The 111,835-nt window shown below is 65.3% G+C and overlaps 4 protein-coding genes and 1 pseudogene across 13 annotated transcripts; 3 read left to right on the forward strand and 2 right to left on the reverse strand.

Annotated features, from left to right (window-relative positions):
• Positions 1–20,540: 20,540 nt before the first annotated feature.
• Positions 20,541–23,627, forward strand: NKX1-1 (NK1 homeobox 1; the record flags this gene model as incomplete). The annotated part of the gene is made up of 2 exons (XM_079774219.1): positions 20,541–21,009; positions 22,774–23,627. 2 exons carry the CDS (start codon positions 20,541–20,543, stop codon positions 23,625–23,627), a joined length of 1,323 nt encoding a protein of 440 aa, XP_079630345.1.
• Positions 23,628–27,454: 3,827 nt separating this feature from the next.
• UVSSA (UV stimulated scaffold protein A) lies at positions 27,455–51,600 on the reverse strand. 4 transcript variants are annotated; one of them, XM_079774296.1, is made up of 14 exons: positions 51,563–51,600; positions 50,794–50,893; positions 49,444–49,774; positions 48,764–48,884; positions 47,718–48,059; positions 46,766–46,878; positions 46,525–46,653; positions 40,318–40,447; positions 38,198–38,342; positions 37,723–37,848; positions 37,239–37,422; positions 36,869–36,980; positions 34,312–34,486; positions 27,455–32,800 (listed from the first exon to the last, which is right to left on the reverse strand). In XM_079774296.1, the coding sequence occupies exons 2-14, from the start codon at positions 50,889–50,891 to the stop codon at positions 32,707–32,709; spliced, it is 2,100 nt and encodes a 699-aa protein (XP_079630422.1). In that variant the 5' UTR covers positions 50,892–50,893; positions 51,563–51,600; the 3' UTR covers positions 27,455–32,706. The 4 variants fall into 4 exon arrangements, with proteins under 4 accessions (XP_079630422.1, XP_079630421.1, XP_079630420.1 ...); XM_079774295.1 differs by lacking the exon at positions 51,563–51,600 and adding an exon at positions 51,323–51,456; XM_079774294.1 differs by lacking the exon at positions 51,563–51,600 and having other exon boundaries at positions 27,456–32,800; positions 40,318–40,429; positions 50,794–51,537.
• A 2,651-nt stretch (positions 51,601–54,251) lies between these two features.
• Positions 54,252–58,005, forward strand: LOC307096470 (putative GTP-binding protein 6; annotated as a pseudogene). The gene is made up of 3 exons: positions 54,252–54,319; positions 54,422–54,489; positions 55,064–58,005. The product of its transcript is annotated as a putative GTP-binding protein 6 (transcript).
• A 1,273-nt stretch (positions 58,006–59,278) lies between these two features.
• Positions 59,279–80,145, reverse strand: MAEA (macrophage erythroblast attacher, E3 ubiquitin ligase). Of its 3 annotated transcripts, none has more exons than XM_079796168.1 (10): positions 79,857–80,145; positions 68,439–68,621; positions 66,440–66,643; positions 65,444–65,566; positions 64,766–64,879; positions 62,712–62,788; positions 62,301–62,409; positions 60,739–60,872; positions 60,056–60,251; positions 59,279–59,954 (listed from the first exon to the last, which is right to left on the reverse strand). In XM_079796168.1, exons 1-10 carry the CDS (start codon positions 79,923–79,925, stop codon positions 59,859–59,861), a joined length of 1,305 nt encoding a protein of 434 aa, XP_079652294.1. In that variant the 5' UTR covers positions 79,926–80,145; the 3' UTR covers positions 59,279–59,858. The 3 variants fall into 3 exon arrangements, with proteins under 3 accessions (XP_079652294.1, XP_079652296.1, XP_079652295.1); XM_079796170.1 differs by lacking the exon at positions 79,857–80,145 and adding an exon at positions 69,095–69,347; XM_079796169.1 differs by lacking the exon at positions 64,766–64,879 and having other exon boundaries at positions 79,857–80,144.
• Positions 80,146–83,335: 3,190 nt separating this feature from the next.
• CTBP1 (C-terminal binding protein 1) lies at positions 83,336–103,641 on the forward strand. Of its 4 annotated transcripts, none has more exons than XM_079771788.1 (10): positions 83,336–83,486; positions 89,961–90,154; positions 91,642–91,796; positions 97,484–97,628; positions 99,063–99,269; positions 99,951–100,165; positions 100,827–100,957; positions 101,570–101,697; positions 102,146–102,263; positions 102,739–103,641. In XM_079771788.1, the coding sequence occupies exons 2-10, from the start codon at positions 90,148–90,150 to the stop codon at positions 102,923–102,925; spliced, it is 1,293 nt and encodes a 430-aa protein (XP_079627914.1). In that variant the 5' UTR covers positions 83,336–83,486; positions 89,961–90,147; the 3' UTR covers positions 102,926–103,641. The 4 variants fall into 4 exon arrangements, with proteins under 4 accessions (XP_079627914.1, XP_079627913.1, XP_079627911.1 ...); XM_079771787.1 differs by lacking the exon at positions 83,336–83,486 and adding an exon at positions 83,715–83,932; XM_079771785.1 differs by lacking the exons at positions 83,336–83,486; positions 89,961–90,154 and adding an exon at positions 83,715–83,932.
• The last annotated feature ends 8,194 nt before the right edge of the window (positions 103,642–111,835 follow it).

The raw sequence follows: 111,835 nt of genomic DNA on the forward strand, positions 1-111,835 counted from the left end.
GGCCGGGGACTTGGGCAGCTCTTGGCTGCCCCCAGGGAGCCGTCCTGCTCCCTCAGCCGGATGAGTGTTGGTGGCCTCCGCCTTTCCTCACAAAGTTCCAGCCCGCGAGAAGCACGCAGCCCGTGGCCGGCATCGCCGCCCCGGAGCAGCCGTGAAATTGATATTTAAAACTAATTGTACGGTGCCCTCGGGCAGCAGGACCGGGTGCGGGCCGCAGCCTCGCTCATCCCATCTCGCCGTGGGCTCCGTCCGTGACCCCGGCTGGGAGACTGGGGGGCCGAGGACGCGGCTTATCTCGGGCAGCCAGCGCAGCCCACCCCCATGCTGGCTGCGGCCCCTCCCCCCGCCCGCCGGCCACTGCGCGGCCCCTTCCCCGGAGCATGGCCCTCGATCTCATAACATCCAATTACTGACCCGCTGCTGTCTGGGGCTCGGATCCAATCGCTCAGCCGCGGCGAGCAGCCCCGAACAGGTCAATCTCAGCCGGTTAGACACGGTGTCCGACGCCAGGCGGCACGCAGCCGCCCCGCCACCCCCCGCCCGCCCCCGGAGCCAGAGGCAGGGTGCCCAGCGGGGTCGCGGCGGCTGCCAGCCTCAGTGGTCTGGCTCTGGCTGTGGAGCGAGCCTGGCGGGCATGCACACAGGGGCAGCGGCCGCTAGACAGGCCGCCAGAGACCGACCAGCAGGCTCCGGGCCGGGTTGCAGCCCCGGACGGTCCCTCAGAGACCCTGTCGCCTGGGCCCTGGGCGGGCGGGGGGCTCGCCTGCCCTGACCGTGTCCGCCTGCCCTGACCGTGTCCGCCTGCCCTGACCGTGTCCGCCGGCCCTGGCCGTGTCCGCCTGCCCTGACCGTGTCCGCCTGCCCTGGCCATGTCCACCTGCCCTGACCGTGTCCGCCTGCCCTGACCGTGTCCGCCTGCCCTGACCGTGTCCGCCTGCACTGACCGTGTCCGCCTGCCCTGACCATGTCCGCCTGCCCTGACCATATCCGCCTGCCCTGACCGTGTCCGCCTGCCCTGACCATGTCCGCCTGCCCTGACCGTGTCCGCCTGCCCTGGCCGTGTCCGCCTGCCCTGGCCGTGTCCGCCTGCCCTGGCCGTGTCCGCCTGCCCTGACCATATCCGCCTGCCCTGACCGTGTCCGCCTGCCCTGACCGTGTCCGCCTGCCCTGGCCGTGTCCGCCTGCCCTGGCCGTGTCCGCCTGCCCTGACCGTGTCCGCCTGCCCTGGCCGTGTCCGCCTGCCCTGACCGTGTCCGCCTGCCCTGACCGTGTCCGCCTGCCCTGACCGTGTCCGCCTGCACTGACCGTGTCCGCCTGCCCTGACCATGTCCGCCTGCCCTGACCGTATCCGCCTGCCCTGACCGTGTCCGCCTGCCCTGGCCGTGTCCGCCTGCCCTGGCCGTGTCCGCCTGCCCTGGCCGTGTCCGCCTGCCCTGGCCGTGTCCGCCTGCCCTGGCCGTGTCCGCCTGCCCTGACCGTGTCCGCCTGCCCTGACCGTGTCCGCCTGCCCTGACCGTGTCCGCCTGCACTGACCGTGTCCGCCTGCCCTGACCATGTCCGCCTGCCCTGACCGTATCCGCCTGCCCTGACCGTGTCCGCCTGCCCTGGCCGTGTCCGCCTGCCCTGGCCGTGTCCGCCTGCCCTGGCCGTGTCCGCCTGCCCTGGCCGTGTCCGCCTGCCCTGACCGTGTCCGCCTGCCCTGACCATGTCGCTGCAGATAGAGTCGGGGAGGGAGGTGGTACTCCCATGTCCCTCCCGCTGCGGCACCCGTCCTGGGGCGGGGCCTGGCCGCTCCCCGTGTCCGCTCCGTGGGTGGCCCTGGATCTAGGGACGTGTTGTCCCAGGAAGGAGAGAGGAGACCCCACAGGGGACGGGCACACTGGCAGGAGCCCAGGGCCTGCGGCCAGCACAGCAGCTGGAGGAGGCAGGAGGGTCCTCCCTCAGGGCCGTCGAGGGACCGCGGAGTCAACGAGTGCCGTGGCTGGTGCGGCACCTGCCCCCGCCCCCCGCCCCCCAGCCTTCCGCTCCTCCCGCAGCCTCCGCTCACACCCCTGCCTCCTGCACAGCCTCTGTCCATCGGATCCATCCAGAACCCTCAGTCCCAACCAGGTCGCCCACAGCGCTGTCCCCTGTGACCCGGCACCATCGGTCCGCAGGGCTCCGGTGCCCTCACAGACTCCTACTCTGTCCCCGGGACCAGGGTGCCTCCCCTCCCCCTCGCAGAGTCACCCCCGCTGTGGAGAGGACACGGGCAGAGCCGGGAGTCACAGGCAGACCCAGGTCACACTGAGCCTCAGGCCGGCGGCTGTGGCTGGGGAGACACCCGCACGGCTGCCGTGACCGATAACCTACCACCCGAGGAGAGCGTGGAAGGACGTGTGTGACAACTGCCCCCGTCAGCCGGTGTGAACAGGGAGTAGGACAACCGGACATCCGGCCCGAATGTCACAGCCCGGGAGTGCTGTATCAGGTGAGGAGAGTGAGGGCGGCTCTCAGCACAGCCACAGCCCCGGCAGCCCCCCAGGGCCCCCCAGGGCCTTCCACCCTCAGCCTGTAGTGGAGGTGCCACCGACTCACGTGGCCTGCTCTCCCCCTGCAGCTGGGCCCCAATGTAGGTCACTCACTGCCCGCCCGCCGCGGCACTGACGCGCATCCAGACAGTGAGCGGCTCGGCTCCTATCTGATCAGCAGCCTCTTCACTCATCGGCACCACCGGGCTATTAAAACCCCATGTCCCAGTTAACTGGATGGCAACAGAGTGAGGGCAGCAAAGCAGGCATTGTTCTCATCACCACAACCATCACCGTCACCCATTCCATCCATCATCACCACCATTACCATCACCTTTATCACCATGACCATTACCATCACCACCATAATTATTGTCATCATCATCACCATCATCACCTCATCATCACCACCAACACCAGCATCACCTCCTCACCATCATCATCACCATTATCTTCACCTCATCACCACCATCATCATCACCATCATCACCTCCTCACCATCATCATCACCATCAACACCATCATCACCACCATCATCACCTCATCACCACCATCATCACCATCATCATCACCTCATCACCACCATCATCATCACCATCAACACCATCATCACCTCCTCACCATCATCACCATCATCACCTCCTCCCCATCATCATCACCAACAACACCATCATCATCACCATCATCACCTCATCACCACCATCACCACCACCATCATCATTATCACCATTGCTGTTGCCATCAACTCCTTGATTATCTCCTTCATCATCTTTACTGTCACCACCACCATTGTCAACATCATCAGGGTCACCACCATCATCCAAAGTCAATTTCCAGTTGCCCAGTCAATGGCTAAGGGCATCGATGACTCGCTCAAGGCCACTCAACCGGTCTGTAGAAGAGCAAGGGCTCCAGCTGAGACGCCGTCCAGCCCGACTTCCTCCCGGTCCCGGGGAAACGCACCCGAGTCGCCACCGCGGCCGGCCTCCGCCTCCCTCCCGGGGACTCGCTGACTCGGGCTCCGGAACCTGCTCACTCCCTCGGCCGTGCCCCGTCGGTGCGAGACGAGAGGCTCCTTCTCCGTAATACCCAATAAATAACCGGGATTTAATTGAATTAATATCGACAGCATGTAATTGCTCCTCGCTGCTAAGCCTGCCTAGGAGGGGCGGCGAGGGGGCGGAGCGGGGAGGTTATTGCTTTAAAAAAAATGCCCTCAGCCCCAAGCAGCATCTTGGCCGTATTATTATAGGAATAATGAGGGCGGCTGATTTGATCTCTCCGTCCACAATGGAGGAGCATGCCGCCCCATAAGCAGCCCAGCCCTTTGTCCCTGCGGGCTGTTTGTGGTAATTAAAATCAATAGGGTCTTCCTCGCAGCCTCTTTAGCTGCTCAGCACCAGGCGCGCTGCCCGAGCCGGACCAGCAAACACGCTCGCCCCGTGTCCGTGCCCTTCCCGGGCGCCCGCTGCGAGGTGGGGGGGGGTGGCAGGTGGGCTCCGGGAGCTGGTGGCCAGCCCGTGTCTGCGGGCACAGCCCCAAGCCAACCAGGAGGGGCCCCCGTGGGGGCTGCCCTGGGCTCGGGGTCCGTGCGGAGGGTCGAGGGCTCTCCCAGCTCTGCTCTGGGCCCTGACTCCCCTCACGCTACCTGACTGCTCTGGGCCCTCACTGCCCTCCTGCACCTGCCCAGGGTCGCCTCACACCTGAGCCTTTCCCGGCGGCCCTGGGCGGCCACGCCACGTCTCCCGGCAGCATGAGCTGCCAGGCGCTCGCTCAGCCCCTCGGGGACAGGCGCCCCGTGGCCTCCGCACGGGCCCAGTCCGGGGCCCTGGGAGCCGCGGGCGTGGGCCAGCCCGGTTCGCACCACGGGCAGGTCTGGTCTGTGCAGAGCGACGGCTGGCACGGGCGGCGCAGGGTGAGCCCTGGGCGCGGCGCCCTCGGGGACCGGGAGGCCCAGGCGGGGTGTGGAGCCTGAGCGTGACGTGAGCGGAGGGCGGACGGGAGCCGCGGGTGGGGTTATGGAGGGAAGTTTCTCCAGGGGCCGGGAGGCCAGGAGAGGCAGCTGTGTGCGCTGGGCCTGAGCTCAAACGGGCCATGGATACGCACACACAAGGACACACATGCACACGGATATACATGTGCATGGAGACCCGTGTGCACAGCCACCTATGCACACACGTGCACTCGCGCCCACACCCGTGCACACGCCCTCACACAGCGCTCACTGGCTGGGAGCCTCGGCCTCAGGAACCGCACGTCTCCCGGCTTGAGGCTGAGGGACCATCACCGAGCGAGGTGGCCCCCGCGGCTCCCCCTCCCTCCCTCCCTCAGCGCTGCCCCTGGGCAGAGGGAGGTGCCGCACTGGGCTCAGGCGGCAGGAGAATGCCCGCGGCTCCCGTGGCCGAGGTCAGAGGTCAGCGCATCAGGGAACAGCCCTCCCCAGGCCGTTCGGACGGGAAGGAGACCTTGGGGGGGTGGGGGAGCCCGGCACCACAGAGGAGGTGTGGACGGGAAGGTGGACGGGGGCCCGTGGCCTGGGCAGTGCTGACTCCGCTCCACCATGCCCCCCGCCCCCCGCCCCCCGCCCCCTGACCCCCCGCCCCCCGACCCTGGGAAGCCTTCAGGCGAGGCGGGTTCCGGGCCGTGCTCACGCTGCCGAGCTCCCTGTGCGGCTCCTCGCCCTGCTCGGGCCTCGCGCCCCCCCCCCCCCCCCCCCCCCGCACAGCTCCTGCAGGGGACTCAGACACACGGCGCCCACCTGCGGCCCCGGCAGGAAAGCCCCTCTCAGCGGGGTGGGGGGCCCCGGCGGGCAGTGGCTGCTGGGAACACTCAGAAAGGACCTCACCCAGGCCCCCCAACTTACTCCAATGTCCCCGCCTTTCCCCCATCTCTCCGCCTGGCTCTCCCTACACCAGGGAGGACTGTCAGCCCCTCGTGCGGGAGGGCAGGTGGTCAGCCAGGTGGCCTCCCGCCATGGCCCAGCCCAGCCCTGCCCGCACCGCGGCCTGTGGTCCCGGTGCTGTGGGTGGGGTGTCCTCGGGGACAGCTCGGTTTGCAGGCAGGAGATGGGGCGAGAGGGAGCGTTCAGGGGGACCTGCAGGCTAGGGCTCATCCAGGGCCACCTCAGGCCCTGCCCCCTGCCCCCTGCCCCCCTGTCCCCTGCCCCCAGAAGGCGCCTGGCTGAGCCCCTCCTCCCTTCTCCTCCCTCGCGGGGCAGATGGGGCCTGAGCTCCCTTGGCCCCTGAGACACTGGGGGCCCAGGTCACGGGGAAGATGGCCCCATGCAGAGTCTCAGCTGGTCACCCCGCCCAGACGGGGGGGGGAGGGGGCACTGCGCCCCGCCTGAGCACCCCAAGGGTCAGGACCCCCATCCAGAGCTGGGGCATGGGACGGGGTGTGGGTCGGGGAGTCCTGGGCCCCCAGGGCTACTGCGGGCTCCACAGGCAAGCGGGAGGGCGGGACGGACCTGCAGGCCCCACCCCGGGGCGCTCACCCACCAGCGGGGGGGGGGGGGGGGGGGCTGAGCCTGAGGACCCCGTGACCCTGGCTGGGCCCCAGGCCCCCGGGGGTCGAGGAGGCTGTTGGGAGCCAGACCCTCCCCAGGAGCCGTGCTGGCCCAGGGAAGAGCTTCATTCCCTCTGAAAGGCGTTTCGGGGGTGGTGCTCTGTGGCCCCTTATTAGTAAAGGGAACCTGCCTCCAGCGGCTTTGGGGGGGCAGCGCCTCGCAGCCGGAGGTCCCCTCCCGCTGGCCAGCAGGTGGCCCCTGGGACAGTGATCTACGAGCCAACGTCCCGCGTGTCCACCAGCTGACCTCGGATTAACTGTCTGCACCCCCACAACAGCACCCGAAGAGGGAGCGCCCATTTCTCTCCGGCTCTGGGAGATGCCCACGTCTCCTCCGCCTGCGCAGTGCCGGGAATTCCACCAGGAGACACCGGCACCTCGCGGCTGCGGCCAGCTGGGGGCTGGGAGGGGGCTGGGGGCTGGGCGGGGGCGCCCGCAGGAGGCCAGGTGGCGGGGAAGCCACGGCCCCACGGCAGCGCCTGCCTCCAGGGGCCCGGAGCCCACCCGTCACAGTGAAGCTCCCCTGCGGTTCCGGAAACTTCCTCTGGCAAAGCCCGTCCCACTGGAACCCAGGCCCCCGCCTCAGCCGAGCCTGCTGAGCACGCCGAGGGCCGAGGCCGCAGCCCTCCCTCCTGGAACAGGCCGTGGCGGGGAGAGGACGCGCACGGCAGAGACAGTGAGTGCACGGCAGGCCCAGGGCGAGCAGGAGGTGGGAGGGGGAATGGAGTCGGCAGGGGGGCCTCCGGGCCAGTGAGGCTGGAGCACGAGGAGGAGCACGTGCCGGGAGGGGACAGAGGGCAGAGCGGTGGGAGGAGGGGCGCCGAGGAGGCCGCTGCCTGAACCTCCTGGCCCCTCGGAAGTCAGGGCGGTGAAGGGCACGGGGCAGGCCTGACTCTGGGCCCCGGGACCGTCCTCAGGGCCGCGCCATCCCTGCTCCCAGGATCCCAGGTGCAAGCAGGCGTGGGCCCCGCCCAGGGCTTTGGAGATGAGGAGGGACACGCGTGTGGCTAGCCCCGGGGCCGCTACGAGAAAATACCCTCACGGTCGCCAAACACATTCATAAAACCAACACAACCACCACACACACACACACACACGTGCCACACAGGCACACCCATGTGTGTACATACATATGAGCGCATGCATGCACAAGCGCTCACACACAGCACCTGTCAGCTCACACCCAGCCCACTACCATCACGTCATACATGGGAGCCACGCTCATGCCCCGCCACACCCTGCTGACCCGCCTGCCAGGCCCTCACTGGGCAACGGGAGCCACAGGGCCCCCGGCACACGGCAGAGCGGGCGACGCCCCCCCCCCCCCCCCCGCACATGGCAGAGCGGGCAGCTCCCCCCCCTGCCCCCGCACACGGGCGGCTCCCCGGCACACGGACGGCTCCCACAGGAGGTGCGCGGGGTGACCGGGCCCTGGGAGCTCATTCATCTCGCTGACCACCCCGGAGCTGCCTCCAGACTGCCCTCTCCAAAGCTGGGCGCCGGGCACGCGGAGGCCTTGGCTCAGGGCCCAGCCCGTGGCCAGAGGAGAGCGGGGGGGGGCGGGGGGCCTGGGCCCAGCTGCCTCTGTCTCCTCTCAGCACGTTGACCCCTGGGCAGGCAGCACCAGGGCCTCCAGCAGAGGGAGGAGCCTGGAGGACAGCCCGCCCCTCCCTCTGCAGCCGGTGCCTCGTGCCAGGTGCTGGGCCAGGTGGCCACACACGTGCTGCTGCCGCCGAGGCCCGCCCTCCCTGCCTCTCAGGCCTGTCAGTCAACTCCCAGCATCCTTCAGCCACTGCTCCTCCGCCGGACCGGACCCCTCGTCCCCACGCGCCCCTTGCTGGAGGCTCAGTGCTTTCTGTCCTCCGGACACACGTGTGGGGCCTCACACCTCCGCCAGGAGGGTCCCCGGCAGGAGGGTCCCCGGGTAGGAGGGTCCCCGGCAGGAGGGTCCCAGGCAGGAGGCTCCCCGGCAGGAGGGTCCCCGGCAGGAGGGTCTTGCACATCTGGGGCCCCCAGAGCCCCTGGGCCCAGTCCTGCCATGCATGTGAAGCCGGGACCCAAGGCAGGCCAGGGTGTGGCCTCCCACGGGGGCAGATGTTCTTGTTCCCAACCCACCAACTCCGGGTGGGCACGAGCGGGGCAGCATGGGGGCGGGGCCGCCACCCGAGATGGCCCGGAGCCGTGGGCACACCCAGAGCCGGCCCCGCGGGAGGAGCAGGTGAGGAGCAGGGGCTCCTGGGGAACAAGGTGGAGGCGGCCAGGGTGGGCGGGAGGGCGGGGCCGGGGCAAGTCTGGGGGCAGCGTGGGGTGCGCGGCGGGATCAGGGCCCCTGCGGGGTTCAGGCGGGCCGGCGAGGGGAGGGGCCGCCTCACGCTGTGTCCCTGACAGCGTCCATCTCTCCAAATTGATGCCTGACGCCCACAGCGACCGGGAAGGGAGACGTGGCGGTAACTCTCGGGAAGTGGAAAACAATATTATCGCCACAAATATGATCACTGGCCGCCAGGTTAACGCTCCGGAGCAGTGAATTATGTGACCCGGCGCGCCTATAATTCTTGGGAGCTTTATGGAGTCAGGAGAGGCCGGGCGCTGACAAGCACTTAACAGCCAGAACCGGCCCCCGGGCTCGCGGGCGCTTGATTTAGCCGCGGGCACGGGCGGCTCCCTCCGCCTGGGGCGCGAGATGATGGGCAGGGGCTTCTGGGATCACAGCCTTCCCTTGTCGCCGCCGGTTGTCACTCTCGGGGCGCAAACACGCGTGACCCACGGGAGCAGCAGAGCCGAGGGGTGTCCTCCGGCCGCGGGCGCTGGGGCCTCCGTGGGCACCTGCCCTTCGGACAGGAGGGTGGAGACCGGCGAGGGGCTTGCCCAGCAGCTGCACACCCTCTGGGCGGAGGGCGCGGGGGGGCCCAGCCCAGAGGGTCACAGCCGGAGGCCTGAGCCCAGGCGAGAGGCGGCTCGGAGCCCCGCCCCTTCTCAGGAGCCGCTGAGCCGGCCTGGCCCAGGAGGGGGCGAGGGGCCGGGAGGAGGGTCGGTGGTGAACTCCCGATTGCACCCTGTTCCCCGCCCTGGACAGGCTCTGGGCACAGGGGCCCCGAGGCCACGGCAGGGGGCGAGGGTGGGGAGTGCGTGGGGTTAGGGACCTAGAGGGATCCCCGGCCCGGCTGCCAGGGTCCGGGCCTGTAGGAGGTGCCCTCGGTGGCCTGGCTCTGGCCCCGGCCACTCCTCAGGGAGCCGCAGCGTGGCACCTGAAGGCACCTCCCACCGAGGGGGCTCTGGCCGGGTGCCAGCGCTCGCCCCCCGCGTCCTGGGCACCCCGACCTCGCTGGTCTCGGGGAATTTGCTGGAAGTGCTGGCCAAGGTCTCTCCAGGTCCCAGGACACCAAAAGGGGTGTCCCTCTGTCCTGGGTCCTAACCAGCCACCCACGGGGCGGGGTGGGGGGATCTGACTCTTCCCGCCGCCGGCGTCCGGGAGGCTGTGGTGGGCGTCGGGGCCCAGCCTGGGTGCCCTGCAGGCGTGGGGCTCAGGGCCAGGCTGGAGGCCAGGACGGGCGGCAGCTGGGGGCCTGTCTCCCACCGAGCGGGACGACCACACAAATGTCATGTAATTTACATGACAAAGTGGCGCCATTATTGGGAGCTGACAGGATGCCGGCTGGGGCAATTTCCGAAAATTATTTAAACAATGTAATGAGTTAAATGTCAGCGCTGGCTAATTATGTTTATGCTAATTGTTAATTAGCCCCATAATGGAGACAGTCTTAATTAACAATAGTTCTGCATGCGGGAGGCGGCTCACGGTGGGTGACGCGCACGCAGTCCCTCGCCAAAGCCGGGGTCAGCTCCCTCGCCCCGGCCCAGCAGGGCCCTGCCAGCCGGCCCAGGAGCGGGAGGCCCCCAACCCCAACCTGCAGGAGACGGGGCCGCCTCCCCCGGGGTCTGTGGTCTGTCCACTGGGGCGGCCAGGGGCCCACCCTCCGTCCCCCTCCCCCCACCACCTCCAGAGCAGGGTGGGGTGGGGTGGGTGCCGTGGCTGCTGGGGTCCCGCATGAGCCCCCCGGGGGCCGGAGAATGAGAACCCCAGCCCTGCCAGGCCCTCCACTCTCCCCCCCTCGGCCCTGGACCTGGGCATCTAGTGCTGAGAGGACATCTCAGGGCGCAGGGGGGGCGAGCGTCCTGCCCCCCCTTTCCTCTAAACCGGCTCTGCAGCTCGGCAGCGGGAGGGTCTTCCCCGCGGGCATGGCCCCCAGGAGCTGCTGTGGCTGCAGATCTGGGCCCCGGGGGGTCCGAGAGCAGGGTCGCCGCGCACCCAGGGCTGGCACTGGACCAGGGACCTGGGGCGGCACCCTGGGGAGGGCCAGGCCGGAGCCCGGTGTGACCACCCTTGTCTTGCGACCTGCTCTCAACCTGCCCCGACCGGGGGTGCCGGCCGCGGGAGAGGCCAGCCCCTCACGCCTCCGTCACTCTGCTGGCCAGGAGCAGTACCAGCTCCCACCACACGTGACCACCTGGCCTCTGACCCCCCGAGCACCTACCCTGGGGCCCCACAGGCTCAGGCCCTGGGTCCGAGTCCAGCGGGTGGACAGGCGCTGGGGCTGCCCTCGGCCAGAGCCCCCGCCCCCGCTGTGCACATGACCAGGGTGGCCCCGAGGGGAGGCCGGACCAGCCCACGTGGCGGAGGAGTACCAGGCGTGAAACGAAGTGCGTGTCACAACATGGAGTCACAGAGGAGAGGGGATGCGCAGAAGAAATACTTGAAGAAATAGTGGCCGCCCGGCCGGTGTGGCTCAGTGGTTGAGCATCGGCCTAGGAACCAGGAGGTCACGGTTGCACCCTGGTCAGGGCACACGCCCAGGATGTGGGCTCGATCCCCCGTGTGGGACGTGCAGGAGGCAGCCACTCAGTGGTTCTCTCTCATCATGGATGTTTCTCTCTCTCTCCCTCTCCCTGCCTCTCTGAAAGCAATACAAATATAGTAAACGTAAGAAGAAAAAATAGCGGCCTAAAACTTCCAAAATCTGTAAAAGACAAAACTATAGATTCAAGAAGCTCAGTGGACTCCAAGAAGATGAACTAAAAAACAAACAAAACCAAACCCCATGCCCAGAAATGGACCCCAACTACTGACACCCAGACAGAGAGGGGCCCAGACAGCAGCCGAGGGAACCTCCATCACTCAGGGCCCAGAACCCACGCCCAGCGAAAACCCTTCGGAGATGAAGGCAGAACAATGCCGTCTTCGGCCATTCAGAGACTGGGCCCCGAAGAGGCTCACGGGTCCGCCTCAGAGGGGAACGGGGCGTCCGGAGTGAAGCCACGGAAACCTCGGGTGCCGGGGAAACTCCTATTTCTTCTTCCTTTACAGCAGGAATCGGAACGCCCTCGAGGGGACGTGGGTGCTCGCAGGCGGCGTGATGAGACGGCGACAGGCACAGACCAGGGTGACGGCCGTTTGGGCACCGAGTCTCCCGCACCCCGCGTGCGGCGGCAAAACACTGATTCTCAGGAGACTGCGACCAGCTCGGTGTCCGCCCCGCGCTCTCCTCGGCAATCGCTAAGGATATCGTACAAGGAGGCGGCGCAGGCTGACCAGGCAGAGTGAGACGCTGAAGGTGTTATAAAGAAGCGGGAGAGGGGACGAGGCAGGCGCCCGGGGAGGGTAACACGGCGACAGAGCCGACCCGACACGCATGGGGACGGTCCCTGTCTGTGGTCTAAGCCGCCGATTCAAAGGCAGAAGTTCTTGCACAGGATTGAGAACAGTCCCGTGGCGTCCTGTCCACACAAATCCACTTTAAATGTAATTGTACGGCGCCTCAAGGTAAAGGATGTAGGATATACCACGGAAACAGTCATCACAGGACAGCCGAGGGGGCCCTAGCCAGTGTGGCTCAGTGGATAGAGCGTCGGCCTGCGGACGGAAGGGTCCCGGGTTCAATTCCGGTCAAGGGCACATGCCCAGTTTGCAGGTTTGATACCGGTAGGGGGTGTGCAGGAGGCAGCCAATCAATGATTCTCTCTCATCGTTGATGTTTTTCTCTCTCTCCCTCTCCCTTCTTCTCTCTAAAATCAATATACACTGAGTAGCCACATTATTCTGATCTCTGAACGCATAATAATCTGGCCACTCTCTCTCTATATATATTAGAGGCCCGGTGCATGAATTCGTGCATGGGTGGGGTCCGGCCAGCCGGGCCAGGGGGAGGGGACATGGGTGGTTGGCCAGCCTGCCTGCTGGTCAAACTCCTGGTCGAGGGGACAATTTGCATATTAGCCTTTTATTATCTAGGATATACACTGAGTGGCCAGATTATTATGCGTTCACAGATCATAATAATCTGGCCACTCAGTGTATATTTTTCAATTTAAATTAAAAAAATATTGCCCTGGCTGGTTTGGCACAGTGGATAGAGCGTCAGCCTGCAGACTGAAGGGTCCCGGGTTCGATTCCAGTCAGGGGCACATGCCTGAATTTCAGGCTCCATCCCCAGTGGGGGGCGTGCAGGAGGCAGCCGATCAATGATTCTCTCTCATCATTGATGTTTCTATCTCTCTCTCTCTCTCCCGTCCTCTCTGAAATCAATAAAAATATTTTTTAAAGTATAAATAATAAATAAATAAACAAATATTTAAAGATAAAAATAACACCAATTCTACATAATCTCTACGAAAACAGAAGAGTTAACCCTTTCCAACCTAGTTTTTTAAAAATATTTCTCTATTTGTTAAAATATCTTTTTATCTATCGTCTTCCTCCTGCACGCCCCACACGGGGATTGAGCCGGCACCCCAGGCGTGTCCCTGACCCAGAATCCTGGTTGGTGGTCGATGCTCAACCACTGAGCCACACGGCCGGGCCGCGTCAGCTTTGGAGGCCCGCTTTACCGCTTTACCCGAATCCGGCAGCAGGCAGAGCAGACACGGCGAGCAGCCGCAGAGCAGGCCTCTCCTGGCCGTCTGTGCAAAACCTCCCACAGAATGTCAGCCCACGGAGCCCAGCCACGCGCAGGAGAACAGGATCGTCCTGACCCAGGGGGGCGTCTGGGGAAGGCCTGGGGCTGGCTGGCAGGGAGGGGGCTGCAGTGGCCCGCGGCCCTGTCAGTGCGGCACAGAGCCAAGGACCAGGTGTCTAGAGCCGAGGCCCCTGGGCAGGTGGACTTAGCTGGTAGCCACAGCCCAGCGCCTCCAGGCCGCTCGGAGAGCCAAGTCCCACCTTCCCCTGGCCCCCTGCCCTCTGCCCTCTGCCCTCTGCCCTCTGCCCTCTGGGGGCCCCTCCTGAGCACCAGCTGGTCCTGTGGTTTTAGCAAAGGCCCTGGTGCCAGAAGGGGCTGCATTTTCCCCAGGCGCCGCCTGCAGCAGGACCCGGGGTGGGGGCAGCTACTGCCGACGCCGCGCCCACGCCCCCCCCCCACCCCAGCAGCCCTCACTCAGGCCACGTGTGTCCTGGTTTAACCCACGGGACCCTGTCCTCACCGAAGGTCACTGCTCCCAGGAGCAGCAGAACCCCGTGGGCCACTCCCTCCTGCCACCAGCAGGGGAGCCGTCCTGCATCTGGGGACAGTCCTGGGCAGAAGCTGGGTGTGGGCTCCAGCAGAGAAATGAGCGGCACTGAGGAGGGGGTGGGGGCGGGGTGGGAGGTGGGGGCAGGGAGCTTCTCAGCCACAGCTTCTGGCTTGGGTTTCACTCTCTGTGTTGGGGAGACTCTGGAGGGGCTCGAGGGGAGGCCTGGGGTGCATGCCCTGAGTATCGCAAAGCGGGGACCCCCCCACCCCCCGTCACTTCAGAGAAAGGTGGGAAAGCGGGTAGAGGGTGGCAGGAACTTACCACCTGGGCCCAGCGGGACGTGCAGACACCCCACCCCCAGCCACACAGCAGCCCCCCTGCGTGGGACCCCACAGCTCCCTGGCTCCCCGCACTGGGCTGTCTGGGGCGGGTCTGGGGCCCGGCGGGCGGGGACAAGCCGGCAGGCGGAGGCAGGGTCCCAGGCCCGTGAGCCAGGCCCTCACAGCACCTGTCCTCAGATTAGATTTCTCCTTTCTCATTACCACCGTAATAGGTCCTTCAGACCTCATTCCAGCCCGAGATATTATCTGACCCGTATAATTAATTAATTATAGCCCAAATATTATAGATTATTAAAAATAGCATAACTAATAGTGTAATATCTCAAGCTGTCGACTTTAATAGTCAACATTGTCTTGGCGGCGCTTATCAGCCCCGGACACCCGGCGAGAATATTGATTCCGGGTAATTTTAGCCGTCATCTGCCACCCTGACGGCCTGTCAGGCCTCACCCACGCCGGGCTCATTTGAAATCGTTAAACCTCCGCGCGGCTCACAGTGGATCTTATGGTTCCTTTTCTCTCCCTTCAATGTGGTTCAGCAGCAGAGAGGACTGAACAGAGGAGTGGGAGGGAGAGGGTGCTCTCGGGCCAGGGGCCAGCGGTCAGGGTGACTCCTCTCGCCCTGGGCACCCTGCACTGCCCCCGCCCCCGCTGTCTCTCCCAGGGATTCCCCCGCAGAAAGACAGGGCCCAGGGGCTTAGCATCTCACACAGACAAGACACACCCAGGCTGCACCCCTAGGGCCCGAAACCGCCCCCGCCCCCCCGCAGTCCCACGGCACACAGCTGCAGAGACGAGTCAGCCCAGGCTTGGCACACAGCCACACACACAGATCCACCCGTCACACTCACACACAGGGCACGTGCCGCCCACACACCCTGCAGTCACACACAGATGGACAGAGAGAGTGGACATCGAGACCCACACACTCACACACCCGCGGACACAGGCACACACACAGGGATACACAACAGCCACACACCATGCACGGTCACACACAGACATGCAGACGCCCGGGCACACTCAGGCAAACACACACGTGGACACAGGCACACACGCAGGAGCCCATGCTGGGCTCACATCAGTGCACAATCACACACTGACATGGACTCCCAGACGCACACAGGGGCTGACACGCCTCCTGTGCACATGGCAGACAGGGACACCCGTCCTCCGCCCACGTGCACTCACTGAGGGGCCCCTGGAGGCAGCTCCTCGCAGGGACTCAGACACGGGTGGGGGGTCACAAAGCGAGTGCCTGCAGGAGGGAGCCGTGGAAGGGTGGGGTGGGGTGGAGGGAACTCAAAGCCATGAGCCCCTCCCTGCCCAGTCGCCCCATCACAGCCGCCATCGCCGCACCCGTGGGAGCGCGCAGCAGCCCAGCGCCCCACCCCCACCCCGACCCGCGGGCACGCCCTCCTACACGCCCACCCCGCACACACCCCGCTCTGCGCACACACCCCGCGGGCACCCCCTCCCCAGGGGCGGCCGGGGCGGCCGGGGCGGGGCGCGCACCAGAGCCGCTCCTCGGAGGCTCCCCGAGCCCCACCGAACCTCCTAATTATGATTCATGCGGGTGATAATAATAATTTAATCATCAGGACGCCGCGCCAGAGGCATTAACCTCAATTAAGCTCATTACGCGGCACGACCCCCCCACGCAGTGCCCTCGGACCCCCAGCGGGCCCTGCAGGCGCTCCTGAGTGCGCACGCGCTGCCGGGCGGGGCTTCCCTTATTGAGCACCACTGTATACTTCCGCCGGGGTCCACCGGTCCCACACTGCCCCCCTCCACCCCCGCCTCCTCCCCGAGCCCACCCCGCTCCCTCCCGCGTCCCTCACCTCCCCTCAGCCCTCCCTCCACCTGGGTCAGGTTACCCGCCGCCCTGGCGACCGCTAGCTCCGCCCCTCCCGCGGGCACCCCGTCCTGGCCTACCTGCCGGCCCCGCCCCACCCACCGCTCCGAGGTGAGCCGTGGGGAGCGGCTGAGGGCGAGGCCCGCGGAGGAGTGAGCGCTCCCGGGACGGGGGTGGGAGGGGACACCTGGTCCCTGAGTCTGGGCGACGCCCAGGGAACACGCCTGGGTGCGATGCGGGGTGCGGAGCAGCGAGGGGTGACCTTGAGCACACCCCCTCCTCCCCAGCCTCCGTCTCCTCAGTGCAAGGGGGTGACTCCCACGCGCGCTGCCCTCCGAGGCCGTGGGAGGGCGCTGGCCGGCCCCCCGCACCCTGAGGTGGGGGTCAGGTGCCCCTGGCCCCACTCCAGTTGCTCCAGCTGCTGTTTTTGTTTTATTTTTAAGTTTAATCTATTTTTACTGATTTCGGCGAGAAGGGAGAGAGAGAAACATCCGTGATGAGAGAGAATCGTGGATCCGCTGCCTCCTGCACGCCCCGCACTGGGGTCCAGCCCGCAGCCCCGGCCTGTGCCCCGCCCGGGATGGCACCGTGACCGCCTGGTTCACAGGGCGGCGCGCAGCCCCGGAGCCTCCGGCCAGGCCTGTCTCACGAGTGAAGGTTTAAACCCCGCCGGGGCCTCTGACCGGCCCCTTCCCGCCGGCCGGGCCCAGGGTGCGTGCGGCTTACAAACAGAACGCACACCCGGGCCGCGGAAACTGGGAACACCCGCCCTGGCCAGCTGTGGGGAGGGCGGGCGTCCGACCTGGGGGCGGCCTGTCCGGTGCCAGCACACGGCCCGCCGCCCTCTTCCTCCTCGGGGGGGCCTAGAGTTTGGGGGAGACGAGGAGACGGGGCGCAGGCGGCGGAGGGGGGCGTGGAGAGCGCGCGGGCCGGGGCGGTGTCGCTGTCCGCGGCGCGCAAGGGGCGGACGGGGCGCGCTGTCCGTGGTGCTGAACGCGCCGGGTCAGGCCGCCTGGGCGGGGCCCACGGTCCCCAGGGCTGTGGTGACGGGGCCGCCCGCAGCCCGCACCCCCGCTCTCCTCTCGTGTTCTGAGTGCGGGGCGCCCTTCCTCACGGAACCAGGGGGCCCAGGGGAGGTGCTCCGTGGAGAAGATGAATGAAGAAGCCAACAAGCAGAGGTCCTTTTCCAAAGAGCTCATCACGGAGCGGAGCGAGGAGGGGCCTCCCTCCCTCCCCCCTCCCTCCCTCCCTCCCTCCCTCCCTCCGCACCGGGTGCACAGGCAGGTGGCCCGTCCAGACAGCGGGACCCCGGAGTCCATGGGTATTTCACACGCGGCCAGGAGGACCCCAGGCGGCCTGGGGTGGGGTGTGGCCTGCAGGACGCAAACATTATACAAAGTGGGGGTTACTCATCCACGTGCCCCTGAAGACCCCTGACCACTGCTGCCCGCCCAGCTTGTCCAGTAAAGCTCTCCAGGTGCAGGAGAAGGCCCCCCCCCCCGCTCCACTGTGTACAATGAGAGCTCTGACCTTGTCACCATGTGACCCTCAAGGGGAAGCACATGGAATCCAAGCCCCACCACGGACAGATGAAAAACTGAGGTGGGGGTTCAGAAACACGTGGCGAGCCCGTGGCTAGGGTGGTGGGGTACCCTTCCTGCTCTTGTCTCCCAAACTCCCCAGAGCCCCATCCCCTCCCGCACAGTCCCCGTCCTCACGCACCCCTTTTCCAGGCCACGTCTGAGACCTTTTGCCAGCCCCCACCCCGAGTTTCTGTCCCTGCCCCATGTTGGTTCCTGCTTAAACACCCCTCTCCCAGCCCGCCAACGACCCCATCTGGCCTTGACTGATGTGCAGCGGGTGGGGGCGCAGCCATGGAGGGGTGCGTTCTGCCCGCTGGGCAGGCAGAGGCGCCGCCTCTCAAGCACTGATTTCACCTGTCAGTGCCCACCTGGGGCCCCACCAGGGAAGCTGGTGGTGCGGCGATAACCCGATATGGCAGATGGGCCAAGATTGCACAAATGAGGGTCTAATTGACAATCAATTGTGATTAGGAGGGAAAGGACGTCTTTATCGCCCCAGACGTTTCCGTGGAGGTGGGGGGAGGGCAGGGGTGTTTCAGGGTATCTGGGAGAGGAGGGGGCCGTACCTCCCCCTTGGGTTGTTCCTTAGGGATGGGGGGGAGAGGATGCCGTGATCGCCCTGGGCCTTGTCCACACACAGCGTCCCCCCTCCCCACGGGAAAGTGGCCCAAGGCCCCTGTGTAGCTCTGAAGCACCCTCACACTACCCTGCCCCCCCACCTGCAGCGTGTGCCTGCTGCAGGGCACAGAGGGGGAGGGGACAGAGGGAGGACCAAAGAGGTGTCTCAGTACCTCCAAACCAGGACGGTCACCACGCTCCTCCAAGTTGCCCTGAGCCCTGAGGCAGCGGCCGCCTCTCCTGGGGAAGAGGGAGCGTGCCTGCCTGCGGAGCGTGTGCGTGTGGGGTACGTTAGGGTTTATTATTTCATTGTGCTCCTCACAGATCACACTTCCCAGGCTTCGGCGATGCTCACCATGCACTCACTACCGCTGGTGTTCGCGGTGAATGAAAGCTGCCCCGAGAGCAGATTTCTCTTCCTCACCTGCCAGCATCTAGTGTGTGTCTCCGGAGTGAGGGCAGCCCGGAGCCCGCCCACCCGTGGGGGCTGTGGCCACCCTGTGCGCCCGAGGCTACCTGGCAGCCCACAGGGATGGACGCCTTGGGGCTGGAGTCGGAGGGGAGGGGCGCCTGAGGGGTTGTGGTGCTATGTCCCTGAGACCCCGGAGCCAGGTCGGAGGTCTGCACTGGGGCCTGCTCCCAGGGCGCCCAGCAGCTGTGCACCAGCGGGGAGCAGAGTGGCAACTCAGGGACCGGCGGGCGCACCAGGCCGGCCGGAGCTGCGGACAGAGCAGGGAGGGCGGCTCTGTGGGTCAGGCGCCCCAGGTGGTGTGCCTGGGTGATCATGAATGACTGTGCGCTCGTGTGTGGTGCGCGCTGGTGAATGAGTGTGTGTGAGTGTGAGTGTGTGTGTGAATGGGTGGACACATCTCTATCCCAGCTAGGCTGGGGCAGGGGGAGGCCTCAGAGCCCCTGCAGGAAGGTGGGCGGGAAGGAGATAATTACCTCCCTGAGATGGGAGATTATCGCCCTCCTTCCCCCAGAGGTGATTTATAATTTAAAGATAAAGAATAATCAAGTCCTGGCCAGGAAGGACACAGTGTTGTGGGTCTGATTAGAATCTCGGATGGACCGGCACGCGGGGGAGGGGCGGGGCTGGGGGAGGGGAGGCCCAGCCTCCGGGTCCCAGCCTCCCTGAGGCTCAGCATGTCGGAGCTTGGCCCAAATTACAGCTGATCGGTCCCCCATTATTTCTCCCAACTTTTAATTTCTGCTTCCAAAGGATCATTGCCCGCGGTAATTGCAAAGGACCCGTCCTTGCGCGCGGAGCAGGCTCCGGGGACCCCGTGTGAGGCGGCGCGCACCCCGCCCGGCACACGCCGCACTCACACCGTCACACACAGCCGCTCCTGCGCGGCTCCCCTGGGCCGGGTGCTCGTGGGCCTGAGCCGGGGTGACGGGAGGAGGGAGCCCGCACAGCTGGTCCCCGAGGGCGAGGGCGCAGGCCTGCGGGGGGCCCAGCCGCCGGGGGTCCCGAGCACACACAACGCCCCGGGGCCGAGGGCCCTGCTCCCCGGGGCGCGGGGAGGGAATCGCCGCGAGGCCCGCTCACTTGAAGGGCGCGGGGTTTTGTGCGGGTCCTGCTGTGGCTGCGATTCCCGGTCCCGTTCGGGGGCGGGGCGGAGGCCGGAGGACTGGGCAGCCCCCCTCGTTTCCGACTCCGCTTCCAAAGCGCGCCCCCCGCCCGCCCCGCCCTCCGTGGAGACACCAGCAGGGCCCTAATTTGACGACGGGAAGGGGCGGGCGCGGGAGGAGACGGGGGCAGAGACCCGGGCAAAGGAGACCCCAGACGGGAGAGGAGACCCCGGCGGAGCGGCCGCGAGAGGCGGGGCCGAGCTCCACGGGACTCGGAGGAGGGGGCGCGCCAGGACCCCGAGAGGAGGCCCCGCTCCCCGCCCCGGCCGCCGAGGGGCGCCGGCGCCTCGGGAGCCCGCCGAACGCAAGGGCCCCGCGCGCCCGGACCCAGAACAGAGGCCGGCGGGCGCCGCGTCCCGCGCGGGGACGTCCCAGCCGACTCCAAGCTCCCGCCCGCCCGCCCGCCCGCCCGGGCCTCCGCGGCCCCTTCGCCGCCGCCTGGTCCCGCAATTATTTCACAGCCGCTGTCCCCTCCCCTCCGCCGGGAGGCGGTGCGCCGCTGACCGCGACACCGCGCGCGGACGGCACTGCAGCTCCGGGCTGCGCGTCTGTCGGTCCGGCCGGGTCTGCGTCCGTGCGTCCCCGCGAGGCCCGCCTCCTCTGCCCGGACCGTTCGCAGCCAATTAGGCGCGCGCGCTAACGAGGGCGGTGGCGCCCCGCGGCCGCCGGCGGGCGCACGTGTGTGCGGCGTGTGGGCGCGTGGGCGCCGCCGGTGGGGCCGCCATAAATGTGCGGGCCGGGCGCGGCGGGCGCCTGAGGTGGCGGCGGCGGCGGCGACAGAACCCGCAGCACCGGCCGAGCGCGGAGCGCGGCGCGGGAGCGAGCTGAGCCGCTGCCGCCCGCACCGGGCCGTGCGGGGGCGCACGGGCCGCCGGAGATGGGAGCCCAGTAGCCGGCGAGTCCCGAGCGGCCGGATTGGCGGGAGGCCGGCATGAGCGCGAGCGGCCCGGCGGCTCCCGGGGACGGCCCCGCGCTGCCGCCGCCGCCTCCCGGACCGGGCTCGGGGCCCGCACCGCCCGCGCCCGCCGCCGCCGCCGCCGCCCGGGACGCCATGGACGGGCGGGCCGAGCCGCCTGCTTTCTCTCGGCCCGGAGCCCCGCCGCTGGCGGCCAGCGACACTGTGCCCGCGGCGCCCGAGGGAGCCGGGGCCGCCCGCGCCGCCCCGCCGCCGCGCCCCACCTCCTTCTCGGTGCTGGACATCCTGGACCCCAACAAGTTCAACAGCAGAAGACGCCGCTGCGTCCTGCTGGGCCCCGTGGCGCCTGCCGCGTGCGCCCCGGCCCCGTGCGCCCTCGTCCCCGCAGCCCCGGGGCGCCCACCGCGCGCAGAGGAGCTGGGGCACCGCGCCCTCGCCGCCGCCGGAGGAGGAGCGGGAGCCGCCGCCGGAGCGGAGCCGCCGCGTGAGTAGGAGCCGCGGGCGCGGGTCGGGGGCGCGGGGCGCGGGGCGCGGGGCAGGGACCGGCCGTGCTGCGTTTGCGCTCCGAGACCCTCTCGGCGAGCCCAGCGGCCCGGGCCCAGGCTCGGCGGGAAGTTCGCAGCGCGCGGGGCCCGCACCCGCCCGCCCTCGGCCTCCGTCCGACCCGGACTCTGGGGCCCGCGCCGAACGGCGCCTCCGGTGGCTCTGCCAGGCCGGGTCCAGCTGCGGGGCTGCAGGGCGGCCGGGTTCGGCCCCGCGTGTCGCCAGCACCGGAGGGAGTTGGAGGCGAGGACGCGCGCTGGCCGGTGACCTCCCTGCCCGGGCCGCGGCAGCCCGAGGCCGCCTTCCCTCCCCCACTTTTTTTTTTTTTTTGACAAATCAGACTAATTGTGACAAAACGCTGGTTATCTCTGGAAAAACAATTAAATCCCTTCGATTACAGTTAAGGGGAAATGTGCTTAGCGGCGGAAAGCGCCCGGTAATGGGGCGGCCCGCGCCGGCCGGTCGATATCCCATTACGGCGGCGTGCGTATCTCTTTCAAGCACCTTGCAAACTCCCCCCTGAACATCTAAATTATAGGGTCAAAATTCGGATAATTACTCGATTAAAACCTATTACACTTATTAGGGCCGCGATCGACCGAGAGCTGCATTCGACCGCCTCCTGATTGCTGTGGGCGCCCCCTCCCCAGGCGCTTCCTCCGCCCATCGTCCCGCCGGGCGCTCAGGATGGGGAGCTGGGGAGGGGGCGCCGGGCTGGGGCCGGGGGCCTGGGCCCCTCCAGGTGGGGCTGGGATGGGAGGGCCTTCCCGCTTCCCGCCTGGCCGGCCGGGGTTGCTGGGAGTCACCTCCACCCGCGTGCGGAGCCCACCCCGGGGAAGGCCCAGACTCCTGCCGGGTCAGCCCCCTCCCTTCCCGGCCCACCCTGCTCCGGGCAGAGGCTGGAGGGAAGGCGCCCAGGGTCCCCGCTGCTGCTGGGCGGGGGTGGGGCCGGGCATCGGCTTTGCTGACTGCCAAGCCCCGGCGGTGGCCCTGAGGAGCTGCCGGGACGGAATTGGCGGTTTACTCCCTGGTCTCGGTACCAGCCGGGACCTCGGTACCGGTGGGAGTGGCACCTGCCAGGCTTCGCCCTCGGTAATGTGGCCTCTGGTGGTGGGAGCGCACAGACCCGCCCCGTCAGACACTTCCTTCCCAATTTTCGAGACTCAAAACGCAGCCCCGGGGCCTCGCGGGGAGGACCGGCTGGGCTTACGGTGCTTCCCCGGCCCTGGTCTCCGCGCTGCTGGGACCCCGCCCGGCCCGGTTCCAGGGCGGAGGCCCGAGGCGAGCGGCCTGGGTCCCAGAGGCCCCCCGGGGCCGGCTCCAGCCTCCAGCCCACACACCGGCCCGCGCCTTGCGTAGTGGGACGTCATCCTCGCCGAAATGAGTGCGGTGGCCCCTCACTAGTTTGTGCTTCACACAAAGGAGTTTAATTAAGTTTGAATCTGCCCTGCGGGTCCATCCGAGTTTGCGCTGCGCCGGAAGCTCCGAGGGTCCGGCTCGGACACAGGCGCGTGGCTGGGGGCGCGGGCGGAGCGCAGGGGAGGAAGGCGAAGGGGAAAGGCAGCGAATAAAGGAAGAGAAGCAACGAAACGGGGAAAGGGGTCGTCGTGGCGGGGCCGCGGGAGTGGCGGAGGGAGGGTGGGCCCGCGGGGAAGCCGGCGCGTGTCTCACTGTGCGTCCTCCTCCCGCCCCGTCCCCCCCGCAGACGCCGGCGACCCCTACCAGGCGGACGAGGCCGAGCCCAACGACTACAGCAGCGGCGGCGGCCGCAGCCCGAGCGCGGACAGCGGGGACGAGGCGCCCGACGAGGACGAGGACCGGGACGGGGCGCCCGAGGCGGGGGCGGCGCACAGAGCGGAGGAGGCCCGAGGAGGCGGCGGCGGCCTCGCGGCCCGCGGGTCGGGCTGCCCGGGCACAGCCGAGGCCGAGACGGCGCCCGGCACCGTGGACGAGGCGGCGGCGCCCGGCCCCCGCGGGAACTCGCCCGGAGCTCAGGGGGCGGCGGCGCAGGGGGGCGCAGGGACGGCCCCGCAGGGCGCGGCGGGGGCCGCCAAGCCCAAGCGCAAGCGCACGGGCTCCGACTCCAAGTCGGGGAAGCCGCGGCGCGCGCGCACCGCCTTCACCTACGAGCAGCTCGTGGCGCTGGAGAACAAGTTCAAGGCGACGCGCTACCTGTCGGTGTGCGAGCGCCTCAACCTGGCGCTGTCGCTGAGCCTCACCGAGACGCAGGTGAAAATCTGGTTCCAGAACCGCCGCACCAAGTGGAAGAAGCAGAACCCGGGCGCCGACACCAGCGCCCCGACCGGCGGCGGCGGGGGACCCGGGCCGGGCGCGGGGCCGGGCGCGGGGCTGCCTGGCGGCCTCAGCCCGCTCAGCCCGTCGCCGCCCATGGGCGCGCCGCTCGCCATGCACGGGCCGGCGGGGTACCCGGCGCACGGACCCGGCGGCCTGGTGTGCGCCGCGCAGCTGCCCTTCCTGTCGAGCCCGGCCGTGCTCTCGCCCTTCGTGCTGGGCTCGCAGACCTACGGCGCGCCCGCCTTCTACGCGCCGCACCTCTGAGCGCCGGCGGCCTCGGGGAGGCCGCTCGCTGACTGCACAGCCGGTGGTACGGAGATTTGTTTATAAAGGACGCGTCGGGCCGGCTCGGCCGCGGGAAGCACTTTGCCGAACTTGATTCAATCAATAAAGCGCAGAGACTGCGCCGCGTCCCTCCGACTCTCGCGCCGCCCGCGCCCGGTCCCCCTTCCCGCCCTTCGGTGGGAGCTTCGGTGCGACGGAGGCGCCCGCGGGAGGTTCGTTCCATCGGGCGCGGCCCGGCCTCCCGCAGCCACACTCGCCGGGTCCCACCCCGTGCGCTTGGGTTGGGCGCAGAGGTTACCGCGTGCGAGCTGGCGTTCCCGTCCAAGACCCTTCCCTCCGCCCGGACCGGTGGCCCCGGGACGTCCCTCCCCCCCCCTTATCCCCGCGCAGCCTCGGGGACCTCCTGGGATGAGTGGGGTGCGCCGAGGACTGGACAGACGGGTCGCAGCCTCTCCCCTGAGCGCCCTCCACCCTGAGCGCCAGGCCGGGCCGCTGCCCTCACGGAGAGCTGCGGCTCCAGAGTGGAGGCACCCGCCCGGGAGCCCCATCCCCAGCCCGACTCCACCCAGTGCGCCCGCGTGGCCACCAGCGACGTCCCCACGCGAGACCCGAAGCCCTAGGCCCGGTGTCTCCGGGGTCAGGGACGCTGCTTGGCGGTGAGGGTCCCTGCGACAGCACCTCCCAGGCTCGGAGCCACCAGGTCTTGCGTGCTGAGCCTCGCACGGCGGAGGGATCCTGCCGCGCTGGGCCCGAGGGTCTAACGGGCACCGGGAGCTGGTCAGCCGGCGGCACCGCTGCTGCAGGGCGAGGCTGTGGCCGGGGCACCATCACTCCGCGGGGGCGGCCACCGGCCCCGACAGGAGTGGGAGAGAGCGCCGCGGCTCCCCATCGTCCGTGGGCACAGGGCAGGTGTGGGGCAGCAGCATTGCGACCGCCCTGCTCTGTGCTGCCACCCCACCGCCCGCCCGGCCACCGGCCGCCCTTCCCCGCTGCCCCCCACACCGCCCGTCTCCTACGGCCAAGCCCCCTCTGCTCTCCCGGTCTGCGGGGCGGCGGGGCGGGGCGGGGACCTGAGCTCAGAGGCCTGACCCTGCCTCGCAGGCTCAGCACCACCCAACCTGTGGCTAACAGGAGGGGCCCCAGAAGTTTCCAGAAGGCTCTTGGCCTCATAAAATCATCAGCGTCTTAGCCTGAGCGGGGCGGGGAGTGCAGGGCGGGAGGCTGGATGGAGAGGCCAGGACCTGGGAGGAGCTCAGCCGGGCTTCTCAGACCAGGTGCGGGCACACGGGGACCCCAGCCCAGGCTCCGGGTGCTCAAACCTCAGCTAGCCAGCAGGGCCAACCTTTCCCCCTGCACCGGCCGTCACCTGAGAAGCAGCAGGGGAGGGAGGGTGTACCGGACACAGAAGCTCACCAGCGCTGGCCTCTCCCACACCCCTGAACCCGCACGCTCCCTCCACCCTCATGCTGCTGACCTCCCAAGGTCACCCAGACCCAGCAGCCACCCCGCCTGGAGCAGGGTGCAGGGCGGCTTGGAGGCCATGAAGCCAGGGATGCAATGCCCCCCGCCCTCCCCCCACCATGTGCTCTGTCCACGCCCAGCTCCCCCAACGGAGGCCCAGGGCCCTGAGCGGTGCACATGCTGGGCCCTGTGGAGTGGGGCGGGCAGTCCCTCTAGGGCACACCTGGCCCGTGCCAGGCCCTCGCAGGGCAGCCCCTGGGCTCTGAGCTATGGTTATTACTTGGAGGACACTGAGGCCTGGGAGGTGGTGGGGCGTGCCCCCATGTGCCCCTCTCCCTCCTGGAGGAGCCCAGCTGAGGCCTGGCTCCGGCCCAGCTCCCCGGCTCTCCCCTTGGTGCCTGGGGAGAGGGGCGGTGCTGGGTGCTGGCCTCTCCTCTGCTGCTCCCACTGGGCCTGGGCCCCCTGCCTGCCCAGCTCCCCGGGGCCTGAGCTGGAAGCAGAGACGGGCGGGGGCCTTGCCGTCCCCTTATCCGTGACCCCCTTCCCCATGGTTCCACTTTGGTGTCAGTGTCTTGGGGGGCTGTCACCACCCCAGGACCTGAGTGTCTTGGCCCAGGCAGCACCCACCCACAATTCCAAAATTGAACCCATGTAGTGTCCACAACAATCCGCCAGCGTGGAAGGATCCTCGCAAATAACAAGGCAGGACCCCTGCCCGCTGCCCTGGGCTCCCTCCGCCCCGCCCGCCCCGGAGCCCCGCCCACAGCCACTGCCAGCCCGGAGGGTGGTCCCGCTGTGTGAGGACTGGCTTTGGCTGCAGGAAAGAAAACGTCGCCTAGACCAGCATTAAAAAGAGGTTTTCGTCTCTCCTGTGGGGTAACTCTGGTCGGGGTGGCCCTGGACGAGGAGGACACCCTCAGCGTCCTGGGGCCGGCTCTGCCCCGCTGTCTCCTGCGTGGCCCCGGCTGGGCCCTCGCCCGCAGACCCACATGGAGGACAAGGCTCTGGCCGCCAGGTCCTCTTCCACTCAGCAAACAGGCAGGGAGGAGGGCCAGGCCCTTTCCTCTTACACTTACTTCCCAGCGAACACAGCTGCTCACAGCTCCTGGGCCAGAGCTCGGTCACAGGGCCATTCCTGGCCCGAGGCGGCTGGGAAATGCAGGTGTTAGCTGGGGAAGAGTCAGAGGAGATGGGCAGGGGCTGCGAGCGGACCTGCCACTCTTGCCCAGAGCCCTCGCAGCTCTGCCCACTTCCCTGCCACCCGCACAGCTGGCTCAACCAGCTCTGTTCTGCCCCCTTCCCTGCTGGCATGTTGGGGACTCTGGGCCTTATCCAGCCATGGCCACACCCTCAGGGGGCACTCACCTGGCCTGCAGCACCTGCCCCCACGTGCCTCTGTCTTGTCTCCCTGCTGTCCTGCCCTCAGCTCCCCCTGCTCGGCCCCTCAGAGCCAGCCACCCAAGGGCTGTGGGCACTGCCCTCTGCACTGGCTTCTCACTCCCACCCATCACCCCTCCCTCTCGGGGTTCCTGTGGCTCCTGGGCCCCTCCTGCCCCACCCTCTGTCCCCCGGTCCAGTCTGGTTGGTCGGTCTGGAGGGCCAGGTTCCCTCTTCCCCATCTAGGACCACAGCCATGCCCAGGCCCCGCCCACCTCACTCCCCGCAGGCCCCCCCAGGCCCAGCGCAGCAGGAGGCTCTCAGCTGCCCCCACCCCGGCCCACTTCTCGCATGCCCCTTGCTCCTGGTCAGCGGGCCTGGAGTGTCACGTCCACCATCCCAGGGTGGCAGCCAGGCCCCTAGGTCTCCATCCTGGGTCACTTGAGGTTCATGTGCCACCAAGAAATGTCACTCAGCTCACAGGGGCCTTCCCAGCCTGCGGGGACCAGGGAGGCGCCTAGAGGGTAGTGCTCACAGGGAGGGCAGCAGGTCACTCGGGGTGCAGGGAGTCCCGAGGGGACACAGGGCTGAGTGAGGTGCACAGGTCCTGGGGGGCCTCATCCATTCCGGGGCCCCACCCCCCGCACCCCGGATTGGCAGCTACTCCAGGACACTGCCCCTCCCCACCCATCCTGCGTGTGGCCCCTCTGTGCCGTGGTGGGGCCTGAGGGAGGAGCTGCTGGGACCCCCGCGCCCTCCAGCTGTGGAGCGCTCCTACAGGGTGGTTCACGCCCCTGGCCCCAGCTCACCTACTGGCCAGGCTGTCCCAAGCCCCCTGCCCGACTCACAGGGACCCAAACCACACTGACAGGTAGAGGAGGACAGAGGGAGGGGGTGCAGCCTCCTCGCCCTCACCTGGAGCCTGAGGGAAGTGCCCCCCCCCCCCCAGCGCTGTCACTGGGCACCCTGGACTCCGCATGGTGGAACCTGCGCCGGGCCTGCCGGCCACAAAGGCCAGCCACCCCACCCTCCACAGGCCCTCTCTGGCCAGACACACTGAAAGACCCACAGGTTTGTTTTGATCAGCGCTCAGGAGCGGCACCCAAGCACAGGACACAGGAGCAGGGTGACAGCGCTCCTGACTCAACGCCAGGGAAACGCGCCCCCCCCACCTCTAACTCCACCTCCAGATGCAGGGACACAGCTGCCGAGATCACAGGGTGTGACAACAGGCAGGCCGGGGGGGGGGGGGGGGGGCGGGGACGGGGGATGGAGCAAGTTCAGAAACAGCACCGTCACACGAGGGACCACACTGAGACACAAAACCAGGCTTCCCAGGTCATAGTGTATTAAAATACAGGAGCTGTAGAGAGTGACTCAAAGGTAAGATGAAACCCATCAAGTACAGAAGAGAATGGGGCAGTATTTTTACACAAGCCTCAGAAGCCACGAAAGATGGATCCAATACGACTACATGAAAGATCCCCAGGCAGCCCGGCTGATGTGGCTCAGCGGTTGAGCGTGGTCCCACGCACCAGGAGGCCATGGTTGGATTCCTGGTCAGGGCACATGCCCAGGGTGAGGGCTCGATCCTCAGTAGGGGGCATGCCGGAGGCATCTGATCGATGGTTCTCTCTCATCAATGTTTCTACCTCTCTCCCCCTCTCCTTCCTCTCTCTCTAAAGTCAATGAAAATGTTTTTAAAAACCACATCAAAAAACAACATAAGCAAAATCAGAAGACAAATGGAGGAAATATTTGCAATGTACAGCGTAGAGCTCGTTTTATTAACTAATGAAGAGCTCCTGCAATTTAATAAGCAAATAAAGGCCAACAGGAAAAGAGCGAGGGCCAGAACACAGTTCACAGAAAGGAAACAAGTCTCACTTCTGAGACAGACACCAACTCCGAGACCGCGCCTTCCATGGTGCCTGGCGAAGATCGACTGTCACGAACACGCCGAGGGCGGGGTGGTCAGACCTGGGGTCCCATGTCACGAACACGCCGAGGGCGGGGTGGTCATCCCGTGCTGGCGGGAGGGTGGACTGACACCACTCCTGGGAGCCACATTGTAGTCTCACCACATCGTACTTGCCCCACCGCCCTGACCAGCAACCCCCTCCCAGGAGTGAAGCCCAGGAAGCATTCACGTGTGAGAAGACACGCGTATAAGACACACGTGTGAGAAGATACGTGTGCATGCACACTGCCGCAGGACTGCTGGCAACAGCGAGGGGCAGAGCCCTTGCCAACACGGAACCTCCACGCACCACGGCACCGTCCGCACTGCGATGCCACGCAGCCACGAGGGCAGCTCCTCCAATGGCAGAGGAGGGCCCCGGAGACACTCTCCCGTGAGCCACGGAGAAACTGACAGAGTAAACTTCCCCAAACTCTGGGAAGCACAGACTCAGCAATCCAAGGAGCGTTCACCCGAGAACAAAGCTGAACCCGAGTAGGCACGCTCTGCGGCTTTCGTGTGCGCTGCTCCCACTGACCCTCCAGCTCTGGGGGCCGGGGAGGGGGCAGTAGGCCTGGGCTCCCCAGGAGCCTCGTCCTCAGGGAACGGCCACTAGATGCCTCGCCCAGCTGCTCCTTGGAGATCCCACTCGCAGGGCTGGGCTCGCCTCTATCTGGCGCCTCCTGAGTGCTCGGTGCGGGTTAGCAGAGACATCAGCGTGTTGTTTAATGATGCGGCTGCCTGGTGGGATGCCCGCTGGGCAGACCAGAGGCTGACCAAGACCCCAAAGCCCTCACCGCTGGCTGACCGTGAAGCTCTGCATAGGCGGGAGGAGGAGGTAAGGCAGAGTTGGCACTGCCTGGCAGAGTGACGGTGCCCCACCCCCACCACAAACCCACAGCTTGTGGGCCATTCAAGGGAACCTCCGTCCATCATCGGCTGGCCAGTAGGCTGACCCAGCAGAGACCTCATGGCCAAGCACGACAAAGAACACAGACTTTACAGAACTCATCAGACACTGAACAGTCTGATTCCCAGAGTTGCTACATCCTATTATTTAAAATGTCCAATTTTCAATCACAAGACAAGACAATTATGAGACACAAGACAATTCAATCACAAGACAATTATGAGACACACAAAGAAACAGGAAGTGTGTTGCCATACACAGGCAAACAAGGAGTCCATGGAAACCACCCTGGCTCCGCCCAGCTGTTGAACTTACTGGACAAAGACTTTAACGCAACCACTACAAATAGGTTTAGAGAAAGGGAAACACAGCTAAAGAATCAGAGTGTGAGAATGACATTACACCAAATAGAGAATGCCAGGAAAGAGGAAATCACAGAAGAGAACAAGCAGAAATGCTGGCACGGAGAAGTACAAGACCTTCTTCCGGTGAAACAAAGAGTCACGAGCGGGACCATCGGACTTTCATTGGCAGAAGGAAGAACCTGGCCCTTAAGCCACCAGGTCCAGTCTGAGGGGCAGAAAAAAAGACTGAAGAAGAACAAACAGAGCCTCAGAGACGAGTGGACACCATCGGCCAAACGGTCGCCCACACAATGGCAGCCCGAGGAGAGGAGACGGGGTGGGAAGACTGAGGGTGAGGTGTGGTCAAGAAATAACGGTCAGCCGAAACCGGTTTGGCTCAGTGGATAGAGCGTCGGCCTGTGGACTAAGGGGTCCCGGGTTCGATTCCGGTCAAGGGCATGTACCTTGGTTGCTGGCACATCCCCAGTAGGGGGTGTGCAAGAGGCAGCTGATTGATGTTTCTCTCTCATCAATGTTTCTAACTCTCTATCCCTCTTCCTTCCTCTCTGTAAAAAATCAATAAAATAAAAAAATAAAAAAATAAAATAAAAAGAAATAACGGTCAAAAACCTTCCAAATTCTACATCCAAGAAGCTCAACAAATTCCAAGTAGGACACACACACAAAGATCTACCCTGGGTGCCTCCCATTTACACCGTCAATGACAGGCATCTTGGAAGCAGCAGGAAAACCCACCTCACGTGTACAAGGCTCTGCCGTGCCACGTGTACAAGGCTCTGCCATGACAGTGACAGCGGCTTCTCATCTGGTCCATGAGGCCAGAGGCCAATGGGATGACAGATTCAAAGTGTTAAAAAGACTGTTAGTAAGAATTCTACAGCCAGCAAAGCTGTTCTTCAGAAGTGAAGGCTGGAGAAATTAAGACATTCCCAGACAAATAAACACGGAGAGAACTCATTGTTAGACCTTCCCTTCAAGAAATATAAAGGGCATCTCTCAGGCCAAAGGAAAAAACCCTAGAAACAAACCCCACAAAGAAATAATAAGCGCTGATAAAGGCAACCACAGAGCCTGATAAAAGGTAGTATGATTTGTTTCTGAATCTTCTTTGCCCTCTGACTTAAGACTACGGCATGGAGCAGGGTGGAACTTCTCCTGCCCAGGGCCCTGTGGGTATTGATGACATCATTCATGAGCCACACATCATCATCAACGTAAAACCAGTTGCTCGACGTGGTCAGACATTTAACAACCCGCCCCGAAGGCTTTGGCAGGGACACCAAATGATTTCGCCCAAATTCCCAACATAATTTCTTCCGACCTCACAGAAATAAAAAGTTATAAATGAATACTATGAACAACTATATGTCAACAAATTATAACAACCTAGATGAAATTCCTACAAACTACTGAAACTGACTAAAGAGGGAATAGAAAATCAAAATCTATAAAACACTGCATTAGTAGTAAGACAAGTGAAAACTTCCCATTTGTACAAAAGTCACATGAAAAGATTCTCAAGCCCGGCTGGCGTGGCTCAGTGGTTGAGCGCCGACCTATGAACCAGGAGTTCACGGTTCGATTCCTGGTCAGGGCACGTGCCTGGGTGCGGACTCGATCCCCAGTGGGTGTCGTGCAGGAGGCAGCCGATCAATGATTCTCTCATCACTGATGTTTCTCTCTCTCTCTCTCGCTCTCTCTTCCTCTCTGGAATCAAAAATATATTTTTAAAAAAAACATGCTCAATATCGCCAGTCACTAGAAAAATGCAAACCAAAGCCTCACACCCACGAGAATGGCTGTGGTTAAAAGACGGACGCTAACAAGTGTCACGGAAGACGTGGAGGAGTCAGAGCCCTGCACAGCTGGAGAGACGTACAAGGTGCAGTCGCATGGAAAGCAGGTCAGCAGTTCCACAGAAGGCTAAACACTCGCCCAGTGAGCCAACAATTCCGCTCCTAGTTAGATGCCCACGAGAAGTGAAAGCATGTCCACACAACATGCACATGTTCCCAGCAATATTCACAAGTCAAAATGTGCCAACATCCATGACGCTAGCGAGTGGGTAAACAAAGGCCCCTCCATACGATGGAGCATGTGGGCAGAAAAGGGGAACGACTTTCTGGCATTGGCTGCAACACGGAAGAACCTTGGACCACGGCACAGTCATGAGCCAGACAGGCCATCAGGGCTCCATTCCATGCAGGGTCCAGAACAGGGAAATTCAGACAGACAGTAGCTCAGAGGGTGCCTGGACTGGAGGTGGGAATGGGGAGTGGCCACTCCTGGGGACGGGCTGCCTTTCAGGGTGATGAAAAGTTCTACAACTGTGTGTGTGTGGGGGGAGGGGGGGCGGTTCAGCATGGAAATACATGGTGCCACTGCATGCATGCCTTAGAGAGAGTTATGGCACGCGAACTGTCACTCAATTAGGTAGTGTTTTAAACACACACAGTGTGAATGGGACACTCACCGTGTGACGGGTGGGTGCCCACTTCCCTTGTGTTTGCATTAAAACAGCATTTACACCAATTGGGGGTTTTCCTAGAGGCCCTGAGCGGTTGGCCCAGCAGAGGGCTGAGAGGTGGCTGGGGGGGGCCACACGCACATTCTCCACACTGAGAAGTGAAGGAGAAATGAAGACATTCCCAGACAAGTCAACGTGGAGAGAATTCATTGCTAGACCTTCCCCACTGAACACGTGACGTGCGCGGGCCCTGCCAGATGCCCGCTGGGGACAGCTGCCCGAGGTGAGCCTGTGTGCCCAGGGCCTCTTAGGCAGGACAGACCCAAATCCCAGATGGTGGTGGCCCCATGGCCAAGGAGCATCCACAGCCTCACATTTTAATCAGAATAGGCACCATTTCCTCACATTTAACACAATCATGGAGACGGAGGCCACTGCCCAGACCTGTGCGCTCTCCCCTCCGGGCCCTGGCAGAGGGAGAGGAGCTGACGAGCAGAGGGGACCACAGCACAGGCCCCCTAACTCAGCGCGTAGTTAAACTGGTTGGCAAACTTCTCGTGCTTCTTCTGGTCCATCTGGTTCATGGCTGTGACCACCCTCTGCACGGCTGCCCTGCAGGGAGAGCAAAGCGAGATGTGGCCAGGGAGCCCGGGGCTGGGTTCCTGACCAGGGCCCGGCTGCGATGGGGGATCGGTCCTGAGGCAGACACGGCCCTCGGACCTCTCATGGACTCCCAGCTGGTGAGTGACCAGCTCGGAAACGGCCGGCGCTGGAGGCCACAGTGGGGAGCCCGATCCCAGAGGTGGCCTCACCAATGCCGACTGCACTCGGACGGGCACGGCCTGCCCAGCCATGGACGGGGAGCGCTGTGCAGGCGATGCAGCTAGAAAGCACGGGCTCAGACTCCGCCCCCCCCTGGTGGCCCAGCCACACCAGGCTCCACGCCCACCGTCGTGGGGAAACACTGAAGAACATGCACCAAAAAGATGTGGATGGGACCCTGCTCAGCTGACGGCTGTGATGGTGGGTCTGGACTCAGGAGGGCCCGTGCCCAGGATGAAGCCACCGAGGCCACGAAGCAGTGACTGCTGGACCCTGTTCCAGAGGCTCTGCCCCCTTCCAGGAGCTCGGTCACCCACGGCTCTCCTTAGGGGGCTCCCAGTCACACAGCTGCTGCGAGCGCCCGCTCTGGGCCCCAAGGATGCAGCGAGGACACTTCTCCGGGTCAGCACCCAGGGTGCCCTTTACCCCTGGCTGATCCATGGGAAACCAGCCTCGGGCCTGGGGCCTGGGGCCACGCCCGCATCTGGACATGGAAGGACACGACAAGCCAGCAGTGAGGAGCCCGGGGGCTCCATGTGAGCACCCAGGAAGCTGCCCTGCTGTCCAGCCCACCTGGACCGGGGAGACAGCAGAGCAGCCAGAAAGGCAGGGGGCATCCCCTGCCCAGTCTGCTCAGCTGAGAGCCTCCAAGGGCCTCGGCATAACTCTGAGGAGGGAGGCCCTGGCCTCATGGGGTTCCCTAACCAAAAGCCGTAAACACTTTCTGGCAACCTCCCGAGCGTGGTGGAGCCTCTGACCACAGCAGCGGGAGGGCAGCGAGTGGGCTGCTGGGGTGGCAGCCTTTCTACTAGGGCCCTGCCCAGGCCCACCGGCCAGGCTGGTCCAGCTGGCGGGGAGATGCCCTGTCCCGACCCCTGACCCCAAGCGGCTGAGAGAGCAGCACATGGAGTGACCACCGTCCTGGTGGCACCGAGCTCTGCGATGCCCATTCTGCCCGACTTGGAGGTGAGCGGCCTCCCTCAGGTCGCCAGGCGGATGCCTCTGAGCACTGACCACGAGGGCCCGCCGGCCAGTGCCCAGCCCTCGGGTCGGCCGGGCCAGGGAAGACCCAGGCTGGCTCCGCACCAACAGCCCCGCTTGGGAAGAGGCTCACCCGTCACCACAGGGCGACTGCTCCGGGCACCACCCAATGGCCTGCTGCCCCCTCCATGGCTGGGAGCCCCCGTCTGCCAGGGGCCCAGTGGCCCAGGAAGAGATGCACAGCAGAGGGGGTGCTACGGGCCTCGGGGGACGGCTGCCCGCCAGCACCCCCAGGTCCGGGGCTGGTGAGGGGCTCTTACTTAGTGAAGACCTTCTTGGCGATGCGTGTGCGGGCGGTGTCTGCCTGCTGCTTCAGGTCGGTAAGGCCTGGGTACTTCCTCTTCTTGCCTTTGCCTCTCCTGCCAGCCCTGGACGAGCCAAGGTCGACCCCCGTGGCCGCCTCCACATCTCTCATAAACTCGGGATCCTGCCAGTCTGCAAACAGACCCGAGACTTCAGAAAACACCTGGCACCAACCCTTGCCTCTCCCCGATCGCCCACGGTGACCGAGGGGGCAGGGAGACTGCTGGCCGCTCCCTAGGGCTGAGGCCAGGGCAGAGCTCCTCCCACCGCCTGCGTCCTAGGACGCAGCACCCGCACACCCAGCCGGGAGAGCTGGGCTGGGGGACAGTCCCTCCGCAGGCTGCCTCCTGGCATCCGGGCTGGACTGTGTCCCACCAGGCCCCAATCACAGCCTCTCGACCTGCCTGCTGGCCACGGGCATGCATAGCAGGGTGGGCCCTGGTCGAGGGGGCAGGGAGGGCTGGGCTTTCTTTGTATTGGCCCAAAGGTGACTTGGCCACAGGTCTCAGCAATGAGGGTGTGTGTTCACCGGGAGCCCTGTTCTTCCCGCACCGTCCTTCACGGGCAGGCCCCGGGGCGGCAGCGGCCCAGGGGAAACGATGCCAGCGCCGCAGGTTGCACCAGGCCCGGCCCGTGTGCTCGGCTGCCGAGAGCTCTGTCTAAGGGGGGCTCTGGCCCGGGGCAGAGGGCGGCATGGGGGTCAGAGGCCAAGGTGCCCCCTCTGGCAGCCAGGGCCTGGTTCGTGCTACTTCCTGCCTGGGCCCTTGCTCCCGCATCCCTGGTGGAGGGTCGACGCTGAAAGGCCACGTGGGGTCCAGGAGACATGGTGTTAGTCCAGCCAGCAGCTCAGAGGGCCACAGGACAGGAATCACAGCACAGCACCCTGGCTCACCCAGACAGACCCGCAGGGGGCGCTGGACCCCCACCACGCAAACGGGAACATGGGGGTGAAGGGGTGTGTGTGAGCAGAGCACGCAGGGCACAGGGGAAGCCGTGCCTCAGACAGACAGATGGCGAGGCCTCCCCAGGTTGATTTTTTGAAGTGAAGGAAAGCGGGGCTGCACAGCTCAGATACAGAGACGATTAATCCAAGATTAAGGAAAACTGTCTAAACAGTTTATCTCCCAGTAATAAGAAGGCGTCACAGTTTAGGAACCCAGTGAATGGAGCAATTGTTTAAACACAACGGAAAACGCAGCGCCCGCGCGAGATGGAATGAGCATCTCGGGAAAATGAAGGAGCAATTTAAAAGCCTTTGAAGAAAATCAATAGCTGCCGGGGCGCGCCTTCCTGCCGATGGCTGAGCTCCTGCATTGTCACCGAGGAGGGCGCCGGGAAAGAAAATTGCCCCGCGTGCAGGGAGGCGGGATCGATACTGTAGTTAGTGCAGAGATGCTATTTCACATCTGACTGGCCAGCCCGGCCCGCGGCCGCGGCCCATACCTGTTGTTAACAAGTCACCGCGGGCTGGAACAGCCACTCTGCAGGCTGACACAGAAACAGGCACTTAATCTGCTCCTGAGTGCGCCCCTCCAGGGAGGCTCGCCTGCGGATTAGCAGGTCCCGACCCTCCTGCCCATCGGGCCAGGGCCAGGCGCCGGCCGGGCATCAGGCTAAATCTAATCTTCGTCTCTCAGGACAAAGGCAACACTCCACTAATGACGACAAACAGCCCGGCTGGGACCCCCCACGCTGGCCAGAACCCGCCCCCCGCAGACTCAGCTGCCTCCCACCTTCCTTGGGGGTCTGGGGAGAGGACACCTGGTGACCAGGGCCTCAAGACTCCAGTCCACTGAGTGCCCACGTGCTGCCCAGCTGTTGACAGCACTGCCACACGTTACCTCGCGGCCCTGCTGCTCGGGGCCCCACTTGGGGCCGAGGGGCTGCCAGCCATGGCATGTGCCCCAACACCAAGCCGACAAGCGCACCACGATGAGACAGCTCCCCACGTTGTCCTGAGCATGATGACTAGGGGCTGCAGCCCACACGCCAGCTCATCTGAAACTGGTCCTCTGCCAGAAAATGGGGAGCCCTGGCGAGGACACCAAGGAGCATCTGGAGACCCAGCGCCCCTCGCCTCTGCCCAGACACGCACACACACTGCATGCAAAACACAAGCGCAGCACACCAACGCATGGGTGCACATACCACACGCACTAGACGCACAGAAACCACACCACACACATACATGCACACATACCGCACGTGCAATGCAGAGGGGTGGGCTTGGTGAGAGCCAGACTGTAGGCATCAGGGCAGAAATAAGCTGGTCTCCTCTAAGTTGCATGGGCTCAGCCAATCAGCTTTCTTGCCTCGATCCCCTCATTTGCCTGCAAAGCCTGCTTCAGAGCCCAGAGCCCACAAGCCAGTGAGGACGGGCTTCTGGAGTGCCCACCGCGCCCACAGGAGTGCCCCGCTGGGGAGGCAGGGTCCACAAAGATACACAGAGGCGCCCTGGTGGCTGCTGGGACCCACTGTCCCCCAACAGGGCGCCCCCCACCCCCCGGTGCCCACCTGAGCGCTCGGCCTGCCTCTGCAGCTGCTGCCTCTGCTCCCGGGCCCTGTCCTCCGGGCGCAGGGGCCGCCCCGTGTCGTCTCTGGGAACGATCTTGCCGTGGAACGGGCACTGTGGCAAAGCACAGCGGTCATCACCCTCTGCCTCTCGGCCACCCACCCTCACCCCCTCGAAGGCAGGCGCCAGGGAGCTGCCGGCACGGAACTGGGTGAAGGGCGCCTGATGCCCGAGTCAGGCCCCGCACTGGGCAGGCAGCCCAGGCACAACCAGGGCCGAGTGATAGCTGCAGCCAGCACAGGCCCCCAGGCGCCCGCCCAGCACCGGCCCAGCTCGCCCTCCGGCCCCCAGGCCCCCACGGCCGCGCCTCACCTTCAGCCGGTCCTGGCGCTCACAGAGCCGGCCGTCGGGCCTGGGGGCCCGGCACCGGTGCTGCACGGGCTCGAAGCTCCCCGCGAAGGTGATGCGGCGGCTCCGCAGCACCTCCGAGACCTCGGCGCTGTCCACCTCCTCGTCCACCTCGCTGGGCTTCCAGAAGCGGTGCTGAGACTCGACCCTGCAGGCGGGTCCGCTGTCAGAGCCACGCAGGATGGCGCCCGGTGGGGCTCAAGAGGTCAGAGCCGCGCCCCCTGGTCTGCGGGCCGGAGTGCAGGCCAGCACAGCGAGGGGCTTCCCCACCCTCCTCAGGGCCCCAGGCCCAGCCACTCAGAGCCCGAGGAGGCCAGAGGGCGAGGGCAGTGGGACGAGACCGCGGTGACAGGGCTGGAGGGGGGTGCCTGGGCCCTGGCACCGGATGCCTGTCTGCAGGTGGAGGTGGGAGCAGGGCAGGGCCCAGACCAGACGCGCCTGCACTCACTTGAGGACCTTCCCGGCCGCAAGCTGCTCCTGGCCCCAGTTGCACAGGTCCACCCCGAAGGGCACCACGGGCGCCCGGGCCCGCTCTGCCGCCAGCCTCCCGGCTTCCTCCGGTCCCAGCGGTGCCCTGCAGGGGCCACAGAACAGAGGGGGCGCTCGGACCGAGCGCACCGAGGCCGCCACAGCCACCGCCTCTCCCTCCCCACGTGCAGGCCGGCCGGCTCCAGGGAGCATGAGGCCGTGAGGAGCCCAGCTCCCACTGTTCAGGGAGTGGCACGGGAGCTGGCCTTGGATCTGGGGCCCCGACCCGGGGCTGGGTGCCCCTGCCTGCGCCTGCGGCCCCCCCTCCCCCCGGAGGCACAGGTGCTGGCAGGCGCTCCCCGGCCAGATGCACACCTGGGCTGTCATCAAGGAGCCAGAGCAGCCTGAGGAGCTCGAGCCATGCCTTGGGCAGAGGCGGGGTGACCGGGAGTCACCTGGGGCTCGGGCACGGGGCTGGGGGCAAGTGGCCCCGGAGCCGATGGAGCTGGGCGGCAGCAGAGGTGGGGTCGCTGGCCTCCTCGTCCGTCCTCCTCCTCTTCCTCTCCAGCAAGCCCTGCGCAGCCAGGTCTTTCTCTAACCCTGAAACACATTCCTACTCCTGGTCACCGTCCTGAGCAGACCCCTGGGCACTGCTCCCTCCCCAGGAGGGAAGGTGTGACCCAGGGGTTAGCAGGCGGCCTGCAGTCAGTGCACCAAACCCTCCAGCGGCCATGGCTGCAGCCCAGAGGGCTGTCCCTGCCACCCGCCAGCTGAGGCCTCGATGCTGGCACCTCCCGGCATCCCCATAGGACACAACCGCTGAGGCCGACACGCCCTGACCTCTGCAGGCCAGCGTCTATCCCACGTTCCTGGGGCAGACGAGGGCAGACATTGGTAAGCTGCAGAAGTAAACAGTGGACAGCAAATATAAGTACGAATCTTTAATTATTAGGGATGACCATCAGAACGAATGTTTGGGGGGATTTTAATCCTCACCTGAGGATATGCTCACTAAGTTTAGATAGAGAGGAAAGGAAAGAGAAACATGGAGAGGGAAACATTGATCAGTTGCCTGCCATATGCAAAGGTGAGCGGAGGAGAGCAGAGGGGAGCAGAGGGGAGCAGGGGTGAGCAGAGGAGAGCAGGGGTGAGCAGAGGAGAGCAGGGGTGAGCAGAGGGGAGCAGGGGTGAGCAGAGGGGAGCAGGGGTGAGCAGAGTGAGCAGAGGGGAGCAGGGGTGAGCAGAGGGGAGCAGAGCAGGGGTGAGCAGAGGGGAGCAGAGCAGGGGTGAGCAGAGGGAAGCAGAGCAGGGGTGAGCAGAGGGGAGCAGAGCAGGGGTGAGCAGAGGGGAGCAGAGCAGGGGTGAGCAGAGGGGAGCAGAGCAGGGGTGAGTGGAGGTGAGCTGCTGCCAGGGGCGCACGTGGCCCACCGCCCATCACAGAAGATGGCTGCCCGCCCTGCCCCAGACACCCTGGAGCTCTGCCGTCTGCCATGTGAGCATGGGGTCGACCCCGTTCTTGGGGTCCCATGCTGAGAGGGGGGACAGAGGACAGAGCCCATCAGAGTGACTGTGTCCACCTCTGGCCACCTGAGCACGAGCTTGGGAGGCCCAGGCCCCACTGAGGAAGGCGCCCACATGCCCACTTGGGAGTCTGACGGCACGCCATGAGGAACACGCGGTGGTCCGCACAAGCATGCAAACATGCGTGCCCGCGTGCCCGCGCACGGAGAGGCTGGTAATGACACTGGGGTTTGGATGGATACAGTCACAGCCCAAGATCAATATGAGAATTCCTGAGTTACAAGAACGAAATATATTTTTCATTGATTTGTTGTTTTAAGCCATTAAAAAGATGGGTAAGCGTGTTAGAGCGGGGTAAATACTCGGGGCACTAAAAAAACCACCATTTTCACACTGCGGTAGAAAATCAATCTCGCTGACATACTTTCCACGTGAAACCGGAGAGCAGGCGCGCGGGCGCACGCGGCGTTCGGGGAACTTTCAGGGGAAGGGCTGGAAGGGCAGGGCCCACGGCCACGGCCACGGCCACGGCCCCACCCCGGCGTTGGACTCGGTACGGGGCTTGGTGCAGACTCACTCCCACGGTGCTCTTAGCGAGAATCATGGAAATGCCCAAATCTCCTTTTGTGTAAATTGGCGAGTGGCACCGACGGCCGGAGCACTAAGGCAGGCGGGGACGGATCAATCCAGGAGAGGCGGCCCGGCAGCCAGCCTCCGCCTGACACTATTGATTTTGCCCAGTGCAGCTGGCCTTGTAATTAAAATGTAAATGTGAGGAAGAGATTGCGTCCTGACAGACGCAGGATTAGGGGAGATAAAAGCCCCTCCCGGAAACGAGAGCGCCGTGCCGGCCGTGGGCTCCGACGGAACAGGAGCAGCCGTGCCCCGTGCCCAATGAAGAGCAGTGCCGGAGGCAGACCCACCGGGACGGACTGCAGCGTGCCGTGGCACCGCGCCAAGCGCACCTCAGGACCGTGGCCTGACCACGGTCAGCTCCCCATCCGTGGGCCCAGATCCCACCCCCGAGGCCCGGTGCCCGCCCCCCCGCACTCACCGTCCTCAGGCCACAGGTGTTCAGGGACACAGGCCTCGTACCCCTCCTTCTCCGGGACCTCCACGAAGTCGCCATCATCCTCGTCCTCATCCTCGTCCCCCAGGGCCGCGGTCTGTGGGACACCCCAAGGCTGAGTGGGAGGAGCAGGCAGAGGTGGAGGTGGCAGGGCCCCAGCTGGGGTCAGCGTTGTGGCTGTGCTCACTGACCTGTCTCCAAGCCCATCCCCTCGCTCCTAAAACCACCAGCTCTGTGCACCCCCTCAGCGCCCAGTTCAAACCCCAACACGAACCTGCCGGCTGCCCGCGGCCATGACCTGCAGCAGGCACCTCCTCAGAGCCCCACAGAGCAGGTCTCACCCTAAAAGGCAAGGCCCAGGGAGGTGACAGCCCAGCTCGGCTCGGCCCAGCACCATGCCCTGTTCGGGGCCTGCTCCTCACTTGGGTGCTGATGTGACCACAGCACTTCTGGAACATTCTGTCCTTAACACGATGTTAAAAAGCCCCCACAGAAAGTTCCCTTTGGACGAGATCCCGCCCAGGTCAGTGTAATGGGTCCCCGCCCCCGCCCCTTCCTGGCAGCACCAGCTCAGTGGGAGCTCCCACACGGGGTGACCAAGGCCACACACACACCCATGTGCAGGGCCACAAACACTGGGAGGCGGGCGTCCTGGCCAGAGCCTTACAAAGCCCCAGGACTGCCCCGCCCCCCATCCCAGGGAGCCACCCCCTCAGATGTCCTTCTGGAGGGAGAGGGAGAGGGCCACAGCAAGAGGCCCCCAGAAACCCCGCCCACTGCCCCCCACTGTGCCTTCAGGCCAGGCCCCCTGCAGGCCACCTAAGGCAGGGCCGGAAGGAAGGGAGGGAGGGAGGGAGGGAGGGAGACCCTGTGGCATGAGCACCAGCGACGGGGCTGCTCAGGTTGTCAGAGGCAAAGGCAGGAGACGGACCATCTGACACAGGCCCTCGCTTCTGAAATCACTCCCGACACAACACTGACCACAGGGGGGCGGCCGCGCGTGGCCCCACAGCCAAGTCCAGGCCGAGGCACCCTGGCACCCTCGGCTGCAGGCAGTACCCCGGTTCGCCGCCCAGAGGCATAATCAGATGCAAATGCACTTGGTTTGGGTTCCGGCAGCCCTGCATCTGAGTGCGGGGACATCAATCACTGGAAACGGCAATTTTTGTTATCGGCCTAACACTGATCAAAGGGAGCCTGTCTCCGCCGCTGACCTGTGAAACGCCCCAATTATACTCTTTGGAAATGACAGGGGCACTTAACTCCCGAGCTGAGCAAATGACGACAATCAATCACGTTTGAATAACAATGAGCCGCAGACCTGAAAATTATTTTTGTATAGAATCTCCCCAGGAATTTATGAAAGGTGGAAAGCAGCCCAAGGTTTGAGGGCATGACGGCTCCCGGCCCGCACAGTGCGCATCCAACACTAAACAGAATTTATGTCTTTTAATTTCCTAAAAGGTAGATGTGGACCGACCGGGTGCTACAATGCATAACATAGATGCCAAGTTTTAAATATGGGGGTCATTTTCATAAAATATTATGCTGATTGCTCCCACCCTCGAATTTCACCAGGGACTTGTATTAAATTCTCACTTTCTAAAAAATACTCAGCTGCTGAGCTAACTACCAGGAACCACACCTTCTTCTCCGCAGTGCACTCCACTCCTTCAACACGGAGCGTGGCCTCCGCTCCCGAGGCCAGGGACAGGCTGGGGCGGACGGAGGGCCTCTGCCAGGGCAGGCGGCCGGGCCTGTGAGAACTGCCTGCGGGAGGTGCCCGCAGGGCTCGCCCCTCAGCGCTGGGTCACAGCTCACTGCAGCCCGAGAGCAGCCTCCGGCCACCACCACCCTCAGCTCGACAGCACCCACTGCCCGGCCAGGCCCCAGGGAGTCTGCATGGGGCTCCAGGCAACTGCGCGCCGGGAAGGCGGGGAAAGCCAGAAGCTCCACCTCGTGGAAGGCACTGCTGCCAGCCCTGCGTGGCCTCCCTGCGTGGCCTGCCCGTGGGCCCCCCACCAATCACCTGTTTTAAGGAGCACCGTCCCGCTGGCCGCCACTCCTTCCACGGCCACGGCCACAGCACAGCTGGCCACGGAGGCCTGCACCTGAGCTCCTGGGGCCAGCCCCGAGTTTAAGGCAGCAACAACCTCCCCACGTGGTCAAAGGTCACGGATGGGGTCAGAAGCCTGCACTGAGAAAGAGGGGGTGGGAAGGCGCTGGGGGCCAGGATGCCTGAGGACTCTGGGAGGAGGTCACGCCGAGGTGGCCTCAGCTGAGGGCAGGCCGTTGGGCTTTCCTTGTCAGTGTCCCCGGGAGCAGCTTCAGATCTCCACTAGACCTGGCCCCTCGTCTGGGACTCATCAAGGTCACGCCAGCCACGTGCTCATGCCTAACAGGTGAGGGCCCGGCAGGCGGTCAGTCCTGTGGCCACCAGACTCCTCCTGCGCTTTCCCAAGCTTTCGGACGCACAGCCCGCCGGCGGCCAGGGAGGCCTGGAGGAGGCCATGGCCTCGCTGGTTCTATACAAACGGATTCTCACCCACAGTTAAAAGGATTTAGAAAAATGAGCCTCCACACTCATAATTAAACAAGCAATAACACGGTCAAAATATACAACGCAATCAGTCTGCAGAGTGAGGTAGCGAGGTTACTAATTACTGGAGAAGGAATGGGAGCGGCCTCGCACCAGGGCAGCCCGCCCGCCAGGCCCGCCCGCCCGATACAGCTGGGACCATTAAATAAATTCTGTGCGATCTAATTAACTTGGTGCGCAATCTCAATTACTTTTCACCCAAGAAATCACTTTTGTTCAGTTTATGTGTGTTTCCCTTTTAAAAAAAAATGATGTAAGGCCTCGTCAGACAAGTGAGCTCCCACCTGCATTTGTCTCTCAGCCTTGATGGCTATGCATTTAAAACCCCATTCTATCTTATAAACTAAAAATTAAACGTGCTCAGCTGTGATGGCCGTCATCCGGCGGCTATTTATATGCTAATGCCCTCCCAGAAGGCCGTGCAAATTGCCCAGCCAGGCCGCTATCTGGCAGCATCAGGGAGCAGAGGAGCGGGCAGCGGGCTGACCGTGTGAGCACGGACCCCAGCCTGCGTGGACCGGCCGTGAGCCGGGGACAGCGGCCGCCCGTCCTCGAGGGGCTGTCCCGGCCCTCTGGTCTGGTGGCTCGCAGGAGCGAGCTGCACACAGCCCGGCTGCGGGGTAGAGGGCACTGCCGCCTGGAGGGCCGTCTCGGGGTGAGGTTGGGGTCCAGCTCTGCTGGGTCTGGGCGAATGGGCAGCAGGCAGACAGGTAAGGGCGCATCCATGAACCTCAGGCGGATGGCAGCCAGGAGACAGGCCAGGCGCCCACGCCAGGCTTGGTACAGACCAGGGGTCCTCAAACTTTTTAAACAGGGGGCCAGTTCACTGTCCCTCAGACCGTTGGAGGGCCGGACTATAGTTTAAAAAAAACACTATGAACAAATTCCTATGCACACTGCTAAGTCGGCTGCTAAGCAGGACAGGCAGCGGCAGCAAAAACACCCGGCGGGCCGGATAAATGTCCTCGGTGGGCCGCATGTGGCCCGCGGGCCGCAGTTTGAGGACCCCTGGTCCAGATGGACAGCCCTCTCCGCCAGCGACCACAGGTGTGCCATGGAGGCCCCAGCCTGTCCGAGAGCTCCTGCACCTGATGGGACAATCGCTTCCCGGCTGGCGAGGCGCATCAGCATGGAGGAAGCTCGATGAGGAGTCCCGCTCTCTGGCTCAGCCTGGCCTCCCAGAGCTCGGGAGGCAGGACTCCCGCCCTGTGACACTGTGGGTGGCACCCTCCCTGGGTGGCTCAGCCTTGGGAGGAAGGCAAGGCTCACACAACTGCCCGACTCAGTCTTCCCACCTGTAAAATGGGCTCCAGCATAACCCCTGGGGAGCTGCCTTTGGAATCAGGAACCTGTGAAGGTACTGGAGCACAGGGCTGGCAGGGCCGTTGGGAAGGTGAGCTGATGCAGGTGTTCACACGGGGGTTTGAGGGGGGGGGGGGGAATTTGGGAGGCTGGAGCGGGAGAGGCCTGGCTGAGATGCTCCCCAGTCCTCAGGAGAGCAGCATGGGGACCCTCCCTCCTCTCAGCCCCTCGAGGCAGCGGCTTGGCCTTCAGCATGATGGAGGGGCCACGTCACAGGAAGGTTGTTTACTGGCCCTGCCGAGTACAAGGTCCCCACATCCCTGATTTAGTTCCTCTGCCTCTCTGGGAGCCTGACACGTCCAACATTTCATTCCCCGCGTCTCCTGCTCTGTCCTTTTCACCTACAGGAAGCCAGGCCCACAGGCCCACACAGGGCGGCCTGGCTTCACTCCACAGCGGCCCAGACCCAGGAAACCGCACGTGATGAGCGGGGAGGCCCCGCCACTAAGACCATGCGGCCACTAAGACTGCCACAGTAGCCTGGCGACGGGTGAGAACAAGGGCGTCCGTGTGGGTTTTAGCCACTTAAACACGTAAGCCAATGTTATTTTAAACCCCCACTGCGGATAGTTTAAACAGACTGACACTTAAAATTATTTTTTTCTGACTTATTGGTTAGGGGAAATTACTATTTTGTTAATTACACAACACTAAGTAATTGCTGATCTTAGCTCCATAATTAGAAGTTTCCAGAGGATGTTTATCAGTGTAACGAAGGCAGGCAGCCGTGATCATCGCCGCTGCCGGGCGGGAGACTGAATCTCCCAGGGATGCTTCCTATCGATCGGGGCGAGATTTATCCCGGCGTTTCCCAGCGAAGGCGGCGAGACCTCTATAAAACACAGTTAGAGCCATTTAAACCGGCTTAAATATTTTTTAAAGACAGAACTCCTACATCAAAAGGAAAACAGTATGTAGGAACCAGTGGCTACACGGACAGAAACAGGAAATCAAAAGAAAAAGGCTCCCGTTCCAGTGCAGCTGCGGGAGGAGAGGCCCCGCGGCCGGACCTTGGAGAGCCAGGCTCCCCTCCCGTGTCTGGGGCTCGGGGTGGCTGGGACCAGGGGCGCCCTCTCACACACTGTGACCCGTTCTCAGGTGTTTAAGTCACTTACTGGATCAGCACCCCACTCAGCCAGGACCCGGGCTAAGTGGGGAGACACCGAGGCCAGGGATTTAACCCCAGGCATCTTACATGAAAACCAGCCAAGAACAACGCGATCCTAATTTCTAACTACCAGCCCGCAGGCGGCCGCCCTGCAGAACCGAACGGGAGCAGATGTACAGATAGTGCGGCGTCTATTCTGGGAACGGCGCTCACCTGAGCCGGCGCTGCCACTCAGCCTGCGCCCAATCGCTCCATCTACAGCCCCAGGAATGAGCACTGTCTCCAAGGACTTGAGCGCAGCGCCTTTAAATCAGCTCCCGGAGCCGCGTCTCGTCTCCGCGCCGCCCTCCCCGCTCCTTCCCTGACAGGCAGAGACAAGGTAGAGACGCGCCTCCCGCCTGCTCCCTGCACTCAATCAGACCCCTGGCCCGCACCGCCCTGCACAGCACGCACCGCGCCCGCCTCAGTTTACCCTGTTGTCCCTGCATCAGTGCACACGCACGGCCCCCGTCAGCCCCTCGCCTGGCCAGGCCCTCCAGCCTTCAGACTGGGCATCTCCTCGACCAATGGCTTCCCACTCCCCGAGCCGCTCCTGCCACAAGCAGCCTGGAGCTGCCCCACTGACGACCAGGCTGGACACTCCGACCCTCCCACCCACACAGCACCCGCCGACGCCTGGGGCAGCACCCAGGCTCCTACCCGTGAGAGGTGCGAGTCCCTGTGAGCTCGGAGGTGGTGGAGGTGCTGACATGGCCTCTGCAAGCAACTCGCGCGCCCACGGCCACACCACCAGCCACCAGGCTCACCACCCGCCCTGCACCACCCGTCTGCTGTGAACTTCCCGGACGGCCTCATTTTTGAAGAAGACAAGATCGCCCTCTGCTGGTCCCAGGGGGCTGCACACCCCACAAAGTTGAGGCCCAACTGCTCAGAAACTCTCCTGGAAGTCACAGGCCCCCACCCCAGGGACTGGGCCTCCCTGTCCCAGCCCCTCTACCTCCTCATCCTCAACTCCAGGGCCTGGTGAGGAAGGAACCGGAATGCACCAGAGCCCAGCCTCTCTGCTTAGAGGGCTGAGCTAGGGCCAAAGACTTCGCCGCCCCACCAGCCCCACCCCACTCACCTGCCTCCTGCCAGGCCCCTCGGGCTCAATGTCTAGTTCCTGGGATCTCCGCAGGGCGGTTTCCAGTTCAGCCTTCAAGTCGATGGCGGCCTCCAAGTGCTGGCCACGTGTACCTGCGCGGGTGAACAGCTGCCAGCAAGGGGGCGCGTCACCCGGCAGGCTGGGCACCCTCCCCTGCACTCCCGCAGGCATGCCTCCCCCAGGCGCGCGGCCTCCCCCGGACCCAGACGCGCAGCCTCACCCGGACCCAGGCGCACGCAGCCGGCAGGAACTTGTTCTGGATGAGCTTGAGCGCGTCGCGGGCCGACTGGATGACAGCACAATTGTCCTCGTTCTCCTGCACCCTGAGGCTGTCTGAAGGGGCAGCGGGGTCACCAGAGGGACCAGGGCCCCGGCAGACACCGGCACTCCTGCCCACCCCACCCCACCCGCGTCAGACCCATGGGACCCCCAGCCTGACGCCTAGGAAGACCTGCTGCTTTACGATTTTGGCAAAGACCAGGTCAGCCTGACCCGACAGTCCTTCCAGCTGGGCCCAAGGCCTCTGCGGCTTCCCACGGACAGACCCGGACCTTCCACCGCTGCCCCCACTGCTCAGGATGAAGGCCGGCTCCTCCCTGTGCCCGGCCAACCCAGCTGCCACCCCCACCTCCCACCAGCTGCCAGCTCCCTGCCCCCGGGCTCAGGTGGGCGGTTCCTTGGGGCTCACCAGGCTCTGGTGGACACATCTGAAAGGAACCCCGCCCACACCCACAGGGACGGACTTCGGGGCCCAGGAGGTAGCTAGGCGAAAGGCGGCGGATATCTGGGGTGAAGCCGTGAGGCTGGGACACCAGGGCCCTGTGGGCTCTGAGTGGCACCACCTGTATCTTTGCAGACAGTGAGAAGCTGCTTCTCCATCTCGTTTTCTCCCAGGCTCTGGCGGCCACCCTGTGACCCTGACGGACTGGGCAGCAGCCACAGCCACCCCCGTGCTCCCAGGGCAGCTGGCGGCCTCGCTGCACGTCACCATAAGGGTGCAGGGCAGGCCTTGGGACCCACAGCCTAACCCCACCCTGGGGCCGGGCCCTGCTCTCAGCCCCAAGAAGTCTGGGCTGTCGGAAGTGCCCGAGGGCCCTGGTCAGAGGCCTGGTTCAGGCAGCCACCTGGGCTGCGGCCATGAGGGAGCCCGGAGCAGCGGCAGGGGCAGGTACCTGAGGAGAGCTCCACGGCCAGCGTGTACTTGTGGGAGCCCAGCCCGTGGCTCCGCACAAAGTCCTCCTGGTCGCTGTCCCCGTCTTCCTCCTCGTCCTCCGAGGAGGCCCCCGTGGTGGCCACTGGGCGGCGCACACAGGCAGGCAGGCTCTTGCTGCAGCAGGGCTGCTCCTCGTCCCCGAGGCCTGGGGCACTGGCTGGGCGAGGGGGGCCCTCCTCGGGTGCGCCAGAGGCTATGGCCGGCGAGACGGCCCCCCGGCGCGGCCCCAGGTCAAAGGGCACCAGCAGCTGGAAGCAGCTGTCCACCTCCGCGAGGCAGCCCCGGATGTCCCCGCACATTTCTGCGAAGATCAAGACGCTGCTCGTCGGTCACGTCCCAGGACAGCACCGCCCACCAAGGGCGGGGCCCACTGTCTGAGGGAGACCCATCCAGCAGCAGGGGGGCTGCCCACAGCTCAGGCCCTCTCACCCGAGCCCAGCACCCGGCTGCAGCCGCAGCCCCGGGGCCGTCCTCCCACGTCCTGCTGACCCCGAGGGTCTTCTCTCAGCTGCGACAGCCACTCCTCAGCAGGTCTGTGAGTTCCACGTGCACATGCTGCCCAAGGCCATGAGGACCCCCCAGCCTGAGTGCACCTGCACCCACTCCCCGCACGGCTGCCCCTCCTTGGGCCCAGCGACCTGCTGTGCACCTGCCTAGCGCTGGCCAGAGGCAGGGCCACCTCCCCATGCTCACACCCTGGCTGCCAGAAAGCAAATGCTGGGGTTGGCGGGGCTGGCAAGAGCAAGTGAGGCCAGGAGATGAGGGGGGAAAGCTCGGACACAGACCACAGGCCACCAAAGGACACACATCTTGTCTCCCTGCCTGGGCAACACGGGGAGGGGCGCTGTCAGCGTGACCACCGAGGGGTGGGGAGAGGCGACCGCAGCTCACAGGGCCCCTCCGGCTGCCCACCAGGAGAGGTTTCTTGGGCCAGGGCAGGGGGCCCTGCCCAGCTGGTCTGTCCACCTGCCGCCCCTCACCCCCTGCCGGGTCCTGGAGACTCACCCTCCATCTCCCGCACGGCCTGCTCGGACCTCTCCCGGTAGATTCTGTCCAAACGCCTCTGCTTCTCCTCCTCCCGCTTTCTCTCCGCCAGAGTCCGGGCGTTCACATCTTGAAAATCCACCTGAGAGATTAATTGAGATAAAGATGAGACCCAACTGAATAGAAGACAAAAAAAATCAAAACAGGCCCAAGAGAAGTGGCACCGGCCCACAGCCAGGCCTGGGTGTCCAGTTCAGTGTTCAAAACACAGGGACCCGCTGGGCTGCAGGCTTAGCCCTGGCCAGAGCCCAGCCCAGAGCGCCTCCCAACAAAGTGAGGCGGACAGCCCGCGGTCGCTCCCACCGGCAAGGAAGGGCGGCTGCTGGCTGGGCCCCGGGGCCGAGACCACCACCTGAGGACGGTGGAAGAGGCAGCAGCCAAAGGGTGGGAGGGGGTGGGGGCTTGTTAGAGAGGGCTGCGTCTAAGCTGGCGCTCGCTGTCCTTCCTTCCGCCTGCCCACCTGCGGGCACCAGGCCCACAGGCTCCGCTCCCCTCACCCTGGGGAGAGCGTCCCAGCTTCCTCCCAGAGCTGCGCCTCCCACCTGCTGGCCACTCTCAGGCCTGCTCCGTCCCCAACCCTGGCCCAGCCGCCGGGGTCCCGGCACGTCCTCCACCACGACGCGCTGCCCAGGCCCACCCACCTGCTGGCTGTGTCTCAGGAAGTGGTAGCCCAAGGCGAGCTTCTTATAGGCCGCGCCAAACTTCTCGCTCCAGCCCTGGACAGCCCGGGCGGCAGCCTGCCTCAGCCTCTGGGCCGCCTCCCGGGGGGGCGGCAGGGGCTGCCGGGGGTCGGTGCCCAGCGTGAGCTCCAGGAACCCCTGGAAGTCGGACACGACCAGCAGCCTGAACAGGTGGGAGCGGGCGAAGAGCTCGTCCACAATCTGGAAGGCGGAGAGGCGGATCTCGGCGTGCTCCTGCCTCAGCTGGGCCGTCAGCAGGTGGTAGGTGCGGCTCAGCTGCTCCTCCGAGGACCTGGGGACCCAGCTGTCCTTACCAAGCGCCCAGGCGTGAGGACAGCAGTTAAACGCCGCGTGGGGAGTATCCACAAGCGGCAGGGACACACGCCCTCTGCCCTCATTCTCCCCTTTCTGCTTCTGGAAAACCCGAGCCAAGCCCTGGCCCGGTGGCTCCGTTGGTTAGAGCGTCGTCCTGTACACCAAAGGGCTGTGGGTTCAATGCCCAGTTGGGGTGGGTACGGGAGGCAGCCCATGGATGTCCCCCTCTCTCTTTCTTCCTCTCTCTAAACACCCTCACGGGAGGTTAAGCAAAAAGACAAAACAAAGGCCACAGCCAAGAATGGTTTTTACTCTTAACCGGTTGAATCGAGTAAACCTCAGACGTGTGGAAGTTACACGAGACAGCGTCAGGGAAGTGGGACTGGGGCCTCCGCTGAGCGGCTGCGCAGACTACGTGCCACCTGCCCGAGCGCCACTGCTGATGGGGGTTTTCTGGGCAAACAGTGAAGCCCGGTCTGGGCTGAAACCTTTTGGTCGAAACGTAAGTTTGTCATCACTTCATGAGCAATCCTCCAAATTCTCCTGCTTTGTAAACACAGGCTAAGGATGACCCACAAAGCTCGGACGACGTCCCCAGGGTCTGAGCGGGAGAGAAGGGCGGGGTGGACACACAGGCCACCCCCAGGGGCCACCTGCCCACTCGGACCCCTCACCTTCCCCATGGCCTAGTCCGACAACTAAAGCAGCAGATGTGTGCTCAGCTCTAAGTCACGTGTGTGCCCTCCAGGGATGCACCCGTCACCCACACGGGAGACCAGACTCCGCCACGGTCCCACCGGGGAACACTGCCCCCAACGCTGCGGGGCCTGGGCAGCGTCCCGGGCGGCCCGTTTGGGGTTCTTTCCCAGCCGAGGCGCCGGTGGAGGCCTGAGACGTAGGCGGGTGAGACATGCCGGAGCCCAGGGGAAGCCCGCGGGAGGGGCTCGGGCTTGCTGGGCGGCCAGTCACCGTGGGACGCTGAACCTGAGGACATACTTGCAGATCTTCTTCAGCTCCTTCATCTTCTCGGGGTTCAGCCGGGGCTCTCCGGAAGTGGTGAGGTCTTCTACCAACTCGGAGAGTCTCTGATCCATTTCTAGACACGGAAGGCAGGAGCTCAGGGGCGGCCCAGTGCTTCCTGCTCCCGGCTGCGTGGGCACGGCCTCCGGCGCCCACAGTGGAGTGGGGCGGGGCGGGGACGGGGCCGGGGTCCTCCGCCCGGGCCCCGGGAGACCGCCTCCTGGGTGCGGAGGGAGAGCCGTGCAAGGCGACGTCCCCGCCAAGGGCAGCAGGCGCTTTGGGCGGGAATTAGGGAAAGTGCAACCAGACGACGTTAACTCGGGGGGGGGGGGGGGAGGATGTGAGCCCACGTCTAAGTGCTGCCACTCCGCACCGCAGGCCCAGCAGCGGGTGGGAGACGCGTGGGCTGCCGCCTTCCTCAGGAGGGCGGACTTGCGCCCGGGGGCCACCTGGAGGCCGGGCAGGGGCAGGGGCAGGGCGGCGGGCGCGGACGGGCCGCTCGCACCGGAGGCGGAGGCTCCGCCGGGTGGGAGGACGGGCCGGCGGGGCAGGTGCCCCCGGGGAGGCGCGTCCCGGGACGGAGCGCTCGAGAGCAGTGACTTCCGAGGGCGGTGCAACACGCACTCGGGGGCGCCCAGGGCTCGGCCGGCGTCCAGGGGACCCGGCCCCCGCCCCGCCCCGCCCCGCCAGCCCCCAAAGCGGAACTCGCACCCACGCCCAACGACGCAGCCACCACAGCACCTACCGCGCCCCCGAGTCGCTTGCCTCGCCCCGCCCCTTCCGGCGAAGGGCCCGCCTGCTGTCACGTGCCCAAGACCGCGCCAGTCATTGGCTCGCCCCGGCCCAGGCGGTGCGCGGAGGTCAGTGAGGTGACGTCCGCTTCTACGGCGCGACGCGGCCGCTCTCGCCTTAGCCCCGCCTGTTCCGGTGGAGGACCCGCCTTCTATCACGTGCCCCGAGATCGCAGCCAATGGTTCGGCCTGACCCTGGAGGCGAGGGCGGGGCCGAAGTCTGCGCGGTGACGTGAGCGCGCTCCCGGCGGGGGCGGGAAGCGGTAGAGCGTCCGCGGAGGACGACGCGCGAGAAAAAGGAGGCGGGAGGGCGCAGCAAGTCTTTAAAGGGGCCGCGCGCGCGCTTGCGCCTGCGCGCGCCGGGCTGGCCGGAGGGGTGCGAGCTCGGGGTGCACGTCGCCGCCGCCAGGAGGCTCGCCCGGGCCCTGCCCCTGCGACGGGCCGGCCGGGCCAGGCCGGATGGGAGCTGGTGCGCGTTTCTCCCAGGGGTGCCAAGGCCACCGCCCGCGTTGCCAGGAGGATCCGGGATGGGGCTGCCCCTGGGGCGGGGACGCGGACCGGCTCCGAGGGACCCGATGCGGAGGGGGAGGGGCCGTGGGGCGGCGGCCTGGAGTGAAGGGTCTGCCGTCCGCGGGGAGGGGCGGATGGCCGAGCCCCGACACCCTTCTCAGGGAGCCGCCTCTGCAGGTGACCACCAGCCTGGAACTCCCTGTCTCATCTTCCCCAGGACTCCCCCCGCCCTGCCCGATGGCCCCAACCTGGGTGTACCCGCCCCGCACCCCACACCCTTCCCACCCGCACCCCACCCCCCTCCCACCCGCACCCCACCCCCCCTTCCCACCCGCACCCCACCCCCTTCCCACCCGCATCCTGGGAGGCTGAGGGGTGTGGACATCCCTGACTGCGGGCGGCTCCTGGTGCAGCCTGGGAACTGGGGTCCAGCCACATTGGACATGTACACCCAGGTGTTCCCCAGGCACCCCAGCCTGGCCATCACCTGTTCCTAGGGCTCCGGGCCAGCAGCCCAGAGGAGGGCCCTGGGGGTCGCTCTCTCTCCATTCACAGCCAGGCCCCAGCCCCCATGCCCACCGCACGCGCTCTGTACCGCGCCTCAGGGCCTTTGCACACGCTCTGTGCCCTGCCCTTGCCCCACAGGCCTCGTGTCGCCGACCTCAGCCTTTCCTCCCAGAGGCCTGCTTGGCCCCAGGTGCTTTGGTCTCTGGGACCTGCTCAGCATGGCGCTCAGCATGGCACCAGCACACACAGGTGCTCAAGCAGCAGATGGGATGCTTTTAGGACCTGGGGTGGGAAGATGGGGTGGAAGGCTAAGGACGTGGGCCCACACGAAAGCGTGGACGTGCCCGTGGACAGCAGCACCGTTCTGAGTGGCCAAAGGCGGGAACACTCAAAGGTGCATCAGCAGGGGATGAACAAAGTACGTCTCCTTGTCTTAAAACGTCGCCGTAAACAAGAGCCGGACAAGAGCCGGGCCTTGTGGCTGCCCTTGTATGAAATGTCCACAAAGGCAGGTCCGCGAATGCAGAAGCAGACTAGGGCTCCGGGGCGCCGGAGGGTGGGGAGCGACCGCCGATGGGCACGGGGTCCTTCGTGGGGTGACGAAGGTGGCCTGCAGTCCGGGGTAGTGGCTGCACCACCTGGTTACGATGTGGGAACACGGAGTTGTGCGTTTTGAAAGAGGCTCTATGGTGTGCGAGTGACACCTCAATAGGGGTTATTAACAGGAGACGTGGGTCGGTGCCCGCCACGCCAGCCCCCACACCCCCCGTGCCCGTCCCAGGCCTGTGGTTTCTCCAGTGGCGGCTCCTCTTGCACCGAATTCCTGGAGAGAGCTGTTCCGTTGCCAGAGCCTCGTGGCCTTTCTCCACTGCACCTGCATCCGGGCCGTGGCCGTGGCCGTGGCGCTGGCGTGGCTCACTCTCCTGTGCACATGCCTGAGCGACCTGCCCTCTGCCCGCCCTCGCCTGGGCTGCAGACGTCCTCCCTCCACTCACTCCAACACCCGATAGCCCTCTCTCAGAAAGCACTCTGAAGAGGAGCCCCTCCCACCACCCCACTGCCACCAGGTCCCAGCCACGGCCCCTCAGCGGGTCCCCACTTCTGCCCTCGTGCCCCCAGTCCATTCGCCCTGCAGCCACCAGAGTGGCCCTTAAAGCCTGAGGCCAGATCACGGGACCCCCCCACCCAGGCACTGGCTCCCATCCCAGAGAAAACAAAACATCTCGCACTGGGCACAGGGCCTCCCTGGCCCCTGAAGGTGGGTGTTTGAAACGAGAAGATTGATGAGCTTCTGGTTGGACTGATCAACAAGACAAGCAGAGGCCCAGTGTTGGTCAGAGAACTCACCTACTGCGCTCCAGCGCATCTGGAACCGTGCAGAATACCACACCCCCCGCCACCCGGGGGCTCTGTCAGGAATGCAAGGGCTAACCGTTCAAACCGTCGGGGTAATTCTTCAACAGAATACGGTAATTTCTGTAGGTGAAGAAAAGCAGCTTTGACACAAGGAGTGGGTTTAATAAGGTCAAAGGACACAACACGTGCAAAACAAGTCTATGTCCTCGTTACCATACGGGAACAGTTGTAAAGTTAAACTTAGCAATTACGTATGCAATAGCACTAAAGATGGTGCCGTACGTGGGGTGCACAGAATATGTGCACTGGGAACTGTCGGGTGTAGATGGCGGTGAAAGGTCTGAGTGTGGGGGAGACGGTTCTGAGTTCACAGCTGGGAGGACTTAGTGTCGTCAAGATTTTTCAGAGCCTGTATGGACTCAGCTGTGCCCCTCGCCCAGGTGGCTGTATTTGGAGGTGATGAAGGATAAATCAGGCCATAAGGCTGCGGCCCGGATCCCGCAGGACCGTTAGAGGAGGAAGAGCTACCCAGCATCCTCCCTCCCTCCCAGGAAGAGAGGCCTCACCAGGAACCAGCCCGCCGGCACCTTGATGTTGGACATCTGGCTCCAGAATTGAGAAAAACCTTTCTGTGGTGATGGTCGCCTGCACAGACCGACAGCCCCACACTGGTCTGTAGATCCAGCGTAATCCCAATCAAAACCCCGGCTTTTTTGCAGACTTTTATGAGCTGATTCTAAAATTTATGCAAGGAAACTAGAAAAGCCAAAACAACTCTGAAGAAGTAGAAAATAAGTATTGCAAAAGGGACTCACACTCCCTTTCAAGACTGACTTGAGCCCGGCTGGTGTGGCTCAGTGGTTGAGCATCGACCTATGAACCAGGAGCTCAGGGTTTGATTCTCGGTCAAGGGCCTGTACCTGGGTTGTAGGTTCGACCCCGGCCATCGGAGCATGTGCAGGAGGCAACCAATCAATGTATTTCTCTCACATCAATATTTCTTTCTCTCCCTCTTCCCTCACTTCCACTCTAAAAATCAATGGAAAAAAATATCGTTGGGTGAGGATTTAAAACCTCCCAAGTAAAGATTCCCGGGGAACGGCTGCGGAGGGAGCCCTTGCTGCTGGCGGGGACCCAGCATGGGTGCCTGGTTCACCCCGAGGTCAAGGGGGACCCGGGAAGCTGCTGCTCACGCGAGCCGAGTGGCAGGTGGCGGAGGTGAAGGCGCTGGTGCCCACGCTGGACAACTGGTTGGTGGTGGAGATGATGGCGGTGCCGACCAAGATGCCCGACAGGAGGCTCATCTCGGCGGCACAGGCGCTCGGAGCAGCTGACAACATCAGAAGCTGGTTGGAAGCGACGGCTGTTTTCGTGAACGCGGAGCATGTCAGTGCCCGCCACGAAAGGACTGGAGGCCGCCCGGCGCGTGCAGGTGTTCGGCCGGTTCACCGTGGTCCTGCACGTCCTCACTGCCACGCCCGGACCAAGGAGGCGCCGCTGCAGGGGGCCCTGGCCGAGCTCCCCCTCCTCAGGGACCCTGCCCCCTGGACGGACATGGAGGCAACTCTCGCTCCGTCGTGGGGTCAGGAGGACCTTTCATGCAGGCGCAGCAACGTCTGATGAAAGAAAAGGAGATGAAAACCCACGAGGCCTGGAGAGACTCCGGCAGGAGAGGCAGCTGCTGGGCACACAGCACAGGCAGCGGGAGTTCCTGGTGGTTTCCGCCGTCGGGTAACATCAACTGTGGGAAGACCACGCTGATCAAGGCTCTGACGGGTGACAGCGCCATGCAGCCCCGGGATCAGCTGTTCGCGAAGCCTTACATCACGGCGCACGCAGGTGCCCTGCCGTCCCTCATGACCATCATCTACATGGGCCATTGGCTTCCTGTCCCACCTGCCCCATAGCCTCATGAGCCCTCCGCCACCCTGCAGGACAGGGCCCCTCGGACGTGATCCTAAACGTGAGGGACGTGAGCCACCCGGAGGCGGAGCTGCGGAAGGCCAGCGTGCTCACTGCCCTGCGCGGCCTGGGGCCGCCTGCGCCGCTGCGGGACTCTGCTGGAGGCGCACAAGGTGGACCGGGTACCGCCCATCGGGGCTACATGCCCTGGCCGTGTCTGCCCTCCGCGGGCTGGGCCTGGAGGAGCTGAAGGCTGAGCTGGAAGCGGCCGTGCTGAGCGCCACGGGAGGCGAGTGGTGACCCTCTGTGTGCAGCTGGTGGGGCCGCAGCTCAGGGAGGCCACGGTGCGGAATGTGCAGGTGGTCCCTGAGGCAGGCGTGGCCGATGTCACCGTCGTCAGCAACACCGCCTATGGCAGGTTCCGGAAGCTCTTTCCAGAATGATCTGCGGACAGTCCTCCCAGCCAGAGACGATGCAGGTCCCGCCTCGGTGTTGTGGCCGGAGGTTGGTGGGCAGATGTCCGGGTTCTGACCCCGCCAGGTGGTGCATCGGGGTGGGTGCCTCGTGGGGACCAGCCTCCCTCCAGACGGTTCGGCTACAGGACGCTCCCCCTCGGTCCTCGAGTCTGTAAATCAGCCTTTGTCCGAAGGAAACCAGACTGAGGGCCTTGTGACCAGAGCAGGAAGTCAGTTCTTGCAGCAAAACTGTGCAGCGTCGGCCACTCCAGGTGCCGAGAGCCCCCAGACCAAGGCCTGGACCCCAGACTCAGCTGCAGAACCGACTGCAGAACCTTCAGGTCCTGGATACTCATGTGCTTCTCAGAGACCAGCGAGGAGCTGAGCGCATTGCGAGGGAGCTGCTCAGGGAAGGGAGTCTCTCCTTTCCTCACGCTGAAAGCATGGATGTGATCTTCCCTTAGACCCGTGGTCGGCAAACTGCGGCTCGCGAGCCACATGTGGCTCTTTGGCCCCTTGAGTGTGGCTCTTCCACAAAATACCACGGCCTGGGCGAGTCTATTTTGAAGAAGTGGCGTTAGAAGAAGTTGAAGTTTAAAAAATTTGGCTCTCAGCCCTAACCGGTTTGGCTCAGTGGATAGTGTCGGCCTGCGGACTGAAGGGTCCCAGGTTCGATTCTGGTCGGGGGCATGTGCCTCGGTTGCAGGCGCGTCCCCAGGGGGCGGGTGTGCGGGAGGCAGCTGATCGATGTTTCTCTCTCATCAATGTTTCTATCCCTCTCCCTTCCTCTCTGTAAAAAATCAATAAAATGTATTTTTAAAAAATTGGCTCTCAAAAGAAATGTCAATCGTTGTCCTGTTGATAGTTGGCTCTGTTGACTAATGAGTTTGCCGACCACGGCCTTAGACTGTGGTCACCATCGCACGGCTGTTCCTCACATCGTCCCAGATCATCCGCATCCTGGGATCACAACGAATAGCCTCGACCTCTCCTCACCAAAAAAAGGAAAAGGTTCCTACAAGAGCAAACAGGTAATCCAATCAGAACGGGCCGAAGACGTGAGTAGGTGCCGTCAGCACATCCCTGCTGCATCCGAAGGAGCGGACATCAGGCGCCAGGAAAACGCCTCTGCACCCCACGTGGCCCCAGTGCACCCGCCCACTCACCTGCTCCGGAACCACAGCACCAGGCTTGGCAGAGTGCGCCCAGCGGGACCTCGTGGCTGCTGTCGCTGGGGAAGATAGGGCCTTGGGAAGCTAGGTGCACTGCAACACCATGGCTGTCACCCCACTTCCAGGCATCCCTCAAGCACCACCGTCCATCACAGGCAAAACTCGGAGACAGACCCAACGCCCATCACGAAGAGCTAAGGAACAGCGTGTGGCTTGCTGTGGGTTCGCTCAGCCGCACGCAGGGGACCTGGCTCACGGCACCGACAGGCACAGGACTTGTTGAAACTCAAGACGCCCGGGAGGGAGCTCCGACCATCAACAGTTGGGGTGGGATGGGGCCGGTCTGGGGGAGACACAGGTGACATCTGGGGTCTGGGAATGCTGCAGCTGGGCTTGGGAGTTACAAGTCCACGTTTATCAAAACTCATTGTGTTGTTTAAAGTCCGTGTTCTCCGTGTATGTGGTCTTTACATTAAAACCCCACAGTGAGCTGATGACCAGCAGGCTGTGTGACGCAGACGAGGGTGCCCAGCTGGTGCGGCCGCGGGTGCCTCCTCACTGGGTGGCGAGCCCGGCGCCCTGCTCCGGCCAGCTGCCGCATCCCCGGCAGCCAGAGGTGTGGCCACGCCCACTGCCTGCACACAGGCTAACCGAGGTGTCCTCTGGTCTGGTGGGCACTCCCAGCAGCGGCAAGGACGAGGTCCAGCGTGCCTGGCCTGCTGTCAGAGCCACAGCCAGTGTGTGCTGAGGGCCAAGAACCGGCCGAGCCGCTCGGGCGGGATGACCATCCCTGCGGGATGCTGGCGGGGAGGCCTGCTCGGGGTGACTGCAGGCTGTGCACCCATCTTTACTTCGAGGAGGGAAGAGGCAGGGACAGGCTGGAGGGTGATGGGGGACCCTGCTCACAGCTGCCTCAGCGTGGCCAGGCAGCCGCAGGGCGGGCAGGCAGGCGCGGCGGCCACAGACCACGAGGCTGCTGCGTGGCCAGCTGCAGGGCCCCTGCTGTGCCGGGCTCCCCTGAAGCAGAGCACAGCGACCCAGGCGCAGGTTGGGAGCAGGACAACCAGCACCCAAGGGTGGGGGCCAGGGGAGGGTGCAGCAGGCAGGGGCCAGGAAGCAGCCAAGGGCGGGGGGTGCAGCCCAGGTGGGGCTGTAAGGGCTGTGGAGACCACCTGTGGCTTTAGCAGGCCTCGAAGGAGCAATGGGGGTGCAAGTTAACCCCAGAGCATGTCAGGGTCAGGTGCTGGGCGGATGGTCCAGCTGCGTCTGAGCCCCACTCTGGCCGGTGACAGAAGCTACACCATTAGGAGGAATTGGCCAAAGCAAGCGGGCAGCTTCTGGGCCAGCTGAGGGTGGGGCCCTCCACAAAGGGAGTCCTACCTGAGGCTGCGTGCAGCCCGACCCCGCCGCCCCGGCCCCTGGCGTGTGCCGACTGGGGCAGGCCGGACGGTGCGTGACCCAGCGCCCGGTCCCTGCCCAGCAGCGTCTGAGGAGGAGCACGGCTCCAGTGAGGCCTCGCGGCTGAGGGGGTGGGGGTGACGCCGCCTGCTCCCAAGTTCAGCAGTTGCCTGGGGGACGGAGGGGGGAAGGGGCCCCTGGACAGCGCACTGCTCAGCAGGGGACACCCCTTCTTCAGGAGCCTGAGACCCAGGGGACCCGTAGCAGGGGCCACCTTCGAGCTGCTGACTAACGAGGTGGGAGGTGGGGGGTGAGGACAGCAGACAGGGTCAAGGCGTCAGGAAGGCAGAGCAGCTTCCACTCACACGGAAACGAGAAATAGAAACCCTTTTATTGACATGGTTACATGTACAGTTTATTAGCTAAGCAACATCCACATGCAACTGAGCACTAAGCACAAACCTACGGACAGCGGCGTCGGCTACTCGGTCCCCTGGATCCCAGTCGTTGCGGTTACTCAGCTGGACGTTTGTCTGTGACAACAGCGTTTGGAGCTGAGTGTCACCACCACGCAGGCCTCGCAGATGGCCACGGGCCCCACGGGGGGCACAGCCACGCAGGCGGGAGGCGAGCCGTCCATGCGAGGCGCCACCACGCAGGACCCGCCTGCTCCCAGGGCTGGTCACGAGCAACAGGGAGGAAACTGTTTCTGAAACGTCCTCGGGTCTCCCTGGTGTCCAGTGGGTCTCGAGTCTCCGGAAGGTGCCGGAAGGTGCCGGTCCTCCCCGGAAGCATCAGCTAGTCGACTCCCGTTACCAAGTCCTACGATCAAGTGTGGCTCCAAGTACAGGCCGCTCCCTCTCCTTCCTCTCCTTCCTCTGCTCCTAAGCGTCTGCTGTTGCTCACGGATCTTTGGTCGCAAGAAACAGGCACTGCGAGGCAGGCGCCGCCTACATGATGTACACCTTCTCGGCCTGGGAGAAGTGGAAGACCTCTTTGGTTCTCGGGCAGACCACCTTGTCGTCTTGGCGGATGGAGAGCAGAGACTGCGCGAGAAGACGGACGCATGAGGACAGACCACAGCGACCAGGCACCGAGCCACTTCCTGCAGGTGCCCCTCAAGCCCGCCCCCCGCGGCCCCGCTCACGTTGTAGCCGTAGACGTAGCCGTTGGGCAGCATCATGGGCGGGTTGTTCTCGTTCATCACGTCGCCCGAGATCTTGCAGACGAGGCGGGAGTTGGCGCAGTGGGCCATGGGCAGGGGCTGCGCCAGCTTGTTCAGGGAGCGGCTGCACACGGGGCAGTCGGGGCTCCTGGAGCTGCCGTCCTCCTTGTAGCACTGCCTGCGCGCGGGTCAAGGAAGGGTCACGGCCCGGCAGGAGGCGGCACAACTCTCCCCCGAGGCGGGCACCGGGCTCGGCAGGAACGCAGCCCGAGGCCGGTGCAGGCAGAGGCCACCCGCCCCACAGGCGGGCCTGCCCAGCGTGCCAGCGTCAGATGACGAGCAAGAGGCGCACAGCCCTGATGGGTCCTGGAGGGGACCCCGTGCACTGAGGGACCCACAGACCAGCGCGGGCCCGGGTCAGCTCTCTGGCCCAGGGGGGCTCCGCTCTGGGGAGCATGCCCACTGGGACAGCAGACACCGCAGGCCCCGGAACCCACCGGAAAACTATTCTAAACGGCCCAGTCCCGCTGCCAGAGGACCCGCACGCTTGCTCTCCGTGGAGGGTGTGTGGCAGGGCAGGTTTCTACGACGGCCGGCGCCACCGGGTGGGGCCAGCACGTGGACTGCACGCGTGACCAGGGCAGAGGCCGCAGCCAGAAGGATACGGAGTCTTGATGGCCGAGAGGCCGGCCTGCAGCGTGAGGGTGAACACGGAGCTGTTCCCCAGCTGGTGCAGCCGGTAGTTGTCGTACCGGAACTGCTGGATCAGCATCCTCCACCGGGCCGGGTCCAGCAGGTCCTGGGAGGGAAGGCAGAGCTGGGCCACCGGACCGGCCCCTCCCCCACGGGCGCTGAGGGTGGGGTCCCGCGGCCTCGGGGCACGGATGGGTCTCCGTGAGCCCACAGTACAGCGCTGAGCAAGCTGGAGCCTCCCGCTGGGAGCAGTGAGTGAACGGAACTCCTCCTTCCAGGAAGTAAAGGCTAAGCCTGGCCGTGTCTGCCCCTACAGTGATCGAGTTACACTCAAAGGCAGGGGTCCTCAAACTTTTTAAACAGGGGGCCAGCTCACTGTCCCTCAGACCGTTGGAGGGCCGGACTATAGTTTAAAAAAAACGAGGAACAAATTCCTCCTGTGCACACTGCACATATCTTGTTTTGAAGTAAAAAAACCAAACGGCAAAAACACCCGCATGTGGCCCGCGGGCCGTAGTTCGAGGACGCCTGCTCAAAGGCGTGTGTGTGTTTGTGGGGGGGCACACAGATGAAAAGGGAAATCCCTGACGTCAACCCGGGAGACCTGAGACTTGTCAGGTGCGCGACACCCCAAGCCCAGCAGCCACCACGCCGCCCTCCCTGCTCTCGTCCCAGCACAGGGCCCGCAGGTGGAGCCGCGGCCGGGCCCGCGCCGGAGGGCAGCTCTGTGCCTCCTCCCGGCCCTCTGCTCAGGCCTCGTCCTGCCTCTCGTGTGGCCATCACACGCCAGGACTCCCCGCCAGGCCAGGCAGCTGCACACGGCACGGGCTCGGGCCTCCAAGCCGCCCGTTCTCTCCGGGACTCCGCAGCCTCAGCTCTACGCTTCCTGTGCTGGGAAATGCCTGCTTCCTGGGCCAGGGTTCTCCCGTGGCCGTGGCCGTGGGCCGTGTTGGGAACCCCAGGCAGCGCCACCGCCAGGCCCCGCAGGGAGGAAGGCACAGGCCCCGCGCGGGACACCTGCTTCCAGGGCAGGTCGGCCTTTCTGGCCTGAGAGCTTCCTCCAGAGCAGGGCAGGGCTGTGTGGGGTCCAGACTGCGTGTGGGCTCCCCACCAGAAGCGCCAGGACCCGTGCCTGGGACGGGGAATTCACGGGGAGCTTCCCGATGCCCTGTGGAGGGGCGGGGCCGCCAGAGGCTGGCTGGCCCCTGGGTGTGGCCCCGCCTGGGATGGGAGAGACTGCAGGGGAAGCGCTGGGGCAGCAGTTTCAAGGCCGACAGCAGGGCTGGTTCAGCCCCAGGAAGGAAGTCACTTGGGTCCCAGGGCACAGGCAGGGCGGGAGGAGGTGGGCCGAGGGGAGGGGCTCAGAGCTCGCGGCCGCTTCCTGACGAGCAGCGTCCACACCCACCCCCACCCCCAGCCTCCAGGACGGCGAGAGACACTGCAGACGTGGGACGGACACGCGGCTGCACGAAGCACAGGAGCGGCTCTGGACGGGGACAGGGGGCGGAAGGGCGCGAGGGGCGGGCGCGCTTACCTTGTAGGGGGAGATGTGCGTGTCAGGCGGGAAGGCCAGCATGCCCATGACCTGCCGGACCTCGTCCAGCTGGCTCCCCTCGGCCTGGCTGAAGTGTTTCCGGGCGTGTCTACGAGACAACGGTTGTTCTGCTCAGTCTGCGTCCGCCTTCCAGAGCCGGAGCGCAGGCTACCCTCAGTGACCTGGGCCGGGGTCTGCGGGAAGCGCAGCTCGCCGGGGCCGACCCCACCCGAGGGACCGGGATGGGACAGTGTGAGATGCACCAGTGAGCACCCCCCAGAGACACCGGAGACAGTTACGAGCCCTTCCGGGACCCTGGTCTACACAAACCCGGACCCCAAGGACCCACACTGCACCCGGACCCGGTGACAGGACGGGTCCGCCCTCCCGTGCGCCCGTCTCGCTGCGTACCGCACAGCGTCCAGTCTCTTGTTCTGCCGGATGAGCTCAATGAACTCCTGAATCCTGAGGCTGAACTCCAGGCAGCTCTGAGGGCAAAGACGAGACAAAGGCTTCACCGGTGGTTCAGGGCCCGGCCTCTCCTGGCGCAGCCTCAGCAAAGCACGGTGGGAGCAGCACTGCCACCCTGGCCTAGGCCCTCGGGACAGCGGGGTGGACCCCACAGGTGTGGCCAAGGTGAGAAGCTGCCAGCTCACCCAAGGCTGCTGGGCCCCCCGAGGTCAGAGTGGGGACAAACGTCCTGGTGCAACAGGTGCCACGCGGGGACAGCTCCCTCTCTGCATGGGCCCTTCTCCTACCCGCTCCCCCTCCCGGTCGCCAGCCTCAGAGCCACAGAATCAAAGCCACACCCACCCTGACCTCCAGGCTGTCCCACACCAGGGCTGGGGGGGCGGGGGAGGGGGAGGGGGGAGGCTGGCCTAGGCAGAGTGTGAGGGAGTCAGGAGCCCCAGGACTGGCCAAGGCCGGCTGCGTGTCTGACAGGTGCCAGCCCACAAGCTTCACGTGACATTCTGGGGGCACCAGCACCCCATCAGCAGGGTCCTGGTACAGACACCCGAGCATTAACGCCGAGATCTCAGTGACACCCAGCCCTGTGGGGGGAGGGGAGCAAGATGACTTGTGCAACCTAAGGCGACAAGCTGGCGGCGCCGTCTCCGCGAACTCCCCCGCTCCACCGGGAAGCGGAGTCGTGGGAACGGAACAGGAGGCAGAGCCACGGCTCCCTCATCCTTCGAGTTTCCCAACACCCAGACCCCAGGTGGCCTGACTGGAGACCACCCACAGCAGGTCAGGTCAGCCCCCACGTCCAGATCTGCTCACTGCTCACTGCTCACCGCTCACGCGTGCTTCTCCCGCCCGGACCTCCTGGCTGCAGGCAGCCCCAGCTCAGCAGTGTCTCAAGCCCCATCCCTGTGCCACGGACCACGTGGCACACCACGGACGCGCTGCCCAGACCCTGGGGCCAGCAGGCAAAGATGCGAGAGCCACTTACCTGGTGCCCACACGCCACTCCACAGCAGGCTCCCTGCTCTCGCCCTGCCCCACGCGCACGGGCGGGCCTGTCCCACGCCCCACGCCTGACCCGCCTGGGTGAGGCAGGTGCGGGTGCTGAGTGGCAGGGGTGGCGGGGACCGTGGGGAGAGAACGGCCCGCCTCCCAGCCTCTCAGGCTAGAGCCCCCGAGGCACCAGGGACAGCTCCGCGCACGGACGCGCTCCATCGTTTACGAGGCGCTTTGCTCCCAGGCTCACTTTCAAACACAGCAGCTCCTGACTCGCCTCGTCTGGTAACGCTGACGAGGGGCCCAGGAAGGCTCTTCTCTGCACCCATCACCCGAGAACTGTCCCACTGGTCAGGCCCACGGCGTGTCAGGTGAGGACCGACTGCCGGCCGCTCACAGGTGACTGTCGGAAGCACCGTGGTTGGGTGACCGGGAGCACGGACCACGGACCACGCCTGTACTGCCGTGGCTGCCAGACACGCAACGCCACAGGGCTCTGCGCACACGGCCTCAAGTGTCTGGAGACCCCGGTCAACGCACCAGGCACTAACCTGGCACCTCCAGCTACGTGACACTTGAGCCTCCGAGCGCCTTCCCTCCTCCAGCCTCCTGCCTGCCCTGCAGACCCCGCTGGCCCTGGCGTGACCCTCCCGCCTGCGTGCACACATGCACACGTGTAGAGGCAGTCGGGTGCCCTGATCTGTCAGTCGACATCTATGAGCATGTCGCTAGGACGTTAGGGTGTCTCCCAAGCATGCTTCGTGTGACTGCTCTTCCAAGTTCACCGGCCGCCGGGCTCAGCCTGGCCCGCTCGCCCACACTGGCTGCGGGGCCCGTCTGAGAGCACCGAGGGGCGCCCTCGCCAAGCAGCCGTGGGTCTGGGAGGCAACGGGCTCGCAGGGACAACTGTCCAGACGGAAGCCCATTTCCTTCCGACCCGGTTCCCGCTCCGCGGGCAGCACGGCTGTGGGAAGGCGGGGGCGGGGCGGGCGGGTGTTACGTACCAATTCTGGCTTTCCTCTTATGGTTTCCATACCAAGATCCTCACTCTCCTTAGGGGAGCCACTGGCCACTCTACTTTTCCGTCCCGGCTTCGCGTCATGCTCGCCCTGGCGGCCCTGAGTGGCAGAGAGTGTCACCCTGGCTGGTCACCAAGTGCACAGACAAGCTCACACGGGAGGGGCAGGCGCTCGGGTGAGGAGACAGAGACAGGCTTTCTGACGGAGGCGGAGGCGGGCGGGTTAACGGCTAACGTGTCTGCGAGCCCCGGAAGCACCTCTCCACAGCGTGCGCGGGGTCGGTTCACAGCTGCTGTGGGTCTACACGAAGCTGCATTCGCGAACCCCGCCCGGAGCTCTGCACCCTGCAGGCTCCCTCCACCCGGACGATGCAGGCGGCGGGACGGGGCTCCAACCCCAGCGGCACCCACGCTGCTTACACGTGGCCGCCACTGGCTCCCTCCGAGCCTCATGCTTAGAACATCGGTCCAAACCCCAATGTAGAAGGGGGTGCGCCACCCGAAATATCAAAACCCCGCACCAAACCCAGCAGCCCCGCAGGTGTCCGGAACTAACACTCCGAACCAGCAGGCCAGGTGGCACCGCCTCAGCCCCACCCACCGAAGCCCCGCCCCTGGAAGCCCCGCCCCCGGGAGCCCCGCCCCCGGGAGCCCCCCCAAGCACCTTCATCTTGCGCAGCCGGGACTTGTTGTCGTGGCACCAGGCCAGGCAGGTGGCCGTCTCGCGCCTCTCCAGGGACTCCTCCACCTCTTTGGCCGTCAGGAACATCTCGATGTTCACCAGGTCCTTGGGGGGCAGCGGTGCACGCTCAGGGCACGGACCCCTGCACCCGGCCCCTCTCCCAGGGCCCCGCACCGGCCCGGCCAGGACCCCTGTGATGGCGCATTCGCACCAGTGAGCCCCCCGCCCAGCCAGCCGTCTGAAAGGGAAGGAGCTGAGGCTGGCCCAGCCCACCCTTCACAGGAAGCCCATCCCTCACTTTGTGTTGTTGCCTGAGGACTTACACCGGAGGTTTTCTAAAAGGGGCCAGAGGGGATGGGTGGGGGGGCCTCGGCTGCGGTTCTGGGCGAGCCCAGCGGCGCAAGGCGGCAGGACCGGCACCAGGCCAGGCCGCGCACCCAGGCTCGGACGTCAGAAAGGCGCCCCTGGAGGGAAACGGACACTTAGCGGTAAATGTCCGTCCACCAGGATGGGCTGCGGAACGTCCGACAAGAAGGCCCTGGGCTCGGGAGAACCAGCTCGGAGCGCCGCTGGTCCCGCGCGGGACCCCGGGGCCCCCCGACCGGTGAGGCGCTGTCAGGGCTGAAGCTCGGGAGGCAGGGGGTCCTGGGGGGCGGTGTGTCCCCGAGGGGGAAGGGGCTCCCCGAGGGGCTGGGCCCAGAGCGTCCCTGCCGAGGGCAGAGCCGCAGCCGAGGTGGTCCACCGGGACATACGGCTGAAGACACTGCTCTCGAGTTCAAAGCGTGGCCGTTCGGCAGAGTGGGTCGTGGGCAGCGCCTTGGACCTGGAAGGACCGGGCAGGCACACGCCCTGGCCCTGCGCCTGTCCCACCGGCGCCCCTGGAGGGGCGGATGGAGAGCGAGCCCCGCCCTGGAGAAGGCCCCACCAGCCAGAGCAGCGCACAGCACAGCGAGGGGGGGGTGTGCCCAGGACACCCACCTCGATGCCGCTCTGCCGCGCCAGCTTCACGGCCGTGTTGTAGTAGCCGCAGCGCAGCAGGTGCTCCACCATCATGCGGTCCATGCGCTTCCGCTTCCACAGGCTGGCGGCCGCCGGCTGGTCGCTGCTGTGCTCCTTGAGGTGCTCGATCCTGCGCTTGCACAGCTTGGCGCTCTCGTCCTCGGCCTGGATGGACTCCACCGCCTGCGGCGGGGGCGGGCGCTCAGCGCGGAGGCCAGCGGCCACCCCACCGTGGCGCCTCCCGCCCCGGGGCCCGCACCTTGCGGGCTGTCGGCCTAGGTGTCCTGCAGGGACTGCTGAGGCACTGCCACCACATAGAATTCAGTGTCACAGCTCCCTAACCGACCTTCTATCGTTACAAACTGACCTTTACCTTTTACCAACCCTCTTCCTTAAAGTCAGTTTTGTTCAAACGAACACGGTTGCTCTGCAATGTCCTAGCCTAGCCGTCCACACAGCCCGCCAACCGCGAGGAGTGGACGGCGAGTCCGGGCACCCCCTTCCCACAGTCGTCACTCTTGGGGGCAGCCAGCTGCTGTCAGGGTGTCTGCCACTCTTCACAAGTGGCCTCTCTCTCTCTCTCTCTGTCTCTCTCTCCCCCTCTCCCTGCTTTTAAGGTCAGTCTCAGGGTTTCACCGTTTTGTTTACTGCTTGGGGCCATGGACGGCAAACTCATTAGCCAACAGAGCCAAAGATCAACAGGACAACGATTGAAATTTCTTTTGAGAGCCAAATTTTTTAAACTTAAACTTCTTCTAACACCACTTCTTCAACATAGACTCGCCCAGGCCGTGGTATTTTGTGGAAGTGCCACACTCAAGGGGCCAAAGAGCCACATGTGGCTCACGAGCCGCAGTTTGCCTACCACGGGCTTAGGGTATGAACTGGCCCTGCTCTGTGTCTCTGCCCACCGCCCGGCAACTACTGCGTCTGCTCCCGCCTGCCCTCCTCCGGACCTCTGCATCCTGCTGCTCCCGCCTGCCCTCCTCCGGACCTCTGCATCCCCGGCTGCTCCCGCCTGCCCTCCTCCGGACCTCTGCATCCCCGGCTGCTCCCGCCTGCCCTCCTCCGGACCTCTGCATCCCCGGCTGCTCCCGGGGCTCCCAGCCCGCCTCCCGGCTCACTAGTTCTCACGGCAGCTGTCTGATGCACAAGTGCTCAAATGTGTCGTAAGCAAACACTTGAGTTTTTCATGTCATTTGTTTTTTCATTTCTTGAAGTTTTATTTGGTTCTTTTGAAACTGAGTCACTTGATCTATTTTCTGCAGAAACTTTCAAGGTGCTCTTTAGTCCTTAAACACAGCGAGCCAGGGTCTCTGACAGCTGCCGAGTCTGAGTCTGCGCGGCCCTCGCTGCACTGTCTTCTGCCGGTCCGCGGCGCCCGGTGCCAGCCCGGCACGTGGAGGATGGGACACCCCTCACACCTCAGAACGGCGCTCTCTGCCGTGTGAGGGGTGTCCTTGTGGGACAGCTACCCCAGTGGAAGGGCGGCAACGCCTTGCTGGGGGCGTCCACTCCTGGGCCCCCCCCCGGAGGGCAGTGCTCAGGGCCCGGGTCACTGTCTGCCAGGCCCTGGAGGGGTCCCGTGCGCAGTGGCCACCACGGCCTCCGCCCCTGCTCCCCTCGGCCCCGTCCTCCTGGGGAGCCCTCCTTCTAAGGAGCTCTGATATTTTAAAGTGTCTCAGTCTGTGGGTTGTCTCAGTGGGCACACCAGTGCCAACGCCCTGCCTTCCCACAAACAAACGCCCGCGTGCTGTTCTAGGTGAAATTCCAACTACACCCCCGCCCCCGTCCGGCTGCGTGGGGGCTCGGGCACGTGGAGCCAGGACGGCCGGGCCCCAGGAAGAAGGGACTGGGAGCTGGCCCGAGGCTCTGAGTGCAGGTGGCAGGGAGGGCGCCCGTCAGCACAGCCTCCGCTTCGGGCCACGACCCCCAGCCCTCCGGACAGCGTGGCGGGCAGGCCCGGCCCAGGACCAACCTTCCTCTTGAGGACGCTGAGCTTCTCCACCACGCCATCCAGAAGGCTGACCACGGAGTCCACGGCAGGGCAGCTGCTCAGGGTCTTCTCCAGCTCGGCCACCACCATGGTGACGTGGCTTGTCTCACGGTCGATGTTTTTCTGAGCAGCTCGGAAGCGTTTGTTCAGTGTTTCGTAAGGCACCTGGAGGGGAGAGGGGGGCTGACCCACCAGTGCCCCGGGCACTCCCTTAGGAGACCCGAGTGGCGTGGAAGATGGCACAAATGGAGGCTCCCTCAGTTCCTGAGCGCAGAGACCAACGCAAACCGCCCCGGCCGGGTGGCTGAGTTGGTTGGAGTGCCATCCCGTTGCCAGAAGGTTGCCAGTTCAACCCCCAGTCAAGGTGCGTATGGGAGGCAACCGATTAATCCTTCTTCCTCTCTCTCCCTTCCCCTCTTCCTAAATTCAATAAGCCATATCCTTGGGTGAGGATAAAAAAATTTACAAAGCAAACCGTCCCCACACCCTCAGAGCTGGCAGAAACAGGGGTGCCACGGCCAGCTTCGCCGCCGGGCCTGGATGTCCAGACAGGAAGCAGGAGGCGCTGTGATCTCACCTGCAGTCCGTCCCAGTCCCCAGTCCCGCGATTTATACCCTAAGGTTAGAGTCAACTTTACCTGTTTACCTTCTGACGAAAGAAATCACTGAGAATCTGGTGCATGTTGGGGTGCAGGCACCCACTGCTACACAGAATTGCAGGTGGGCCTGAGGCCCAGTGTCCACGGGGTACAGCGCTGGCCCACCCTGGGGTCACGGCGCCTCACGCTCCTACAGCTGCAAACACTCCACCTCAGCGCCCTCCTCTGGGCTGAGCCAGCCCTGCACCTCCCTCCCTCACCTCCGAGTGGCCCTGACCCGTACTTCCTGCCCCACCCCTCCCACGCAAGGACTGGCCTGCACTGGCCTTCTGCCCCCCCCCCCCCCCCCGCCACCGAGCCCAGGACCTTGGGTGTGTCCAAGGTCAGGGGTTGGCTAGCCCCGCCCCCACAGGAGCTCCTGGAGTCGGCCTCCCTGGCCGTGTGGGTGCTGAGCCACGTGGCAGCCGCTCCTGCCGCTGCTGCCCAGCCTCCGCCCAGGGCACCAGCCCGGCCGCTCAGCGCTGCCCTTCCCACAGCCACCCTGTGGGTCCCACAGCTCCTCCCCGGCTCCTCCCCCCAAGGGCTGTGGCCAGATGAGACAATGGATTCCAGACGCTGACGATTCCCACACGGCCCACCGTCACAGAGCAAGGGAGACAGGGCAGCCCCAGCCGCTCAGGGACCCAGGGCCGGCACCCCCCACGCCGGAGGAAAGGACTCCGAGGAAGGCCTCAGCCACGCCAAAACCAACAGCCAACGAGGCGAGACATCGGAGACAAGGAACAGCGGTGAAGGAAGAAACCAGTGAGACACAGTCAGGCTGAAGCCCGACAGAGAACACATGCTGCCTAAATGGACGTGGTAACGTGGCTAGAGATGAAACAGACTGGAAGAATTCAAACCCAAGTAAATAAAAATGGATCCTGAAAGGCACAGGCAACACAATCAAAAGTGGCCAAGGGGACCCCATCGAACTGAAACTGCCGAGAGGGAAGCAGCCCAGACTACACAGAGAACTCCTACAGCGCAACAAAACCCCGGGCAGAGTCTCCACAGACACTCCCGTCCCCGGGCAAGAGGCAAGTGAGAGGCGCTCGGCGTCACTCCAGGGAAGGGCGTTGGACCCAGAGAGCAGTTCACACCCACTAGGACGGCACCAGTGCTGGCGGGATGCGGCCCAGACCCTGCACGCTGTGGCGGGCCGCCGTGGTGCAGCCGCTGAGGAAACAGGCATGACCGGCCCTCCCACTGGTAGGCGCACAGAAAAGGGAACAGCCGCGTGGACTTCCTAGTAAGCCTGCCTCCACACGGACGGATTCCCGCCCCCAGAGCACAGACCCTGTGTCCAGCTGCTGTCGGTCAAACCGTGGACGGGACTCCGGGGACACAGGCCAGCTGTGCCTTTACGGGAGGCATTCCCGGTGAGCGCACCTGTCAGTCCACACGGGGCTGCTGGAGGGTCCCGTGCCCCTCAGAGACCTCTGCAGCCCTGCACAGAGCTGAGAGTGGAGGAGCCCGAGGGTCCAGCTACGGACGAAGGGCTCAAGAAAATGTGGTCTGGCCTGGCCGGTTGCTCAGTGGTTAGAGCGTTGGCCCTCGGACCGAAGGGACTGGGGTTTGAGTCCCAGTCAAGGGCATGTACCTGGGCTGCAGGCTCACTCCCCGCCCTGTGGGGGCATGTGCAGGAGGCAACCAGTCAGTATGTCTCTCACATGGATGTTTCTCTCCCACCTCCTTCCCTCCCTTCCACGATCTGAAAAAAAGCGATGGAAACCATCCTCCGGTGAGGATTAACAGCAACAAAAAGACAACACGACCCATGCACAGTGGCTACCGCTCAGCCCTAACAGGCAGGACACCCTGCCAGAGGCTGCGACGTGGCGGCCCTGGAGAACACGGCGCGGACGAGCTGAGCCTGTGCAGCCAGCCACTTCCATGAAGTCCTGGAGCTAGTCACATCCAGACGGAAAGGGAGATGGTGGGTGCTGGGCCGCGGAGGGTTGGGGAGCTGTTGTTCAATGGTGCCATGGACCCACGATGCCCCCCATAATCCTAGCCCCGACAAGATGGGGCCTCTGGGAGTGATAAGTCACGAGGGTGCAGCCTCATGAATGGGATTAGGGCCTTAGCGGGGTCCCGAGGGCGCTCCCTCTCCGCCACGCCGGCCTCCTGCAATTGGAAGCGGCCTCCCCAGAACCAACCACGCTGCCCGACCTTGGACTTCCAGCCCCCAACCGCGGCGTCTCTGGAGTGACCGCAGCCTGAGCGGCTCACACCGCTGTTTTGGCTGTTCTGGCTCCTTGCATTTCCCTAAGAATTTCAGGATTGGCTTGTCAATTTTTCTGCAAAAAATTTTCTGCAAAAAACCAGCTACAATTTTCTTATGGCTTGTGCTGAATCTGCAGATCAATTTGGAAAGTATTGCTATTTTAACAGTAGTCTTACTCCTAAATATTTCATTCTCGGTTTCCTTTTTGATTTTCATTTCTAAGGTATAGAAATGCCTCATATATGGACTCTGTATCCTGCTTATCAGTTCTACTAGGCGTCCACTTCTGAGAATTTCCCACATACAAGAGCATTTCACCTGCGAATAGCTTAGCTGTTCCTTTTCGACCTGAATGCCTCGTTTCTTTTCCCTGCCCTGACCAGGCCCTCAGGACGCTGCACAGCAGCGGCGAGAGGGACACCGGTCGGTGCCTGATGGCAGGCAGAGCGTGGTACCAACTGTGGGTTTTCAGACCCCTGACCAGGCTGAGGAAGCTCCCTGGTTTGTTGAGTGTTTCCGTCATCGGAAGGTGCCGAGTTCGGCCGAGTCCGTTTGCCCGTGGCCGAGGTGAAGACAGTGGCTCTGCCTGGGCCGTCAGGACGTCTGCGTGTGAACCACCTGGATTCCTGTGGCCAGTGAAGCCAGCACTCCTTTCACTCCCTGGTCCGATTCGACTCCCCAGCCTTTTGTGGGCGATGACTGGCACCTCTACTGATTCACTCTGAATAACGGCCACCGTTTTCGTGAGCTGTGTCTGGTTCTGGTGTCAGGGTGATGCTGACTTCCCAGGACAAGCTGGGAAGCGTTCCTTCCTGTTTTGGGAAGAGTGGGTCGAGGACCCAAAATAACCCTTTAAGCACAGAATTCACCGGTGAAGCCATCTGTCCTGGGCTTCTCTTCAGGCCACGTTTTCTGTGAATCTCTTCAAACGTTATAGGCTTATTCATGCATCGGTTTTTATATGATTCAATTCCGCACTTTGTCCCGTTTGTGCCGTGTCCAACTCCACGAGAAAGAGAGGTCTTGGATCTTCCTCTCAATTTGAATCAGCTCTTTCTAGTTCATATTTGGTGGGTTTTTTAGGTTTGTTATTTGCTTTTAAATTCTGATTTTACCTTATCTGCTCAACCGGAGACTTAAGTCTGCCTGACTCAGATCTACTTGGTTTTTCCTTGGTAACTGGTCGCGTTTCAGCTTTTAAGATGATGGGCTTTCTCCAGCCAGCGATCTGTTTCTCCAGCATTCCTCCCTCCCCACCCCGCCCCAGTGGCTCTGAAAAAGAACCCTTCCAGTTTTCATAACTGAAACGGGTCCTGGCAATGCGCGGCTGAGACCTGCACAAAACATCTGTGCTCCCGCCAGGGCCGCACGCCCCTCCCACAGGGCGGTTTGCTCCAGTGCCCAGCTCCCAGCTTCTGCAGTGTCTGCTGGGGCTCTCTGAGGAATTTGCTGACAAAGAAATGCATTTCACTCGTCATCACAATGCCTTCAGCCATTTCTCCCAGCACAGGAAGGATTTCCCCAAGGCATGAGGCCTTTTATCTTTCCCGATTGAGAAACTCAGAAGAGGCTTCTAAACATCTGTCACAAAGCCAAACACACCTCCCAAGGTGCTGGCGGGGCCCGGCAGGCAGTCCGCGCCCCCCGACGCCCTGGAGAGCTGCCTCTGCTCTGGTGTGCGCTCGGGACAGCCTCCAGCCCGGTGGCTGCGTGCGTCCTGAGCCGACCTTCCCAAGCACGGCACGCTCCCCGAGGGAGGCTCACCACGGACAGCAGCGGTTCAAACCCCGTTTTAAACAGGCTCCTTGAAAAATGGCAGGTTTCTGGTCCGTGTCCAGGGGTGCGAGGAGACCAGCTCAGAAGGCAGAGCGGTCGGCACCTCCACGCTCCTCTCGGTGCGTGTGCGGTCGTCCCAGCACCGCCCGCCGTCACCTGCAGGGCCTTGCCATTTTCAGAACGGGCCCTGAAGTAAAACAACACGAGCCACATCTCCCGAGTGGGCGGGTGTGCACAGCAGCATGGCGCCGACCACTGCCGCCGCGGGCAGGGCCAGGCCACCCTCCAGCAGGCCAGCGCCCCCCCCCGCCGCTAGGACGGCTCACTGACCAAATCCAACACAAACCCCGTGGGCACCCATGTCGAGTGGCATAAGTAACACCAGCACAGCTTGCTTCCTCACTTTAAAAAATGTTTACTGATCTTAGAAAGAGAGGAAGGGAGAGAGAAACATCGAGGATGAGAGAACCTTTGATCGCCTGCCTCCCACACGCCCCCTACTGGGGATCAAGTCTGCAACCCCGGCATGTGCCCCGACCCGGAAGCACACTGGCGACCTCTCGGTGCACAGGACATGCCCAACCGACCGAGACACACCGGCCAGGGCACTTCCGGGCTTTTATCTACTGTTGTTTGTTGGTTGGTTTTTTGGGGGATTAATCCTCAACTGAGGGTATTTTTTCCATTGCTTTTCAGAGAGTGAAGGGAGGGGGAGAAACAGCGATGTGAGAGAGATACATCGCCAGTTGCCTGCTGCACCCGCCCCAGCCAGGGTGGGGAGCAAACCCGCAACCTAGGCACGTGCCCTTGCAGGGGAATCGGACCTTCGGTGCACGGACCGATGCTCTAACCACTGAGCCACCAACGAGGGCTACTTGTCAGATAAGAAAGATAAATGGAAGCAGCCACTTTCCGTCAAGGTGTTACTGAAGCGCTTCACACCCCACTCTGGTGTCAGGCAGGGTCCAGCCCTCGCTGCCGCTTCCTCGTTGTAAGGAAGGGATTTCTGACCAAGCACACAGGCAGGGTGCCCGCACAGCTGCCATGGTCTGCAGACGCAACAGGCAGCCTCCTTCAAGGCTGCTGGGGACGCCGCGCCCGCGGCGAGGCTCTGCCAGGTGCTGTGAGCAACGGGCTTGGTGCAGTTATCATGTGCCGTTACCGTGCTGACCTCTCAGTCCCCGCATCCTCCCCAGCTAGTTGGCTTGTGTTTAACGGTATATACACAAGTGACGTCTCAGCCATCCTAACAGTGACGTTTGCTTCTGTTTCGATTCTTCCTGCTTTGGACAGAATTGCCAAAGTAGTATTGAAGAGTCTACTTTTAGTTGAACAGTTATTCCTTCTCTGCCCCCCTCCCCCCGAGCTTTAAGCCCCGGTTAGAGAGAGACAAAGCAGCAAATGCAGGAGATGGTGGGTTTTCAGTTTAAGTCGGTGGCCTCTGGGAAGGGCCCCTGGGCAAAGACCAGAGCAGGCGAGCGACTAGCTGTGTGCCATGTGGGGGAGGGTTCTGGGCAGAGCAAGCATGTGCCAAGGCCTGCTTTGGCAGGGAGGCCTGGGTGGCTCAGTCCCAGGGCAGCAGAGGAGGGGAGGGGAGGGGAAGGGAGGGGAGGGGAGGGGAGAGCAGGAGGGCCTGGGGACACTGCAACTCTGGTTCCAACCCAAGGAAGACCAGAAGCCCCCAGAGCCAGGAGGGAGGGCAGAGAGGACCAGCAGCTGGAGAACAGGGCTCAGGATGGGCAATCAGCGCTGTCAGAGGGGGAAACTGAGGCAGCGGGGAGAACCAGGTGCTGCAGCAGTAGGCAGGAAGGTGTGGGCCCCAGCACAAGCTGCCGGGACGGGCAGTTCGCCCACCAGGTCGGGCGGGGGGGGGGGTGAGGGGACGAGGTGAGGAGGCTGTGCGCTGAGGGTGGAGGCGGAGGCGGGCGGCCGAGCGCCACCTGGAGCCTGTGGGCCGCAGTCAGGACTGGCGGCCAGGCCGTCAGCACAGCTGGTGCTTTCCTCCAGGCTGAACGTTACTTTTAAACCTTTATATGTCCCCTTTTTTCTCCCACCGACCCCTTCTAGCCCGTCCTGCCCGGGCTTAGTTGTTAACTATTAGTTTGCAGTTGAAACAGTAGATAATTCTTTTTTTCACAGGTTTTCAAAATAATGGTCTCCGGGTATAAAGACTCTGGAGCAGTGGTCGGCAAACCGCGGCTCGCAAGCCACATGCGGCTCTTTGGCCCCTTGAGTGTGGCTCTTCCACCAAACACCACGGCCTGGGCGAGTCTATTTTGTGGAAGTGGCGTTAGAAGAAGTTTAAGTTTAAAAAATTTGGCTCTCAAAAGAAATGTCAATCGTTGTACTGTTGATATTTGGCTGTTGACTAATGAGTTTGCCGACCACGGCTCTAGAGCATGTTGCACCTGACACACCCACCAGCCCGCTCGGGCCTCACGGCAGGTCAGCCCCCAGCCCCCAGCCCTGCTCCGCCCGAAGCCCCTCGCGGGGAAGCTCAGGTGCTCTCGCCAGTGCCGCCCGCTTTGCTCTGGGGCGACTGTCCTCCTGGCTGCTCCCTGGTCCTGCTGACCTGCAGCCCCGGCACCCGGTGGCCCTTCAGTCAGCACCTCCGTGTGGCTTTGGGAACGCCCTGAGTCACGATGCTCCACGGGGCTGAGTGCCAACGGGGTAGAATCAGCCAAGACTGCAACACAGCCACAAGCCCTCCCAAAACACGAGCCACGGCCACCCCCCGCCACTGCACCCCCCACCGCTCCCCAGCCCTCCCACCGTCCCACACTTGCCTCGCCTTCATCCTGGTCGATAAAGGCTCTGAAATGTACTGTCCACGCGGTCAGTGCCTCCCTCCCACCGCCGGAGCCGCACCAGGACAGGATGCACTGGCCTTTTCCTTTACGACACTCCGGCACCCCCACAGTGCCCGCGCTCAGAGGCCACCCCCCAGAGCCGCAGAGGAGCCTCGGCGAGGCCTGTGCCTGGAGCCCAGCCCGCGCCCTCTGCCTCCGTCCCGCACTGTGAGACACAGGCCCCGAGAAGCAGGACCCGTCTGGGCGTGTTACGGGGAGCGCAGGAGAGCAGAGCCCTGAGCCAGGGACGGCGGCTGCGGCCACCTGCCCGCTGGGGGCTAGCACTGATTCCAGCTGAGCGGGCCCGGCACGGGGAGCTGGGCGTCAGAAAGCCCTTCTTCTCCTGACGAGACGCTGTTTGAGAAAAAGACTAAACGCAGCACCTGCAGCGAGCGGGAGGCCTCCCCCACCCAGCCTGCACTCCCCAGGAAGGCCAGGCTCGCTCCGGGCAGACACCTGCGGTCACACCTCCGGGCACTGTGAGGAAGATAGCGGCAGGCTCAGCTCTTCCGAGAAGGCGTTTCACCTGCGCTCCGGCCTGCGGGTCTGGGAGGACAAGGCAGTGTGGGCCGTGCTGGTGGGAGGAGCCCAGCGCGGTGAGGTCTGACAGGCTGGAGGCGAGGAGAGGACGGGAATTACGCTTCAGGGGCCGTGGGCCGGAGAGCAGCGGTCTGCACCGTAGGGCGGCCACCCTTTGAGGGAGGGACGCCTGACTTTGTACGTAAAAAAGCCTACAGCAGGAAGAAGTGAAGACCCAGCTAGGCCACCACCCAGGACCCCGCACACCAGGAGCAAAGCCCCCTCCCACCCGTTTGCCTCATGCCCACACGCCATGCTCCCCGGTGTTTCTCCAACTAGAGACCACATACCCCCAAATCCAGCCACGGCCAGGTGTGCAAAGCTGCCTGCAAGCTACAATCTTAGGCACGTAGTTGTCACCCAGATTCTGTGACAAGAACAAACCGGGCTTTGGAACCGCGGGGCAATACTTGGTCAAAAGACTGTCACCAAATTAAAAGCACAATTTACACGTTCTGGTAGAGAAGTCCTCTACAGACCCACACCCCCCAGCCTGCACCGTGAGGAGGGGACTGAGCTGGGTTGCTGAGATGAGGCTCCAGGTGAGGACGGAGGTGGGCCCCGGTGACGCGAGGAGCCAGGACCCAGAGCCAGGGGCCCGGAGGCCGTGCCAGGCCCTTCTCCCGGGCGGTGCGGACCACCCAGTCTGGTAGTAACAAAGAAGGTCTCTAAGATGCTATTTGACGTCAACTATCTGAAGGGAAGAAATAAAATATACCAAAATATTAATGGGATGATTAGCAGAATAATTTGGAGAATAAACAGTTACTTTTGTAATCAGAAAAAACTATCAAAAATAAAACTAGTTCAAGATACTGGGATAGGCACCCAAGTTTCTGTCCTGTCCGTCCGCGGAGGCCTGAGGGGCATGACCCACACCCGACACCCAAGGGCCCTCCAGGGTAAGGACACAGCCAGGGCCCGAGCACGAGGCTGCGTCCCCCCCACCCCACCCTTCGAGGAACATAAAACCAGTCCCTGAAGCCAGACGTCCCTGGTTCTCATGGGGTGGCTTCGTCCCCAGGGCACATCGGGCCGGGTCTGGAGACCTGAGGCCACACTCCTGGCATCTGGTGGGTGGAAGCCGGTTGTGCTGAGCATCCCACAGCCCCCACAGCAAAGCAGCACCCCGCCCAAAAGTCTGCAGAGGTGGAGGCCCGTGCCATCCACCCACCTGGCAGGATCGGGTGCCAGATAAGGGCAGGGGCAGCAGCACCTCACCACAGCTCCTTTCTCTCCTGGGTACTCAGGGGCCCCAGGCCCTTCGGCTGGGACACACCTGCCCCAGCTGCAAGCGTGAGGACTCTCATCCCCATTAGCCTGCGGGACACACGCCCTTGGAGCAAGAAGCACAGCGGCACCTTCCAGCACCATCCGGTACCTTCCGGCACCATCCGGCCCCAGCCCCCTGCCCTCCCTCCTCCTTCCGAGGTGGGCATTGTGTCCCCACCCTGTGCCCTGGGCCTGGACCCCGCAGGGCTGCACAGCTCAGCCATCAGCTCTTCCAAAGTCCCGCTAAATCTATGTTAACAAACATCCAAATCAAAGGCCCCTATTTCCCAGGGAAACGTCCTTATCCACTAGGAATCAGTCCTTCTAGGAAAATGTTAGCTCGGCGGGGACACTGACACGCGCCCACAGAACAGGAAGGACTAAACGGGCCTAAACCAGGGAGCAAGCGCTGGAGGCAGGGCCTCTAACTGCCAGCACTCTGCCTTTAAAATCGATCTAAAAAAGAAGTTCCACTTCTTCACAGAGCGGCGAGCTCACGTGAAACGACACGCACCGCTTCTCTACCTGTGTGCCCGTGCACAGCTATTTCCATCGCAGGCTACTTAACAACTGCGGGATCAAGCCACAGCGTGACTACGAAGTGACGGGGGAGGAGACACCATTTCCTGTCTGTGTTTCTGTCACCAGCCAGGTCCAAAAAGGACCCCCAGTGCTGACCTTCGAACCTTGTCTATCAGCTCAGATGACGGCATGATGGTGGGCGAAGACACAGGCCAGCAGGTAACAGTCCCCACTAACGCGGGGCCTCGGTGGGCCGCACGCTGACACCCACACCCTGACAGGGTCCCCTCCTGCCCGACGGCTGGTGACAGAAGAGCAGGGCCCGCGCCCGGCACGGCTGGCTCCGTGGGTCTCTTCTAATATGAGGTTCCCCCATTTCACGCTCAGGTGACAGGGGAGTTCCCGGTACCTGCCTCCGAGGGGAGTAAACATCGTGGAGCCTGAGGCCTCCCAGCAAGTGGTGAACAGGGGGCAGGCCTCCCAGCCACCGGCCCCCACTACCACCGGCCACCTCGAGGGGGACCCAGGGAAGGAATCCACAGCTCTCCCGGGAAGGCTGTGCCCTGACCCGGAAAGGAACTTACCCCCAGGTGCTCCCACCTGATCCTTCACGGGCACAAGCCTCGTGCTGGGAACACCATTTCACCTGATGGAATGCGCCTTGGCTAAGGGGCCACCCAAGGTCACCCAACCGGCAGCCAAGTGGCAAGGGCTGTATTTCAGGTTTGGTACCCCCCCCCCCCCGCAGAATGCGTTCCCATTAGCTAGTGGGGCTCTCCTTGCAACTCCCCTAATTAGTGACCGGAAGCCCAAGCCCACACACACCGCCTTCCGACACAGCACAGGGAGGGAGCTGGCCACCCGCGACCCCCCACGCAGAACCCCGGCCTCCACCCCGGCCCCGTCACCAGCCCGCCCGCCGCCACAGCCGCAGAGGGCAGCTCAGGCTGGTGCCGACGCCGGGGCCACAGGCGGCCTCGGAGGGCGAAGCCGGCGGCGGGCTGACCCGCTCCCCGCCTGCCACGAAGCCCTCGCAGGCCGGGCGGGACGGCGGCCGCCACCACGCGCCACACCTGCGCGGCCGGCCCCGCACCCCGCCGACCGAGAGGGCCCGGCCCCCTCGGACCCCGCAGACCCCAGAGGCTCCGCCCGCCAGCCCCGCAGACCCTGGGAAGCCGGACCCTGCACACCCCGCCGCCCCGCAGGCCCCAGACCTGACTACCCCCAGGAGCCCGGCCCCCCGAACCTCGCAAACCCGAACCCCGCGACCCCACGCCCGCAGGCCCCATGGACCCTGCCCCGTGGACCCCACACCCGCTGGCCCCGCCGCCCTCGGGGAGCCGGACCCCGCCGAACCGCAGGCCCCAGACCCCGCCGCCCCCGGGGAGGCCGACAGCCCCGGACCTCAGAGACCGGCCCCGCAGACCCGGGAGCCCGGCCCCAGACCCCGCCCTTCATCCAGGGCGCGCCCCCTCCCCCCGCCGCCACGGCCCCCCGGTCCCGGCCAGGCGCGGCCGCCCACCCGCAGACCCACCTTGAGGGTCGGGTACTCCTGCACCTTCAGGGTCATGGAGAGCTGGGCGGCCGACTCCTGCACCGCCATCTTGCGTCGGCCAAAACATTAGCGGGCGGAGGGGAAGCGCCGCGCGGCACGCCGGGTAGTGATGTTGCGGAGCGGGGCGGGGCCGGGTGGGCGGGGCGACGCGTCCGCACCAATCGCGTCCGCCCACCGGCCTGGCGGCGGAAGAAGGCGCGGCCGCGGCGTGCGCGCCGAGAGGCGTCCGGCCCGACCAATCACCGCCGGCCTGTCTTTCGTCCGGCCAATCAGCGGGAAGACCAGTTGGGCGGTTCTCTCCTTGAACTAGGGGCGGGGCAGGGTGGCCTCTTGGCCCCTGGTTGCTCCCGACCGACGGGCCGCCGTGGGCTGTGCGCGGCCGCCCGCAGCACCCGCGGGTGGAGAGAGATGGGGACGGAGTCGCTGGGGCTGGGACCCATGGGGGCGCGGCTGTGGGGGCGAATGGTGTGGGGTCACCCGCGGAACAGCCCTTAGGGGCCGGGACCCCTCCCGGCGGGGACCCCTCGTGTCAGTGCCTCCGCAGGAGGTGACCCCCTTGTGGCGTGGCCCTCCGGCGACGTGGCCAGAATGTCTGCCTGCCAGCGCCTGGGCCCCCTTTCCGGGTTAACAGCTGCTGGAGTCGCATCGGAACCGCAGGTTTCCCACTGGAAGAGAAAAGGGGGTTTTTAAAGCTAATTTGCAGGGAAAGCAGCTCCCAAGGCAGAAATAAAAAGCTCATTCCCCGGATGGGGCACGGTGTGCTCCAGCAGAGTGAGCCCCGCATTGCGTCCGTCCTCAGCTTTTTTTCCTTCTTGTCTGCGGCGAGAATCTTAGGGGTTTCAGCAGAATAGTCATCAGCTTCCCAGGCGCACTTTTAATATGTGGATGCATCAAAATGAGCAAATGGGGGCGCCAAGGTGGGGCGCCAAGCCGGGCCAGGGACGGGGCGGGAAGAGCTGGAGCCAGCCACCCGTCCCCTCTGGGCACCACGGGCATTTACACCCTCTGGCTTCGCAGCGCCTCCTCGTGACGTCACCCCGCGCCACAGCCAATTGGGGGGACTCTCCCGGGCCCCCCATCCCCCCACCCCGCTCCTGCCTTGCCCCCTGCTGCGCCAGGCCCCTTCTACCCGGACCGGACCCCAGCTTCCCAGTCCTGGGGGCAGCCACGGAGCGGAAACCCGAAAGCCGGCGGTGCTGGCGGTCCGCCACGTGGGCGGGTCCTGGCCCAGGGGTTTCCATGGTGATCGCAGCCCGGGCCTGACGCTGCAAGGCTTCTCCTATCTGATGGCCTAGACCTCGGAGAAAGAGAAAGATGGTCAGGGCTGGCAGGCTGCAGGTGGCCTGGGGCCAGGACAGAGGAGGCGGCGCTGCGGGGAGGGGAAGGGTTATCATACGGAGGGGAGGGCCCGGGGACAGCACCCACCACCCTCCTGTCTCACCACTGCGCCCTCGATGAACTGTCCATTCTATACCTGGACTTCGGGGCCTGGACCTGCTGTTGAAAACGTCGTCGGTCTTTCCCAGCCCCCGTTTCTCTCTAAATGGGTGACACTAAATGTCGCAGGTTCTGGTCAGTGTCAGCTGTCCCGGCCTCTGCGTGCAGTGGGCGCAGGCAGAGGCATTCCCAGGGCATGCCCGCCAAGTGGGGGCCATTTATCACCGTCTGCCCCTTCGTCGTTGCTGGGCCTGGCTCGGGGTGGGAGGGCATTTGACCCAGTTCCAGCCAATAGAGCCTGAGAGGGTGCCTGCTGAGGAGGCAGGTGGGTTCCGGGGCACATGGCAGGGACCAGTCATGGCTCTTTGCCTTTAACCCGCGAGGGTGAATATGTGAGGCGAGGATCTGTAGCAGCAAAATGAGGCCTCGAGGAGAGAGGGGACGAGAGCCCCGGGGGCTGGTGCAAAGGCCGTCTCCGCTGACCCGATGGGTGATCCACGCCGGAGCCTCCTGACGCCGGCCGGCTCCCTGGGAGATGACAATCACCGGCACCGGCGCCACTTTGGGCCAGAAGTTCGGGTGCAGGAAGGGGAAGGCATCCTAGCTGATCCCCGTCCCCCCGGCACCGTCTGCATACTTCCGTGCCCAGCCCACCTTCTCACTCCCAAGGTTTGTAATTCTCCTGCGAGGCACAGGCCACGGACAAAGCCAGGCCTCCCTTCCTGTGTCCTCCTGTCCTGCTCCTCGCTTCCCGCAGGGGCGGGTGCTAAAAACGTGGGTGATGAGGGGGTCGGCTTTCTGCTTTCAGTGGACCCGGAGGGTCCTCAGGGCGGGCAGGGTGGGGACGGGCCGTGGGGGGTGTGCTGTGGCAGGATGAGCGCCCGCATCTTCACGTCCCGGGCCGGCCAGGCTCACGAGGGGCCCTCCCTCCTGGGCTGCCCTGGCCCCATTTCCTGCCCACACCAGGGTAATGACACTTTTCCTGTCATAAACGCCTCGTGTGTCCGCGAGGGGTTCGGGTCTGTCCTGCGGCAGGAGGCAGTTGGTCACCTGCTCCCGAGGTGAGGGCTCTCCGGGTCGCCCTCCTGTTGGTGGTGTCCTCTGCCCCGCCCCTGGGGGGTGGAGCCAGCCACCATCCGGGCTTCAGTCCTGGGGGAGCAGCTCTGGCTCCCTGATTCTTTGTGGCCCTGAGCCGAGTTTGCCCAGAGGGAGGGAAAGGGAGGTCTCGACATATTTGTGGCCCATCTTGGAGGGGCACCCGTCCTTTCTGCTGTATTTTGGTCATGGGGTGGCCAGCGAGACAGTGCGTGTGTGAGAGCCGGGCGGGCGGGGGGGGGGGCGGGGGCTCATCGGAGGCCGCCCCACCACCTGCCCTTTCAAAGCGCCAGCTTTTGGCTTTGTTAATCCTGTCTAACGCGGGCTTTTCTTTCTACCTTTTCTGAAAATATACTTTTACTTATTTCAGAGAGGAAGGGAGAGGGAGGGAGAGAGAGATAGAAACATCCATGAGAGAGAATCATGGATTGGCTGCCTCCTGCACGCCCCACACTGGGGATGGAGCCCGCACCCGGGGCCTGTGGCCTGACCGGGAATCGAACCGTGACCTGGTTCACAGGCTGAAGCTCAACCCCTGGGCCACGGTGGCTGGGCCGTTTGGGAGGTATTTTCATAGGTGAGCACCGAGTGAGGGGGTAAAAGCATTGGTTTTGCAAACAGATACCTAGTTCCCCATCATCCTTTATGAATCCCCCGACTTTCTCACTGACTTATGAATTATAAAAACAAACAGACCACAGGAACGATTTCGGGAAGGTCCACCTGTTCCACAGAACTGCCCCACCGTCCCGTGTTCGCCCCTTCCGGGCACAAGGGCCTCCCAGGGCCTCCGGGTCCGAGCCTTGGGGCCAGGCCCTTCGGGACCTCTTAACGCAGCACCGGCGGGAGGTGCTGGCCAGACAGACTGGGGCGTGGAACTCTTTCCAGCCACACCCGGCCACCTCCCCGGACGCCCCCTCCCCGCCCCCCAGGGCAAGCCCCGGAAACCCCTGCTCGGCCTTCTCGGTCCCTGGTTTCCAGCGCGGTGCTCACTGGGGACCAGGAAGCTCGCCGGGCGCCTCCCGTCCAGGCTGCCCGCTTGGGCGAGCGCAGCCCATCACGCCCGAGTTTGGGGAGGTAGGTGTGCGGGGCGGGCGCGTGTTTGGTGCCACCGGAAGGAGGAAGCTTGGAGGCCCGGGCCTGGCAGATGCTGGTGTGGGGCCGAGGCGGGCGGGGGCAGGCTGGCCTCGGGCGGGGCGGGCGGGGCGGGCGGGCGCCGTCTGCAGCCGCCCGCGTGGTGCTGCGCGGCGCCCGCGCCGGGAAACAGGAGGCCGCTGGGCCGGAAGCCCCGCCCGCGTGCGCGCGCGCGCGCCTGTCCCCGCCCGCCCGGTGGAGCGGCTGCTGGCGCGGCGCGGCTCGGACGGCGGCGCCGGGGCGCAGGCGAGCGGGCGGAGCAGCGGACGGCGCCCAGGCCGCCCCAGGCGCCAGGCTCGCGGCGGAGCGCGCCGGACTCATCGGGGCCCGCGGCCGCCCGCGCCTTTCAATGGGCAGCTCGCACTTGCTCAACAAGGGCCTGCCGCTCGGTAAGGCCGCGCGCGCGCATTTCCGGCCGCGGGGGCGGGGCGGCGGGCGGGGCCGCCGCTTTGTGTGCGAGTGCGCGTGCGCGCCGGCGTGCGCGCGCCGGCGGCCTGGGGGCGGGGCCGGGCCGGGGAGCGCCGAGCGCGAGCGCGTGCTGCTGCGTGGGAGTGCGCGTGCGCCGGCGCCGCCCTCCCGCCCGCCGCCGCGCAGGTGACACAAAGGGGCGCGGGTCCTCGACCTTCCAGCCCCCAGCCCAGCCGCCCCCCGGCATTCTGACCCCGTGATTCACAGTCCCCGGCCTGTCAGGTTCCCTGATCCCGGCTCTCCCAGACCCACGGTGCCCGCACCCGCCAGGCCTCAGATCGCAGGTCCCGGTGTCCGCCCCCCAAAACGTTAGCTCCCAGGTCCCGCGTGTCCGCCCCCCAGGCCTCAGATCTCAGACCCTGGTGCCTGGCCAGAGGCTCTGGGCCCTCGCTGCCCGGGTCTGCCCCGGGGCCAGGGCCTGTCACCCCCTGTTGTGACTACCCCCAGGGCTTAGCGGGCTGGGGACTGTCACACGAGTGACGCGATTAACTGCACACAACTTGCTTTGAAAGGGAGGAAAGTAATTGCGTTCTGGCCCAGGGGGTCTGTGGCCCTGCCCGGGGCTCCTCGAGCCTGTTTGCTGCCCACTGAGGGCGGCCAGGCTGCCCTGGATGCTGGGCTGCTTGGGAGGTTGCAACCCTCAAAACGGAGGGTTTTTTCTGAGCAACAGGCGCCCTCCAGCCGGGTGGTCTCAGTGGGGCTGTGTTGTAGCCGGCCCTGTACTGCCATCGGGATGTTCTGTCCATTTCTAAAAACGTCCAGCTCGTGGCCTTCAGCGGGCACAGCCCTGCAGCCTCTGTGTGGGTGCACAAGTGGAGGTGGGGGCGCTGCAGGCCCTTCCCCGAGCCGATGTTTCCACCTTAATAATTCAAGAGCTTTGGACCCAGTTGTGTTTGGCACCTTCCCCCCTCGCGGTTGGAAGATGTCAGAAACGAGGGCCTGGGCGGGGGCTCTAGGCCACGCGGGGCCCCTGAGCCTGGGCCGTGGGGTTGCAGGCCGGGTTGGGGAGGGCCCTGGGTGGCAGCGGCCCGATGGCAGCTGCCTTCCTGCCCCGCCGACTCCGGTGGCCATCTTGCACTCTAGTCCTTGTCGACTCCCAGCCGCGAGGGCTGGGCCTCCTCCGGGGAAGGGCCGGGCGTGGCGGGGAGCGGCCAGGCTGCCGTCCGTGGGGGGTCTGCTTCCTCTCCCCGCCCCTCCCCCCGCCCTCGGAGCCCGAGCCCAGGCGGGAGAGGTGCCGCCGCACCTGAGCTGCGGGTGGGAGGCCGGAGCTTTGTCTGGCTGGGCGCCCAGCCCTGCCCTCTGCCGCTCGCGGGAAGCCAGGGTGCCGAGAACCGGGCCTGGAGCGGCCAGCACCTGGCCAGGAGCCAGCCCTCACAGCGATGACCTCTGCGATTGGCCGGGGTTAGGGCAGATTCGCTTCCTCATCCCCCGCGGCGTGAGGAGGGCCTGCTGGTGCTGAGCCACCCCCACAGGAGGAGGTGAATGCGGCCTTCTTGCCGGTGCGCTGAACCAGCCTCCCCCTCCCGCCCCGCCCCCACCCCGCTCCAGGTGGCAGGAGGGTCAGAGGGTCAGCTGCACGCACAGGAGGGCCCCTCCCCTTCTCCTCTTCAAAGCAGCAGCTTCCTTTGCAGGGAAACGCACTTGGCTTTGGGAAGCTGGCATCGGGCTGAGGCACTGCCGCCCACCCCCCTGCGTGGTGGCATCCAGGGACCCTGTCCTCTGCAGGCAGATGAGCACGTCTCTGCAGGAGAAGGCGCTTGGGGTTCAGAGCCAGGTCCGGCGCGGCTCCCCACAGCCCATTGGGTGACGCTTGGTGGGGCTTCCTGGGCCGGAGCACCGGGCCTCCATGGGAGTGTCCATGCGCGCAGCCTGGGCAGTGCGGCCTGAGGAGCCAGCGCTGCTTGTTGGTGCCGATGCACTTGGCCGGCCCCTGTGCTGTGGCCAAGACCCCGCTGGTAGGTCCTGGTGCCACCGGTGGTCAAGGGCGGGCACCGTGAGGCACGTGTCCTGTGCCCGCTCTCCTAGAGCACCCAGCCCTGCTGGTGGCCGGGAGGACCCCTGCCGGGGTGTCCTCCTCACTGTGGGACAGCTGGCTCAAGCCCTGGCTGGCCCTGGCCCTGCCGTCCATGCAGGTGGGGTGACCCACGCCGCACTGCGGCTGCCCCCCAGGACAGGACCTCACCCCATGTCAGGGCTCACCTCCTCCAGAAGCTCAGCCTCGGCTCAGCCAGGGGGCTGTGCACTGGCCCCTCAAGCCCCTCGGTCTCCTGAGAGGACACCCCTCTTCCTACAGAGCCAGGAACTTGGGGGCCTGTTGTCAGGCGGACAACAGGGAGGCCCTTAGTGCTGCTTCTGCCTATCATTCTGGGGAGGTGGCCGCAGCCGTGCCAGGGCGGGGCTCTGGGCATGGAGGGCGGGGCTCTGGGCATGGAGGGCGGGGTGACCTGGAGAGGCTGGGACCTGGGTGGCCCCCTGGTGGGGCCGGGCAGCACTGCAGCCTGAGGGGCCTGTTCTGGACCCGCCAGGTGGCCGGTGCCCGTGTAGGTGGGCTTGGTGTTCACATGACTCGTCCGTGGTGACTCGTCGGCGCGTCCGTGGCAGAGGCTGTGACTGCAGTTGGCTGGCGCTGACCACGGGTCGTTCTGAATCTGATGTGAGTCCTGCGGCCCCGCGGGTCTCCCGGCAGCGGGTACTTGTCGCGTGGGGGGGGGGGGCAGTGGCTGCCCCGTGTTCCTCCCAGGAGCCTGATGTTCTCACCTCCAGGATCTGAGCGAGGGGCCGAGCAGAGGGGCTGGTTACGGGGCGGGAAAGGAGCTGGGCGTTTGGGGCCGAGTTCTGGGTGAGCTTCGAGAGGGCTTGGCGCCTCCTGTGACCGGAGTGTGCCAGCTGCACCCAGGTCCTTCCTGGGAGTGCCCGTGCAGTGTGGCCTGATGGGCGGGGCCGCCGCGGCCATCCCCCCTCGGTGACGTCCCTCCCTCGCTCCATTTTCTCAGATGAACGGCTTGAGGCCCTTCTGGATGCGCCGGAGGCGATGGAGTGGTCGGAGGTCTGCCCCGCGCTGCCTGCTGGTGTCTGGCGCGGGTGGTGCTTGGTCAGTTGGCGTCGGCCGTCCCTCCTGGCCAGGCTGCGGTGTGCTGTGGGGAGCAGGTCGCCTCTGTCCTGGACTCGGTGCGGCACGCGGCCACGCCGGCCGCTGTCACCTTTCTGAGCCGCTGGCTGCAGGAGTGGGCGTGTCGCGGGCCCGGAGGCGAATCTGGCCGTGTGTCGGGTCAGCAGGTGCACGGCAGGTGGTTGTGAGAACTCGGTGCCGACGCTGCCGCCAGGCGCAGAGGCAGGCGCAGAGGTGCCTGCGGGGCGGGCTGACGTGCCGACCTCTTGGCTGTGAACGAGCACAGCCCGTGTCCCGGGGTGAACGCCGAGGCGGGGGGTCGGGGGGAGGGGGGCCCGAGGGAAGAGAAGGGTCTGGGGTGTCAGGTGCTGGGACGTGCAGGTGCCGCCCGGGCGGGAAGGCACTCTGACCGCCCGTCGGTGAGCTGAGAGGGTGAGGGCAGGGGATCAGCTTTGCTGGGAGTTGGTGGGAGACTGGACGGGCAGCCCGACCAGGGCAGGTCTCACACCTAAACCTGGGGCAGCCTGATGCAACGTGAGGTGACCCGTTCGTGCTGCCCGCTGGCCCTGTGGCTGAGAGGACCGAGTCGCTGCCTGGGAGGTGTCCTGGGCACTGGCCACCCACTCCCCGCTATGAACCGACCAGGTCGTCAAAGGGGCAGGGCTGTCCCTGTACGGCCACGTCCCGCCGAGCCAGGGGACCCGCAGGCCCCCCAGCTACTCCGGGACCTGGAAGCGCGGCCAGCGTGGGCAGAGCAGAGCTTCCTCGATGCAGTTTTCACGAAAGATGGGCGGGGGCACGGGGACCACAGGGCGTGACGCCCGAGCACCGTGGGGCCTGGTTCACCTCCGAGGGCGGCGAGGACCCTCGGGACAGGTGCGCAGCACCAACTCATCACCCCTGGAGCTGAGCCCCGGGCCCCTCGGAGGGCAGGACCGTCCTGGCCATCAGGGCGTGGTGGGTGTGAAGACGGCGGCTCAGCTGCCTGGAGGGAACGCTGCCTGTTTGGAATGAGCTCGTGGCAACTCTGGGACTCTTGGGAGCGAGAAGAGGTGAAGGAATTAGTTCGCCTCGGGCTGCAGGCCTTTGGGGGTCTGGGGGAGCCCCTCCTGCCAGGGCCAGGCCCACCGCGGGCGGGAGCCACTGCAGGCCGCCTCGCTGTGGGACACTCAGGCCTGGTGTCCCGAGGAAGCCCTGCTGGGCCCGCTGAGACCCGGGCGGGTTCCACCGCTGCTGGCCATCACGGGACCTGCGGCCGGCGTCCTCCGGGCTGTGTGCTGCCCGGGCCCTCGCACCTGGCGCTGTCCGCAGCGTCCTCTGTGGAGGTCAGGGCCGAGGGCGAGACTGGCCTCCCACTGCCGCCACCTGCTGCCCGGTGCTCAGGGGCCTTCGGACGCTGCCTGTCCTGCCCGGTGGGGGCTGCAGTGACTGGCTCACGGGGCACTTTATGCAGCGAAGTTAAAGGGTCCGTCGTTTGCAATGGAAAACGCGTTTCCCGTGTTCTCGAGTCACGCGTGTCCTAAAGCCGAGAGCCGAGTGGCTGTGAGTCGCCGTGAGAGGCGGAGGGGCCCCTCCTCAGGGTGTCGAGTCGGTCACATGGGAGCCGCTGTCCATGCGGAGTGGGCGTGGCGGGGGCCGGGGCGGCTGGCCGGGTGGGGCATCCCGTGCCTGGTGCGCTGGGGAAGCCCGTGCCCGCCCGGCCCAGGAAGAGCTGGTGGACCGGGAGAGGGACCGGGCGGGAGGACTCTGCGGCCAGGGCGGAGGGTCGGCCGGTGGAGCAGGCTGCAGCCGGGAGCCAGGATCCGGTGGGGGACGGGCCTCAGGGCGGGGCCACAGGGGGCCGGTGCGCAGCCCACTGCGGGGAGGAGGGCCGTGAGCCTGCGTGGCGGGGAGCTGAGATGAGTGTCGGTGTGGCACTCGGCCCCACAGAGGGAACGGAGGGGAGATTCTTCCGGGTGCGGAGCCCTTGGGAGCAGCCGTCCTCGACGCCTGGGACGCGTGGCGGCACCGGCTGCAGCTGGCGGTCCTGACCTGGCTTCCTGGGGGCCCGCAGCCCGGGTCCCGGGGGTGAGGCTGTGTACACCGTGGGCCGTCCCGGCCGTGGTGGGGCCAGGCTGCCCGGCCTCCCAGTGGCGGGGACAGGGCCCTCCCGGGAGCCTACCCTGCAGGGCTGCCTGGGGTCACGGCGCACACCTGCGCGTCCCAGCCCCGTCGGTCAGCCTGTGCCCGTGCCCAGGCCCGGAACCGCCTCGAGCTGGTCCCTGACAGGTGCGAGCCTCCGTGCCCTCAGGCCCTGGCCCACGTCTGGTCACCCCGCCGGGCAGACTGCGCACGCAGCACCTGGGCGAGAGCGGCTGAACTGAGCGCCGGTCCCTGGCGCTGCCCGGGAGGCCAGTGGTGCGTGTGCTGACCTGGCCGCGCCCCCCCCCCCCCCCCCCCCCCCCCCCGCCCACACCCGGCTCGCTGGGGGAAACTGGCGTCCCTGTCGGGGCTGCACTGCGCCCTCGTGGGGCCTTGCTGCAAGTCACAGGCCCGGGAAGCTGTAGGGACCTGAGGTAGAAGCTTCCGGAACTGGCTGCAGACCTGCCCCCTCGCCTCCTGGGTCATGGGCACTGGTGGCCGGTTGAGGACAGCTCCGTGGGGCCCGGTTCAGGGAGGGGACATCGGCCGGACTTCAGGGCAGGCCTCTCGCCGCGTCTCCGTCCCGGCCACAGCCCCGCGGTCACTCCCTCGCCAGCGTCGGGCCCCACCCCGGCGGCGTGGACCCAGTCCGCCTGGTGGACGTGCGGTCAGGCCCGGGCGCTCGGCGTGTTAACGTGTCTCTTGTGTTTGATTTTTAGTCAGACTCTGAGCCTGGCGCGGGCGCCCGTGGCTGCCGTGGACCCGGAGCCGCGGAGCTTTGGTTCGAGCCGTTAAAGACGTGGGATGAGGATCCCGTGACGGGACGCAGGTCTGCCCGGGCACTCGAAGATAGAACGCGGTGAAAAGTCGAATTCATGGTGGTGGAAGCCGAGCCCATTGTAGGCAATGTCAGGTTGGTAGGGGAGCCGCGTGGAGGCCGTGCTGACCCTCGCCCGTCCGCCGGCCTGCACCCCGCGCAGTGGGTCAGGACCAGGACCGAGGGCTCCTGCGCGGCAACGGCGCCCGCTGCCGTGTTTGCTGCGTGTTTGCTGCTGTGCTTGGTTTCTGTCGGGAAGCGGCAGGGCGGGGTGCTCAGGCCGGTGAGCGGGGGGAGGTGGGGGTGGTCCTGGGGCCGACGGAGACCTGCAGTTCCGCCGGCCACCCTGCCCGCGGCTGGCGGGTGCCGCGTTTGCTCTGGTGTCTGTGGCCTCGGTGTGGTGAGGGTCTCGCTGCTGAGCCCCGTACCTGCACCCCCTTGTGGTTCCGCCCCCCCCCACACACACTTACACACACACACACGCTCACACACATACATACACACTCATACACACACACACACAAACACACTCACACACACACTCACACACACACAGCCGTTGGCCAGGAGCCCTGACGCTGGGCGAGGCAGCCTGCTTCTGTTGAGTCGCCGAGTCCTGGTCCCAGCTGGGCCACCGGCCCCCGGTGCCTCCCTGCAGGCGGCAGGTCAGGCCACAGGGTCAGAGTGCGCAGGGTCAGTCGTGGGATGAGGGCCCTACACGTGTGGGTGGTTGTGTCGTGTGGACCGGCTGGACGTGGGCGTGGGCGCTGACCACGTCACTTAGGAACGGCAGCGGGGAGCCTAGTTCTCACGGGAATGAAGGTGACGGCTCTCCCTCCGGTGGAGCCGAGGCGGGCCTGGGCGCGTAGCTCTCTGCTGCTTGGGCGGGCGGGGGGCCTGGAGGCAGTGGTTGGGCCTTGCAGACCCCACCCTGGGGCCGCCGGCCACGGGTCTCGGCACCTCCGCATCGCCGCTGTTCGCGAGGGCGGTGGGTGGGCAGCAGTGGCCGTGGTGGGCCGTGTGGCAATGGGGCTGGCATGGTCACCCCTCTTGGCTGCTCCTGAGCCCTGGGCGCTGGCCTGTGCGGTGGGTTCCTGCGAGTCCCTGCGAGGGGGCGGGTGGCCCGGCACGGACGGGACCCCGGGGAAGCCGTGTCCCCTTCGCCCAGAGGAGGTGGGTGCAGCTGCCTCACCTTCGCAGGAGCTGAGCCCTCTGGTGTGGGAGGGCGGGTCCCGCTGCGTCCCCGGGTCCACCCTCTGCCTCGGCGCCGTCCTGCCGGGGTTTGGGGGCAGCCAGGCCGCAGCCTGAGGCAGAAAGGAAACGTGTCCCGGCGCCACGTGGAGACCACCCTGCCGGCCCCGGGCCCCCACGCCTGGCTGTCCCCGCCCTGCGGGTCCGGTCACCAGTGGTCTGTCACAGTGTCAGCGAGCTGTCCTTTTCCCCACTGGTTTCCACTCACATCTGACGAGGGTCAGGTGACTGGACGTGGAGCGCCGTCCCCAGGGTGTGGCGGGCGTGGGGGTGGCTGGGCAGCGGGTTTCCCGGGCCGAGCGGGAGGCTGAGCACCGTGTCTGTCATTGCAGGCGTCCGACCCCCGATCATGAACGGGCCCCTGCACCCCCGGCCCCTGGTGGCGCTGCTGGACGGCCGGGACTGCACGGTGGAGATGCCCATCCTGAAGGACGTGGCCACGGTGGCCTTCTGTGACGCGCAGTCCACGCAGGAGATCCACGAGAAGGTAACACGTGGCGCTCGGCGTGGGGCGTGAGGGCGGACCGGCCCCAGGCGGGGAGAGGAGACGGACTCACTCTGAGGAGCTTTTCAGTCGTCTCCGTCACAGCAGCTTTGCCAGAAGGCGGGGCTGTGGGTCCGGGCCTGGCAGCCTGTGGTGGGCCGTGGCACTGGTGCAGCCCACCGTGGTGTCTGCTCGGGGGCCCTGGGGTCCCCCTGAAGGGAAGTGGGTTAACCTGGTTTTCTGTTCGTAGTCACGGCCAACTAAGTCCTTCAGAACCACCTTCCCACTGAGACAGGGCGGAAGCTGGTTTTAAAACCAGCAGCACCCAAGAGCCAGCGGGCCGAAGGCCGGTCCTTGGGGGGTGGGCCTGGTGTGGCTGCGCCTGCTGTTCTAGAAGGGGCAGCCGCGGGCCGGGCCGGGCCGGGCCGCCTGGTCTGGGTCAGGCCTGGAAAAGGGACGAGACAGAACCCAGCAGCCTCCACGTCTGCACGAGCTGTGAGCTCGGGCCGTAGGCGGCCGGCTCCTGCCCCAGCCTAGGCTGCCACCCCCTTGGGAGGGGGGCTAGTGGCCTCGCCCACAGTCCAGGGTAACGGGCAGTGGAGGGGGGACCCCAGGCCACGAGCACAGCCACAGCCAAAGGGAGAAGAGAGCGTGACCTTCGACCGGGAACTGATAGCTTAGAAAGTGGCAAACGCTGCCGAGGATCTCGACCTGAAAGAGCCAAGCTGTGGGAGGACCCGGGGGTGGGAGGCCGGACGAGGGCGTGGGTGGGGAGAGGGGCGGGTGTGGCGTCCACGCTTCTGACGGAGTCTCAGAACGACGGCTGGGCCAGACCCTGCGGAGACGCGGCGGACAGTGCCCGAGGCTGAAGGGACCAGGCCAGCGGCGAGGCGGCGGCCCAGGAGGACAGACGCCTGTGGTTTCCCGTTAGGCTGGGCACCTGCCTGTCACACCCCACGGCCACACCTTTGGTTTTTATGCCAGAGAAACAGCTCACGCTGGTGAGGTCCCAGCAGCCTGGCTCCTGGCTCCTGGCCCCTGGCTCCTGCCCTGAGACGCGACGTCCCTCCCCCGGGCGACGGACGCTGCAAAGGGAGCGAGCTGCCCAGAGACCTGCGACCTGCAGGGGGCGCTAGGGCCGCGGTGGGGGGCTGAGGTCTGAGGGGGTGGGTGCCATGCTGGTCTCTCGGGTGAGGAGATGCTGGTGGGGGATGGCGGTGCCGGGGGCTGTGCGGGCACGCGTGACAGGAGCTGACAGGCGGTGCCCGTGGTGCTGGCGGCGAGGCCTGTGTCCGTGGTGGCTGCTCGAGTGCCAGGCAGGGCTGCCGGAGGTGGGCGAGGTTGTCCCGAGGGAGCTGGCTGGGGACAGGCACCCTCTGCAACGTTGGCAGCTTGTGAACCCTAAAGCTCTCAGACTGGAAGGACGTTCCTAAAAACAGCAGTTCCTGGGACGGAAGAGACCAGAGAGGAGTTGTACGTCACCAGCGGTGTTCAAACAAGTTTTGCCAATAAATTTGAAAACTAAGACCAAACAGCCGGCTTCTTCTCCAGTTGTAACTGGCCAGAACCGCCTCAGCAAGTGAGTCCCTCCCACGGGAGCCAGTGACAGCCCCGCCCCACCCGGCGGGCGGACGGACGGACGGACGGCCAGACGGCCCCTCTGCCCCGGGCGTCCACCTCCCGGCGGAGGGTCCTGAGCTCTGCGGTGCCTCCTGCCTGTGCAGGGAGCACCCTCAGCCGCGGGACGCTCGCCCAGGAGGAGCTGGCGTTAAAACGGGGGCACTCGATGGTAGTGGGAGCGTCGGAGGACAGTCCAGAGAAGCCCAGACGACGGAGAGGATGAGGCAGGAGAGGCGGCCGACCGGGAGCGCGGTGACCGGTGCCTCGGGCGGGTGCCCCGGGGACACAGACCTGGCACCATTTCCCCGGGGCGGCCGCGTGCCGAGTTGTGTCAGCACCGTCCCCCTTTCTGCTGGAACCCAGACGTGACGGCGGGCGCCTCGGCCGCCCTCGGGATGGGAATGCCCGGGAACCAGGAGGAGCCCGGCTCCTGGAGCGGGGGCTGACGCAGGCTCCCCGGCCGCCCGCACAGGTGTGGCGAGGGGGGGCAGCGGCTGCGTGTCGCTGGGCGGGGAGCCCCGCCCCCCAGCGGCTGGATGCCGACCTCATGTATGTGCCGCGGAAGGAGGCGGTCACCTTCCGCGGGGCCTGAGGAAAGGTGCCTGCACCCCACCACGCGAGTTCAGGTTCTGCCAGCGCCGGGGGAGGTGGTGCCGGCAAAGCCAAGGCCAGCCCAGCCACCGGGTGCTTCGGAGTCGGTGGGACGGCTCGTGCCGCACAGGCAGCTTCCTGTCCCTAAAGGCGGCACCTGTGAAGGAAGAGGCGACGGCGAAAGGAAGACGGGCCGCCCAGACGCTGGGCTGCGTCCATCGGGGCTGGTGGGGAGCCGGTGCCCGGAGGGAGGCGCTGGGGCCGGTGGGAAGTGAGGGAAGCCCAGGGAAAGCGCAGGAACGCTGTCGTGGCCGGTGGCTGCGGGGCGGCTGCGCCCGTGTCTGTCGTGGCCGGTGGCTGCGGGGCGGCTGCGTCCGTGTCTGTCGTGGCCGGTGGCTGCGGGGCGGCTGCGTCCGTGCCGAGCGGACAGACACTGTAAACAGCCCCCCCAAGGGGACACGGAGTGGCCTCCAGTCTGTGGCAAAGGCCTGGTGAGCCCTGGTGACGTCCGAGGGGGCCCTGACCCGTGGGGCACTGGAGGACCGTGCGGAGGGGTACGCTTACTGCCCCAGACCAGGACAGTCCGTCCTGCAGGAAGCGGTGGGTAGGAGGCCGTCTGATTGGACGGCAAGGAGACATCGCATGCGGAAGTGCCCGAGGCAGGGGAGACCAGGGTGTTGGCAGGACCTGCAGCAGGGAGGACCGACGGGTGTGGTCGACGATGCTCCGGGCCCTGGGAACCGCAAACCAGCAGGGGACCCCCCCTCCCAGGTGCTCGGGGCACCGCTCGCTGCGGGAACTCGCGGGGCTGTGGCCCGAGGCAGCTGGGCTCTTGCAAGGAGACATCTGAAGCATCGATGCTGGGCCTGCACATGGCGGCTCGTCTTGGAACCTTCTGGAAGGCTTCAGAGGGGCCCTGCTTGTAGATGTGGACTCAGGAGACCGGTGAAATGGAAGGACGCTCCCGAAAGCTTGTGCCCGGTGCCCACCGAACCCTGACTTTGCCGCGGTGCCCGAACAGCACCCTGGGGCCCTGCTCGGAGCCTCTGCAAGTGGGACCTGGGTCCCCTGTTCTGGAGTTGAGGGCACCGGGTCAGTCACTGGCCGGGTCACGCGGCTGCAGGGGGGTGGGCGCCTGAGTGGACATCTGCCCGGTGCCTCTGGGAGGCTGTAGGTCCCCACCCGAGGGACAGACTTCCTCCCGGAGGTGACAGGATACCCGGGCGCCGGCTGCTCTGCAACCACAGGAGCCGTGGGAACCGGCACGGAGAGCGGCCCGGAGGCCACAGCGCGGCGGCCCTGCCCCTGGGTCCCGGGCGGGACGGCCCGGCTGTGGGCTTTCTGCCGCTTTGGAGCGTGGCCGCCCAGTGGCCGCCCGCTACAGCTGGGCGGGGAGCTGCTCTGAGGAGCGTCCTCGTTCTTATTCTGAGCCTTCGCCTGGCGCCAGGTGGACAGTAGGCTAGGACAGTGGTCGGCAAACTGCGGCTCGCGAGCCTTGGTTTGCCGCTCTATTGACTGATGAGTTTGCCGACCACTGGGCTAGGAAAAGGCCTAGGACGTGAAAAAACAACTTGTCAAGACATACACGTGGGCAAGTTCCAGCTAAAATCATAGCTGGCAGTTCGCACCCATCACGGTTCCCATTCAGACTGCCCGGCGCTGTGCGGCCGGGCCGGGGGCGCCCCCGGGTGTCGCTGGCAGCCGCCCGGAGCCTTTGGAGGGCTCTGTGGTCCACCCTCTGGTTTGTTTCTAAGAATGGACACCCAGGACGTGGACAAGCACTGGACGCAGCCACGCGCCCAACCGTGGGAGCAGGCGGGCCCCTGGGCCCTCGCCCGGACGGAGCACAGTTCCCGGCAGCAGCGCAGACTTCACTCGGGATCAAGCCTGCGGGCGCGCTGCGCCTCGAGGGCTGTCGGTCTGGCCTGTCGGCAGCTGCGCCTCACCCTGGTGAGGGCTGTGTGCCCGCCCAGCCCTGCACAGGCCTCGCCTTGTGTCTGAGGCCGGGGCTGCTGCTCCTCGGGCTCCGTCGATGGGTCCACCTGTGTCTAGGGCGCGGCTGTGCCTGCTCAGTGGGCTCCTCCCAGCTGCCCACACCTGACTTGCCACGGGCCCCCCCACCGGCTCTGTGGCTCCCCTGCCCCCAGTTCACACAGCAGAGGGGCCTTGGCCACACTCACTGCCGCAGCGGTGTCCTCCCCACGCACTCCTGGTTCCTCCCTCTGCCCCGTGGGCCCTCCCGCACCAGGTCCGTCCTGGCACAGAGGTCCGTTGCCTGCGCTGCCTGACTTGCCCTGACCCCGGGGCCTGGCAGGTACCCAGCAGGTCAGCCGCACACCCACTCCGTGCTGCCCTGCCTCCAGCTGGTCCCAGGCCCCTCCCTTCACCTCACAAGCCCCGGCCAGCCCGGTGCCTGCAGGACCAGGGTCCAGGCCCCTGCCCCGCCACCAGCCATCCGCCTGGCCCTCAGAGTGGCCCCCAGGCCGCCTCCTCCAGGGAGCTGTGTGCTGGTTGGCTGTACATCCAGCTACAGCGGAGGCTGTTGTGGGAGGCGGCGGGCCGTAGCCCTGCATCCCACATGTGGAAACCCACTCTACTCGTCCACCTAACGGGTCCACGTCCAGACTCTTCTGGGTGCGACAGGCTTCTCCCTCAGCTCACACGTGGCGCCTGGGAGCCCGGCAAGTTGTGCGCAGCGGGGACTCGGCCTTCCTGCCGTCCAGGGGGCTCAGCCTGCAGGGGGCAGACAGCAGCCCAGGGTTCCACCGGCCACTGTTTCAGCGACTCCGAGGTGTCCTTGCTGCAGGGCCACGGCTCCGTCCTTGGGGGGAGAAGCCCTGTCCCCCAGTGACGACACGGCCTGCCGTACCAGTGCCCCGCCATCCAGAGCGGCCTGTCCGTGGCCTCTGCCCTGGAGCCCGGAGATTGGACGTTGTGGGTCATCCGCCTGCATCTGGCTGTTGCCAGAGCATTTCCCCCTCAGAACCCAACCCTGGGGTTTGGGCCCGATGCCCTCCTCGACCCACGAGGAGCCCCCACGGAGCTGCCCCCACAGAGGGCCTGGGGAGCCGGTGTGCTGGCGCTGGCCCTGCCCCGGGAGGTGTGTGTTCCTGCCGGTGGTTTTGCAATGAGAGCAGCGAGCCCTCGTCTGAACTCCGGAGACACGCACGCCCTGGGGCTTTGGTTCTGGACACTGTGCCCCCCGGTGCTCAGCATTCTCCATCCACGATGTGTCTGGGTCCAGCCTGCCCTCCCCGTGCTGGTGGTGGGGGCAGGGACCCCTGCTTTCCTGGCCGAGGCACCTGGTCAGCTCAGGTGGCTCCCGACCCCAGCAAGCCTGCTGCGCGCACAGGAAGCTACGGGGCCCTCGGTGGCCCCAGCCAGGGCGGGGCTGAGGGGAGGTGTCCACGGGCCGCTGCTGTGTTGGGCCAGGCGGGCGGGCGCCTGCGAGGCACTCACGGCCGCTGTCCTCACCGCAGGTGCTGAATGAGGCGGTGGGCGCGCTCATGTACCACACCATCACGCTGACCCGGGAGGACCTGGAGAAGTTCAAAGCCCTCCGGATCATCGTCCGGATCGGCAGCGGCTTTGACAACATCGACATCAAGTCGGCTGGGGACTTAGGTAGGACGGGCCCGCGGGTGTCCTTGGTGTGGCCTCCCCCTTCTGGGCTGTGCCAGCAAGCCTCCGCTGCAGCCTCCAGTTTGGCTGCCGGCGACCTGCGAGCTGGCGTCATGGGGCCCCACGCGGTCGGCCCCGGCACGTGCAGGCTCCAGTGCTTCCCTCGGCCTGCCCGCGCCTGTGCCGTCCGGGGCAGCTGGCACTCGGCCTCAGCTTCCCACGCTCCCTGGGCCGGCGGCCAGTGTGTCCTTGGGTTTCACACGTCCCCGTCCAGGAGACATGGGAAAGGCAGTACGTGTTGTGAGTTAGGACATGCATGAGTGTGTGTACACGTGTGACTACACGCACACACATGCACATGACAGTGAAGCGGATTAAACGTGGACAGCACCACGCTGCACGGCCAGGGAGGCGCGGCCACACCGAGCAGACCTGAGGCCGAGCTGGCACCGCTGGGGTCTGGCGTTGCCCCCTCCGCCCGGTGCAGCGTGGGGAGCCTCACAGGCCTTGGGGTCACTGCTGACCTGTCCCGGGCAGTGTCTCCGGGAGGCGCCTGCAGGTGGGGCTGCGGCCTGGACACTCCTGTCTCTGCGCCGTCGGCCCTCGGTCACCATCTCACGGCTGGGCTGACCGTGGGCCAGGGAGCCTGGGCACGCCCTGCCGTCATCCGCAGGCCGGGCCGGTGGGGATGCGGAAGTCCCAGGACCTGCTGACCCTTCGCGGGGGGGCAGCAGCTTGCTTCCCACCCGGCCTCCCTGCACCCCTCCTGCGTTTCCCGGGGAGCTGGGGTGCGGCCCTTCCTGGGTCCTCGTGCAGCTGTTTGTTTACTGGGCCCCAACCCAGCCACCGGGGGCCTCCTCGTCAGGGAGACGGAGACAAGGGGTGCGCCGTGCAGGTTGTTGGGGAGGGGGACTGGGAAGGGGCCGGAGCCACGGGGGCAGATCCCAGGAGCAGCGTGGGCGAGGGCCCCGTGGAGAGAAGTGGGGCCGAGGCTTGCATGGAGAAGCTCGAGGCAGCTCACTTTCCAGGGTCACTGCTGCTAAGGGGGCCCGTCAGGCTGGAGGTCGGGGACATGGGGGCTTCAGGGGATGGGGATGGCCATGGGGGGCTGCAGGGGATGAGAGGATGGGGCCATCCCTCTAAAACGAAGCCTCCATTGGCCCAGGGAGCCCGGGAAGACAGGAGCGAGGCCTGTAGGTGTGTGGCTGGTTCCAGATTCTTCCCTGACCTTGACCCCTTCCCGGAAGGTGGAGGAGCAGGTGGTCCAGCCAGGGCCCAGGCGCCCCGTTGTCCCGTCTCCTCCGTCCGCCCCGTGAGCGGCTTTCCCACCTGGTGTTTGTCTTGTGGCCTCTGGGTGGCCTGGGGCGTGTCCTTGGCCGCTCACGCGTGAAGCACTGGGATGGCCGTGTGACCACCCAGCATGTCTTGTGTCCCCAGGCATCGCTGTCTGCAATGTGCCGGCAGCGTCCGTGGAGGAGACGGCCGACTCCACCATGTGCCACATCCTCAACCTGTACCGCAGGACCACCTGGCTGCACCAGGCGCTGCGGGAAGGCACTCGCGTCCAGAGCGTCGAGCAGATCCGGGAAGTGGCTTCCGGAGCCGCCAGGATCCGTGGGGAGACCTTGGGCATCATCGGACTAGGTGAGTCCGCCTCTGCGTGGGCTCAGCGGACGATGAGGTCCCTGAGGTCCCCCACCCAGAGACGGTGAGGGGTGCAGGGGGCTCCGCCCCCGAGGCTGTGCGGGCCTCTGGGCCCAGGAACGCCAGACACGGGCCCCAGGTAGACATCACACGGGTGCCCACAGGTCACGCACACTCGTGCTCACCTGCTGCCCTCCCTGCCTGTGGTGACGGCTGAGTGGGTGTGGCCCTCAGGGGCGGGTCAGGTGGCCCTGAGGTCCCTTCGCCACTCTGCCCGCCGGGGCTTGTCCCCAGCAGCGGCCGTGGGGGGAGGAAGGTGTTCCCGCTGCCATACAGTCCCTCATTCACCCACGGCTCACGCAGTGGCCCCTGTCCTGGGGTGGGTGGCGTCTGGCCCAGCACACATGGGGGCAGGCCGGACCACAGCCCCACCCCGTGCACTGCCCCCTCGTGTCCACTAAGCGTCCATCTGTGTTCCCTGTGGGCTGCCTCCAGCCCCTGCCCCTTTTCTGAAGCCCATCCCCTGCACAGCGGCGTGGGGGTTCCCATGGCTACTGACTTGGTGGCCCCACGCTCAGTATCGGGGGGCAGAAGCCTTGGAGCCCAGAGGGTCTAATCCCACGCTGAGCGTATGCACTGAGGCAGGGGGCCCTGGCCGAGGTGACGCCCATCTCCCCCCAGGTCGCGTCGGGCAGGCGGTGGCGCTGAGGGCCAAGGCCTTTGGCTTCAACGTGCTCTTCTACGACCCCTACCTGCCGGACGGCACCGAGCGGGCCCTGGGGCTGCAGAGGGTGAGCACCCTGCAGGACCTGCTGTTCCACAGTGACTGCGTGAGCCTGCACTGCGGCCTCAACGAGCACAACCACCACCTGGTCAACGACTTCACCGTCAAGCAGGTGGGCGGGGCAGGGGCGGGCGGGGCCAGAGGTCAGGGCGGGGGCCAGGCGGTGGGCCCGTTCTGCCAGCACAAGGCATGCACAGTGAGCGACAGAGGGCTCCTGCTAGCTGCCTGCCCGCCCGCACCCCCCCCCCCCCTTCCCCGTTCCAGGGCCAGCGCCCTTCTCCGCTCCTGGTCCCGCTGGGAAGCTGGCCGCACAGCCTGCTTTGGGCTTCCCCACCAGGAGCCCCTAAAAGGCCGTGGCCTATGGCAGACGTGAAGCCGCTGAGCTTTTGGTGCCAAGTTCCCGGCGAATGGAGTGGGCACGGGGACCAGAGGGTCTTGGGGCCGCCCGAGGGTTGAGGCTTACATCACAGCAGAAGTGTTGGCACTGGGCGACCCACACGCTCACCCGGTGTCCTGAGCTGCCCTGTGTCCCGCAGAGCAGGAGCCGGGGCTGCTCCCACAGCGGGGGCGGGGGCCACACAGGCTGAGCCTGCGGCCACCCGGGGGAGCCAGGACCGCGAGGCACAGCCCCAGGCCTTCGCCGGCAGAGCCCAGCAGCCTGGTGGCCTGCCTGGGAAGTGCCAACGCGCCGTCCTGCTGCCCTGCCCTCCCGCCAGCCGCAGGTGGTGAGGCGGCCTGGCTGACCCGCTCTGGGCGGCGTTGGTGTCTTCCAGATGCGACAAGGGGCCTTCCTGGTGAACACAGCCCGCGGGGGCCTGGTGGACGAGAAGGCGCTGGCCCAGGCCCTGAAGGAGGGGCGGATCCGGGGCGCAGCCCTGGACGTGCACGAGTCGGAGCCCTTCAGGTGAGTCCTGGCAGGGCTTTGGGTGTCCCAACCCTCCACGGGCAGGGGCGTAATCGGGCTCGTGCCCAGCCCACGACCCCGCTCCAGGAGGACCGTCTCAGCAGGCGGCGGCCAGCACAGCACCTGGGCCAGGACCGCTCTCAGGGCCCTGTACCTGCTGGAGAGGGGGCGGGCTCAGACCCGCACTTCCTGCGGATGCCCAGGGCACGGGCTCAGACCCGCACTTCCTGCGGATGCCCAGGGCACGGGCTCAGACCCGCACTTCCTGCGGATGCCCAGGGCACGGGCTCAGACCCGCACTTCCTGCGGATGCCCAGGGCACGGTGTTGATGGTTGCCCAGGTGTGCGAGGCGGCCGGCCCCCATGTGGCCATGTCCAGAGGCCCCACAGCCAAGAAGCCAGTCTGAGGCCGCAGGCCAGCCTGGGTGGGTGGTGCCAGGAGGGCCTGGGGTCCGAGCCAGAAGCTCCCAGGACCAGTGTTCCCTCCAGGCGAGGCCCCCCCCGCCCCCACCACTGTCAGGAGCCCGTGGACAGGCCTGAGTGCCTGAGGACCCTGGGTCTGACGGAGGGGGCCGCCCGGGCTGTGGCTCTGACTGCGCTGTGCTGTCCTAGCTTCAGCCAGGGCCCCCTGAAGGATGCCCCCAACCTGATCTGCACCCCCCACGCGGCCTGGTACAGCGAGCAGGCGTCCATTGAGATGCGCGAGGAGGCGGCCCGGGAGATCCGGAGAGCCATTACAGGTGGGCGGGGCGGGGCGCCAGCGGGGCCCGGGGTCCCTCTGAGGCTGTGAGGTGAGCACTGCCAGGTGACGGGGTGGGGCCCCTCCGCCTCTCACCCATTCAGCCTGGTCTTCCCTCTGGCCGAGCACGTGCAGCCCAGGCCTCTCCCGCGCCTCCCTATGACCCTCCCTCGCTGTCACCCCGGGGTTCAGCTGAGGGGTCACGCGTTGCCAGCCTCTAAGCCAGACGACACGTGTCAGCCTGGGCTGGGCCTGAGCTGCTCTCTGAAAGCCCCAGGCCTAGCGGATGGGGGTGACTGCCAGACGACGGGACCCCCACGCTGAGGGGAGCCAGGAGGAAGGGAGGCATGGCTGGGGGACCCGTGTTCTCGACCGAGCTGCCTCTCCTGGGGCCCCCAGTGGCGGCTGTGTAACACGGACGCCGTCCTCCCCGTGCCCCTGCCGCCCAGGCCGGGTCCCCGACAGCCTGAAGAACTGCGTCAACAAGGACCACCTGGCCGCCGCCGCCCCCTGGGCCAGCATGGACCCGGCCGTCGTGCACCCCGAGCTCAACGGGGCCGCCTACAGGTGAGCGGGCGGGGGGAGGGCAGTGGTCAGGGACACAGGTCTCGGGGACGGCTCTCGGGGGAGAGGGGCTCAGCCCGGGCTCTGGGCCTGGATGTCTGTGCTCCCACGGGCCCAGTGGACACAAAGGTCAGTGGTCAGAGCCTGAGTAGGGTGGCCTTCAGGCGGTGGGAACAAGACCATGGGGTGGAGGCCATGCTGGGAGCAGGGTGCAGGGTACTGGGAGGCGGAGGGGGGTCAGGGTACGGGGAGGTGGAAGGAGGGGTCAGGGTATGGGGAGGCAGAGGGGGTGTCAGGATTTGGGGAGGCAGAGGGGGGTCAGGGTACACAGAGGTGGGGGGGTCAGGGTATGGGGAGGCGGAGGGGTGGGCCAGGGTACGGGGAGGCACAGGGGGCCAGGGCGGGGTCCTCCCAGCAGACAGCTTGGGGCGCAGCATGCCCAGCCACTGGGCTCATGGTGGCCTCCCTCCTTTCCTAGCAGGTACCCCCCGGGCGTGGTGGGCGTGGCTCCCAGTGGTATCCCGGCTGCCGTGGAAGGCATTGTCCCCAGCGCCATGTCCCTGTCCCACGGCCTGCCCCCGGTGTCCCACCCGCCCCACGCCCCTTCTCCCGGCCAAACCGTCAAGCCCGAGGCGGATAGAGACCATTCGAGCGACCAGTTGTAGCGCGGGCGGAGCTGCAGCTCGGTGCCGGGTGCCGGTGGCCGGGCCTCGGACAGGCGCCGGCGGAGGAGGCGCCCTTGGATGGCGGTGGCACTCCAGAGACTGTCCGGGCGCCCAGCAGCGGGAGGTGGCGCCGGCCTCCCCACGTTGACTAGTCCCGTCCCGAGGGCCCGTGCTGCCCCGTGTTTTGCGTCCTCGTTAAGCAAAAGCAGTTAGTAGTTAATTCTATCATGAATGTCCTTGTCTGTGTGCAGCCTTTAGAACATCACCAAGGATTTGTTTGCTTAGCTGTCACCACAGGCCGAGGGGCGTCAGCAGCCCTTCGGATCGCTCCTCCTCTGCGGAACGCCGTGCAAGGCAGTTGGCAAACTTCTCAGGACTGAATCCTTCCCGTTTTTCTTTCTACGCCACAGTGCATTGTTTTTTCTATCCGCTTGTCTTATTTTTAGAATAATTTAGAGAAACAAAACCAAGGCTGTTTTTCCTAATTTTGGCATGAACCCCCGTTCCAAATGAAGACGGCACCGCGAGATAGCGGGAGAGGCGCGAGCACGCAGTGCCCGGCCCTCGGCGCGGCCCCAGGGGTGCGAGGCGCGGCGTCTGGCCTTTGCGGTGCCGTCCTGCTGATGTGGTAGGCTAGCAGTATTTTGGTTAAAATCATGTTCGTGACTGTAACCATTTGTATGAATTATTTTAAAGAAATAAAAGTCCCAGAAAGAGCCGGCACGCCAGCTTCTATTTCAGTGGCTGTCTCGTAGGACCCTGGGTCTCAGTGCTGGCTCGTGGCCTCGGGGCTGGAGCGGGAAGCCCTGGGACGCTGCGGGGCCGTGTCCCCACCCTCGTGCGAGGGAGCCTCCTACCTGGGCACTGCTGCGGAGGGGTCCTCGCGGAGGGGGCCGCCAGCGGGCAGAGGGGGCGGAGCTCCAGCCTGGCCAGTGGGCTCACCTGCTCTCACGGCGGCCGGTCCTGGAGCAGCTCAAGGCGAGTCCGTTTCGTCTCCTGCTGACACAGCTGACCGTGGTCCTGGCCCCGCCGAAGCCCCACCGGCACCAAGCAGAGCCTGTGCGTGTGGGAGCACCCTGACCCTCTGAGCCCACCCTGTACCCCACGGCCTCAGGATGCCCAGCCCTGTGTGGCCCTGCACCCCACTCCGTCCCTGACCTCTGCCCTCCTGTGCGCCGTTGTGGCCTGGATTTGTGGCTGTGCTCCCTCATCCATCAACCAGACGGGCCGTGTCGGCCTGCGCCGTCCTTAGCTGGCGGTTCCCTCCCAGCCACCACCTGCTGCTCGAGATGTAGGGGCACAAGTCAGGGGAGGACACACCTTCCGCAGGTGACGGGAGCTCCCTGGGCAGAGGGCGACTCCTGGTGGGCAGATGTTGGGCCGAGACTGCCGAGGGCCTGGCCACCGTGCTCAGGGCCCTGCGTCCCAAGAACAAAGCATGAACCCTGGTGCTGGCGTGAAGAGGCGGTTCCCTGGGCCTGGTGCAGTCAGAGCGGGGGCAGGCAGTGGTGCCGGCAGACCGCAGGCCTAGTCCAGGCCCTGCCTCCATCAGGCTGCCTCTCTGGTCACTCAAGGAACTCGGCAGCCACTGCCCTCAGCTCTCTCCCCTCAATCTGGGTGCTGCTCCGGGGTTCGAGGCCATGGGGACACTGGGTGAGTCCAGGCTGGGCCTGGACAGGAAGCTGGGGACAGTCCTGAGCAGGGGACAGGGCGGCAAGGCAGCTCTCCCCCCATAACCTCAGCCCTGACCCAGCCTGGGCCCTGCCTCCTGCCCTCAGGCCCAAGAAGAGGCTCAGGACAGAGGAGGCAGGTCCGCATCCACCTGGCGCCTGCGGCTCCCAGCCAGGCCCACGGGGCTTGTAGAATTGTCTTCCAGCAAAAACAACACCAGGAGAGCTGAGACAGGGCCAGCGGCAGCTCTTCAGGGTTTCCGCTCCGGCGGCCAGGCCTGCGTGAGGAGAGCCATCTGGTGTGCTGGGCCGGCGCCCGGCCCCGCAGGACGACCTCGGGCCCCATGACCAGCACTGCCCCCGGCCGCCCCGCAGCCTCTCCCCCGGCACCCGGCATTCAGGCCAGCCTGGGTCACGGGCACCGAGCCTGGTCACCTGGCCTAGGGGCCCTGACAGGAAGGCATCGGTCCAGCAGTGTCCCCAACCCTCAGACCTGGGGCACCGAGGCCAGAGCAGTAGTCCAGCTCTGTGCCGGACCCGATCTCCCACCTGAACGCCCGCCGCCGTCCTCTGCAGGCCAGCGGTGCCCCTGCCGGCGTTGCTAGACCAGCACCAGGAGGCGCACAAGGCCAGGGCGCCATCTCAGCCCCACCCACAGCAGCTGCACCCCAGCAGCCGTGCGTCTCCTGTTTATGAGCACGGTGCATAAATCACCGCTCTCCCCCACAGGGCGCAGACTCCGTTCTTTTGTTGTTGTTAATCCTCATCCAAGGATATTTTTTCCGTTGGTTTTTCAGAGAAAGTAGAGGGGGGGGGGAGGCTAAGAGAGAGAGACACAGCAACTGGTTGCCTCTGGCACGCACCCCGACCAGGGCCAACCTGAAACTCGGGTGCTTTCCTGGAAATGGAACCGAGGCCCTCGGTGCCCCAGCCCGCACTAGCTCCTGTGCCACAGCCGGCGGCGTGCTTCCTCACAGTGGTCCTGGGATGCCAGCACCGGGTGTGCAGGAGGCTGCTGTGGCCGCCACGGCCTCACCTGCCCGCTCCTCACCTGCCCGCTCCTCCTCGTGCCTGCCCATCCTGCTTTCACAAAGGGTGGCTCAGCCTGGGGCTTGTCCTTGGGCCAATCTGGGGGTGCAGTCCCCACAGGGAGCGGCAGGGATCCACACCAGCAGCTGGGAGAGCGCTGCTCCCCACAGCACCCAGGCCCTGAGCCATGAGCCGTGACTCACATCCGTGCGGGGGTGGGAATGGCCCCTCTGGGCCAGCTCATGTGCTGTCTCCCGGTCCCAGGGAGCCCGCACTGCCAGGTCCCCGTGGCCCATGAGCCACCTGTTCTAACTATTTTCTATTTGGGAAATGGCGGCGGACTTTCGTACGGTTTTTAAGGCTCCGTGTTAGACATCTCACCTATAATGTGAGCTGTGAATGCAGCTCTTCACGTGCGGTTTACTGCATTGTTTGCTTACACACTTAACCCTCGCTCTCTGCCCCTGGATGGCCAGCCCCGGACGGCAGGGACTGAGCACTGTCCAAACACAAGGTCCCCTCTCCCAGGAGCCTGCTCCAAGTTCCCCGTCCCCACGCACCCTGAAGGCCCTCCTACCCAGATCCAGGGCACAGGCTCAGTGGGGACCCTGCCTTGCCCAGAGTCTGCGGGGGTGGAGGCGAAGGCAAGGCCCCAATGGGGACGCAGGCTCCCTCCTTGCTGTTAAGGGCCAGGGGATTCTGGTCCAGGCAGCTAAGGTCTGACGGTCTCATTGGGCCCAGAAACCCCGTGGAGGAAAACCATCCCAATCAGCCTGGGCCGGGGTGGTTAGGGCCTGTGTGGGACTCAGAGCCTGTGTGGGGCTCATGCCGTTACGTGGAGGCCAGGGATAGGGCAGGTGGCTCCTCTCTGTCCTTGAGGGTCAAGGGCATTGTTCTCAGCTAATTACCTATCACCTGGGGCACTGGCGACTCACCCTCAGCAGCCAGGCCCTCACCTGCTCTGTCCCTCCTGGTTGTTCGAGTTGTTCCCCCCCCCCCCCCCACCCCGGCCCCTGACACACAGCTCCGTCCCCACAAGCAGGGAAGGTCCCCCTCCCTGGCTGTCTCTGGGGAGGCCCTGCTCCAGGAAGTGGCCTTCTCAGCGCCTCCCCGTCGCCTGCCCCCTGACCTGTCCATCTGGTGTGAGCTGGGCCTCTGTCCCCTGGGGGCTGCAGCTCCCTGGGGCCAGAACAGAACAGGCCCTGCCCCCTCCTGCCCAGGCACAGGGAGGAGGGGGGCTGGGAGGGCAGCAAGAGGAGGTCCTGGGGCGGGGCCAGCCCAGCGCTTGGGGAAAGGCCTGGGCAGGCTGAGCTGAGGCCCGGACAGGCCACCTCCATCTTGTTGGTGGGAATCAGGGGACTTCCAGCCTCTGCGTCCCCCGCCCCCCAGCAGGGGGGTCATGGCCTCCCCGGCGGTGGCTGTCTGCCCTGGCAGTCCCCTGCAGCACCCGAGGGCCTGGCCACCAGGACGGCAGCCCCAGCTCAGGGCTGGGGGCCAGCTTTCCAGTGGAAGTGCTGTCTCAGCAGATGGGAGGCCCTGGAAACGGCAGGGGAACCAGCCCTGGGCGCAGCCCGGCCGGCGGTGACCGTGACGGATGGGAGCAGCGGCTCTCGGCTCCCTGGGTCACCGACAGGGTGCAGGGTGGGCGGGGGGATGCTCAGCTGGCCTGGTGGGGCCAGTCGGACCAGGCTGCGCCCTCACTTGTCTCACCTGCCTATCCCTCCCTCCACCAGACCCTGCTCACCCCCATACCCACGTTGGGTTTGACCTCTGTGCTCCTAGTGGGGTGCTTAAACCACAGCCTCTCAGGGGCTCCCAGCTCTTCGGATCCTTGACTGAGACGCCCCAGGACAAGGCCTGCTCCCCCTCAAGGAGCCCCACAACTCTCTCCGGAGGTGGGTCCAGTGCTGAGCCTGGGGAGTCTCCTACGTGGAGGTGCCTGAGTGCCTGCCGGGCACTGCTGTGTCTGGGCACCCGGGCACCCCTTCCCCAGCAGGTGGCCAGGCCCATGTCCCACTGAGCCCGCTGTCCACTGAGCAGACCCACCCTCCAGTGCACTGCTGTGGGCCGGCCCCTGTCTCTCCAGTGGCCCACACCCTCCCAGCTCTCATCAGCTGGTCCTGCCCCCAGGACAGAGTCCCCATGGGAGGGTGAGAACGTTGTGTGGTCACCACTGTGGTCACTGGTGGCCACAGAGAGTGAATGGACAGAGTGCCCAGCAGTCGGGGGGGGGAGTGGCCGTGTGACCCAGTGGCCTGGTGACCTTGGCTGTTGGCTCCCTGCCCTGGCAGAGCTGTGGCAGCTCCTGTGGGGCCTGGTTGGGGTACGTGCACTGGGGCATCTGCAGCCCAGGGGGTGGGGGAGGGAGAACCCACGGGAGGAGCCAGCACACCCACAATGAGAACCACATGCTGGGCTGGCCATTCCCCAAGCCAAGCTGGTCGGGAGGACGGGGCTCCCTTCCCTGGGGGGCTGGGGGGCTGGGGGGAGGCAGAGGTCAGGGCAGGTCTCCGTGTCCACTTGGTGTCCCCAGGACCCCAATCCCTATTGGCTGCTGAGCGCTGAGCCTCCCCACCCAGTTAACGTCTGTCCGGCTTCAGAGGGGGCTTCCCAGGCAGGGCCCACGGGGGGAGCCTCGCATGGGGGCTGGGCGGTGGCAGGCAGCCCAGGCATTCATGGGTGGGGCATCGGGTGAGCGAGGACAGGTGTGGGGAGGGGCCTGGTGCACCCGCCGGGTCAGCAACAGATGACGCCGGCCCCGCAGCCGCAGCCCTGAGCTGTGGTCCCTGAGGCCGTGGTCCCTGAGGCCGTGGTCCCTGAGGCCGTGGTCCCTGTGGTCCCTGAGGCCGTGGTCCCTGGGGCTGTGGTCCCTGGGGCCGTGGTCCCTGAGGCCGTGGTCCCTGGGGCTGTGGTCCCCGGGGCTGTGGTTGTGGTCCCTGGGGCTGTGGTCCCTGGGGCCGTGGTCCCTGAGGCCGTGGTCCCTGGGGCTGTGGTCCCCGGGGCTGTGGTCCCCGGGGCCGTGGTCTCTGGGGCCGTGGTCCCCGGGGTCGTGGTCTCTGGGGCTGTGGTCCCTGAGGCCGTGGTCCCTGGGGCCGTGGTCCCCGGGGCCGTGGTCCCTGGGGCCGTGGTCCCTGGGGCCGTGGTCCCTGAGGCTGTGGTCCCTGGGGCCGTGGTCCCTGGGGCTGTGGTCCCTGGGGCTGTGGTCTCTGAGGCTGTGGTCCCTGGGGGCCACTGGTGACGCATTGGGCGGCTTGGCCAGGTGACATGAGCCCAGCAGGCTCCCATGGAGCCCTGGGGACAGTGTGTGCTGGGCTGAGGCGAGCCCCCACCGAGGGACATTCAACCTGTGGCTCTAAACTCTAATGCCCATCGAGCCCCACGTCCTCACCATGTCAGGCACTGTGCTCTCAGCCCCACGGGCACAACCAGTTCCGTGAAGACATGGACGTGAGAGGCAGGGTCAGTGTTCGCCCCGAGCAGCTGCTGCGAAGGGGGCCTGGCCCGGAGGACCTCCCAGGGCGATGCCAGAGCGGCCTTCGTGCCCAGGGGCCCGGCCTCCACACGTCTCGCCCGTGTGCCCCAGCCAGGACAGGGCACAGGGCAGGACGGACTCAGCTGGCCAGGAGCCAACAAGCGTCCAGGACACCCCTCCTCCGCCCGTCACCTTGAGCAGCTCCGGGAGGGCCCCCCAACACTGTGGGCGCCATAGGAGAAGGCGGAGGCAGCTGCGCCCAGCGCGTGCTCACAGCGAGGAGATGAGAAAGGGAAGGCGCCGTGCACAAGAGCGGAGTGCACACGCGTGTGCCAGGTGTGTGTGGAAGCCCTGAGGGCCGCCGAGGAGGGCAGGCTCTGAGACAGGCGGGCCCGGCCTCTCCAAGGTGCCCGCTCGGCCTGAGCGCGTTTACGTGCCACCCACCGATCACAAGCACCAGTTTCTCCATCGCGCCACTAGAAGGTTACGATCGAAACAAGCAAGGGCAGCCAAGGAGTCTGGAGCAGAAGCCAGCGAGGGGGCCACGGGACTGATGTCAGCGTGCTCCGCGGGCCACATCGCAGCCGGGGGTGGGGTGGGGCAGGTGTGTGAATGGGCGGGCCGCTGTCCCCCACAGGGCGAGGCAGAGCTCAGTGCACAAGCAGCAGCATCTGGGAGAGGGGCCCTGCAATCCGCGGGGACCTGTGATGAGTTCCACGGTGCCGGCCACCCTCAGGGGCCCACCCTGGCGTGTCCCCCAGCGGGTGGAGGTCACGGCACCACTCCTGGCCAAGGAAGAGCAGAAGGCGGGTCTGTCACCTGCAGGGTGAGCCGGTTAAACACCCTTAGAACGCAACCACAGGTTAAGCGGACAGAGACCCCGAATGGACATTTCCCCAGAGGACACACGGCAGCAGACACGTGAAAGGATGCTCCCCGTCGCCGGTCACCAGCAGAGGCCAATGGAACGAGTTAGCACCTCCCACCCACTGGGAGGGCCAGAGCCAGAGCCAGACGACGGGCCAGTGCAGACGTGGGAGGACGGACCCCCTCACTCGGTTGCCAGGGCGCGTTGGGCAGACCTCACCAGGCGGCAGGCAGCGCACAGCCTGGGCTTGTGCAGAAGGAAACCAAAGCCAGGGAGCTGGGCAGGGGCCAGGCCCTGAGCTGGATGGGAAGTCTCCTGTGGGGCTGGGCCCGGCCATGCAGGATGGTCTGAACCATCCAGAATGTTCTGGCCTGGAGACCGTGCCTGGTGGGGTCCAGCAGAGAGCTGGAATGCTTCCGGCCAGAGGTCTAGAGGGCGGTCCATCCACCGGGATTCGGGTGCCCAAGACTACGCAGCAGGGGTGTAGGCCCCTGACCTGGGCCGAGGGTCCTCAATACCGTCACCACCACCTCTCCCCCTCCACCGGCTGGCGATGCCCACGTGGGAGAGATGTGCCCCCCTCCCCCCGCCCCAGCCTCTTCCTGCTCCGCTGCCGTCTGCCTTCCCACAGGTCTGCCCTCTGCGGCGGGTCCAGGCAGGGGGGTGATTTGGGGGTGTCCACCTGGCCTGCAGCGAGCAGCCGAGGCTTCCTGCTGGCACCCAAGGGGCAGCCAGGTCCAGGAGCCCTGATGGGGAACAGCTGTCAGCGGCAGGCAGGCAGCCAGCGGAAACCACGTTCCCCAGGCAGTGAGCTCACAGGGACACGTTCCCGGCAGACTGAATAGGTCATGCGGGCTGGGCGCCTCCAGCTCCTCACCCAGCTCTCCCAGCGCCCCTGCCTCTGCCCCAGGCCCCCGGCTGTTCCGGAAGGACCTCCTTGCCACCATCTTCCCCAGTTTCTCATTCAGGGGCCTCTGACGTGTTCGGGCCTCTATTCCGGGGTGCTGGACGAGTCACCCTCCATGTCAATGGCACAAGTTGGACCTGCAAATAGTACTAACACAGGCTGAGCCCGACTCAGCTCGCCAGACGCCAGCTGCGGGGGCAGGCACTGCTCACACGTCCACTCACTCACCCACACAGCCGCCCATTTGACAAATGTGGAAACTGAGGCACGGGGAGGCGCAGTCAGCACCAAGGTCCCACAGCTGGCCACGGGCAGAGTCGGGATTTGGGCAGGCCCTGACCCTCCTTCTTTTTAGTCTTAATTTTTTTTTAATTTATGGATTTGAGAGAGAGCGCATGGGAGAGAAACATTAGTTTGGTTTTCACTTCGTTGTGCATTGATTGACTGATTTTTTTAAAAAAGAGCTGGCATTTATTTATTTTTGCACCTTCCTCTTCTTTTTTTAAAAATATATTTTTATTCTAGAGAAAGGAAGGGAGAGGGAGAGATAGAAACATTGATGAAAGAGAATCATTGATCGGCTGTTTCAAGCCTACAACCTGGGCATGTGCCCTGACTGGGAATCGAACTGTTCACGGGTTGACAACCACTGAGCAACACCGGCTGGGCAACTGATTGGTTCTTGTATGTCCCTGACAGGGGATGGAGCCCACAATCTTGGCGCGTTGGGGTGATGCTCTGATGGACTGCGCTCCCGGCCAGGGCACCCCCTTCTTCCCTCTCAGGTGCCAGGCACTGTTCCTCCACAGCAGTTTGAAGGTTGCGGCGTCCAATTTGAAAAGTTGGGGTTCTGCCCTAGCCGGTGTGGCTCAGTGGATAGAGCGTCAGCCTGAGGACTGAAGGGTCCCGGGTTCGATTCCAGACAAGGGCACATGCCTGGGTTGCAGATTCAATCCCCAGTAGG

The sequence above is a fragment of the Cnephaeus nilssonii genome (genome assembly GCF_951640355.1).
Source record: "Cnephaeus nilssonii genome assembly, chromosome: 1".
NCBI classification, from domain to species: domain Eukaryota; kingdom Metazoa; phylum Chordata; class Mammalia; order Chiroptera; family Vespertilionidae; genus Cnephaeus; species Cnephaeus nilssonii.

Bases quoted from the DNA above. Each gene is read 5' to 3' on its own strand.
- CTBP1 (XM_079771785.1), top strand. From the start codon at position 83,893: ATGGGCAGCTCGCACTTGCTCAACAAGGGCCTGCCGCTCG. The intron at 91,797-97,483 runs GTAACACGTGGC...TCCTCACCGCAG, and splicing joins CGCAGGAGATCCACGAGAAG to GTGCTGAATGAGGCGGTGGG. The intron at 99,270-99,950 runs GTGAGTCCGCCT...ATCTCCCCCCAG, and splicing joins CTTGGGCATCATCGGACTAG to GTCGCGTCGGGCAGGCGGTG.
- UVSSA (XM_079774296.1), bottom strand. From the start codon at position 50,891: ATGGATCAGAGACTCTCCGAGTTGGTAGAAGACCTCACCACTTCCGGA. The intron at 49,775-50,793 runs GTATGTCCTCAG...CTGGGTCCCCAG, and splicing joins GAGCTGAAGAAGATCTGCAA to GTCCTCGGAGGAGCAGCTGA. The intron at 38,343-40,317 runs GTGAGTGCGGGG...AATGTGTTTCAG, and splicing joins ACACCTGTGGCCTGAGGACG to GGTTAGAGAAAGACCTGGCT.
- MAEA (XM_079796168.1), bottom strand. From the start codon at position 79,925: ATGGCGGTGCAGGAGTCGGCCGCCCAGCTCTCCATGACCCTGAAGGTG. The intron at 66,644-68,438 runs GTTGGTCCTGGG...CCCCCGCCGCAG, and splicing joins TCAGCGTCCTCAAGAGGAAG to GCGGTGGAGTCCATCCAGGC. The intron at 60,252-60,738 runs GTATCCTTCTGG...ACCCGCGCGCAG, and splicing joins CTCTCGGCCATCAAGACTCC to GCAGTGCTACAAGGAGGACG.